General features: G+C 44.2%; 2 protein-coding genes across 2 annotated transcripts; one reads left to right on the plus strand and one right to left on the minus strand.

Annotated features, from left to right (window-relative positions):
* Nucleotides 1–8,537: 8,537 nt before the first annotated feature.
* Nucleotides 8,538–88,422, minus strand: C9H12orf50 (chromosome 9 C12orf50 homolog). The gene is made up of 15 exons (XM_030214856.1): nucleotides 88,369–88,422; nucleotides 80,790–80,909; nucleotides 79,007–79,130; nucleotides 76,867–77,040; nucleotides 70,131–70,208; nucleotides 69,912–70,028; nucleotides 65,499–65,606; nucleotides 64,273–64,379; nucleotides 55,117–55,228; nucleotides 49,585–49,701; nucleotides 46,712–46,819; nucleotides 40,353–40,574; nucleotides 39,061–39,153; nucleotides 33,230–33,322; nucleotides 8,538–8,617 (listed from the first exon to the last, which is right to left on the minus strand). Exons 1-15 carry the CDS (start codon nucleotides 88,420–88,422, stop codon nucleotides 8,538–8,540), a joined length of 1,707 nt encoding a protein of 568 aa, XP_030070716.1.
* Nucleotides 88,423–95,975: 7,553 nt separating this feature from the next.
* C9H12orf29 (chromosome 9 C12orf29 homolog) lies at nucleotides 95,976–119,341 on the plus strand. Its single transcript, XM_030214292.1, has 7 exons — nucleotides 95,976–96,116; nucleotides 99,241–99,358; nucleotides 101,145–101,240; nucleotides 103,697–103,813; nucleotides 109,072–109,269; nucleotides 117,145–117,314; nucleotides 118,534–119,341. Exons 1-7 carry the CDS (start codon nucleotides 96,027–96,029, stop codon nucleotides 118,744–118,746), a joined length of 1,002 nt encoding a protein of 333 aa, XP_030070152.1. The 5' UTR covers nucleotides 95,976–96,026; the 3' UTR covers nucleotides 118,747–119,341.
* Nucleotides 119,342–121,896: the final 2,555 nt, after the last annotated feature.

Genomic DNA, 121,896 nt, shown 5'->3' on the forward strand with positions numbered 1-121,896 from the left:
GGGGTGATATGATACAGACGTTCAAATATTTGAAAGGTATTAATCCACAAACGAACCTTTTCTGGAGACGGGAAGGCGGTAGTACTAGAGGACATGAATTGAGGTTGAAGGGGGGCAGACTCAGGACTAATGTTAGGAAGTATTTTTTCATGGAGAGGGTGGTGGATATGTGGAATGCCCTCCCGCGGGAGGTGGTGGAGATGAAAACGGTAATGGAATTCAAACATGCATGGGATAAACACAAAGGAATCCTGTTCAGAAGGAATGGATCCTCAGAAGCTTAGCCAAGATTGGGTGGCAGAGCCGGTGGTGGGAGGCGGGGCTGGTGGTTGGGAGGCAGGGCTAGTGCTGGGCGGACTTCTGCGGTCTGTGCCCTGGAGATGGCAGATATGAATCGCGGTAGGGTATACACAAAAAGTAGCACATATGAGTTTATCTTGTTGGGCAGACTGGATGGACCGTGCAGGTCTTTTTCTGCCGTCATCTACTATGTTACTCACGTTACTATGATGTGCGTAGGTCATCACCGCCCAAATTCTTTACCGCTAGGTCTATGGCTAGCAGTAAGGTCAGAGACCCAAAATGGACGCACAGCAATTTTGACACACATCCATTTTCGGGAAAAAGAAAAAAGGCCTTTTTCACAGGCGCGCTGAAAAATGGATTGGAAAGCACCCAAAACCTGCGCCTACACTACCGCAAGCCATTTTTCAGCGCACCTTTGTAAAAGGACCCCTGAATTCCTACATTGCTCTAAAAACAATATTGAGCCCCATGCATTATACCTGGGGCAGGTAATACTTTTTGGGTTTGTTTATAAGCTATTGTAAGGTCGTTAGAGGGCAAATCAGGACCCTAAGAGACCCTTCAAACCCAGACGAGCATACAGGCACTCCTAAATAGCTATTTGCTTCAGCCTCTTTCCCAGCTTCTAAATATATAAATTGGCTCCTTGGTCCTTTGAAAGATCTGTTATTTCACTGCACTGCCAAACAACCACTTCAAATAATAACTACTTCTTTGTAAAGCTGACCCTGCATTCTCAATTGAGACTCATCAGGCAGTTAAGACTTTATTTAGATCAGCATTTATTCAGATCAGTTATGTATACTCTGGTGGTTAGCTTTATCAATTACTGTAACACTTGCTATGTTGGCTTACTTTTCAGGCTCAACCGTAAGTTGCAGATTCTGCAAAATTTAGCAGTAAGACAGGTAAGGTAAGAGCCAGTTCCATCCCTCTTCTTCACCAATTACACTGATGGCGTGGTAACCGTGAAAGCTAAGTTTAAGTTCCTGGTTCTTACCTTTCAGACTTTGAGAAACAAGGGGCCTCCGGAAACAAGCTTAGGGGCCCTTTTACTAAGCCGCATAGGCGCATACACGCATGCTATGCACGTCAATTTCATTCTTGGCGCACGTCCGCTGCATGCACCGGAAAATATATATTTTTTATTTTCCGGCACGCGGCACCAATCGGGCAGTAATTGCCATTCTATGTGCACTGACGATTACCGCCTAGTTAAAGCGTCAGACCTGACCGGTAAGTGAATGGGTGGCGGTAAGGTCTCAGGCCCAAAATGGACGTGCGCCAATTTTCATTTTGCCACACGTCCATTTTCGGCCAAAAAAAGAGGCCCTTTTTTTGCAGGCGAACTGAAAAATGGACCTGTGCGTGCCTAATACACCAGTCTACACCAACGCAGACCATTTTTCAGCGCACCTTAGTAAAAAGGACCCCTTAGAATGGTAAATTCCTAAGCAAGAACATCGGTCTTCACATGGATGTTTATTAAGAGTGCTTGCACTGAAGTGCACATGACTGCCTTGCCAATCATTTTCCATAGTTGCTCTGGTATTGGAGAATAGCATGTCTTTTGAAGCTTGAGAGTGTTCACTTTTTGTCTCCTTTCATAAAAGGGATAAGGCAGTGTTCTTCACGTCAAGGCCCAGGGACCAATGGCGGCCCTCTGAGATCTCCGGGACTGCCCTCATTTTTCTTTCTGCTACTCTGCCTCTCTACCTAAGCTCAGGAGAGAAAGGGGAAGAGCCGCATGCTTGAAACACAAGGCATTTCTCAATAGATAACTGAGAATGCATTTGGAAATGTTCACAACCTTGAGAATACTCCCCAATGAAGTTTGAAGGTGGGCTGGTGGTGGGGACAGATGTCATTGCCGTACACTGTTCATGGGAAGATTTTTGGTGGCTCTCCTTCACCTCATTAGAATCCAAAGCAGTGGCGTAGCCACAGGTGGGCCTGGGTGGGCCAGGACCCACCCACTTTGGACTCAGGCCCGCCCAAAATTGTGACGCTCTTGCTGTGGCTGGTGGGGATCCCCAAAACCTTGCCAGCTGAAGATTTTCTCTCCTTGGGCACCAGCGCTCTTCTAAATGTCAGCCAGCGGCACTTGCCTGGAGACTGGCCCTTCTGCACATGCTCAGTTTTCACATATGCATAAGCACTGAGCATGCACGACAAGCTAGTAGCAGCATCAGTTTGAGGCAAGTGCTGCCGGCTGCCGTTTGGAAGAGTGCTGGCTGCTCGAGGAGGAGGAGGAGGAAATCTTCAGGAAGCAGGGTTTGGGGATCCCCGCCTGCTCAAGTATTTAATATTTGGGGTCTGTGGGCAGGGAAGGGTGGAGAGAGGAGCAAACCAAAGGGGGATTGGGGGGGATGTGAATTCCATGCCCGCCCATCTTGGGCTCAGGCCCACCCAAATTTGACCACCTGGCTACGCCCCTGATCCAAAGAAGCTCCAGCTTAAAAATTCATGAAGGCCGTTGGGTTAAGGTTTTTGCAACAGATATTTGCAGAATGGGCTAGTGTTTTGGAGTTTCTACTTGTTTTATTTTGTTCTGTTTTTTTTATATTGGTAAATATTATGCATTGATTACTTTTACCAAGTTTCCTTTGCCTTGTACATTACTTCAGTCATTCCAATGGAGAGAGAAGGTAATATATATACTGTATATATATATATATATTTTTTTTTTACATGCAGTTTTATTTATTGTTATAACAAAGGTAAACAACTTAACATACTCATAACATCTTACATACAGTCAATAGAATATCGTGGTTAAAACATACAACATGTAAAGTTCCCTTCCCCCCCCCCCCCCCCACACCCCCTCCAACCCCTCCTCCCCCCTAGTACTTAGTCTCGGGAACCTACTTACTGCTAACTGAGTGGTTACAAGGTAATACATCAGAACCAAAATTACAATACTTCGGGGCACCCCAAAAACTAAACAGCAACCAGCCCCTCACCTCCCCCCCACAAGCTGCACTAGATTTTAGATTTTAGTTGAGAAGCTGGAGGAGGGAGCCCTTTATGCCTCATCACTGGGAATTAATACAGCTTCCCCTACCATACCATCCTCAATAAGCATTAATAAGCAAACTTCTACCCCTTGGGCTGAGCACCTGAAGATAAGGCATCCATATCTGAAGAAATTGTTTCCTACGTTTAGGCGATAATTTTGAATCTCTAGCCTCCCAAGAAGCTAATCGGTGCACCTGATTGCGCCAATGCCAGTAGGCGGGCGCTTCCGGCGAGGTCCAATATTGCATTATACACTTTCGAGCCACCAAACTTAGCTTTCTACATAACAGAGTTGCTGGAGCACACAAAGGGGAAAAAGCTTTTGGTCGATCAAGCAAAAACTGGCCCTCCGTTCCCTGTATTTTATATCCTAGTCTGATCAGAAACCCTCGTATCCGCTGCCAAAATGCACGCACTTTTGGGCATTGCCACAATGCATGGTAGAAGGAACCTGGAACCCCCCCCCCACATTTGGAACAGGCAGTACTAACCAAACCCAACACATGAGCCCGCTGCGATGTGGACATATAACCCCATAAATAGGTCCCTTCATATAGCTCATGTACAAAATCATTGTCAGATAGCTTTCATGTTGGTTAAATAAGCAGCTTTTGAATGTGCAGGATATCCTGTTTTCTCCAAAAAAAAGAATAAAACATGTTACCATTTTCCTCAATTTTCATAGATATTTCATTAGTGTGATCTGACACCTTCCTTTGGGAAAAGTCTTGAACTATAGGTGGAACCAGTATGGTCAGTTTGTGGGTGGAAATGGTGGAAGAATTGCATCACCAAAAATAAATTCAAAAGCAGATATACTAAGAGTTATTGGAGTGGCGGCTGGTGGAGGAGGGTTCCAGAGATGGAGGGAACAAAGGAAGAGGAAAACTGGGTAGAGGTAGTGAGGAAAGCAGATGGAGAGGGGTGGGGGACAAAGACTATAGTGCCTGTAGATCTATCAACAAAACGTCTTTATGTCCAGTTAGAGTTCATCCACCATCCTTTCATTCAAGTATAAAGCAATTTCCAAGTTTTCCAGTTCCTAATATATGAAAACTTGACAGAAACGTTTGCAGAGCTGGCGCTGATAAAGATCATAGGGGGTTGTCCTTGAGGAAGCTCGTGTAGCGAGCGAAACGTGCCGGACATTTGAACCCCTGGGTCCGACTAAGTAAAGTCTTAAAAAGATAAGTAACTAAATGAATAATTATTGAAAGAGTTTTTTGATATTGAAAACATTGTGAGAAAAGTGTACCGGTGAAGATGATTGATGCTTATGATACCGCCACGTAATTCCTGCGAGGGTGGTGGACGGTGAGCGTCACTGAGGTCACTTTATAAGAGATTACTAATAAGTACAGATTTTCATATATTAGGAACTGGAAAACTTGGACATTGCTTTATACTTGAATGAAAGGATGGTGAATGAACTCTAACTGCATATAAAGACGTTTTGACGATATATTTTATTGTATCCAGTATAAATAGTATATAGATCTGTTGCCAATAATTGAGTTGTAGATCTATCAAGCCATCTCCAACTACAAGTCTTGATCAATTTTTTAGACTATCACCAGTATTTATTTTTAATACTTATTTCTGATTGTGTAAATATACATTTGGGCTCTATTGAGGTCTTTGTAGGTATGAGTTGTAAGGAATTTTCCAGGACCTGGAGGGTTCCTGCTGTGATATTAATTTAGAGGGAACTGCTATGCATCCCCATGGGTAGGCCAATAGCATATAAGGGATTCACAGAGCCCTAAGCTGAAGAGCCCTAGCCGCTTTAGCCTTTCCTCATAGGGAAGTCGTCCCATCCCCTTTATCATTTTCGTCATCCTTCTCTTCTAATTCCACTATATCTTTTTTTGACATGTGGTGACCAGAATTGTACACAGTATTTGAGGTACGGTCATACCATGGACCAATACAAAGGCATTATAGCATCCTCATTTTTGTTTTCCAGACAAATTGGAACCAATAAAGTACAGTCCTAACTTTGTCCAGTTAAACTTATCTGGTTAAGGGCTGAATATTACATTGACCCTTTACCAGGTAAGTGCTGGCCATTCACACAAACCCGGATATTCAATGCCAGTGCATGGACATGACCCATCATTGCATATCCAGGCATAAAACTGGTGATGGCGAAAAAATCGCTGACTGCCACCAGTTGAATATTTACCTCTATGATGGTAGAATTTGCATATCTTTTCCTGTATTTTCCTTTTCCTGCTGTTTTGCTGATTTGTTTTGTGTCAGTAAACTTAATCAATAAGAACATTAGAGTAGCCATACTGGGGTCAGACCAATGGTCCATCTCACCCAGTATCCTGTTTCCAACAGTGGCCAATCCAGGTCACAAGTACCTGGCAGAAACCCAAATAGTAGCAATGTTCCACGTAGAATCTCAAGTAGTGGCAACATTCCATGTAGAACCTCAAAGAGTAGCACCATTCCATGTAGATCTCAAATAATGACAACATTCCATGCTACAAATCCCAGGGCAAACAGTTGCTTCCCCGTGTCTGTCTCAATAGCAGACCATGGACTTTTCCTCCAGGAATTTGTCCAAACCTTATTTAAACCCAGATACACTAACTGCTGTTACCACATCATCCGGCAAAGAGTTCCCGAGCTTAACTATTCATTGAGTGAAAAAATATTTCCTCCTATTTGTTTTAAAAGTATTTCCATGAAAATTCCTTGAGTGTCCCCTAGTCTTTGTACTTTTGGAACGAGTAAATTATTGATTTACTTCTACTCGTTCTACACCACTCAGGATTTTGTAGACCTCAGTCGTATCTCCCCTCATCCGTCTCTTTTCCAAGCTGAAGAGCCCTAACCTCTGAAATAAATAGAGCCAAGTGTGGATTGTATTTATGTGGACTGATCCCCTATGACTATTCTCATACCTATCGTTGCTCCCATCCCCAAGAACCTGATTCCAGACACTTCAGTCAGTGGAAGACTTTTACACTACAGCCGTTGAAAGTCTACAGGGAAGGACCCTCATAAAAAAGGGGGTTACGGTTGTTTGATTCTCTAGTGATAACTTGAGAAAAGAATGAAGAATTTTATACTTAATGCCAGTACAAAACTATGCTAAATAATTGTTCCTATCTATATATTTCAATAAAATGCTAAATAGCGTTACTCAGACATAAAATCCTTTTATCAGGGTTTTTCCCATCTCATTAGTATTAAATCCTTTACTCTGCTATCAGATCCTGGACAAAAGTTTACTTTGTCAGCTACTGGAATCAATATTGAATTGAATTCCCTGTGGTCCACAGTAGGTGTCTCCATCATTATGGCACAATGTCAATGCTCTCTTCCTGTTGGGTTTTTGAATGGTTCATTGATTTAGATGTAGAATTTCCTTAAGATGAAATAGCATGAACTGGTTTCATTAAGCTAATTGAAATAAAGGACACCTTCACATTTTTAAGACCATCATTAAGGGGCCCTTTCACTAAAGGGTTGCCGTGCGGCAACCCAGAACTACCGCCAGCCCAACGCAGATGCCGGCAGTAGTTCTGCCTTGAGCGCGTGCCATTTCTGGCGCTACAGAAAATAATTCCAGAATTTCTAGCACGGTGTTAACCCAGAGGTAATCGAGCAGCGCCGCCCAGGTACCACTGGGTTACTGCAGGAGCCCTTACCTTAGTGGGTGGCGGTAAGTGCTCCCCCTCTCCACATGGCCACATGGTAAGAATAATCTTACCACACGGCCATGTCTTTTTAAGGGCTTTTTATCTGCTGCAGTAAAAAGGGCCCAGGCATGCAGCAAAAACAGCCCCTGCTGCTTAGGGGCGTAGCTAGGTGGGGCCACAGGGGCATGGGCCCCCACAGATTTAGCCCAGGCCCCCTCTACTTTCGACCCCTCCCCTGCCTCCAACCCTCCCCCACCACTTTCAATTCCCCCTCCCACCGCCGCCGACCCTCCCCCGCTGCTGCCAGGTACATTTGCTTGCAGGGGTCCCCAACCCCTGCCAGCCGAAGTCTTCTTCAGCGCCAGTCTCCGGCGCCTTTGCTGATCTGTTTCTGTCAGTCCTGACTTCTGACATCCTGCGTGCACGTCCTGAATGTAGCCCCGTGCGTTTTGGTTTATTAACCATCTTTATAAAGAGATTCACCCAAGGCAGTATACAGCAGGTACATTTTAACATAAAACAATTTTTGTTAACAGTATAACAATAGCAAAATAACCAAGACTAAACTAAATACAATAAGGGGTCTTTTTACTAAGCCACATAAGCACCTACAGGCGCCCAACGCTTGCCAGTTCTGAGTTACTGCCCAGTTATCATGTGGCCCGGGTGGAAATTTCATTTTTGATGTGGAGACAAACAAAGCAGATCAATCAGTGATATGGTTCAAAACTTTATTTTCAAAGATTCGCCCGACACAGACTGTGTTTCGCCTACAAGGGCTGCGTCAGGGGCTAATAGTCCAAGCAGGACATGAGATTGCTTTTTGCAGCAATTAATGCCCAATTCAGTGTCCTCACCTTGATTGAGGAAAGCACCCTGCTGGTTTTTTACATTTCAATCTCATGTCCTGATTGGACTATTAGCCCCTGACGCAGCCCTTGTGGGCGAAACACAGTCTGTGTCGGGCGAATCTTTGAAAATAAAGTTTTGAACCATATCACTGATTGATCTGCTTTGTTTGTCTTCACGTTGGATTTTGCGGATCGCTTGCCATCTTGTTTCTTAGGACTTAATTTCATTTTTGACGCACGTCCAATACGCACGTCAGGAAGTATTTTTATTTGAATGCACGTTGACCGTTACTGCCCGGTTAATGTGCGAGACCTTACCGCTAAGTCAATGGCTGGCGGTAAGGTCTTAGACCCAAAACGGACACGTGCCAATTTTCATTTTGCCGCATGTCCATTTCCCCCCCCCCCCCCCCCCCCCAAAAAAAAGGCATTTTTTACAGGTGCGCTGAAAAATAATCCTGCCCGCAGAGAAAACACGCACCTACACTACCGCAGGCCATTTTTCAGTGCACCTTAGTAAAAGCACCCTTAAGCGAGGTAAAATTGAAAACAGTAAATTAAAACCTAATGCTAGAACTAAAATGGAACAGTATCAAAAAATATTATAAAAGCACTATAACAACAATTGCATATCTGAATGCATTCTGTTTAATTTAATGTGATTCATTCCCTCCTTTGGCACAGTTCACACATCTTTTTAAACCTAGCGCATCTTGGCCGTGAAGACTTTGATCAGCGCTTCTCCTGCTATTGCGGCTTCACTCTCCATGTTGATGAAGGACGCTTGAAAAATAACAATAGACAGAGAATTCTTTGCAGGGAGCTCAAGTGTATCAGTTTCTTAGCTGATGTTACCTTAACATACTGGTCCAGGGAATGACAGTCCTAAATCTGCTTCAGCACTTGAGCTCTTGCACATGCAGACAGAGTAATTATCAGCACAGAGGGTTGTTTTTGTTTTCCTTTATTTTTCTAGAACATTCCCTGCAGCTTGTTCTTTCTGAAGCACAGGAAGTTATAATTGTGTTTATTCACCAGCTGACAAGTGAAGATGGTAAAAAATCATCTCTTTTGTTCAAATTCAGCACATTATTTTTGAAACAAATACAATTAAAACACCTTTTAATTATCTTTTAATATGTAAATCTGAGTTACTCCTTTCTTTTATCTTCTATTTTTTTTCTTGAAGCTTTTCTGATCATTAATGCCATCCGACCAGTCTAACTGTTCCTTTAAAATATTTGCATCCCTTGTTTAAAATATTTACAGTCTACACATCTGTAGCAATCCTAGGTGGCTTAAAATAGAAAAAACATTAGAGATAGTAAGTTACATAAAATGAGACGGTACAAAAAAACAAACAAATCAGACTGACATCCCATTTAAACGAAATCCACCCTGTAAAGCAAAACATAAAAACAAATATAAACAAATCAACCTAACATTCTATAAAAGCAGACATAAATCAAAATCCACACGATAAACAAACACATCAAAAAGCTTTCCCAAAGGTCCAAGTTTTAACCAGTTTTCTAAAACACAATAATTGCTTTCAAATTTTCTCAACTGGAAGAATATTCCAAAGATCTGGACCAGTGACAGACATCATCCTTCTCCCAGAAGTAGAAGTGTAGCAAACAAAAATCTGGCAGCCGGTGTTTAAAAATACACTAACCATAGCGGGCTGAGTATTGATCCATTCATGGGTAAGTGGGGACAATTAACTAGCAAAGCCACAAATGCTGTTTATTAATTTTGTAGGCAAAAATTTAACACTGGGGGGGACAAAGGAAAATTACCCCCTTAATCCCTAACTGAAATAAACGCTTTTATGAAACCAATGTCTGGCTCAGAAATGGCTTAAATGCCAATGGGGAATTTTTTTTTAATATACATGCATTCCCATTACAATAAGGAGGAGTGGCCTAGTGGTTAGGGTGGTGGACTTTGGTCCTGGGGAACTGAGCAACTGAGTTTGATTCCCACTTCAGGCACAGGCAGCTCCTTGTGACTCTGGGCAAGTCACTTAACCCTCCATTGCCCCATGTAAGCCGCATTGAGCCTGCCATGAGTGGGAAAGCGCAGGGTACAAATGTAACAAAAATAAAATAGATACTATTGGAGATTCTACATGGAATGTTGCTACTATTGGAGATTCTACATGGAATGTTGCCATTCCACTAGCAACATTCCATGTAGAAGCCTGCGCGGCCACATTGGTGATCTGCAAGGGCCGACTTCTACATGGAAAGTTGGAATAGCAACATTCCATGTAGAATCTCAAATAGTAGCAACAGTGGAGGAGTGGCCTAGTGGTTAGGGTGGTGGACTTTGGTGCTGGGGAACTGAGCAACTGAGTTGATTCCCACTCCAGGCACAGGCAGCTCCTTGTGACTCTGGGCAAGTCACTTAAACCCTCCATTGCCCCATGTAAGCCACATTGAGCCTGCCATGAGTGGGAAAGCGCGGGGTACAAATGTAACAAAAAAAAAAAAAGTATTTCTGGAAATCACTAAAAACCCATCTGTTCAACCAAGCCCATGCTAATGACCCAAACTAATTCTATGAATCCTACTACCCATCACATATCCAGGAGACAACGACATTGACCTTAGCTATCTTTCCAACCAAAATTTCCATTTGCTTATCCTGTACCCATCCCCCTCCTGCCTCTTCTACCCTTGCTCACCCCTCTCCTACTCCTTCACCCCACTCCCTCTTTACCTACCTTTCACTTTTGTTATTCTGTTATATTTAACTTTTATTTTCTCATCAATATCCTGTAATCCCTATTACTATGTAAGCCGCATTGAACCTGCTTTGAGTGGGAAAGCGCGGGGTACAAATGTAATAATAATAATAATAACGTATAAAATTTTTTGGCTCCACCCAAAGCACGCCTTCCTTGAAATCTCTGCATCTCAACCATCTCCAGGTGTAAACAGCGGCTTTCTGAAGTTGCCATTTAGTTGTGTAGCCAATATACACACGTAAATGCTGCTATTTACAAATGTAGATCATTCTAAAATCACATACAGACACACATAAGGAATGACACGGGCTGCACATACTACAGCAGGACATGTTTATCCACTCCTATTCTAGCTAAGATAACATTTAAGCACCTTGCTGACCTTATTTGCAACTTTCATTGAATTAGTACCTTACACCCATGTTTACTAAGCGGCGCTATGGGCGCCTTAGCATTTTTAACGTGCACAAATGGTTTACACAGGTTAAACGCTAATGCGCCCATAGAAATGTATAGGCGTGTTAGCGTTTAACACTCCTTAAATTTACAGGCACGTTAAAAACACTAATGTACGCTATTCTATAAATGGTACTCCGAGTTATGCACCGTTTACAAAATAGTGCGTACCTCTGGGATCTGCACCTAACTTTTAGGTGTGATCATTTATGCCAATTACGCCAATTACAAATTAAAAGCTGGTGTAAATACTACTACTATTACTACTACTATTAATCATTTCTATAGTGCTACTAGACATACGCAACGCTTTATACTGGACATAAAGAGACAGTCCCTGCTCAACAGAGCTTACAATCTAATCAGGACAAACAGGACAAATAAGGAATAAGGACAAAGAGTAGCAAGATTCTGTGTAGAATCCCAAAGAGTAGCAAGATTCCGGAATCCCAAAGAATAGCAAGATTCCAGAATCCCAAAGACTACTACTACCTATCATTTCTATAGTGCTACTAGACATACGCAGTGCTATACACTGGACATGAAGAGACAGTCCCTGCTCGATAGAGTTTACAATCTAATCAGGACAGACAAACAGGACAAAGAAGGGATAAGGGAATTACTAAGGTGAGAATGATAAAACATACAAGGGTTACTGCCAGGTTAGTGCGGGAGCCCCTGTCACCACCTCAATGGATAGCGGTAACGACTCCCTGTCGCATGGTCATGTGATAAGAGTTCTCTTACCGCATGGCTATCAGGCTTATTTTCGAAAGTGATCACCGGCCATTTCCCGACATAAATCGGGAGATGGCCGGTGATCTCTCAAAAGCGGCAAAATCGGAATAATCGAAAGTGGCTTTTTTGACAGCATCGCCGCTTTCCCGTCGCCTCGCTGGCGAAAGTTCAAGGGGGTGTGTCGGCAGTGTAGTGAAGGCGGGACATGGGCGGGCATGGACGTGGCTACCAGATGGCCAGCTTCCACGGATAATGGAAAAACAAAAGCGGTGTTAATCAGTATTTCGCCAGGTTTACTTGGTCCTTTTATTTTCACGACCAAGCCTCAAAAAGGTGCCCCAACTCACCAGATGACCACCAGAGGGAATGGGGGATGACCTCCCCATACTCCCCCAGTGGTTACCAACCCCCTCCCACACTAAAAAAATAAAAATAAAAACCTTTTTTTACCAGCCTGTATGCCTGCCTCAAATGTCATACCCAGCTCCCTGACAGCAGTATGCAAGTCCCTGGAGCAGTTTTTAATGGGTGCAGTGCACTTCAGGCAGGCAGATCCAGGTCCATCCCCCCCCCCCCCCCCCCCACCTGTGGTTGTAAATGTTAAGCCCTCCAAACCCCCCAAAACCCACTGTACCCACATGTAGGTGCCCCCTTTCACCCATAAGGGCTATGGTAATGGTGTAGAGTTGTGGGTAGTGGGTTTGGGGGGGATTTGGGGGGCTCAGCACCCAAGGTAAGGGAGCTATACACCTGGGAGCTTTTTTTGTATTCTAAAAAAATTTTTTGAAGTGCCCCCTAGGGTGCCCGGTTGGTGTCCTGGCATGTCAGTGGGACCAGTGCACTACAAATGCTGGCTCCTCCCACAACCAAATGCCTTGGATTTCGCCAGGTTTGAGATGGCTGGCATTTTTTTACATTATGGCCGAAAAATGCGAACTCTGACATTTGGTCGGGCTAAACCATATTATCGGAAAAAAAGATGGCCGGTGACGTTCGATTATGCCCCTCCACGTGTGCCTGGGGACTTTATTTACCCGCTACGGTAAAAAGGGCCCTGGCGCATGGGCCCGCTTTCCCGCAGCTTGGTAAAAGGATCCCTTAGTGCACAATACATGCAGGAGAGAGTTCGGATGTCAAATGCAACGCTTCCTGTACAAAGGAACACCACTGCCATATATAGATGCAGCTGGTAGGATTTACGCAGTGGCGTACCAAGGGGGGGCGGTGGGGGCGGTCCGCCCCGGGTGCACGCCGCTGGGGGGTGCCGCGGCACGCGCCTGTGGGCTCCGACTTCGCTAACTTCGCTCGTTCGCTGCAGCTCCCTCTGCCCCGGAACAGGTTACTTCCTGTTCCGGGGCAGAGGGAGCTGCAGCGAACGAGCGAAGTTAGCAAAGTCGGAGCCCACTGGCGCGCGCCGCGGCACCCCCCTCCCCCAGTGGCGTGCACCCGGGGGGGGGTGTCATTTCGCCGGGGGGGGAAGTGTCATTTCGCAGGCGGGGGGGGGGGGGGGCGCGCTGCACCCGGGGGAGGGGCGCATCGGCGATCCGCCCCGGGTGCTATCCAGGCTGGGAACGCCACTGGATTTACGCCTTCCTGATCAATACTTTCACCTTTACTTTTAATATATTCAAATATACGTTTAACATCCATAGCTATCCCAGTACGTTTATGATATTGTATTGTAAAATTGGATTCTTACAACAAATTACTGATAATGTCGGATACAAATGTCACAGATAAATATATTTCTCGGTTTTCCTTTTTTTTTTGTTCCTTTCTGGTATTTTCTCTTTATGGTGCTCACTAATTGCTTCTCCTTTTATTATTCCACTTTCTAATGATCTCACTTTTAGCCACATTCCATCTGCTCTTTATTTGCAGATCTCCTCATCTGTCATACATCCGGCTTGTGTTTTGGGATTTTCTTTCCCTTCTTCTTCCCCCTTTCTCAATGGAACGTTTTCTGTAAATTGGGTTAAGATATTTCCTAAAGCTCATCATATCCTTGTTGCTAGGCAACCTAGTCACACATTTACTACAAGGGAAAGGCCTGGTCTCTCTAAGAAACCATGTCCACGGCTCGGGAGAGAGAGCCAGACTTTTCTGCTGTACCTCAGCTCCAATGACATGGCTTTCAAATCAATTACGGTATAACATAAGGTGGGTTAGATTATGCTTGCCCAGCAGGAGAACAATTTTTTTCTTTATTTCTACCAATATGAAATCATTCTGCCCACATCGGTAGACAGAAACACAATATAAACTGTCCAAGTTTGGCATTTTTTTTTTAAAAATGGCATTAGTGTCTGCTTTTTCTGTGGTTTTACTGTCCTCTACTGGGCATAAAATATAATAAACTGGCTAGTTGAAATACATTTTTATTTTGTTTGTTTTTTCTTTTCTTTCAAAATACATCTTATTTAACATTGAACATTATTAAGAATTAAGTTTTTGTCTTTTGTTTGTTTGTTTGTTTGTTTGTTTTTTTGGGGGGGGGGGTTGCCGGGTTCTTGAAGCCTGGATTGGCCACTGTCAGAGACAGGATGCTGGGCTTGATGGACCCTTGATCTTTTCCCAGTATGGCGGTGCTTATGTACTTACTACTACTACTACTATTTAGCATTTCTATAGTGCTACAAGGCAAATGCAGCGCTGCACAAACATAGAAGAAAGACAGTCCCTGCTCAAAGAGCTTACAATCTAATAGACAAAAAATAAAGTAAGCAAATCAAATCAATTAATGTGTACAGGAAGGAGGAGAGGAGGGTAGGTGGAGGCGAGTGGGGGTGCACTGCAGATACAAGCCTGTACTTATGTAACATCTAAGGCCCGATGCATCAAGAGAGAAGAAAAGCCTTAGCGGTCCTTTTACTAAGCAGTGCTGAAAAGCGGACTGCGCTTTCCCCATCGTAGGCCTTTCCCAAACACTAAGGCCACTTTTAGTACTGCTGGGAAATGGTTGTTTTTTTCTATTTCAGCAGTAACGGCTCTCCCTTGCAGCTAACGAGTCAGAGGGCGAGAGGTATGTACCTACGACATAGTTTCAAGGAACAGTATCTGCTTTTTAGTCAGAGGAGGATTGTACCTGCCACCAGAGCCTCCCACTGATTGTACCAGTCGCTCCTACAGCTTTCTTGAAACTTGTATCCCTTTCTGGAAAGTCGGGAGGTTAGAACGTTCTCTCAAAAACACCAGTCGGCTTACATATGAGGTCAGTCGGGGGGTTTTATTCTGTTGGTGGACTAAAGTAGGAGCATTGAGCATTCAGATACCACTCCTTAGTGCTAAATTCCTCAGGCTATTGCACACTTTTTGCTCTTATAAAATTTGTGCAGAACTGTGATTGTCTCACATTATACTCATCTGAAATAGTACTGTTCCCGGTCATCTTTGTCCAATAAAGCATTACATTTCAAGTCATCTCCATTAGGGACAACACGATTATTATATTGGCCCTAACTGCTTGTCTCATTTCGCAATGGTTATTTTTTACAAAAAATGGCAGCTAGGTTCCTTAACCCAACACTAGAATTCCATCAGCCAATAAAATACTTGATGCCAGCCTTCAATGCTGTGATGAAAACCTGAAGCTGAAAGGGTTGGTAGTTCTCTACTCCTGGACTCTCTACTCCTTTTCTGTCCTGTCAGGTGTACCAAACCCCAACCTTGGCTCATCTCCAGAATCCACTATGTTCCTGTGCCCACTCTGCTGAGCACCTTTAGCTAAAATCCTACTTCCATGTATGACCTCATACATTTCAAAGTCCTGCTGACCTCTTTCCAGGTCTTCTCTTGTACTTGCCAAATAAGACAACCATGTCCATTTGTCTCCAAACCTTGCCATCTCTTTGTCACACTGCATTCCCTCCTCAAAGTGACTTCACCTCCAACCTCCCTTCCCTTTCTGCTCAGATTATGGCCAAGTACTTCCATGATAAAGTTCACAAGGTCAATCTTGAGTAGAGTGATATGGTAGCCGTGTTAGTCTACTTTTAAAGGTAACAAATAGAAATAAAACAAAACATAGAAAAGAAAATAAGATGATACCTTTTTTGTTGGACTAACAATACATTTTTGATTAGCTTTCAAAGGTAACCCTTCTTCTTCAGATCAGAAATAAGCAAATGTTGATAAAGAACAGTATATATAAGTGAAATTCCAAAACATTCCAACGACAGTTTCACAGAAAGAGGGTGGGGCGGGTAAGTTGAGAAACGGGGAGCTGGGTGGATGAGAGACAGGGAAAGAAGCATGGTGATAAAGAGGGTGACAAAGCAGTAGAATTTTATGTTTTATAATGGGCTAGAAAATCCAGATCTTTGTTAAGTCTTGTCTGGTGGGTGTCAATCTTGAATTCTCCGCTAGGCCACCTCCATCTCCCCTTACCCTACTTTGTTCCTACAACCTTACTTAATGCCTGCCACCCTTTCTTCATTTTCTAAAATCATGGAAGAGGAAGCTACACATCTTCCCTCCTCTGACTACTTGTTCCTCTAATGCATTCTCATACATCTATTCCGCTCTATGTTCCTCACCGTCATCCCTTCTATCCATCATTTCTTAAGTCTATCACTTTCCACTGCAACTGTTCCTGATGCTTTCAAACATGCTGTGGTTAAACCACTCCTCTAAAAACCTTCACTGGACCCTACCTACCCTTCCAACTATTGTCCCATCTCCCTCCTCACTTTGGGCGTCTTTTACTAAGGCGCACTCATGTTTTTAGCGCATGTTAAAAACGTGATCGTGCCTTTGTTAAAGGGGGCCTTTGTTAGCCAAACTACTTGAATGTACTATTCACTGTCACTGCCTTCACTTTCTTTCTTCTCATTTGAACCATTACATGTAACATGAAAACATAATGGAAGATTTGAACCAGAAAGATTGTGAACCCATCAATAAGAATCGTGAAATATAGTGATTTTGTGCTCAAGAAAATCATACACTAAAACGTACCAAATCAACTTTAAAACGATGTATAACAATATAAACTGGTGTAATAAATAAATATGGAAAGGCAAATGTCCTGAAGTGGTTTAAGCAAGCAGATAAAAACAGGCTATTAAAATGATGTCAGTGCTAGATCATAAAAAATAAGATATTACCAAATTAATTGGCTAGAAGAAAATAAAGTACTTATCAACCCTTGCAGAATAAGCCATTAGTCAGTTTGACTTGGCAGCAAAAAAACGCTGATTGTCAACCTCAAACAGGAGTGACATACTGCTGATATCACTGTGAGACCCAAATGATAACAACTAATTAACTAAAAAAAGTAATTTGAATGTGCAATGCATACATTTAGGGGTCCTTTTACCGAGCTGTGGTAAAAGGGGGCCTGCGCTAGCGTCAGCGCATGGTTTTGACGTGCGCTGAGGCCCCCTTTTACCACAGCGGGTAAAAGGCTGTCTTTTTTGCTGGAAAAGAAATGGCCGTGCGGTAAGTGAACCACTTGCCGCATGGTCATTTTGGAGGGAGCACTTATCATCACCCATTGAGGTGGCGGTAAGGGCTCCCACGCTAACCTGACAGTAACCAGGCAATGCATGGTGCTGCCCAATTACCACCGGGTATAATGGAAGATGTAAAGGATTGATTTTCAACCCTGCTTTGATCAGTAATGAACTCTGAAATCTTCTGTCTTTGACCGAAAGTAACTTTCCTTGTAAATACAAAAACAAATTGGAAGATAAGAATTAATTTGGAATGCAAAGGGGAGGATGATTCTTGTTTTTGGAAGTTCAGCCTGGCCACCTGGCCTTGGAAAACATGTGACCATGTTCCCACAGTATGGCTTGTTTACCTAAACAGAGAAGCATTCTGTAATTTTCCTTAGCTCTGAACATGAGTTCTGAGCCTAATAAAATGGGGAGTTTCTTTCAGTGAAATCGGGAGCTCAACTGTGAGTAATGTAGGTACTGCACAAAGGACTTGTTCCTGGTCTAAAAAGCTCCTGGCTTTCGCTGTAATGGGCCCCCCCAGCTGATGATAAGAGCCTGGATGATGTAAGGACCAGTGATGATTGTATGTATAGTGTATTATTGCTTCTTTTCCTGCTCTAAGAACTCTTAGCATTGCTTAGATGTAGAGACCAGTGATGTAATGATTGTTTATATAGCTAATCATTGTGTGTATATAGCTAACCATTGTATATATCTTAATCATTGTAGATTTTAGCACCTCTAATAAAGGTTTCATTTATCTAATACGAATCCAAAAGAATCCACGGTAATTATTGAGTAGTCTGTGTCAGTGAGATAGGCTGTAAATGCATAGCAGTACACCTGGTAAGCAGCAGCGCTACAAAAATAGAAATATTTTTGAGTGTCAGAAATGGCGCACGCTGGGGGTGGGAACTACCACCGGGCTTCTGCGGTAGCCTGGCTGTAGTTCCGGATTGGTGCTTGGCAAGCCTATTACTGTTCGCCAACCGTTTAGTAAAAAGGCCCCTTACCTCTTGTTCTGAAGTGGCACACTACGCTTTTCAAGTGTATGTTGCGACCCTTCTGTCCAGCATAGACCAATTTTGGTTAATCCCATGCTGAACCTTTGTTCATTCTGTTTATTTTTTTGTTTTCTCTCCTGTTTCAATAGAAAATCTTGACACAGTTCAACTACACAACTCGGGCACTCGGCACATGCTCAGACATAGCCTCTTGCGTCACACCTTAACACATACACTGTTTTCGACAGAAATTGGAATTTATTTTGGTCGCAGCCAGGAGCATCTAACATTGTATTTCTAACTTAATACATAACATGTTCTATTGCTTGACATCATAAATGTTAACATTTCTCTTGCCTGGGTACACAGCTTCTATCAACCGTCGCTTTTATAGTCTCACAGGTTGTGCCGTCCAAGCACACTGTTTCCTCTCTGTGCTGTCTCTCATAGCACCCGTTGTCTTTCCGGTGTATCCCGTTGAAGGATGCACTTACCATCTTTCCCAATCTGATGATCTGGGCCTCCCAGCCGTCGAAGCCAGGAGACAAGCTGTGACTCAGCTACGATGCAGGCATATCTTTGCTTACATTTCAACTTTTCCAATCAACTCTTTTCCACATAACGATTTACTACTACTACAAATCATTTCTATAGCGCTACCAGTCGTACGCAGCGCTTCACAATACCACATACTTTTATCACTTTTATCCATTAATCTGCTGTGTACCCGTCGCTGTTACTGTATAACTGTTGTAGCCTGACGCCTAGCTGCGACAGATGCTGCCAGTTAACCGGGTGGATGGGTTGGGTCAGCGCTACTCCTCCCATGCTTGCTGGCTCAAAAAGGACTCTGTAAGTTTATCCTTGGATCCTTCTCATCCGTCGTCCCTCCCCCTCCTCCCTCCCCCTTTATTCTTTAACTCTTTCCTCCTCATTCCCCTGTAACTACTCCTTTGTCCCTACTCTCTTGACCCTCCCCCTTTTCCCCTCCCCCTCTTTTCCTTTCTTTGCTGGCCGTTTGTGTTCTGCATCCCCTTACTGGTTCTGCCTATATTTTTAACTGTCCCCCAAATTATATATATGATGTCTTAATTTCTGCATGCTAATTTGGCCACATGGCCAAATTGCATACACAACTTCATTAACAAGCCAATCAGCGCTGTTCATTGGTACTTAACAACCAATTAGCGGCCCTAATTGGCTTTAATTAGAATGTACGTACACAACTTTCCAGGCGTGTTCTACAACACAGTGCATGCAAATTCTAATGTGTGCAGTCGAAAAGAGGGCTTGGGATTGGAATGGGTGGGTTGTGGGTGTTTCAAAAATCTATGCGCACTATTATGGAATACACCCGATCTGAACATAACTTAGGCGCAGGTATTTAGACCTGGTTTTAGGTGACCTAAATGAGTGCACTTAAATTTTAGTCACAAGAACAGCAGGTGAGCATATACTATAAACTACACCGAACTTTAGCTGTAGTTTATAGAATCACGCTAACTGCGTGGTTTTTCAGCGCCAATTTTTAAGGCACCATTTATAGAATTTGACCCTGTATGAATAAGAGCTTTTGGTAAGGTTCTTTTTCAAGTATCTACATTTATTCATTAGTAGTACATCTTTTTTGAACACATTTCTTAGATTTACACGTTAGTTTTTTTACGGCTTCACACTTTGCCGTTTGATTATGACCAGTTTCAATTTGATTATATTTTTTCACAACTTCACACAGTTGTACCACCTAGTTTTTTTTTCAGAAACACTTATTTCTCATAATTTCTTAAATCTTTCACAATCTTCACAGTTCATTTTTCAAGTCTATCACATTTTCTTTAATATTCTCTGTATCAGCCAGCTTCTACCTTCAATCCAATATAATATATGCTATTATTTGTAATTACATTTTTGTAACTTCTAGTCTTAGTCTTTCCATGTACATTTTAGTTTTGATCTTTGCATTTATTGGCTCTACTTATTGACAATTGAAGGAATAAAAGATAACAGCTTGATCATAATAACTATGGTCATTTTTGTATATCATTGCAATGTACGTAATATCTATATATTTTATAATTTACTAACTTTTGAGCCCATAAAAATGGGCTATTATAGGAAGGGGGGGTTGAAAGGCCCGCCCCCGCCGCCGAGTTCGCCGCTGCTCCTCCCCCTCCGCGCCCCCCCCCCCCCCCACACACCGAGCCATCACCACCCACCTTCCACCCGGCCAGGCCCTCGCTCCCCTATTGAAACAGCGAGGGTCCGGGAACTCAGCACTGAGCTCTGCTGAGCTGCCGACGTCGGCCTTCGTTCTTCTTCTCTGCCTGTCCCGCCCTTGTGTGATGTAACATCGTCAAGGGCGGGACAGAGGCAGAGAAGAAGAAGGAAGGGCGATGTCGGCAGCTCAGCAGAGCTCAGTGCTGTGTTCCCGAACCCTCGTTGTTTCAATAGTGGAGTAAGGGCCTGACCGGGTAGAAGGTGGGTGGCGGCGGCAACTCGGGTGGGGGGAGCGTTAGACGGCGGTGTCCCTCCCTCAGAAATGCGCAGTACAGACCCTCTGTGTTCCACCTCCCGTCATCACGTATTGACGCGGGGCGGGGCAGAGGTCTCTACTGCGCATTTGCGAGTGAGTACGGTCACTCGCCGTTTATATGTTTGATGTTTTATAATTTAAGCTTTCTATCCTGCTTATTTTCGAAGGAGATGGCCGGCCATCTTCCGACACAAATCGGGAGATGGCCGGCCATCTCCTAAACCCGGCCAAATCGGTATAATCGAAAGCCGATTTTGGCCGGCTCCAACTGCTTTCCGTTGCAGAGCTGGCCAAAGCGCAAAGGGGCGTGTCGGCAGGGTACGGAAGGCGGGACGGGGGCGTGGTTACGAGATGGCCGGCTTCGGCCAATAATGGAAAAAAGAAGGCCGGCTCTGACGACCATTTGACTGGCTTCACTTGGTCCATTTAATTTTAGGACCAATCCTCAAAAAAGTGCCCCACTGGACCAGATGACCACTGGAGGGAATCGGGGATCACCTCCCCTTACTCCCCCAGTGGTCACCAACCCCCTCCCACCCAAAAAAATATTTTAACATTTTTTTTGCCAGCCTCTATGCCAGCCTGAAATGTCATACCCAGCTCCCTGACAGCAGTATGCAGGTCCCTGGAGCAGTGTTTTGTGGGTGCTGTGCACTTCAGGCAGATGGACCCAGGTCCATCCCTCCCCCCTACCTGTTACACTTGTGGTGGTAAATATTAAGCCCTCCAAACCCCCCAAAGCCCACTCTACCCACATGTAAGTGCCCCCCTTCACCCCTTAGGGCTATGGTAGTGGTGTAGAGTTGTGGAGAATGAGTTTTGGGGCGAATTTGGGGGGCTCAGCACCCAAGGGAAGGGAGCTTTGCACCTGGGAGCAATTTTTGAAGTCCACTGCAGTGCCCCCTAGGGTGCCCGGTTGATGTCCTGGCATGTCAGGGGGACCAGTGCACTACAAATGCTGGCTCCTCCCACGACCAAATGCCTTGAATTTGGCCGGGTTTGAGATCGCCGGCATTAGTTTCCATTATCGCCGGAAACCAATGCCGGCCATCTCTAAAGCCGGCCCAAATGCTGAGATTTGGCCGGCTCTGACCATATTATCGAAACGAAAGATAGCCGGCTATCTTATTTAGATAATACAGTTGGGACACCGCTTTATGGGGCCGGCCATATAGATGGCCGGCACCGTTCGATTATGCCCCTCCATGTTATTTAACTACATTTCTAACTCCATTTTAATTTATTAGAAGTTTTTGGTCTATCTGCTTTTATGATTGAGTCTTGAAGGTTTTGTGAATGTTTTTATTATATTTTTAATAGACCACTTAGATGCTAACCATCCTTTGGAGGCCCGTTGTGCTTTTTTTTCATTTGGAGATCCTTTTCCCAAGCTGCAGTAAAAAGTGGCCTGTGTTAGGGTGGGCCCGTGGAATTGCCGAGCACCAGTCACTTTTTACTGCAGCTGCCAATAAAGCACTTTTAAAATGGAAGTCACTAATGATCATGCGCTAAAGTCAAAATTAGTGCTTGGCTATTACCACCGTGAGCTCTTACTGCCACTGCCTATTTAGTAGGTGGAAAGGGATCATTTACTAATCTGGCAGTAATCCGGCAGTGCGCAGCAATGTGTCCACGCTGCACGATTACTGCCGGGAATAAGTACATAAGTATATAAGTAATGCCATACTGGGAAAAGACCAAAGGTCCATCGAGCCCAGCATCCTGTCCCCGACAGCGGCCAATCCAGGACAAGGGCACCTGGCAAGCTTCCCAAACATTCTATACATCTTATTCCTGGAATTGTGGATTTTTCCCAAGTCCATTTAGTAGTGGTTTATGGACTTGTCCTTTAGGAAACCGTCCAACCCCTTTTTAAACTCTGCCAAGCTAACTGCCTTCACTACGTTCTCTGGCAACGAATTCCAGAGTTTAATTATGCGTTGAGTGAAGAAAAACTTTCTCCGATTTGTTTTAAATTTACTACACTGTAGTTTCATCGCATGCCCCCTAGTCCTAGTATTTTTGGAAAGCGTGAACAGACGCTTCACATTCACCTGTTCCACTCCACTCATTATTTTATGTACCTCTATCATGTCTCCCCTTAGCCGTCTCTTCTCCAAGCTGAAAAGCCCTAGCCTCCTTAGTCTTTCTTCATAGGGAAGTCGTCCCATCCCCGCTATCATTTTTGTCGCCCTTCGCTGCACCTTTTCCAGTTCCACTATATCTTTCTTGAGATGCGGCGACCAGAATTGAACACAATACTCAAGGTGCGGTCGCACCATGGAGCGATACAATGGCATTATAACATCCTCACACCTGTTTTCTATACCTTTCCTAACAATACCCATCATTCTATTCGCTTTCCTAGCCGCAGCAGCACACTGAGCAGAAGGTTTCAGTGTATTATCGACGACACCCAGATCCCTTTCTTGGTCCGTAACTCCTAACGTGGAACCTTGCATGACGTAGCTATAATTCGGGTTCTTTTTTCCCACATGCATCACCTTGCACTTGTTCACATTAAACGTCATCTGCCATTTAGCCGCCCAGTCTCCCAATCTCGTAAGGTCCTCCTCCCCGCCCCTCACGCTACAAAATAAAAACTTTTTCTAACATGGGAAATGGTGCATGGCAAAATTAGAACTATCGCTGGGTGCCTGGGCACGCCCAGCAGTATTGCAGTTTTGCTGCATGCTACCCATGCGATAGCCCTACTGCCAATTGATAAAAGGGCCCCTTGATTTGGTTTCCTGGGTTTTGGATTTCTTGGCAAATACAATTCCTTCTTGATTGCTTGTACTTATTTTAGGATTTGCTCTCTGATCCTTATCTTGGAGCCCCAACACGCTTGTTTTCCACAGGCAGCTTAGGCTGATCGCCTCAGCGGCAGTCTGTTAATTAGCCGGCAGCTAATTGTTACTGTTGTTAGAATAGATGGGAAGAAACATTTTCTGCCTGCTTCTGGGGTGTGCAGGCTTTGATGTTTGGAAGGATTTAACATTTCATAGTTCTGGAGAAGGAAAACTTGCTGCTAATTAAACTGTGGCTGAGCTGGGAAGGCTTTGAGGATTATGTTCTATTAACTAGCTCGGTGTAACAGCTACGAGGGCAAACAGCCTGTTTCAAAGACTAGTGTAATGATGTGAAATAGCACATTATAATGTTTATTTGTGTATCAAATTACACTTCTTTTTGTTTTTAAGGTAAATTTGATCTTATTATCCAAGTCTGTCAGATATGGAGAGGGTCATTTTTTTTCTGACGTCAGACGCAGACACACAAACAGATTCCAACTTGATCACATCATTCGTCCACACCACGTGGCCGAGAAATAGCACATTTATTATAATGTTTATTTGTATATGAAATTACACTTCTTAGTTTTTAAGGTATATTTGATCTTATTATCCAAGTCTGTCAGATATGGAGAGGGTCATTTTTTTTACGTCAGACGCACGCACACAAACAGATTCCAACTTGATCACATCATTCGTCCACACCACGCAGCCGAGGACTTCGGCTGGCAGGGGTTGGGGTCCCCCGCCAGCACAGGTACGCGACGGCGGCGGGGGAGGTCGTTCTATTTCTGACGTCCTGCACGTTGTACGTGCAGGACGTCAGACTCAGAAACAGAACGAAGGAAGAAGAGGACCTTGGCTGGCGGGAGTTGGGGGTCCCCCGCCAGTAAAGGTAGCAGACGGCGGGTTGACGGCGGGAGGGGGGGTCGAGAGGGTCGTCGGCAGGGTTGTCCAGGGCCAAATCTATGGGGGCCCAGGCCCCTGTGGCCCTACGTAGCTACGCCCCTGTTATGACCCCTCTTAAGGTGCAGTCCAATGATATCTTTTTGGAGGGCCTAACTAGATGATGACCCCCCCAATGTGGTACTCTGATCTAGGGTATGAAAACATAAGAAGAGAGAAAAACAAGCAACAAAAGGTAATACAATGATATCCTTAAAAAAATGAAGTAACAGAGTCAATAAACAGGGTTCGTAAGTTGATTTGTTCAAGGATAATGACAGTATTGCTTTAATATTTTGTTTTTCATTCTTTTTCATGTTGCTTCTTGAGAAATGAAAATATACTTCAGATGTAAACAGTAGTTGTTTTTTTTTAAAAAGCAAATAAAAATGTTGCTATTTCAATAGATTTAGTCTTAAAGGAGACAAACAGGATAATTTTATATTCAGCCACATAAATGCATATGGCCAATATACATAGAAAAAAGCTGAAATGTCATAAAAAGAAAGTCCACGTAGCCTTTCTCTTATAAACCACTACTTAAATACATGCAACCGGTGACAAAAAAACCCATAAAGAAGTCAGTTTTCAAAAGGCTTTTATTCATTCAGTACAGGTCCACATGGAAGTGCATAATGCCAGATGTATAATCCATTACAAGCCCGGCAATATAGTTAGAATGAAAGGGTGCATTTACGGCAATATGCATAAAACTATACATAGAAACATTGACAGTCATTTTGCTGCCTAAGTTGGGAGGTCAAGTAGATGTCTATTTTAAGCCTATTTTATAAAGACATATGCCAGGCACCTAGTTTCTTTCTAAAATTTCCCAACATTGCAGCTATAACGGAGCCATATGTATGTACATCAGCTCAGGAGATGGTATAAATTTTTGCACAAATGTACATATATTGTATAAAGAACATATATAGGCTCTGCCCAAGCTCCACCCAAAATCAACCTCCAAACACGCCTACACATGAGTTGTAAATGAGTACACATGATTCTTGCCATCACACATACTTATACATGACAGTTTAGGCTAGATTCGATTTATGATGCCTAAAAAAAAAACTTGTTGCCCAAAAAATGTGCCTGAAGTTAGGTGCGGTTTATAGAATATGCCCGTCGCCCATTTCCTGCAAACTATATTTAGTTCCGGTCATTTATGCCTGGTAAAACCTGGTGTAAATGCTGACGCCTAAGTTACATGCGGGCACGGGCATATTCTATAGCACTGCACGTAAATGCTAGAAATGCCCACGGCTCTCCCATGTCCCTCCCGTGGCCATGCCCCCTTTTCAGATCTGTGTCTTAGAATTTACGTGCATCACTTTATAAGTAATATACGCTTGGAAAGTTGCACACATAAATTTGACTCGAAGCCAATTAGTGGCAATTATCGCTGGTTAAGTGGCAATTTACGGCGCCGATTGGCTTATTAAGCCAATTAAGTTGTGCACGCAAAACAGAATACAGCCAGATTTGTGTGCGCAACTTAGATTGCACTATATAGAATTTGAAAGTTTATGTGCAAAAACGCCTTTTTTAAATCCATATGTAGAGCTTGTATGTCTGACTCAACCCCAAAAGACCAGGTATAAACTCCAGGGTGACTGAGCCAAACTTATAGGTTATATATATACCAAGATTTGGTACTTCTTCATGTGTCTTGTATGCAAAAGCATTGATTTTTGGCACTTCTACAGATTACTGACAATATTCAACTCATGTGGAAACAAAGAAGAAAAAGGGGGTCCATTTCTTCCACAATAACGCAAGCAAAACAAACACAGGGTGGAAGAGAACCTAGGCCAATATTCAACTCGCAAGCAGTCAGTGTTTCTTTAAATGCTGGCCACTGTCGGCTGATTTTCACCCAGATATTGTATGCCAGCCTGTTTTTGGGTAGTGGTCCTGAATATCGGGCACCTGACAGCCTGCTGGGACTTTGACTGCCACTAACCCGGGCTTACCGCTCGCTAATCCAGAACTACCGCCCCCCCCCCCCCTCAGTGCACGCCACTTCCAGCGCTACAAGAATATTTTAATTTTTGTAGCATCGGTGTTTACCCAGCAGTAAGCGGGCAGTGCCGCCTGCTGCCCGGTTACTCACCTTACGGCCACCTCAATGGGTGGTGGTAAATGCTTTCCCCTGAAATGGCCGCTCGGCAAGTGGTTCACTTGCCACATGACCATTTTCTAAAAAAAAAAAAGACAGCCTTTTACTCGCTGCGGTAAAAGGGGTCCTCAGTGTGCATCAAAAACACGCGCTGCCCCCTTTTCCCGCAGCTTGGTAAAAAGACCCTTAAGTTAACTGGAGAGTTATCCAAGTATTGTTACTCAATACTGGCAGCGTTCGGGTAACTCTGCCCCAGATACTGCCATGGTGGTCAGATAGGATACTGAGAAGCACTATCTGGTTGGGTGCCACTGAATACCCTACGTGGACCCAGTCAGCGCTAGTTAACTAGGTAGGAGCTCTCTGACGTGGTTAACTAGTGCTGAATATCAACCCCATAGTTTCCATATTTAATGGAATGTCTATGTATTCTTGTATATTTGGCAGTGCTTACTATAGACTAGATTGAGTAAATGGCGTCCAAATTTGGCCGCTGAAAAAAATCCACACGGAGCGCTATTCTATAAATGGTGCTCCAAATTGCGCACCATTCATAGAACAGAGTGTTACGCCGGGATCCGCACCCAACTTTGGAAGTGAGGATTCACGCCAACTGAAACCTGGTGTAAATCCTGGCACTTAAGTTAGGCCTGGGTCCAACGGATTATATAATAATGCGCATATCTTGAGTGAACACCCCTGACCCGCCCATTCCCCCTCCCATGGCCGCGCCCTCTTTTTAGTTCCACTCCAAAAGATTTGCGCATGGATCTTTATAGAATAGCGATTACCAAGCTGCACGCGCAAATCCTAATTGAAGCCAATTAACTGTAATAATTGGTTTTTAGCGCCCAATTATTCCTAGTTATCCGCTCATTACTCAATTAAAATGCGCGCCCAGACTTGGGTGTCATATCTAGAATCTGGGGGTATATGTATAGCACTGCTGAATACAGGAATAATTTGAAACAACTAGATTAGACATTTGAAATTAATTGAAAGATGTTTGGCTGAATATTGACCTCCGGGCCTGTATTTGTGTCTGTTCTGGAGCACGCAAAAATGGATGCGTGTGTTTGCTAGTTATACATGAATAGCCCAATATTCAAAGCTGTTTAGCAGGTACTGTTACCTGGATAAGTATAGTTGACTGGTGCCATACCTGGATTTCCAGTGTTATTATCCGGCACTGTCCAGATATTATCAGGATGGTCTGAGGGCGGAGCATCGGGATGGTAGAGGGAGGAGCATCGGGATGGTCCGAGGGCAGATCATGGGTACAGCCAGGCTGACAGGATTCAGTGGAAATAACCAAGGGGCCCTTTTACTAAGGTGTGCTGAAAAATGGCCTGCGCTGGTGTAGATGCACGTATTGGACGTGCGCAGGTTCCTTTTTTCAGCGCACCTGCATAAAAGGCATTTTTTTGTTTTGCCAAAAAAGGACATACGGCAAAATAAAAATCAGTGCGTGTTCATTTTGTGCCTTAGACCATACTGCCGCCCACTGACTTAGCGTTAAGGTCTCGCGCGTTCACTGGGCGATAATCATCAGCGCGGGTGCAGCGCCGATTACCGTCAGGTTAGCTCCTTGCGGTAGAAAATAGAAATTATTTTCTGCTGCGCGTTTTGGACCCACATAGGAATTAGAATTACCGCCAGGGGCACGCGGTAGTCGGGCAGTAGTTCTAAATTGACGGACGTTATGCGCAGGTAGGCGCCTACGCGACTTAGTAAAAAGGCCCACAAATAACTATCTGGATAATTTCGGACAGCAAAAAAAGCTGAATATCGCCATTATCCGGAAACTTCTGGCATTGCCCGTTGTGCCTGGATATTCAGCATCAGTGAATACCTCGACATTGATGCTGATTATTTGGATATAAACTGGCTGCCGCAGCCACCATCTAAAACAAACACTGACTGCCTCAGCTGACTATTAGGCTGGTACATATTTGCATTTTGTAAATAACGTATATGGGCAAAACTGAAAGTTCTGCCCCACTCTGCCCCTGGGAATGCTCACCTTAAGTACATAATAAGCACTGGATCGCTCTCCATAGATGCTTTTTTACACCTGTATAGCAGCAAATCGATGGACTGCTCAGAACGTCTTTATAAAATTATCTCCAGAGGGTTGAAGTTACACCCCCCAGATACAGAATGGGGGGGAAAAAGCCTTAAAGGTCAATTCTATACACTGGCACCTAAAGTTGGGAACCAAGGACTAAATACAGTCAATAAAATTGCACACTGATATCCGAGCTGGGCGCCATTTATAGAATAGCGCATAGCACCAGGATCCATTCCCAACTTTTAGATGTGAGGATTTGCACCAACTGAATCCCCGCTCCCCCTAATTCAGTAACAGTTGCATGTAAGTGAACGACCCTGACCCTCCCATGGTCATGCCCCCTTTTCAGTTGCGAGCTGAAGGATTTGCGCACGCATCTTTATAGAATAGCACGTCGTAAGATGCGCGTGTAAATCTGAGTTGTTGCCAATTAATGCCAAGAATTGTTAGCACCTAATTACCGGTGCTAATTCTGTGTGCAAATTGGGCACATGCCCAAATCTGCGCATGCAATTTCAAGCGCCATTTAAGGAGATCCCTTGCAATTGTGCATGTAAGTTATAGAATAATAAGTGCTTACTCGCATGATTGGCGCCACTAATTGGCAATTAAGTACATAAGTGTGAGGGGTGCTATTCTACAACATATGCGTAAATGCGAGGGGGAGTGTAAACATGGGAGGAGCATGGGCGAATCGCGGTGGCGTCGCTGAGATATGCGAAACTTCAAGTTACCTTCAGGGTACAATTAGGTACCAACAGTTAAACTGCGATTGACTTGGCATAACCAATGACGCTTAAACTTTAAGCACGCTAATGCCAACTTATGCTAGAATTCTGCCAAGAAGTCATAAGAACTGGCATTAAGCTCATGGCATTGGGGTGCCTAAAACTTTCCGCCAATTTATAGACTTGCACGTGGCTCCAGTGAACAAAATCGCTCCTTACATACTGGCTGAATTGCAAGCCAAAGTTCCATAGGTTGAAGGAAAACCAGTTGTCCAAGCATTCCAACCATCTAGAATGTAGCTGATGGTTTGGCAAGGGGAGTGCGCATTTAGGGCTTCTTTTATATTGCCACGCTTGTGGTTCCCATGCGGCAATGCCGACGGAGCCCATTCAAAGTGAATGGGGTTTGTCGGCATTACCGCACCGGGAGCCACTGGCGCGGCTTGATAAAAGAGCTCACAGTGCAATCCAGCGGAACAAAAAACAGCCGGTCAATATTCAAGAGCAATTAGGGGTTCAACAGCAGATGCTAATTGTACAAGTTTTAATACTGTGGGCTGCAAAAGGATTACGTTTTGGATGGACAACTCAAAATCCATCCAAAGTGTATCCATTTATGAAAAGTAGTGGCCTGAGCGTTCTGGGGGAAGGCGTAAATGTATTTCTAGAGTGGTGAAATTCAGCTGCTATCCAGATAAATTAAACTGTTTAGGTAGACTACATAAATAGAAATCCTAAGTTTAAATGGATACGAGATGCTGAATATCAGGCATAATGCAGACCTATCATCTCTTTATCTCCATGTGATGCCCATCTCTTTAAATATTGAATCCCAGGTCTCTACTTAGTTCAAATTCTTGTTACAGAAAGAAGAAAAATTGCAGCAACTTCCATAGCCCACTAGAAGCGGCCACACACAAGGTAAATTGAAAGTCAGTACCTCTATCCAGCATGGACAGAAATGAAGGGATTGGTCCAATATATATTTACAATGTGTCTCTCCAGGGCTTGCTGGAAGCATGCGGAGGGACTTTTTCCCCTCTGCATTGAAAGATGAGAGCCATATCAAATTTTAGACCCTGGCTAAAGGTGCTGGCTTTTAATTTTACTTGCGGGTACAATGCTTTCTTGGTACTCTGACTTATAAAGTAGTTTCCTAAGCCAATCAGTCTGGACTGTGCCAGAGCCTCGTTCGTCCTCTGTTAGTTCAACGAGGCGACACGTTCAAGGTCATTTTCAAGCCCAGTAATACTGTGACTGCTTCGTACAAAATTCCATTTATGACTAAAACCAATGCATTAATGCACTTGGCCCGTGTTATTACCTGAGAAATACATATGTATCTTGTTTTGCATATTTTTGTATGTTTTTTTTTAATCCTTTTGTTTTCTCAATCATGAGAAGCACCGCATGCATTATACCTCGATTTCTGAATTGCCATTAATATTTCATTTGTGAGCAGGCATAATGCATCATATTTTCCAACTGTGCATTTCCATCTGATTACACTGTAAATAGCAGAATATATTTTCCAAATAGTTTCTTCTCCCCTTCTATTTGCTTCCATTACTTCGTCTTCGTTCTGCAATCAGAATAAAGTACAGAACGTGTTGATTTTGTTTCACAAATCTAAATACCTATTTTTATGTTCTCGATTATGCAGTTTTATATATATATTTTTTAAATTTTGGGTGCAGAACTTTTCTCCTGCTCTTCTCGGGTTTCTAGCTCAGTCAGAACTAGTTTTTGATCAGCTCTGACACCAGGGGGCAATTTTATAAGTGACCCTGATGCCGGGCGGTTGAGGTCCTATTGAATAATTTGGATACCCAGATTCTATTATTGAACAGTAGTATCGTATAGTAACATAGTAGATGATGGCAGAGAAAGACCTGTACGGTCCATCCAGTCTGCCCAACAAGATAAACTCATATGTGCTACTTTATGTGTATACCTGACTTTGATTTGTATCTGCCATTTTCGGGGCACAGACCGTAGAAGTCTGCCCAGCACTAGCCCCACCTCCCAACCACTAGCCCCGCTTCCCCCATCGGCCTTGCCACCCAATCTCCGCTAAGCTTCTGAGGATCCATTCCTTCTGAACAGGATTTCTTTATGTTTATCCCACGCATTTTTTAAAATTCCGTTACCGTTTTCATCTCCACCACCTCCCGCGGGTTTTAAATGTGGCATTTTTAAAGTTCACAATATATTTTTTTATCTTTTGTCCTTTAGGGCCTCTTTTACTAAACTGCACTAGCGATTCCAGGAATCACTAGCGCGGTTTAGTAAAAAAAAGAGGCCCTTAATGACTTACCAAGTGTAACCCAGGGCCTGATGCACTAAACAATCGTTAGAGCCCTTCCCTTACCGATTCCCTTAGCGAATCGGTAAGGAACGGGCATGCATTAAGGCAAAGGAATGCAAATGAGCTGCTCGTTGTAGCTCACTTGCATTCTCTATTCCATCGGTAAACAGTGGGCCAATCGGCCGGTCGAGCATGCGCAGAGCAGCCAAGCGTTATGCTGGCTGCTCTGCGCATGCCAAATACGCCTCCCTGTGCCGCCCGAAGATGCCGCACTGCTCACCCCCTCCGATGCGGCTCGATCCAGAGGACAGTGCAGTTGAGGACGCCCATCCAAAAAAAACCGTCCATTTTGGCCATCATTCCCCCCCCCCCCCCCCCCCCCCCGCAATAATAAAAACGTCTTTTTTGGCAGTGCTTCATTCAGCTGAGAGACCAGGAAGTCTCTGAGCCGGGCAGCCCTAACGAGAGGTACAGACCTCTCGTTAGATTTTCCAGCGTTAAGGCAATCGGAAAGGGTTAGTGCATCTCATTACAACAGGGTTTCTGCACAATTTGCTCATCTGCATTCTGTTTTCGTTAGCTGCAACCGTCGTCGGAAAAAAGTTTTAGTGCATGCCAGGGTTTACTACTTGCTCGTTAATGGCTCGTTAAGTTTAGTGCATCTGGCCCCCAGTATCAATATGTCTTACTTTTACATGCCCACAGTTAGACCAGCCACAGAACTGGTATAACAGCAGTCACGCTAATGCAGAAGGGATGCACATCACTTACAGTATTTTCTGAGGCCCCAATGCAGCGCTGTTCTGAATAGCGCCGAACAAACAACGCCGGAACAGCACCGAAAAACAACACTGAGATGCAAATATAGGCACACTCATAGCAATGGGCATTAGGGAGTTCAGTGGGAGAATTGTGCTTGGTGCATGCGCAGAGGAGTTTTGCGTTAAGCTCAGCTCCTGTGCGCATGCACCTAGTGAAAACCCCAAACGTGAAGCACACATTGGCGCCTGTTTTCTGCAACCTAAATGTAAGCGTTTTTAATTTTTTTCAGCTTGGACGTTTATATTTAGATGGAGGAAACAGACATTTTTTAATTTTTGTTGTTGTTGTATCTCATGGCCATGTTTGTCTGGGGGCTTTTTACCCACTGTGGTAAAAAGGGCCCCGGCACATGAGAAAAATGGCCCCCACTGCTAGCACAGGGCCCTCCGTCCCACAGTTTGGTAAATGGATCCCATAATGTTTTTGCCAGCATTTTATCGGGTTGTAAAGAAAAAGATATTGAAGTTCATTTGACTTTTAGATCACTCTTAACTCTTTCCTTCCCTTATATCTTACAGTAGTTAAGTTATGCTCTGGTCTTACACTTAGGGAATTGGCTACTGGTCTCAGTCATTATTTCTATGCTCTTTAGCGTCTGCATACTTTGTATCAAGCATATAAGGTTGTAAAGTTAATAAACTGATTTTACAAAGCATTTTTGAAATTATAGTACTTACCGGTTTGCATTTTCTCAGCATTATAATCTGGTTTTGTGTGTGATATTCTTTTTCGCCAGGCTGGTGTAATATATGAAGAATTATTCCAGTTATCTGAAAGAAAAAAGATATCACATTTGACCCCTGATGCAGGCGCTGAAACACGGCCCGTGTCGGGTCATCAATGGAAGCAAAGAGTTTCAAGTCAAATAATTAAAGGAACCTTGTCCCGATTTTAAAGGCTCTTGGTGCATCTTTTTGTTTCTTGGACTTTGTACTGTACTTTGGACCCTCTCTCTGTGCTGTTTTGCAAATTAATGAGGTAATGACATATCAATAATTGGAGTTAACTGGTGTCAATTTGGATTGGCGCACACATCTGACCTAGTCACTGTTCTATAACATCTGCACCTACATTTCATAGCATGCAACTCAGAAGCTGGGCGCAGGAATCTGCTCTAATCGCTATTCGATGAAGGCCACAGTGTTGAACAAGCTGGTGCTTAGCGCAAATCTTAACGGCACCATCTTTAGGCGCCATTTACTGAATCCGGCCCTTAACCCTCCATTGACCCAGGTACAAGAACTCAGATTGTGAGCCCACTAGGGACAGAGAAAGTACCTGTGAAAAATTACAGAAGGACCTTACGAAACTGGGAGACTGGGCGGCTAAATGGCAGATGACGTTTAATGTGAGCAAGTGCAAGGTGATGCTTGTGGGAAAAAAGAACCTGAATTATAGCTACGTCATGCAAGGTTCCACGTTAGGAGTTACGGACCAAGAAAGGGATCTGGGTGTTGTCGTCGATAATATACTGAAACCTTCTGCTCAGTGTGCTGCTGCGGCTAGGAAAGCGAATAGAATGTTGGGTATTATTAGGAAAGGTATGGAAAACAGGTGTGAGGATGTTATAATGCCATTGTATCGCTCCATAGTGCGACCACAACTTGAGTATTGTGTTCAATTCTGGTCGCTGCATCTCAAGAAAGATATAGTAGAATTGGAAAAGGTGCAGCGAAGGGCGACTAAAATGATAGCGGGGATGGGACGACTTCCCTATGAAGAAAGACTAAGGAGGCTAGGGCTATTCAGCTTGGAGAAGAGACGGCTGAGGGGAGACATGATAGAGGTATATAAAATAATGAGTGGAGTGGAACAGGTGGATGTGAAGCGTCTGTTCACGCTTTCCAAAAATACTAGGACTAGGGGGCATGCGATGAAACTACAGTGTAGTAAATTTAAAACAAATCGGAGAAAATGTTTCTTCACCCAACGCATAATTAAACTCTGGGATTCGTTGCCGGAGAACGTGGTCAAGGCAGTTAGCTTGGCAGAGTTTAAAAAGAGGTTAGACGGTTTCCTAAAGGACAAGTCCATAAACCACTACTGAATGGACTTGAGAAAAATCCACAATTCCAGGAATAACATGTATAGAATGTTTGTACGTTTCGGAAGCACACCAGGTGCCCTTGGCCTGGATTGGCCACTGTCGTGGACAGGATGCTGGGCTCGATGGACCCTTGGTCTTTTCCCAGTGTGGCATTACTTATGTACTTAATAAATGTAAACCGGAGCAGTCTGCAAATGCGATTAAAATGGCAACTGCACCTTTGCAGTTGCCCTTCTTCCTGTCTCCGTTGGCCCTCCCTTTCTCCGCCTCTAGCCCTCCCCTCTCACTACCCACTTCTTCCCCTCCCTTTCTAACCTTTACCATCTTAGCTATGGATACCTTGATCCATACTGCCTGCCACTACCTGTGTGTCTCCCTGACCCCTCCCCTCCCCCCAAATCCTCCTACTAGCAGTGCCAGGCCGCCTCCCGTTTGTGCACCTGACTGCCTAGTCATCTGGGTCGGCTCCCTGCACCTGCATTTAATAAACGTAAACCAATGGTTGTAGCACAGAAAGGCGGTATATCAGATCCATAACCCCTAGAATATAATTGGTATCTGTAACAGATAAGGATCCTTTTCAAAAGGTTTTGTTTTTATTTGTCACACACAGTGACAACTTGGGAGCACACAACTGATGAAAAGGGAACTCCTTATGCTGACAAATAAAACAAAAGTGGAAGTCACCAAAGCATAAATGTCCAAGACTGTAAATAAACATAAACAGTCCAATAGTAGTAATGTTCATTAAATTTATTCATTCATAGTTGGTAAAGCCTCAATCCGACACACAGAAAAAGTTCCAACACTGGCCGTGTTTCAGGGTGGAAGCCTTCTTCAGGGGTCTTTCCATAAATCTTTACAGGCGGAAGAAAGAGGTTAATATAAAAAATGAAGACAACTTTCCAGCTCATTTTCGAAAGTGATCGCCGGCCATCTTTCGACACAAATCGGGAGATGGCCGGCAATCTCCTGAACCCGGCCAAATCGGTATAATAGAAAGCAGATTTTGGCCGGGTTCAACTGCTTTCCATCGTGGAGCTGGTGAAACATCAAGGGGATGTGTCAGTAGGGTAGTGAAGGCGGGACGGGGGCGTGCTCACGAGATGGCCGGCTTCGCCTGATAATGGAAAAAAAAAAGCCAGGCTTGATCAGCATTTCGCCAGCTTTACTTGGTCCCTTTTTTTTCATGACCAAGCTTCAAAAAGGAGCCCCAACTGACCAAATGATCACCGGAGGGAATTGGGGATGACCACCCCTTAATCCCCCAGTGGTCACCAACCCCCTCCCACCCAAAAAAAAAACAGCAAAAAAAACTTTTTTGCCAGCCTCTATGCCAGCCTCAAATGTCATTCCCAGCTCCCTGATAGCAGTATGCAAGTCCCTGGAATAGGTTTTAGTGGGTACAGTGCACTTCAGACAGGTGGACCCAGGCCCATCTCCCCCCCCCCCCCCCCACCTGTTACACTTGTGATGGTAAATGGGAACCCTCCAAAACCCACCCAAAACCCACTGTACCCACATCTAGGTGCCCCCTTCACCCCTTAGGGCTATGGTAATGGTGTAGAGTTGTGGGCAGTGGCGTAGCCAGGTGGGGCGCAGGGGGAGCGGTCGCTCCCCTAAATGGATTTTTAAACAAAACGGCGCCTATGCAATTTTGAATCGGCGGGGCAGGCGCTTTTTTTTTTTAATTTGCAGTTTCTCCTCTCCCTTCCCTTCCCACCCTACGGTTCCACAACACGCTTCCCTCTCCGAGTCTCCAAGCCCAACAGCACTCTCGCTGCAGCAGCAACAACAAACTGCTTGATTGGGCCCGGCAACGGATCCTTCTGCCTTCGTCACGAGTCCCGCCCTCGCGCAAACAGGAAGTGCCTGAGCTGGAGGAGCGAGTCGAGACGCGGTAGAGGGAAGGAACAGAACGAAGCAGGTTTGACGATCCCCGGGGTGGCAGGGGGGCGACACAGAAAGCGGCGCTGGACTCGGAGAGGGGAATGGAAGGAGAGAGGGGAAACAGCGATGCTGGACTCGGGGGGGGGGGATGGAAGGAGAGAGGAGAAACAGCGGTGCTGGACTCGGGGAGAGTGGGGGATGGAAGGAGAGAGGGGAAACAGTGGGTGGGTGCTGGACACAGGGAGGGTGGGCGATGGAAGGAGAGAGGGGAAACAGTGGTGCTGGACTCGGGGAGGGGGAGAGAGGAGAATCAGAAAACAGTGCTGGACTCAGGGAGGGGGGTTGAAGGCAACGAACTAAAGGAGGAGACGCTACTACCCACTTACAAGAGGAGAAGAAATGGAAATCCCAACCTGGGAAATAATTTGTAAGGCTGACTTATGGAACAAGGGGAAAAAAAAGACTGGGACCAGCCAAATTCCCAGACAACAAAGGTAGAAAAAAATATTTGTATTTAATACTTTGTAGGGACTGAGATACTGCTTTGTAAAATGTACATTTTTTCCTATTTTTATTTTGCAAAAATGTACATTTAAAAAAATGTTTTATTTTGCATTTCTTTCTCTTTTGTTTACCAGTATTTATTGCACTGTTTATAGAGTCTGGCTTCCTTGGGCAGATTGGGGGGAGGGTCTCTATTTCAATTTTTGTTGTTTTGTTTTGGTGGCTCCGTATTCTGTATTAGATTGGTAGCAAGGAATGTTGTCACAATTTGTGTTTCTGCCAGGTGCTTGTGACCTGGGTTGGCCACTGTTGGAAAAGGAATACTGGGCTAGATGGACTGTTGGTCTGACCCGGTATAGCTACTCTTACGTTATATAGATGAGGGTCTGTCCATGTTCTGCATCTGTGACTGAGGTGAAGGATTCTGCTAGCATGTAGTGTCTGTGTAGGAATGTGTAACAGTGCAGCTTGTTCCAGTTTCTCAACAGTAGGTATATTGGTGCTCCAGAGCCTAGTGTAATATATATAGCACTGTCTTTTCATAGGTGGGTTCAGTCTGTTAGTTTGGTGTTCTAGGGCAGTTCTGGAGTACCCCCTTGCCAGTCAGGTTTTCAGGATATCCACAATAAATATGCACGACATTGATTTGTATATACTGCCTCCATTAAATGCAAATCTTTTTCATGCAGATTCATTGCGGATAACCTGAAAACCTGAACGGCAAGGGGGTACTCCAGGACCACCTAGGGAAACACTTCTCTAGGTCCTACTGTAATATTTATATCACCGTCTTTTCATAAGTGGGTTAGGGCTGTTATGATGTGGTAAGTTTTCAGTGTAAGTTTTGGGTGTCTTTTTGCAGAGGTTTGTGTTATTTCACAAAGGGGCCTGTTTACTAAGGTGCATTAGTGTTTTTAGAGCACCTACACTTAGTGCGCTCGCTATAGGGATATTGTGGGCACATACATGGTTAACGCGCGTTAAAAATGATAATGCTGTTTAGTAAACAGGGCCCAAAGTGTCTAGCCCTATTTGAGGCTCTGGGGCAAGGGCCACCAAAATAAAAATGTTCAAGACTAGTGTTCTTCACATCCTGTAGAGTCACCACACAAACAAAAGCCCATCTTGATTTAAACAAAGTGTCTAGCAGTGGAAGGACTGGGTGTGCTATTCCTGAGGTGATGGTCACGATTTGAATATTTTTATTTGAAGTTAAGAAGACAGGTTGCCTGCTCTGGCCAGTCCAGGGACCTCTTCTGCGTCCCGCCTACTGATGTAACTTACTGTTTCCTTGTAGGCAGGACACAACAGAGACATCCTGTATTAATCAGTGCCTGCTACAGCCCCTGAGCAACAACGCAGACACTACTGTCTAGCTGACACCAACTGGCGCCTGTTTTATAAAAGTCTGCTCCCCCTGCGATGAAAACCTGGCTACGCCTCTGGTTGTGGGGAGTGGGTTTTGAGGTAGATTTGGGGGGCTAATCAACCAAGGTAAGGGAGCTATGCACCTGGGAGCTATTTTGATTTTTTTTTTATAGAAGTGCCCCCTAGGGTGCCCGGTTGGTGTCCTGGCATGTGAGGGGGGGCCGGTGCACTACAAATGCTGGCTCCTCCCACGACCAAGTGCCTTGGATTTCGCCGGGTTTGAGATCGCCTGCATTATTTTCCATTGTGGCCGAAAATCAATGCTGGCCATCTCAAACCCAGCGAGCTCTGACATTTGGCCGGGCCCAACCGTATTAGCGAAGAAAAAGATGGACGGCCATCTTTTTCGAAAATACGGTTGCCTCCGCCCACTTATGGGGCCGGCCCCGAAGATGGACGGCCAGCTATTTGGCCGGCGCCGTTCGATTATGCCCCTCCATGTTACCCATTAAAATACAGAAAAAAAAAAGATATCGCTGTTTATGTTTATTTACAGTCTTGAACATTTACGCTTTGGTGACTTCCACTTTCGTTTTGTTTATCTTTCGACTTTCTGTGGAAGATTTTGGCTTTTCCTCCTTTTTTGCGTGCCATAAGTTTGCTGACATTTATATTTGGGAACGTAAATACTGTCCTCACCTGAATATACTTTCTCAGTTTTAGAGGAAGGTGCTGCACCTTTAAGTTTTTTCCTCCAACCTGAAGGAGTATAACACACTGAGGACGACTGATCTGAAAGAAAAGAAATATAGAGCACGCAATTTTGCAATTTACCTGCTCTTGTTTTTTTATATAAAGACCTTATAAATGTACGCGCCATCTAACTACCAAACGTACTGCAAATATTATCCCCCCCCCCGATTCTATAAAGGTCACCAAAAATTGTGCTCGCATATTTAGGTGCGGTCCCGATTTGCGCACAGATTTTGATGGAATACCGAGCCACTTTGTGCTAATAATTGGCTTTTTAACAAGTTATTATAGTTATTGGTACTAATTAGATATGTTAGTAGGTATACAGATAAAATAAGGCACAGGATCTGTGCCTAAAATTTATACACAGCCTAAAAAAGGAGATGCAGAAATGGGACGGTCGTAAGCGTTTTGGTACAGAGAAGGGGCGTGGTCTTGAGTTACACCAGTGTTCTGTGTGTAACTTTAGACATGGGCATTTGCAGGTTTTCATTGGTGCAAATGGCGATGCCTAAATTTACGCCCAGCCATAACACTTAAGTGTTAATTCCAGGGCTTTTTTTGAGGGGGTACTTGGGGGTACTGAGTACCGGCACCTTTTTCATTGTCTGCTAAAATAGACCCATGGTCCCCCAAGTTTTAATGAAAGTGCTCAGGCTCTACACACCAATTCTGCCTTGTCATAGATTCTGTGAGTGGTTGCAGGGGGGCCTGCCGCCTTGCTATTGTGGGGTGGATCCCTCAGTGATGACCCCACCCTTGAAGGATGGCCTGGCATTTGATTACCAGTACCTTTTTCGCTAAAAAAAAATGCACTGGTTAATTCTATAAAAAATGTCAAATTTCACCTATGGCATCAGATACCCTTGGGCCGGCCTGCCCATCTGCTTCAATACCCCCTGCCAGCTTTCACACCTCCCTCCCCCCCCCCCCCCCCCCCCCCCCCCGGCAGCCTGCCTGCCTCAACTCCCTCACAAACCTGTCTGAACCCTCCCCCAGCAAGCCTGCTTCTACCCACCAGCCATCCTCTACCCCCAGCCAGCCAGGCCCAATTTGCTTGATTCTATCTACTCCAAGCCAGAGCCTCCAAACCGTGTAGCTCTTTAATCTTTATTCTTTAATTTAACGTCTGTAAATCAGAGACTCCTTAAGATTCTTCTTTTTGCATTACATTTCACATGGCATCATGTGTGTCAGGATATTTTACGGAAGGAAGAAGCCTGAGTTCAGAAACTCACCTAAGGAATGATTCAATTTGTATTCCTCCGCAGTACCGACTGTCTCATTGGGCTCCCTTGATGTAGTTAATGACCTGTTAGGTGCTGAAGGATTCTGGAATGTGTTCCTCACAACACCCTTCAGAGTAGGAAAATATGAATTCTCAATGATCTTTCGATGATTCCTTTCTCCAAACCTCTGGTAACTGGCTTTGGCCTTTGGATGTCGGAGCAGCATGTTGTCTATGAAAAGATTTTGAAGCGTGCAGAAAAACTGGTGACGTATCTGTTAGCTGCGCGTTTGAAATCACTATAGCATGCCAAGGTCAAACAGCAAATGTTAAGACTGTAGTGTTACAACATGTAGAGTATGACACAGGGACAAAGTTCTGTCTCCGTCCCCACCCCATCCCCGCAGGCCCTGATCCCGCTCCATCCCCATGGGCTCTCTCCTCATCTGCAGAAGCCTCGAACACTTATGATTTTATATTTAAATCTTTTTATTAAAGTATAAAAAGGAACAATATGCTGTGCAACTGTTGTGTATCAATTACAAAGAGAAAACAATAATAACAGTGAGCAGCTATAATAACCCTCCTCACCACCACCCCCTACCCTTCCAACCCCAACAATAGCTGATTTCTACTACACCAAGGAATCCTAATCCACCCTGTTAAAATGTCCAGGGGTACAAAATACAACTCGTTCTGTATGTCCTAGAGGGAAGAAATATGCCCTATGAAGCACTGTTATGACTTTTTAATCTGTGGATGAATAAGTCATAAACAATCTCAGGATTCAATCTAGCTCTCCTGTCTTCCACAGTCCCTCCTGCAATAGAAGATGTGCTGGTAGCAGGATGCACAAGGTCCCCCATGCAAATTTTGCTAGTTGTGGCCAGCATGTTTGCTTGTTTTTACAAAAAAAATCAAAATATTGTTGTCTGCATCACTCAAACATAAATAATAGTCCAGTTCATTAACAGGGTTCAAAGTAGAAAATGACACAGGGACCAAGTTTATCCCCGTCCTCATGGGCTCTGTCCCCATCCCCACCCCATCCCTGTGGGCTCTGTTCCCGTCCCCGCCCCGTGGGATCTATCCCCGCCCCGTCCCCGCAATCTCTGTCCCCATCCCCGCGGTTACTGCGGGTCCCCGTCCCTGTGTCATTCTCAATGAACATGGACTCTAAGGGAAGATAAGGATCAATAGATCCATCCGGCATGCCCAGTTCCGTTCCTGGTATAATGCCATGGACTCCAGTTAATCATAAATGGAACCAAATAATCTTTACTTAAAAAACAAAATTTAATAATCTTCAAACAAATAATAATATAATGGCCTACATCAAATAATGAAATTCTATAAATATAAAACCAATAAAAACTATACATGTATATATACGTATATGCCAAACATATACGTATATATACATGTATAGTTTTTATTGGTTTTATATTTATAGAATTTCATTATTTGATCATTTATATATGTTCCTCTTTTAGTATAATTTTTGTTGCATATTGTTAATATTTATTTCTATATGCTTAATTTATTTATTTACTGTTTTGTTTATGTCTATAGACTCCTGATGTAGGCCATTCGGCCGAAACACAACGTTGTGTCGAGTCAATTTTAATGTGTTATTGTTATATTATTATTTGTTTGAAGATTATTAAATTTTGTTTTTTAAGTAAAGATTATTTGGTTCCATTCTTTGGATAGCCTGGCTTATTTTCCCACCTTTTTATTTTTCGTTTACGCCTCGTGGGATCTATTGAGTTCTCCACCTTTTGTGGATTCTCTTTAGACTCCAGTTAATCATCACACTTCCTCTGTGCTCATCCCATGATTTCTTGAATTATAGTACTGTTTGTGCTCCCCGCCATCTCTATGTATCAGCCATCCTTTTCAGGAAGAAATATTTATTTCATTTATTTGTTACATTTATACCCCACATTTTCTCACCTATTTGCAGGCTCAATGTGGCTTATGAAGTATTGTAAAGGTGTTTGCCATTACGCTTGATAACAAATACAAGATTGTGTTGTGGTCACATGAGGTAGAAGTGTATCAGGCGTCATGGGGTCAAGGGGGAAGAAGAAGTAAATTGTCCAGTATGATCTTTGATTATGTTGTGTTGCTGGGTGTAGGGTTTATGCTGGATTGGTGAGATAAGCTTTTTTGAAGAGATGGGTTTTCAATGATTTCCTGAAGTTTAGGTGGTCATGTATTGTTTTCACTACAAACGGGAGTCCATTCCATAGTTGTGCGCTTATGTAGAAGAAGTTGGATACGTGAGTTGTTTTGTATTTTAGCCCTTTACAGTTTGGGTAATGTAGGTTTAGGTATGATCATGCTGATCCAAGTCTGTTTCTAGTTGAATCCAGACTGCCCCAATTTGACTGCCCCTATCGGACCGACCATTCACTTGTCTATTAGATTGTAAGCTCTTTGAGCAGGGACTGTCTCTCTTTGTTAAATTGTACAGCGCTGCGTAACCCTAGTAGCGCTCTAGAAATGTTGAGTGGTAGTAGTAGTAGTTGTATCCTGGGACTATGCCGTGAATGAATTTGTTGACTAAAGTGCAGATTTTGAAGATGATCCGTTCTTTGATTGGGAGCCAGTGCAGCTTTTCTCGAAGGGGTTTGGCGCTTTTGAATCGTGTTTTACCATTTATCAGTCTGGCTGCGTAATTTCCTGATCTTCCTCTTTAATTGACCAACTTGGAGCCTTACATCAACATTTCTTTTTCTGAAACATCTTTTTTTTTTTTTCTATCTAGAGGAATAGTTTAGTGTTCATAGCAGTGGACTGAGCACCAGGGAAACCAGTGTTCAAATCCCACTGACATTCCTTGGGAAAGTCACTTAGGGGCCCTTTTACTAAGCCGCGTAGGCGCCTACACGCGCCCAACGCATGTCAATTTGGAGTTATCGTTCAGCTACCGTGTGGCCCATGTGGTAATTTTATTTTTGACACATGTCCACTACATGCACCAGAAAATATATTTCATTCTCTGGCGCGTGTCGAAAATCGGACTTGAAGCGGGTAGGCAATTACCACATGGTTAACGCGAGAGACCTTACCGCTAAGTCAATGGCTGGCAGTAAGGTCTGGTACATTCTTTTCCTTTTATATCCAGAGGACTATTAAGGATAAAAATAATTTCTTTCCTTTGGACTCATGTGGGATGGGAAGAATTAATAGTAACACAGAAGAAGAGAAAATCATGGCAGGTAAAGATCACACAGCCGCATCCATCAGATGCGCAAACATTGCTTTCTGCTTTGGTGTGTGAAGTGTGAATTCTATATTTCATTCTTATTTAACATTTTCAAGTTTTTGTCCTTGACTATTATATTGGATTTTTCCACCCAAAATGCAAGATATTTGTGAAGAAACAATGGGGGTCATTTTACTAAGTAGCACGCACGTTTTTGGCGCATGCTAAAATTGTGGGTGCGCTAAATATTATAGACGCCAATGCATTCCTATGGGCGTCTCTAACGTTTAGCGCGCCCACAATTTTAGTGTGCGCTAAAAACGTGAGTGTGCCTTAGTAAAAGACCCCCTATGTGATTTAAGCCTGTAAAATGCATTGGATATTTTCCTGTTTAATTATGTCTGAAGTGTATTTCTCCTGTTTGGCCAGCTGATGGTGCATGTTTATGCTTAAAGCTGTTACAGAGGACTGACTTCTCTTTTTTTTATTTGCAACATAGATAATAGGAAGTGCCTTGCAGTGATGTAACTAGTTTTTATTTGAAACTTGACTGTTCTGGGCTCTGATTGGCCTGGAGTTTTGAAAAATTACCCAGAAGTACTGGCTGTTGCTTCAGTCTTAGCTGGGAGGAAAGAGAGACAGATCTCTTTGCTCAAGCTCGGTGAATTATATGTTCTAACCTTCCCAGGTACTGTTTAGACAGTATATAGATGTTTAGTTAGTTTTCTAAGTGATCCGTTTTTCAGTTACTGTTTGCTATTTGCACATTTTTGTCCACTGTTCCAAGTTCTGAGAATAAACACAATTGTTTGTTCGTTCTGCCTGTCTGGACTGATAAAGAATCCTGGTGGTTTGTGTGTTGGGTCTGCGAGTGCTTTCTGGGAATTGTGGGACCACTGGGAGTATGGCTCCAGTAACCCAGAAATCACAGAGGATAATTGGAGAGTGGGAGACTTGCCCAGAGGTGGTTGTGTCCCAGTTGGTGGGAGGAGGGTGCTAGTGTAGAGCACAAGCAACAGGTGCAGGCGGACCTGAGCTGTGCTGGAGATAGACCCTCTAAGTGGCCGCAGGGTAACCCCAGGCAGGTGGCTAAGCGTTTCATATTACATTTGTAAGACCACCCTCCCCTGGTATATTCTTTTCATTTTATATCCACAGGACTATGAAGGATAAAAATAATTTCTGTCCTTTGGCTCATGTGGGATGGGAAGGATTAATAGTAACACAGAAACAGAGTCTCATTTTACGGTTTTTGTATACGTTAACATGCCAAAATAAGGTGGTTTTTAAAAAACATATTTTTGTACAATCAAAATTAGTATTTAAAATTACATGTGTAAACTTAAAATCTTTTGGTGGCCCCTGGAGCTTTCTCGTGACCACTTTGTGGCCCTTTACATGAAAAAAATTGGAGGCCACTGATATAGGCAATAGAAAAAAAGAACTAAGGAAGTACTCCGTGAAACTGATCGGCCATGCTTTTAAAACTAATCAAAGCATTTTTGCTCTCAACATACAATTAAGCCGTGGAGTTTGCAGCTAGAACATCTAGTCAAGGCAGTTAATATGCTTGGGTTTAAAAAAGGATTTGGACAAGTTCGTGGAAAAGTTTATAAATCATTCTTAGCCATTCGGTTTTAACAGAGCCACCACTTACCTCTTTAGTATGAACACTGCGGAATGGATCTAATCCTTGGGATCCTGCCAGAAACTGCCACTATCACGGACAGCATGCTGGGTTTGAGGGACCTTTGGTCTGACCCACTATAGCACAACTTATGCTCTTATGCTGTAATGAAAATTGTCCCCAGATAGAACAATTTTCAAAGCCACACACCTGAGTAAATAGCGATTTTTCCTGGGTAAATTAGCCTGTCTGAAATTGCCCTCACTCAGCTGAAAGCATGTGGGAAATATCATAAGATGTGTACTTTTTTTCTGGACTGCCAGGAGGCATTTCCAGAAGCTTATTTAATTTGGTGAGAAAAATAGTGCAAGGGCATGACATTTTTATGGGGACATCGCTTGGCCATTTGCATAAAGACAAGAGTAAAGTTCTTTACGTGTATTTTTCATGCAGAAGCATCCTGCATTGATTGCTTAAAATTTCTGTGTAACCAAAAAGAAAAAAAATGCTTTTGTGTAGAAATATTGGTCCTTTGCATTGTACTGTAGAAGCCATGGGCATAGCCATGAGGGGAGGGGGACTTCAGGGGCCTGTCCCTCCCCCAACTAAGGCTCAAATATTTTCCAAAATTGCAGCACCAGATGCCTGGCTAACGGGGATGCTCAAGCCCTTCCAATCAAAGAGATTATCTGCCGGAGCTCCTGCCTGTGCAGCAGGAAATCGGAGAGGTACTCCAGCTACCAATGCTTGTACTTCCACACCAGTGGCTTAGCTACGTGGGGCCACGGGGGCCTGTCGCCTACCTTTGCTGGCGGGGGACCCCAACCCTCGCCAGCCGAGTTCCTCTTCTTCCGGGGCAAGGCTTCATTCTGTTTCTGTGAGTCTGACGTCCTGCACGTACAACATACAACGTGCAAGATGTCAGATTCACAGAAACAGAACGAAGCCTTGCCCCGGAAGAAGAGGACCTTGGCTGGCGGGGATTGGGGTCCCCCGCCAGCAAAGGTAGGTGACGGCAGCAGCGGGGGAAGGTTGGCGGCAGGAGGGGGGTCGAGAGGGTCGTCGGCAGGGCAGAGGGGTCAAAGTTGGCGGTGGTGGTGGTAGTGGCGGCGCCGGGGGGGACTAAAATGTGCCCCTCACCTCAGGCTCTGGATCCCCCTCCCGCCGAAGTCTGGCTACGCCCCTGTAAAATCTACACATGCCCAGTTCACGCACTGAACTGAGCATACATAGAAGTTGCCAGAGTCGGAGGCTGGAGCATCCTGCCAGCTTTCTGACTGCTCAGCAAAGAATCTCTTCGGCTGGCAGGGCGTAAGCATTCCCACCAGCAAAGGTATGACTCGGCAGTGGTGGCAGTGGTGGGGGGGGGGGGGGGATGAGGGAAGAACTGAGAGGAAATGCTTGCCCCCCTCCCCTCCAAAAAAAAAATAAAATTCTGGTTATGCCCTTGGTAGAAGTTGCATAATTTCTCTACAACATGTGTCCTGGAATAGGAGAGATAATTCAGCAGATCTGTCACTTGCATTACCTTTTCCTGTTTGAGGAGTGGGAAAGATTCTGGGAGCTTCATAAACCCATTGCTTTTTTCTCACTCTCTTAAAATTCTCTTTCTTTGCTGGTTCAATATCATTCATTGCTATAAAAAAAAAATCAAATATTGTATTCACATTTCTTGTACTACAGGAAACAATTGTGTTAAAGCCTTCTTAATCAACATAATATTCAGTAATTACACAGTGAATTGGAGACGTAACTTCATTGTTGCAACATGACAGTGCACTGTTTTTAAGAACAAAAGATTCTCTTAGAATACTGCCACCGAGCAACCAAAAATAGTTTTGAATGCTTTTCTGTCAATTACAGTGAAGTTTGCTTTCAAGAAGAAAATCAGGAGATGCCTGAGCTCGGCTGAGAAGAAAATCAAGAATGTCTTTCAAACTTGGAAAAAAAACTATCACATTATGAAGAGTACAATGCTCTCTTTTTCATGTGTACAGCGGTTAACGTACGTAGTCACAAAGTTTACATAGCATTTTCAGACTGCAAAAAGTTGCATGCACCTGGTAAACCCATCCTTCACCTACTCGAAAAACTCCTTAAGGCTTCATGCCCTATAAAAAATATCTATCCAATATGCATTAGAGGGGTAATTCTATAACTGAGCTCCTATACATAAGCGCCCAGAGCTCATTCTATAAAAGAACATATTGGGACAGACCGAAGATCCATCATGCCCAGTATCCTGTTTCCAGCAGTGGCCAATCCAGGTCACAAGTACCTGGCAAGATCCCAATGAGTAAAACAGATTTGATGCTGCTTATCATAGAAAGAAGTAGTGGATTTTCCCAAGTCCATCTTAATAATAGCATAATAATTCATTTTTCTTTTAGGTAGTCAAACCTTTTTTAAACCCTGCTAAGCTAACTGCTTTTTACCACAATTCTCTGGCAACAAATTTGAATTAAGAGATATTTTCTCCAGGTTGTTTTAAATTTACCACATAGTAGCTTCATTGTGTGCCCCCTAGTCCTAGTATTTTTGGAAAGAGTAAACAAACGATTTACCTCTAACCGTTCCACTCCACTCAGTATTTTATAGACCTCTATCATATCTCCCCTCAGCTGTCTCTTCTCCAAGCTGAAGAGCCCTAGCCGCTTCATTCTTTCCTCATAGGGATGCCATCTCATTTTCTTTATCATTTTTATTGTCCTTCACTGTTCCTTTTCTAATTTGCTATATCTTTTTTCAGATGCAGTGACCAGACTGGGGAGATATGATCCAGGATTTTAAATTTAGGTGACAGTAAGGGCTCCTGTGCTACAAAAATATGAAATAGTTTTGTACTGCCATAAAGTGTAACAGGTAGGGGGGATGGGCCTGGGTCCGCCTGCCTGAAGTGCACTGCACCCACTAAAAACACAAATCGGGAGATGGGCGCCCTTCTCCTATGGGCGGCCAAATCGGTATAATCGAAATCGGTATAATCGAAAGCTGATTTTGGCCGCCCTCAACTGCTTTCTGTTGCAGGGACGGCCAAAGTTCAAGGGGGCGTGTCGGCAGTGTACCGAAGGTGGGACGGGGGCGTGGTTAAGAGATGGCCGTCCTCGGCCGACAATGGAAAAAAGAAGGGTGGCCCTGACGAGCATTTGGCCGACTTTACTTGGTCCATTTATTTTCAGGACCAAGCCTCAAAACGTTGTCTGAACTGACCAGATGACCACTGGAGGGAATCGGGGATGAAATCCCCATACTCCCCCAGTGGTCACTAACCCCCTCCCACCCTAAAAAAAATTAAAAACATTTTTTCCAGCCTCTATGCCAGCCTCAAATGTCATACCCAGCTCCATGACAACAGTATGTAGGTCCCTGGAGCAGTTTTAGTGGGTGCAGTGCACTTCAGGTAGGCGGACCCAGGCCCATCCCCCCCTACCTGTTACACTTATGGTGGTAAATGTGAGCTCTCCAAAACTCACCCGAAACCCACTGTACCCACATGTAGGTGCCCCCCTTCACCCATAAGGGCTATGGTAGTGGTGTACAGATGTGGGGAGTGTGTTTTGGGGGGATTTGGGGGGGCTCAGCACCCAAGGGAAGGGAGCAATTAATGAAGTCCACTACAGTGCAACCTAGGATGCCCGGTTGGTGTCCTGGCATGTGAGGGGGACCAGTGCACTACAAATGCTGGCTCCTCCCATGGCCAGTTTTGAGATGGGCGTCCTTGGTTTCCATTATCGGCGAAAATCAATGCCGGCCATCTCTAAGGGCGGCCATCTCTAAGGTCGGCCCAAATGTTGGGATTTGGGCGGTCCAGACCGTATGATCGAAATGAAAGATGGGCGCCCATCTTGTTCGATAATACGGTTGGCTCCGCCCCTTCCTGGGGCCGTCCCCGGAGGTGGGCGCCCTTAGATATGGGCGCCCCCATTCGATTATGCCCCTATATGTTACTATGTATGCTACCTCATCAGCCTGGCGGTACTTCCCACCCCCAGTGCGCCATCATATCCAGCGCTACAAAAATATATTTATTTTTGTAGCACTGGTGTGTACCCAGTGGTAATCGGGCAGAGCCATGCCCTGCCCGGTTACCACCAGGTTAGCACTGGAGCCCTTATTGCCACCTCAATGGGTGCCGGTAAGGGCTCTCCCCGGAATGGCCACACAGCAAGTGCTTCACTTGCCACGTGGCCCATGTCTTTAAAAAAAGAAAGACCTACCTTTTACCCGCTGTGTAAAAGGGGGCCTCGGCGTCCATCAAAAACAAACGCCGACACCAGCGCAGGCCTCCTTTTGCAGCAGCTCGGTAAAAGGGGCCCTTTGTGAGTGTTAGGGCTTAACACCCTTTAGTGAAAGGGCTTCTAAGTTAGGGGCAGATTTTGAGATATTTCACTCGAGACTCACTTGTGGAAGGATTTTCTTTGGATTCCACCATATCATTTATTGTTGTATTCACTTCATTGCCTTTAGTTAATGATCCAGTAGGCAAGGAAGGAGTAAGGTGGGGCATCTTGACAGTATCTGCAAGTATTAAGGTTGTGAACGTATTAGTGTTTGATTCGTGTAGAATGCCTAAAAAAAAACAGTGCATGGAAAAATCAGAGATAATGCAAACTAACCTATTCATTAATCCATGTAAAGTTGATTTCTGTGCTTTATGCATTCTAATGTGCATTAAAGAAAAAAAAATATTTTTATTGCCACAAAAGTTTGAAGCAAATTGAAAATATGTGTAAAACCGGGGGGAGAAATTCCCCAAATCAAACTCAATATTTTCAATGCAGTTAGACTTACAAAGTTACGTGGTAGCCTATGGAACTTTGTAAGCTTCAAAATGTTCTTCCTCCTGACAATAATTCACTCTCCAAAGCTTCTATATTTCTAATCTACTCCCTAATGACAGATTTAAATAAAAAGGTATTAAAAAAGAAAATATAGCAAGAGAAGGAAAGAGAAAACCAGAAGTCAGATATGTTAGTTTGGGCTCTATTACCATATTAGTCTGTTCTGTGATCAAATATTAGACAATTTGTTAAACAAAAAAAAAAATCTTGAAAAAGGACCTGAATAAAGGTGCAGTTTCCCTCCTTCTTGCAAAGATCAAAAACAATATATCTATCTATTTTTCTAGGGCTCTGCATTGTTTTTTTTATGTTTAATTTATTTATTATTATTTAACAATTCTTTCCAAGTCAAACACTTGAACAAGAAACACGGAGAGGTAAAATATATAAGTCAGCATAAGTCACACAAAAAAGGGATATTATTCCTCTTTAGACCACCATTGTGAGGGCGTGTTCAAAGAAAAACTCAGGAGATGAGCTTAAGAAAAAAAGGAAAAGAGGAAAAAAAAACTCACAATGCTTAACACGCAATCCCCGTCCAATAACATATCTCAACTTGTTGGATATTACCTGTGGTCACCCTTTTTAAATCTATAAAGGCACGCAATTGCTCTGGAAGAAAAAATACATATTTTAACCCTGTATATTTAACTACACATTTACATGGATAGTTAAGATAGAAAGATGCCCCTACTGCCAAAGTTTCCGTTTTCAAGGCCAAAAAGGCCTTCCTCCTTTCTTGAGTTTGTTTTGTAACATCAGGAAATATCCAAATTTTCTTGCCATAAAACAAGGTTTGTAGTTTCCGAAAGGATAAGCGCTTCACCACCTCTAGATTTTGCTCCAATACAAATGAAACCAGTAAAGTCGCTCGTTCGGACTCTTCAGATAAAGATACTTCTAGTAAGTCAGTTACATTCAATAAATCTTTCTTATTTTCTTGTAGGTTTGTTTTTAGGCTGCTTGTATCCCTTCCCAAATTAGCATGAACCAGCCATTCTCAACTGGGAGGGGTAAAAGAAACCAAAGCTACATGCATATGAGAAAGTATTTTTATTCACTTACCAAGTACAGATACAATTATAGTTTCTCATGAGAGATCAGTACAGTTACATCAAAAGATGTTCACCGTGACTGCTTCTCTGGAATACTGTTCTGTTTCAGTAGCTTATATCGTTTGTTTCAGACAATGATTTACAAGACTTCTTCTCTGCAAATCACCCTTCTCACAGATTATTATCTGGTTCCCAACATCTGCTTTCCTAAACCTGTCTAAACCACATTCTCCCTTTTTACACTAGTTTCTTTCCCAAGGCCTGCCTTGCCCGTAAAGGTATCATAATAGACCATAAATTCCAGAGTCATGCAGGCTCATCAATCTCTGATAGATTCCAGAGTCATACAGACTTATCAATCTCTGGCCTTTTAACCCATTCCATAGTGCTTGACTGTGCTCATAATTCTACAGGTTCATTTCCAAAGACTCCTCCAAAACCTTTTTATTTGGTATATAATATATCCGATTTATCGGGGGAATAGTTTCCGGGGTATAGTTCAATATTTCAAGCAAATATTTCTTAAAAGCTTCCAAAGGGGTAACTCCCAAAGATTTTGGAAAGTTCAAAGGGCTCTGCATTGTTTGTAACCTATAGAGCACCTATTCTTCAGAAGTCCATCAGGGGCTGAAAAGATATTCACTGAGACAGCCAAACACTAATCCAACCACAAATACTCATATTTAGAGGGTCTTTTACTTAGTGGTGGTAAACCCAAATTGGGCTTACTGCTTGCTAAACCGGGAGTACCGCCGGGCTACCAAAGCAGGCCTGGTGGTAGTTCCAATCCCCTGTGTGTGCCATTTCCGGTGCTACAAAAATATTTTTATTTTTGTAGCGCCGGTGTTTACCCAGCGGTAATTGGGCAGTGCCAAGCGCTACCCGGTTACCGCCAAGTAAGCACGAGAGTCCCTGCCGCCACCTCAATGGATGGCGGTAGGTGCTCCTGCTGAAATGGCAGCATGGAAGTGCTTCACTTGCCACATGGCCATTTCTTTAAAAAAAAAAAAAAAAAACTTTTACCACTGCAGTAAAAGGGGGCCTCAGCGCACATCAAAAACGTGCGCTGACACCAGTGCAGGCCCCCTTTTGCTGCAGCTTAGTAAAAGGGCCCCTTAGAGCTCACTACTAAGGCTAGAAAGACACCACATTTTCAGGAATGCTTACGCGGTATTCTAAAAGCCACGCATTAAGTTCAGCGTGGTTTATAGAATAATCCTTAAGCGGAGATGCAAAAGCCCACCATGTATGGAGCATCCATATTCTATAATTACGTGTGTAACTCAACACCACGCCCCTGATCCACCCTGAAATGCCCATGACCCTCCCATTTCTGCGCCACGTTTTTTGGGCCAAGCATAAATTTAGCACATAAGTCCCAATTAAATCTAATTAGTGCCAATAGTTGCTTGTTAAAAAGCCAATTGTTGACACTAATTGGCTCGTTATTCTACACCAGCGCAGGCCACTTCTACACACACCTTAGTAAAAGGGCCTTTTAGTTTTTAAGTTGCCCACTTTGATTCCAAGGTTGATACATGTGGGATACAAGTGCCAGAATAGTATAGTATAGTATTATAATTCCATTCATCCAACACTACTTAGCAGAAATAAATTTTTCTGTGAAAGACAGAATAGTTCCCATCTGGCCCAATTATCTGCAGCATCAGAAAAATTTCTGTGTGCCTAATACGAAAGGATTTTGGGCTTTCAAATTGGGTCAGGAATTTAGTACGAGATAAACCAAAATGCAAACGATCAAAGCAAACTGAAGACTGCGCAGGTATTACTTCCCAGGAAGTTAGGTTTTATATTATTAGAACTACAAGGTACCTCAGCAGGAATTACTAAGATGGATGGTATATTTATTTTGCACCTGACTACTATTTATTAAATCATCACCAGGAGAAGCCAGAGAAAACATCCGAGTCTTTTAAGGAAAACTCATGGCTTAGAACATTTCACACTTCTGAACAAAGCAAATATACTCTTAACAGACATTTTCATCTTCACTGAAATAGAGTGGAACAAATACAAATATAAACCCCTATTACTAAATATAACAAGGATTCCTAACAAGAAGCCTGGTGAATTCTATTGGGGGTGAAAAGCAAGAGTGGGAATTTCAAAGTGTCAGAGACAATCACCTACTTCTGTCAACCTTTATCCCAGGAAATAAAAAATATTTTTCGGACGTGCGTAGCGGACGCGCGCCCAAAAATGAAATTATCGCAAGGGCCACGCGGTAGCCGAGCGGTAACTCGCAATTGGCGTGCGTTCGGCACACGTAGGTGCTTACGTGACTTAGTAAAAGGGCCCCAGAGTATCTCTAATTAGAAACAGGATGATATCAAAATAAAATTTGAATGACCTCATGAACGCTGATGTTTTGAGTGGTGTTTAGACATCAACTTCAACTGTGAGAAACTAATCCCAGTGCTGGACAGACTTCTATGGTCTGTGTCCCTTTTATGGCAGGACAGTTTAGGACACGTTGGAATGGACTTCGACAACAACTCCAATAGTTGGAACACAAGGAAAATGGGCGGACTTCTATGATCTGTGTCCCAAAAATGGCAAAGAAAGATCAGGATGAAGTATATGTATTTTATTATTATTAGTTGCATTTGTACCCCACATTTTCCCACCTATTTGCAGGCTCAATGTGGCTTACACAGTACCGTAAGGCGTTTGCCAAATCCGGTAGAGAACAGATACAAGGTTATGTTGTGTTCGAATAAGGTAGATGTATTCCAAGCTCCAATTAGGGTCGAAAGGAGGGAGGATGTATATTGTCCAGTACGGTCTTTGGTTTAGTTGTGTGGCCGGATGTGGGGATTTACATTGGATCTGTAGTGTAGGCCGTTTTGAAAAGGTTGGTTTTTAGTGATTTTCTGAAGTTTAGGTGGTCGTGGATTGTTTTCACAGCTTTTGGGAGTGCGTTCCATATTTGTGCGCTTATACAGGAGAAACTTGATGCATAGGTTGTTTTGTATTTGAGTCCTTTGCAAGTTGGGTTGTGAAGGTTTAGGTATGTACGGGATGATCTGGATCTGTTTCTGGTTGGTAGGTCTATGAGGTCTGTCTTGTATCCTGGGACTACACCGTAGATAATTTTGTGGACAAGGGTGCAGATCTTGAAGGTGATCCTTTCTTTGATTGGAAGCCAGTGTAGCTTTTCTCGGAGGGGTTTGGCATTTTCGAAACGTGTTTTACCAAATATCAGCCTGGCTGCTGTGTTTTGGGCGGTCTGGAGTTTTTTTGTGAGTTGTTCTTTACATCCCGCGTAGATTCCGTTGAAATAATCTGCATGGCTTAGAACCATTGATTGTATTCGGTTTCGAAATATTTCCCTAGGGAAGAAAGGTTATTATATACCACATTCACTGTTGGTTTAATCATGAATTGATAATGAATGTGGTGACTGTTGGGCAGACTGGATGGAGCATCATCTACTGTGTTACTTTGGTACTATGAATCAGCCACCTGGGTAGGCGACGGAATCCAAAACAGCGCCAAGGACCCCTGGCGCTAACTTCGTGTTGCTCCCGCTAGGGGCCATCCTTCCAAAATATGCCCAGACTGTGCTCCTTTGCCAGATACACATATTCGCGATTTGAACGTATAAATTTTACTTTCTAAAATTGTGTTTTCTATATGTATGAAAGATGCACAATATTTGCTTCTCCAAATCTTGAACAGAGCTTCTAAAAGAACCGCCATAATGTCCAAAATGTGAGGACAAAACAAAGCATGAGAATTTTATACTTAGCTAAAAAAAAAAAGGTGTAGTAAAATAAAATGATACAAATATTCCAATGAGTATATTCGTACAATTATATAGAGAAAAGAATAATAATTTTCTTTCAACAAGGCAGGTCATGCAGGCAAATTTCAGGTGGCATTTCTGAAACATTCTATCGCTCTCAAACATAACTAATATCATGGAAACAGAAAACAAACTGACAGGAAAAAAAAGGAAAAATAATTTATATTCTGGCCTCCTGGCATCAGAGAGTTTATTTCCACTCCTGTACCTTCTCTTTTTTTGTAAGCGCTGGAAGGCCTTTGTGACTCCTTGTCAATCTGCTCTTTGTTACCAAGGCCTTCATAAAATCTTTTCTTTAGAGCTTTATTGGCATCCTTTGCAAACACACATGCATAATATTTAAGAAATATTAATAGCTTTCCTCACGCCTTAAGGTTATCAGAATCAATATGCTAATGTGATTTCTTAAAAAAGCACAACTTTGATTAAATTTTGTAACAATTATCAGAAAGGAAATGCAAATAGCTGATGGATGATTATATAGCATGTGACATGTCCTCCAGGAGAAGTTTAGAGTCCATTTTACTAAGTGGCGGTAAGCTTACCGCTCGCTAAAGAGGAAGTACCACCGGGCTACTGCAGCAGCCCGGCGGTACTTCCCACCCCTAATGCGCCGTCATATCTGGCACTACAAAAATATATTTATTTTTGTAGTGTCGGAGTGTACCCGGCGGTAATCGGGCAGTGCTGTGCACTGCCCAGCTACCGCCAGGATAGCACAGGAGCGCCCTTACTGCCACCTCAATGGGTGGCAGTAAGAGCTCCCCCTGAAATAGCCATGCGGAAAGTGCTTTCCTCAGGGCCGCCGAGAGGGGGGGCAGAGGGGACAAAATTCCCCGGGCCTGGGCCTCCAAGGGGGACCCGGCACCGCAGTCCCCTCCACCCAGTGGTGTGCTGCAGCCGACTCGCAAGAGCCGGTTGTTCTTGAGGGCGAGCCGGCTCTCCTCCCTCCCTCCCCCGAGCTACAGGGTCCCTCCGAGTACCTGAAGAAGGCATTCTTCGGGGCAGGCAGGAAAGATGCCCAGTCTTGCCTGCCCGCTGCCGGCGCTGACCCTCCCCCACTGCCGGATCACTCTTTAAAAATGGCCACCGAGACTTCCAGCGACAGCCTCGCGAGACTTCTGCTGAAGTCTTGGAGGCCGCCCTTGTAAGTCTCGGCAGACATTTTGAAGAGCCTAGTCTCTCAGCGGCCCTGCCTTTACTTGCCACGTGGCCATTTCCAGCAGGAAAGAAAAACTTCCCTTTTGCCCACTGCGGTAAAAGGGGGCCTTGGTGCATGTGAAAATCATGCACTGATGCCAGCGCAGGCCCCCTTTTGCCGCAGCTTGGTAAAAGGGACCCTTAGAGGAGCATAATCGAATGGGGTGCCCAAGTTTTCCTGAGGGCGTCCTCGCAGGACAGCCCCACGAAGGGGCGGGGAAACCCGTATTATCGAAACAAGATGGGCGTCCATATTTCGTTTCGATAATACGGTCGGGGACGCCCAAATCTCAACATTTAGGTTGACTTTACAGATGGTTGACCTAAATGTTGAGATGGTCGTCCTCGATTTTCGGCGATAATGGAAACCGAGGACGCCCATCTCAGAAATGACCAAATCCAAGCCATTTGGTCATGGGAGGAGCCAGCATTCGTAGTGCACTGGTCCCCCTCACATGCCAGGACACCAGCTGGGCACCCTAGGGGGCACTGCAATGGACTTCAGAAATTGCTCCCAGGTGCATAGCTCCCTTACCTTGGGTGCTGAGCCCCCCAACCCCCCCCCCAAAAAAAACCCACTCCCCACAACTATACACCACTACCATAGTCTTAGGGGTGAAGGGGGGCACCTACATTTGGGTACAGTGGGTTTTGGAGGGCTCATATTTACCACCACAAATGTAACAGGTGTGGGGGGAATGGGCCTGGGTCCACCTGCCTGAAGTGCACTGCACCCATTAAAACTGCTCCAGGGACCTGCATACTGCTGAGATGGACCTGAGGTATGACATTTGAGGCTGGCAAAAAATATTTTTAAAGTTTTTTTTAGGGTGGGAGGGGGTTAGTGACCACTGGGGGAGTAAGGGGAGGTCATCCCCGATTCCCTCCGTTGGTCATTTGGTCAGTTGAGGCACCTTTTTGAGGCTTGGTTGCAAGAAAAAAAGGACCAAGAAAAGTCGGCCAAATGCTCGTCAGGGACGCCCTTCTTTTTTCCATTATCGGCCGACGCCCATGTGTTAAGCATGCGCCAGTCCCGCCTTCGCTATGCTTCCGACACACCTCTGTGAACTTTGGTCGTCCCCACGACGGAAAGCAGTTGAGGACGCCCAAAATCGGCTTTCAGTTATGCCGATTTGGGCGATCCTGAGAGAAGGACGTCCATCTCCCGATTTGTGTCGGAAGATGGGTTCCCTTCTCTTTCGAAAATAAGCCTGATAGTGTCTTATTTATTTATTTATCACACAAGGGTCCTTTTACGAAGCTGCAGTAAAAGGGGGCCTGGGCTGGCATCAGTGCACGTTTTTCACATGTGCCGAGGCCCCCTTTTACCGCAGTGGGTATACGACTGACTTTTTTGCTGGAAAAAAAATTGGCCATGTGATAAGTGAACCACTTGCTATGCGGCCATTTCAGAGGGGAGAACTTATAGCCACCCATTGAGGTGGCGGTAAGGGCTCTCGCACTAACCTGGTGATAACCGGGCTGCGATTACCACCTGGTAAACACCGGTGCTACAAAATTTGAAAAATTTTGTAACATCCGAAATGGCACGCAATGGGGGTGGGATGTGGTAGCCCAGTGGATTAGCGTGCGGCAAGCCTGTTGCCATGCACCAACCTTTTAGTAAAAATGCCCCATGGTTTTCTAGCCTAGATCCTAGGTGGTTTTACAATTTAAAAACATTCATAAGCACGCAACTGTGGAATGCACTACCAAAAGTCGTGAAAACAACGAACGACCAGGGCAGACTCAGGAAAGATGTCAGGAAGTATTTTTTCACAGAGAGGGTGGTGGATGCTTGGAATACCCTCCCGCGGGAGGTGGTAGAGATGAAAACGGTAACGGAATTCAAACCTGCGTGGGATATGCATAAAGGAATCCTGTGCAGAAGGAATGGATCCTCAGAAGCTTAGCCGAAATTGGGTGGCGGAGCAGGTGGGGGGAAGAGGGGTTGGTGGTTGGGAGGCGAGGATAGTGGAGGGCAGACTTATACGGTCTGTGCCAGAGCCGGTGATGGGAGGCGGGACTGGTGGTTGGGAGGCGGGAAATATTGCTGGGCAGACTTGTAGGTCTGTGCCCTGAAAAAGGCAGGTACAAATCAAGGTAAGGTATACACATATGAGTTTATCTTGTTGGGCAGACTGGATGGACCATGCAGGTCTTTTTCTGCCGTCATCTACTATGTTACTATGTTACTATGTAAATCACTAAAGACCAACCTGTTCAAAAAGGCATACTCTACTGACCCAACTTAAGTGCGTGAATCCTGCAACACAACGAAACCAAAGCACGTAATGAACACTATATAACTCTTCTTCCCTATGATTCTCTAATGTGTCTGTAACACATGAATCTCATTCGACCATATAGTAAAGTAGGTGACGGAAGAGAGGGACCCGTACGGTCCACCCGGTCTGCCCAACAGGATAGACTCATGTGTGCTGCTTTGTGTGTTTGCCTGACCTTGATTTGTGTCTGCCGTTTTCGGAGCACAGACCGTGGAGGTCTGCCCAGCACTGACCCCGCCTCCTAGCCTCTAGCCCCACCTCCTAACCACCGGTGCTGCCACCCAACCTCTAACATCACTTTGTATTTGTTTCTTCACCGCAGGTGGCTAACGCCTCATGGTACTACGTTAGCCACATTGAGCCTGCAAAAAGGTGGGAAAATGTGGGGTACAAATGTAACAAATAAATAAATTAAATAGACCAAAAGCAATACAGTAATCAAATACAATACGATCTTATCTAAATCTGCACTACCCAAGCTGCAAAGGACTTAAATAGAAAACAACTTACGCATCTAGTTTTTCCTACATAAGCACACGACTGTGGAACGCATTACCAAAGGCCTTGAAAATGACGTATGACCACCCAAACTTCCGTAAACCACTGAATTAGGAGAGCCATCAGTGGAGGAAGGAAAGGTGGCAGCTCTGAGTATCACATTTCAGTCTCTTTAAGAAGTGCCTGGGTACTGTAAAGGTCTCAAGTACAAAACTTATCATGGATCCAATTTCTCCTTCCTGGGCAGCCAACTCTGGAATGCCCTCCCTAGACATATCCGATCAATCCATGACCATTTACCTTTCAGGAAAGCATTAAAAACCCATTTATTCAAGCAAGCCTACCCTAAAGACCCTGATTAAACTTATGAATCCATCTACCTAACAAACACCAAAGAAACGACGACAACGACATTGACCCAGATCATATCTCCCACATCACCCCCCACATCACCTATCCCTACCAACCCATCCATTCTATCCATTCTATCACTACCCCCCTATCGCTTATCTCTACTGACCCATCCAGGCTATTCCTATGTTATATTTAATTTCTTACCTTATCTAACAAAATTCTGTATAACCTAATATTATGTAAGCCGCATTGAACCTGCTTTTAGTGGGAAAGTGTGGGATACAGATGTATTAAATAAATAAATAAATAAATAAAAACCAACCTGTTTAAAAAGGCATACCCTACCGATCCAACTTAAATGCCTAATCTCTGCAACACAACCAAACTAACGCACGTAATGGACATAACACAACTCTTCCGTTCTCCGATTCCCTAATGTGGCTGTGCCACATGAACTTGATCTTATCACAACATCACCCTGTATTTGTTCACACCGGAGCCTGCAAAGGCCTCTCTGGTACTATGTAAGCCACATTGAGCCTACAAATAGGTGGGAAAACGTGGGATACAAATGTAACAAATAAATAAATGTAACGTCCAGTATCCAGCATAATAAAATATAACATCTTACACTGGTTAGTCAAAAGCCTGAGTAAAAATAATGTGCCTGAAGATGTTTACAAGAAGAAAGATAATTATTCATTATACGTAGCTCCTCTGGGAGCCCATTTCACAAACGAGTACCTTCTATAGAAAAAAAATGTTTGATCTGGTATCTTCCAAGGTGACTTGTGTATAAGAAGGAACAGTTAACAGCGATTTTCCTGCAGATCTTAAAGAGCGAGGTGGAATATATACTCTAAGTGCTGTCGCAGGAGGAATTGGGAGCTCACCATTTATCGCCCTAAAAACCAGACTCGGCACTTTAAACTGAACTCTGACCTTAACAGGTAAACAATGCAAGTCTTGCAAAACTGGTCAAATGTGTTTAAATCTGGAAACCCCAGCAATAAGTCTCGCTGCCGTATTCTGGGCTACTTACAGCGATCTCAAAACATAAGTTGGCAAGCCCGGAAAAAGAGAGGGTCCAAAGTACATCAATTAAGCAAAGCAGAACAAAAAACAAAAACCACAAAGGGGCCCCTTTCACCAGACTGTGGCAAAAGGCGGGCCTGCGCTGGCGTTGGTGCGTGTTTTTCACACACGCCGAGGCCCCCGCAGCGGGTAAAAGGTAGGTCTTTCTTTTCTTCAGCAAATGGCCATGCGGCAAGTGAAACACTTGCTGTGCAGCCATTTTGAGGGGGAGCCCTTACCGCCATCCATTGAGGTGGCGGTAAGGGCTCCTGCGCTAACCTGGCAGCGCGCGGCACTGCCCGATTACCATCGGGTACACACCACAGTAATGACGGTGCGCTAAGGGTGGGAACTACCATCAGGCTGCTGCAGTAGCCCTGCGGTACTTCCTTTTTAGCGAGTGGTAAGCACGCATTGGGCTTACCGCTGCTTTCTGAAAGGGCCCCGAAAAGACTTTCAGGAGCAGGACAATGGGAAAAGACTCAGGGGTCCTTTTACAAAGGGGCAGTGACGTAGCTAAGGGTGGGCCTGGGTGGGCACAGGCCCACCCATTCTTGCCTCAGGCCCACCCAATCAGCAGCCCATGAGGCACCCAAAACTCTTCAGTGGCGGTGCTTCACTACTCTCTCTCCCTCTTCTCCGCTCGTGAACTGGCATCTATCTGCCTGTGTCTCTCTGGAACCCCCCCCCCCCCCCCCCAGCAGTTTCTATAGGCATCCTATGCCAGCCCTGCAGGCTTCTCTCTATCATGTCCTGCCCTCAATGATGTCACTTCTTGTTTCCTTGGCAGGGGCATGGTAGAAAGAAGCCTGCAGGGCTGGAGCAGGTTGCCTATAGGAATTGCGACGGGCAATGGCTCTGAGGTAGAACTGGGGGAGGAGGTTCAGAGAGAAACGGGCAGACGGGTCATTAAAAAACACGATATTCTATATTGTATGTATGTACAGGAGTAGGAGTGGGAAGGGCCCACCCAGGTTAACTCTGGGCCCACCCAAAATGGCAGTTTCTGCCTACGCCCCTGCAAAGGCGCGCTAGCGTTTTTATCACAAGCAAAAATGAGCACGTGCTAAACGCTAGAGATGCTCAAATATTTCTATGGGCGTCTCTAGCATTTAGCACGCACTAATCATTAGCGTGCACTAAAAACGCTAGCTTGCCTTTGTAAAATAACCCCCTCAATTCTTTATTAAGAGGATCTGACACAGGCCATGTTTCATAAGTACATAAGTATTGCCATACTGGGAAAGACCAAAAGGTCCATCGAGCCCAGCATCCTGTTTCCAACAGTGGCCAATCCAGGTCACAAATACCTGGCAAGATCCCAAAAATGTATAAAACATTTTATACTGCTTATCCCAGAAATAGTGGATTTCCCCCAAGTCCATTTAATAACGGTCTATGGACTTTTCCTTTAGGAAGCCGTCCAAACCTTTTTTTAAACTCCGCTAAGCTAACTGCCTTTACCACATTCTCTGGCAACGAATTCCAGAGTTTAATTACATGTTGAGTGAAGAAAAATTTTCTCTGATTCGTTTTAAATTTACTACATTGTAGCTTCATCACATGTCCCCTAGTCTTAGTATTTTTGGAAAGCGTGAACAGACGCTGCATCAAGGGTCGCATAAGTATTCAGAACTCTTTATAAAGCAGTGGCAAAACTGCCAATAACAGGGGATTAGCTGTCAATACTACAACTACTACTACTATTTAGCATTTCTATAGAGCTACAAGGCATACGCAGCGCTGCACAAACATAGAAGAAAGAGTCCCTGCTCAAAGAGCTTACAATCTAATAGACAAAAAATAAAGTAAGCAAATCAAATCAATTAATGTGTACAAGAAGGAGGAGAGGAGGGTAGGTGGAGGCGAGTGGGGGTGCACTGCAGATACAAGCCTGCTGATAAAATCAAAATAAACGCTGACAGGGTGTATAAAAATAGATGAAGGTCTTCGTTCAGTATACGCTGAAAGTGCTGTAAAAAAAAACCCTGCCAAATCAGTTATTGGCGCAGTGGCGTTCCTAGGGGCGCTGACACCTGGGGCGGATCGCTGATGCATCCCCCCCCCCCCCGGGTGCAGTGCCCACCCCCCCACCCCGTGCAGCGCGACCCCCCCCCCGGCGAAAGGACATCCCCCACCCCGGTGAAAAAACCCCTTCCCCCCCGGGTGCACGCCGCTGGGGGGGGGGTGCCGCGAGCCAGTCAGCGTCGTTCGTTTCCATGCTCCCTCTGCCCTGGAACAGGAAGTAACCTGTTCCGGGGCAGAGGGAGCATGGAAACGAACGACGCTGACCGGCACGCGGCACCCCCCCCCAGCGGCGTGCACCCGGGGCGGACCGCCCCCACTGCCCCCCCCCCCCCCTTGGTACGCCACTGTATTGGCATAGAATTGCCGAAACACAGCCCATGTCGGGTCCTCTTAATAAAGATTCGAGTCTTTTTTCCATTGTCCTGCTCCTCTCTGTGCTGTTTGTTCTGTTAAGCCCAGAAACAACACACTGCAATAATCAAACAATGGAGTTACAAGTAACAGTTCTAAAATTCTCTTGAGACAATAAGCCTTTCAACCTTCTCAATACCCTCAACTTCAAAAAAAAATCCTTTTCACTAAAACCTTCACGTGATTGAAATGATAAGGACAAATCCATAATCATCCCTAGATATTTCACTTCCCGTAGGACAGATATGGTATCATTCCCAATAACAAAATTTAAAGGGAAGTCCACTGAAGATGAATAAAAAAAAGTGCCAATCTATTAGTTGTCATCCAAGAGTTAATTGACTGTAAGCGAATACGCAAGAAGTCCAATGTCTTATTCAATGAATCAGAAATAGGGGAAAAAACTGGATATCATCCACGTAGATCTTATAATTCAATCCCAAACCCACAACAGTTTACAGGGGGAAAACAAGTAAATTTTAAGAAGTACTAGGGATAAAGATGAACCCTGGGGAACACCTGCAGTTACATCAATCTGTGATGATACACTTCCTATTCCATTTCCACCCTATAAACTGTAACACTTTCCCTCCATCCCAGGGGCGTAGCCAGAAAACAGATTATGGGTGGGCCTAGGCAAGAACTGGGTGGGCACTAAGGGGCTCATTTTCAAAGCACTTAGCCTTCCAAAGTTCCATAGAAACCTATGGAACTTTGGGAGGCTAAGAGGCATATTTTCAAAGCACTTAGCCTTCCAAAGTTCCATAGAAACCTATGGAACTTTGGAAGGCTAAGTGCTTTGAAAATATGCCTCTTAGTGCTTTGAAAATATGCCTCCAAGTGTTCTCCCTCCCCCCCCCTCCCCCCCCCCCCCCCCCCCCCCCACCAAAACACAAATAGCTTAGCTGGCGGGAAAATGCTTCTTTCCACCTTGGCAGTCTGCAGCAGGCATGCACTGAAAACTGAGAATGTGCAGGTGCCGGTATTGTGGAGAGTAGCGTTTTCGTTACCATCAGGGGGAAGTCTTCAGCTGGCAGAGCTTAGGTTCCCCATCAACTACCACTAAATGTGTGCTACTGTTTGGTGGGCCTGAGCCCTAAGTGGGTGGGCCTTGGCCCACCCAGGCCCACCTGTGGCTACTCCATTCCCATCATCTTGTTCATGTACTTCAAAAATTTGCCACTTTTTCAAGATCCAGTGTGTTATTTCTAGTAAAAAAAAGGTGCTGGTACTCAAATGCTAGGCCACCCTTCATGGGTGGGGTGATCACTGAGGGACCCACCTCCAAGTGCCCCCTCAAAAAAAGCCCTGTCAAGATACATGCAATTGGAAGCCATAATAAAAACAGAGCACACTAGTCTGGACATAATATAATCAGAAGAAGGGATCCTGAACTTTCCGTATTAATTCCAGAGTAAACATGTTATGTGTTATGTGAAGTGCACACCCTTAACTTATATCCTGCAGAAAAATCCGGATTAAAATAGTTTGAAATTTTACAAGTAATTACCTCTAGCAAATGGATACTTTGAGCCTCTCAGTTTATATTTTTCGGTTGAGGAGTCACTTTTATGCGGTTTAGAATATCGGTTATTCTGCGTCACGTAGCAGTCACCTCCTACAGGAAGATATAAAGCAAATGAGAACATGGTGTTAACTAAATGCCATCAGTCTGGTTATAAGAACTGCTCTTTCTTATGAAACAGTGAAACCAGCATTCTGGGCTCCGTTTTTCCCCACATGCCAGGGCCCTTTTTACGGCAGCGGGTAAAATGTCTAAAAAAAATGGCCATGCAGGTAAGATAACCTTTACCACGTGAGCATGCGGCGGGAAACGCTTACCGCCACTCAGAAATTCAATACCAACGCCCAGCATTAAATTTCTGGGTCTAACACCCGTAGTGGTCATCGAAATTCTGAGCTCTGTTCGCTGCATACTGGGCCCTCTTCTTCGTAATAAGGCAGATAAGAAAAATGGAGAAAAAAAAGATGAAACAAAAGGATCAATGTCAGACAACGTGTAGATGGCAATGAGAAGAATAAGAAGACAGAGAGAGTGAAGAAACAGAAAATGGAAATGAGATCCTATAGGAGAAAACCAACAAGAGGAAGTGATAAAGAGATTCCAGGTCCAACTCAATTAGCAAAATAAAATGATCAGACAACAAAGGTACAAAAAATATATATATTTTTGATTTTTACAGAATGAAATATGTCAGTTTTAAGTCTAAAAACTGGGTATATCGATGGCATTTAAGCCGTAACACATAGGGTCATTCTCGCAGTATGAGTCCTGATATCTGTGTGGTTCAACCACACCATATTGGTGGAGAGGAAGCACAAATGCAAATGTTGGCTGAGGGCATCACAGCCCCTTGAGCTGGCCCTGGATTAACGAATTGCAACTTTGAAGCTTCCATCCCCTCTCATCTCCTGATTACAGACACACAGAAAACACACATGCACACCTGCAAAATGAACACACACAAACACACATGCACAGATACACACAAACATGCACACACCGATACCCTCCCCCCCACACACACACACACAAGCACACAGACACACATGCATTTACACGCAGAAGGATTAGACAGAACTCCATAAGCCATGCTCTGCTTGCTTTCCCCATTTGTTAAAACAACAGTGTGATAAGTCTGAGCTCTGTTTGCTGTAGTGCAAAAAGTAATACATTTGAGGTTTTTATCGTTATTGCTATAAAAAAAAAACTTGCCTCCTTTTTCGATAGCACCAAGGTCAGTTTTAGTGATTCCTTCAAATGCTGTTGCTGCCTTCCGTCCTTCAAAGACACTTAGCTTTGATGGAACTGCAAGTCCATCACCTGGGAAAACAAATACTTAATCTGTAGATAATCTGTGGCAAATTCAAGCTCTCAAACAATGAATTATGCTATTACAGAAATAAATAGTTAAAATTTGTTTTATAAAACTTTATCATACAGGTAGAAATACAGTGTTATCAGCTGCACAAAAAGTGATCACTGCCATCTGCTGGACATGTCTGACTATGCTTGACAAATGTTATGTTACAGCAACTCACTTTACAGAATTGTGCTGTAACAATTTACACTTTACACACTGAATTTAATCAACTGTGATTATTTTTTTATTTTACAAATTCGTAAATTTCAAAACTGCAGTATACAGTGGTCAATGCGGTTTAGTAAAAGGGCACCTAAGACCATTTTTTGAACATAACTGAAAAGGGGGCGTGGCCATAGGAGGGGCCATGGCCGGATCAGGGGCGCTCACTAAAAATGTGAGCAGTATTACAGAATTTGGGGGATCCGCACCTAACGTGCACGCCAGGATTTATAGTTGGTGTAAATCCTCACACCCAAAGTTGGGTGCGGATCCCGGCGCTCAGTGCTCATTTTTATGGGCGCCCAAATTTGGACACCATTTACTCAATCTAGCCCTTACTGTACACTAATTCCCACATTAGCTACAGAGCATGTAATGGTTCATTGCTCCTTGCGTGCTTACCGTATGTTATTATTATTATTTGTTACATTTATACCCCACGCTTTCCCACTCATAGCAGGTTCAATGCAGCTTACATAGTAGTAGGATTACAAAGTATAGTGCAGAGAAAGCAAGCTAAGCTTTGCAGAGTAATGGGGATGTGTAGATAGGTAATATTATAAGGGAGAGGGGGGTAAAGGAGATAGGTGGAGGTGCTAGTTTTAGGCTAGATTAAGATAATCAGGGGATAGGGTCAGGGTAAGCATAGGGAAAAGTTAGAGGAGGCATGATCTGAGTCATTGCCGTTGTCACAGGATCAGGTGATGGATATGTGGGTTCGTAGGGTTAGGTCGTGGCGTTTGGATAACCTTCCTTGAATAGATGGGTTTTCAGCGATTTTGTGAAGGGGAGTTTTTTGCAATCTAGTCAGATCGTTAGTCTTGAGCAGACTAGATTACTGCAATGGCATCTACGCAGGGTGCACTGGCGTACTCTTAAAGAAACTACAAACCGTCCAAGACACAGCAGCTCGGCTCATCTTTGGAGTAAACACTTCTGCCTAAGTGCATTCTATAAGCGATAACTAGATTTATGCCTCTATTCTTTTTACCATATTTCTACCCTCTGTGAACACTATCTTCTCTCAATATAAAAGGCAACACCAACGTTCTATGAAGCCTCCAGACGGAAGTGTGAAGGGGGAGAGATATCCGGTTTCCCCATGAGTGTCTGCCCCGCCCTAACACAAACAGTCAGTGAAGGAAAACAGCAGAGTACGAAATCAAAACGCTGGCTCTGTAACAGTGAAGGACTCAGAGGGGAGAGAGGCCAGAGGGCAGGGACACACACACTCCCACATGCACACAGAAGAAAACCTTGCTAGCCCCCCCCCCCCCCCCCGTTTCATTTGCATCAGAAACAGGGCTTTTTTACTGAAGGACTCAGAGGGGGGAGGGGGGAGGGGAGAGAGGCCAGAGGGCAGGGACACACACACTCCCACATGCACACAGAAGAAAACCTTGCTAGCCCCCTCCCCCCCCCCCCCGTTTCATTTGCATCAGAAACAGGGCTTTTTTACTGAAGGACTCAGAGGGGGGAGGGGAGAGAGGCCAGAGGGCAGGGACACACACACTCCCACATGCACACAGAAGAAAACCTTGCTAGCCCCCCCCCCCCCCCGTTTCATTTGCATCAGAAACAGGGCTTTTTTACTGAAGGACTCAGAGGGGGGAGGGGAGAGAGGGCAGAGGGCAGAGACATACACACTCCCACATGCACACAGAAGAAAACCTTGCTAGCCCCCCCCCCCCCCCCCGTTTCATTTGCATCGGAAACGGGGCTTTTTTACTGAAGGACTCAGAGGGGGGAGGGGAGAGAGGGCAGAGGGCAGAGACACACACACTCCCACATGCACACAGAAGAAAACCTTGCTAGCCCCCCCGTTTCATTTGCATCAGAAACGGGGCTTTTTTACTAGTCATATAATAACACCTCTTCCTCTTTTCTACTCTATACAACTATGTAATCTTTGCTCTACCTCTGTACCCATACATTGTAAGCCGCACTGAACCTGCTATTGAGTGGGAAAGAGCGGGGTATAAAAGCTACAAATAAATAAATATATAGAATATGCTTAGTTGATATTCCAGTGCCTAAAACCACACAAGTCCATGCACACCAACAAAAATGTGCTGTAAATCCCCGCACGTAGATTTACACCTGATCCTACATAAACCTACACTACCCAAATTGCAAAGGACTGAAATACAAAACAACTTACGCAGCCGGCTTCTCCTACATAAGCGCACAACTATGGAATGGGCTCCCAAAAGCTGTGAAAACAATCCACGACCACTTGAACTTCAGGAAATCACTAAAAACCAACCTCTTCAAAAAGGCCTACCCCAACGACCCCACGTAACCCTCTTCACCTACCAACACAGCATGACTATGATGGAACAGGACATCACTCAATCTTCATCCATTCCGACCCTCCACTTATACCTCATACGATCACTATACAACTTTGTGTTTGTTATCCACCGACTGGGCAAACGCCTTTGACGGTACTATGTAAGCCACATTGAGCCTGCAAATAGGTGGGAAAATGTGGGGTACAAATGCAACAAATAAAATATAAATAAATAAAACAGTGGGGGCAATCAATCCGAGCTAAAGAAAAGCTCTGCACTGGCTTGTCAAATAAGTTAAAAAAATATTAAAGTTGTGGAAATTATCCCACAGACCTCAGCAGTGACTCGTTTCACACTGTCCAGTGGCTCACGACAATCGTCATCGGTCTTCCAAATTAAAAAAAATTCTTAGAAACATTTTTATAATTTTATAGTTTTTAATTTTTAAGAAGTAAAAGCTACTTAGCTTTGTTAGCAGATTTAATCAAGCATAAATGGGCCCCCACCACTAAACATTGTGCCTAAATCCTGGGTACACCCCTGACCTGCCCATGCCCCTCCCATGGCCACGCCCCCTTTGGAGTTGCACACCATAAAATGTAGGCGCTCATGTTATAGAATAGGACATAGGGCAGATCCACAAGTAACTCCTAATTACTACCAATTGACACCAATTATTGAATGTCAGCACCTGATTAACTAATTAGTTTACATGCAAATTTGCACACCTAACTTTAGGTGCCATTTAAAGAATTTGGGGAATAACGTATACATTTCACCCCTTAAGGAGAATAAAATGGTAAGATCGCCTGTTAATTTAACCCTAACACACATTAATTGAAATCACCTTGAGCTGCATAATAATGAAATGCAAAGCAGTTCCTACGATGCAAATCAAATAACACAGCTTGCAAAGTTGCGTTATTCGTGGAAAAATTATGCCAGCTCAAAGCTACTGCTATTTTATCTGCCCAGGAGCACCAGAGTTTTTCACAATGAACAGTGCTTCCTCCTTCCCTCCCTCATACCGCTGTAGACCCCCCACCCCTCCCTCCCTTCCTTTATGTCTACCTGTAAGAATCCCTGGTGATCTAGGAGGTCTGGAGCAAGAGTGATCACCAATCTCTCCTGCTCCTGCCAGTGCTGGGTCAAAACGGCACTGGAAACCCCTAGCAGTAAACTTGAAGTGTTACTTCTGGGAGTCATGAATGGCCTACAGAGAGGCAGGAAACTTTGAGGAGGAGTCTTTGTGGGTGGAGATCTTTGGTGGTCTTTGGGGGGGGGGGACAGGAGAGGGGGAGCACTGTTCATTTTCAAAGCTCCAGCTCCTTTAAGATGGCTCCCCAGGAGCTTAGGGTCATGTGTTACTGACTGCTGCGGTAAAATGCCACATTTACTGCAGCTTAGTAACTTCCTTCTTAAATGTATTGTCTCTGTGTTAACACACAGGCTTTGCAGTTCCCACTTGTAACTTAGGCAATTACCTTGGAGTAACTGCAAATCCTTATCAGAGTTTAGTAAAAGGTCCCATGAAATGAGACCTGCAATAAAATAACATGATTTTAATGGTGCTAGTGTGTGCCAACATGGTATCGCTAGCTAAGAATCTGTTCTTTTAAAATTAATGGGGAAATTGAAAGAATTATACTCACTAAACGCATTAGGTCTGATTTATCAAGGGTCAAGTCTATTTTTGTGCCTATGGGAAGCCCTTGATAAATCAGGTCCATTGCTCATGTCATAACGAACCTTCCTGTAAATCTCTTCCAGCTTCCAAAGGTTTGAGCAGTTTGTGCTCCGACGCAGGAGATACAGTGCTCGTGGCCACGTGGTCCTCATGCGTGATACTCATCCTGTAATACTCTCCTGACCATTTACACACATACAAAAGAAAGAAACAGCGGTTACCGTAAGTAAAGTTCATGATTAGAGTTAGAATAACCAGTTGATACTAACGGAGGCATTTACCAGATTTACAGCACATTTCCTTTATTGCTTTTTCTTCTTCCACCTCTTCGGGGGTCTGTGTCCTTAGATTATAGGCATCTGCAGGGTACAGTAAAGAGAGGATTTTGTTTAACACTAAAGATAAAGGTCCATGTTGATGTATGGATCGATATTCAAAGGAAAATATCTGGATAATTATGGCAGTGATCAGATATTTCTCTTAGCCACAGCTCTGGGGGGAGGGGAGGGGGGGGTCATTCAGCAGCACTATCCAGAGAGCGCTATTTAAATTTTAATAAACAAAACTCTCTAGGTAATACCAGGGAAGTTTATTGATTTATTTATTCCGACTTATTTGCCATCTTTTTGAAGACATTCACCCAAGGCGGTGTACAGCAACAATAAGTGAAACATAGACAATAGACAATTACAGCAGTAAAAATATTCAAACAACAGTACATGCTATGCTACTTACAATGTCAACACAGTAAGCAATAAAACATTTTAATATAAGGGGACTTATTTAAAGAAAGTTGCACGTGAAGTCAGAACGGTGCTTGAATATAATCTCAGCTGAGGTAGGAGTGGAAAAACAACTCCTGATACAGTCAGTGTTGCCAGGTGGAAAATTTTTTTCCCACCCAATCCAGCACAAAAACCGCCCAAAACCCGCCCAAACTCAAACCCCGCCCCTGACACCCCCACCCCCGCGTCATCACCCCCGCCCCCGCCGTCATCAACCCCGCCCCCGCCATCACCGCCTCCCCCATCACCGGCCCCGCCTCCCCTGTCATCTGCCCCGCCTCCCTCGTCATCGGCCCCGCCTCCCACGTCACCGGGCGGTTCCAGGGGAAGGCAACTGACAAATGTTTCAGCAAGGCAAGATAGTTCTGCCTGGGAGGCAAGAACTTAAGAGATAAGTGCACAGTTTTCACCTAGTATATATAATTTTAAAAGTAATAAGTGATTTTATAGCACTGTGGTGATTGGGACGCATATAAAAACGAGCATATGTTGCTCTCCCAAAAAATTGCTAGAGTTACCCAATGAAAGAAGTGCTATGCCACTTTTAAGCAGCATTATTGTCTGCAGTTATAGTGGTTTATATCTGAGGGTACTCTATACACACAAATTACATATTTACTACATTATACTGGGGTGAACTGTTTTACAGCACTTTCTTGAAGTTGGTGGCTATGAGTCCTGGTTTGTGTATACAAGTTGTTGAATGTTACCAGAGACATTGATATTGTGAATACGTGTTCTGGGAAGACATTGTTTTCCAAAAAGGGGATAGTGCTGGGCAGACTTATAGGGTCTGTGCCAGAGCCGGTGGTGAGAGGCGGGGCTGGTGCTTGGGAGGCGGGGATAGTGCTGGGCAGACTTATACAGTCTGTGCCCTGAAAAGGGCAGGTACAAATCAAGGTAAGGTACACACAAAAAGTAGCACATATGAGTTTATTTTGTTGGGCAGACTGGATGGACCGTGCAGGTCTTTTTCTGCCGTCATCTACTATGTTACTATCCACCTTATAATTGAAAGAGAAAAACGCCTAGATTTCGACCCAAATCGGGAGATAGACGTTTATCTCACAAAAACGAATAAATCGATATAATGGAAAGCCGATTTTGGACGTTTTCAACTGCACTCCATCGCGGAAGCGTACAAAGTTGACGGGGTGTGTCGGAGGTGTGGCGAAGGTGGAACTGGGGCGTGGTTATCGGCCGAGGAGAGATGGGCGCCTCTCGCCGATAATGGAAAAAAAGTATGCGTTTGTAGCTAGAATTTAGGGCACTTTTCCTGGACCCTGTTTTTTCACGAATAAGGCCCCAAAAAGTGCCCTAAATGACCAGATTACCCCCAGAGGGAATCGGGGATGACCTCCCCTGACTCCCCCAGTGGTCACTAACCCCCTCCCACCACAAAAAATGATGTTTCACAACTTTTTATTTTCACCCTCAAATGTCATACCCACCTCCCTGGCAGCAGTATGCAGGTCCCTGGAGCAGTTGTTAGGGGGTGCAGTGGACTTCAGGCAGGTGGACCCAGGCCCATCCCCCCCCACCTGTTACAATTGTGTTGCTTAATGCTTAGTCGTCCAACCCCCCCAAACCCACTGTACCCACATGTAGGTGCCCCCCTTCACCCCTTAGGGCTATAGTAATGGTGTAGACTTGTGGGCAGTGGGTTTTGAGGGGGATTTGGGGGGGCTCAACACACAAGGGAAGGGTGCTATGCACCTGGGAGCTCTTTTACCTTTTTTTTTTGTTTTTGTAAAAGTGCCCCTTACAGGCTCATTTTCAAAGAACTTAGCCTCCCAAAGTGCTTTGAAAATATGCCTCTTAGGGTGCCCGGTTAGTGTCCTGGCATGTGAGGGGGACCAGTGCACTACAAATCCTGGCCCCTCCCACGAACAAATGCCTTGGATTTATTCGTTTTTGAGCTGGGCACTTTCATTTTCCATTATCGCTGAAAAACAAAAACGCCCAGCTCACAAACTGTCGAATAAAACATGGAGGTCTATTTTTTTCGAAAATACGGTTCGGTCCGCCCCTTCACGGACCCGTTCTCGGAGATAAACACCCATGGAGATAGACGTTTTCGTTCAATTATGCCCCTCTATGTAGTCACACTGCTTGCAGCTTTCTATCAGTCTTGCTGCTGCATTATGAATCCCTCAGGTATAAACTTAGATTGTGAGCCCTCCTGGGACAGAGAAATATCTAGTGTACCTGACTGTAACTCACCTTGAGCTACTACTGAAAAAGGTGTGAGCAAAATCTAAATAAATAAATAAAGATTCCATTCAGAATCTCAAAGAATAGCAACATTCCATGTAGAACCCCAAAGAATATCAAGATTCTGGAATCCTAAAGAGTGACAAGATTCCATGCAGAATTTCAAAGTGTAACAACATTCCATGTAGAATCCTAAAGAATAACAAGTGGAGGAGTGGCCTAGTGGTTAGAGCAATCCAGAGGTGGCCAGTTCAAATCCTACTGCTGCTCCTTGTGATCTTGGGCAAGTCGCTTAACCCTCCATTGCCTCAGGTACAAACTTAGATTGTGAGCCCTCCTGGGACAGAGAAATATCCAGTGTACCTGAATGTAACTCACCTTGAGCTACTACTGAAAAAGGTGTGAGCAAAATCTAAATAAATAAATAAACTGAGGCTGGTGCAAACCTTTTGAAGTTAGACCAGTCTGGAGAGCATACAGTTGTGGCAGCTATCCAGTGTGTGGCAATACTCAGACTGCTAACCAGATATTTTTATTTATTTATTTGTTGCATTTATATCCCACATTTTCCCACCTATTTGTAGGCTCAATGTGGCTTACATAGTACCGGAGAGGCCTTCGCAGGCTCCGGTGTGAACAAATACAGGGTGATGTTGTGGTAACATAGTAACATAGTAACATACTAGATGACAGCAGAAAAAGACCTGCACGGTCCATCCAGTCTGCCCAAGATAAACTCATATGTGTATACCTTACCTTACCTTGATTTGTACCTGTCTTTCTCAGGGCACAGACCGTATAAGTCTGCCCAGCAGTTTTTCCTGCCTCCCAACCACCAGTCCCGCCTTCCATCACCGGCTCTGGCACAGACCGTATAAAAGTCTGCCCTCCCCTATCTTCGCCTCCCAACCACCAACCCCTCTTCCCCCCACCTGCTCTGCCACCCAATTGTAGCTAAGCTTCTGAGGATCCATTCCTGCTGCACAGGATTCCCTTAGGCATATCCCACGCATGTTTGAATTCCGTTACTGTTTTCATCGCCACCACCTCCCGCGGGAGGGCATTCCAAGCATCCACCACCCTCTCCGTGAAAAAATACTTCCTGACATCTTTTCTGAGTCTGTCCCCCTTCAATCTCATTTCATGTCCTCTCGTTCTACCGCCTTTCCATCTCCAGAAAAGATTCGTTTGCGGATTAATACCTTTCAAATATTTGAACGTCTGTATCATATCACCCCTGTTCCTCCTTTCCTCCAGGGTATACATGTTCAGGTCAGCAAGTCTCTCTTCATACGTTTTGGAACGCAAATCCCATACCATCCTCGTAGCTTTTCTTTGCACCGCTTCCATTTTTTTGACATCCTTCGCAAGGTACGGCCTCCAAAACTGAACACAGTACTCCAGGGGGTAAGATCAAGTTCATGTGGCACAGCCACATTCGGGAATCGGAGAACGGAAGAGTTGTGTTATGTCCATTACGTGCTTTAGTTTGGTTGTGTTGCTGAGATTAGGCATTTAAGTTGGATCAGTAGGGTATGCCTTTTTAAACAGGTTGGTTTTTAGTGATTTCCGGAATTTTAGGTGGTCGTACGTCGTTTTCAAGGCTTTTGGTAATGCGCTCCACAGTTGTGTGCTTATGTAGGAAAAACTAGATGCGTAAGTTGTTTTGTATTTAAGTCCTTTGCAGCTTGGGTAGTGCAGATTTAGGTAAGATCGTGTTGATTCGGATGTATTTCTAATTGGTAAGTTGATCAAGTCTGTCATGTAACTTGGGGCTTCTCCGTGGATGATTTTGTGAACCAGGGTGCAGATTTTGAAGGCGATGCGTTCTTTGATAGAATATGAAAACTGCTTTGTCGTACCACAGAAAGGTGGTGTATCAAGTCCATGACCCTTAGCACTAAGATATGAGTTAACAGTAGTGTGAAGGATGTTAACTGTACTCTCTAGCCAAGTAGAACTGCATTGTCCTCTGGACCACATTAAAACCTCTTCAACAAGGCATACCGCAACGACCCATCATACGAACTTTAACGCAATACTACTTTCTCTTATCCCGAATTGTGATCTCTTTATACTTGTTTGATTAATCTACTATGTCACTCATGATCTTTATGTAATACCACTTGTATCTCTCACTCTGGAATGGTGATCTCCATGACGGAACAATGTAAGCCACATTGAGCCTGCAAATAGGTGGGAAAATGTGGGATACAAATGCAGCAAATAAATAAATAAAATCTAGGTAACTTTTAAAGCAAGGCAGAAAACCCTTCTAACTACTAATTAACTCAGATAACATTTCTGAATAGAGAAAAAAATGTTAGCTGTATATTTCTGTATATTTCTCGGCGATAATGGAAACCGAGGACGCCCATCTCAGAAGCGACCAAATCCAAGCCATTTGGTTGTGGGAGGAGCCAGCATTCGTAGTGCACTGGTCCCCCTCACATGACAGGGCACCAACCGGGCACCCTAGGGGGCACTGCAGTGGACTTCAGAAAAAGCTCCCCAGGTGCAAAGCTCCCAGGTGCTGAGTCCCCCAAAACCCACTCCCCACAACTGTACACCACTACCATAGCCCTTAGGGATGAAGGGGGGCACCTAGATGTGAGTACTGTCACGATTGTGCCCATGTTTCTTGCTCTCATGCATCTTGCCACCTGGTGGTTAGACCTGGTGGCTGCGATGGACTGTCTGCTGTTTCCCATGTTCCAGAAGTCATGCCGGTCTGGTCTGGATTTTCCAGCCTTCCAGACTATCTTGGGATTTTTGGAACTAAGCAGCACCCTTACCTGGTACCTCCCTTGTATGTTGCCTTTATTAACCACCTGGAAACTTTCTACTTTGCCTTGGGAACAGAAGTCTTGAGTTGTGTCCCTGTCCCTGTTGGTCTGTTGCGGTTCCTGCCCTGAAAGCTTTCTTTGTCAGCTTGACCCTGATTATTCTACTGATTGCTGCCTGCCTTTGACCCTGCTGGTTTCCTGGTTTATTCTACTGTCTGCTGCCTGCCCAAGACCCTGCTTGTTTCCTGGTTTATTCTACTGTCTGCTGCCTGCCCTAGACCCTGCTTTATTCCTGGTTTACTACTGATTGCCGCCAGCCTATAGACTCTGTTTGGTCCCTGGTTTCCCTTCTGCTTTGCTGCCTGCCGGTAAGACTGCTTGGCTCGTGGACTATTCTCCTGCTTACTGCTTATTGCTTCTGTTGCAGTCCAGCAGCTTCAGTCCAGCTGTTCCAGTTCTGGTAGTACCAGTCTGTTCTGCCTTGCCTCCTGTTTGGGTGATTCGCCTGCCGCTGTCACTTCTCGGCAGTGGCCCAAGGGCTCACTATTCCTGACCAGCGTGACAGGTACAGTGGGTTTGTGGTGGGTTTTGGAGGGCTCACATTTACCACCATAAGTTTAACAGGTGGGGGGGATGGGCCTGGGTCCGCCTGCCTGAAGTGCACTGCAGTACCCACTAAAACTGCTCCAGGGACCTGCATACTGCTGTCATGGAGCTGGGTATGATATTTGAGGCTAGCATAGAGGCTGGAAAAAATATTAAATTTTTTTTTAGGGTGGGAGGGGGTTAGTGACCACTGGAGGAGTAGGGGGAGGTCATCCTCGATTCCCTCCGGTGGTCATCTGGTCATTTAGGACACATTTTTGTGGCTTAGTCGTAAAAAAAAAGGACCGAGTAAAGTCGGACAAGTGTTCATCAGGGACACCCTTCTTTTTTCCATTATCGGCCGAGGATGCCCGTGTGTTAAGCACGCCCCAGCCCTGGCTTTGCTATGCTTCCGACACGCCCCCGTGAACTTTGGTCGTCCCCACGATGGAAAGCAGTTGAGGACGCCCAAAATCGGCTTTCGATTATGCCGATTTGGGCGACCCTGGGAGAAGGACGCCCATCTCCCGATTTGTGTCGAAAGATGGGCGACCTTCTCTTTTGAAAATAAGCCTGATAGTCTTTGTGGCTACCAGCTGTAAATTAAAATCAATTGCAACTGAGAATAGTAGGACATTAATATTTACAAATTTCTTCTTCTTCCTCCTCCTCCTTTTCTTCTTCCTCCTCTTCATCATCCAGGTTGATCGTTATAATTAAAGGAGGATGAACTGGTCTTGAAATATTTTCCTGAGTTTTCTGTGAATCTTCTGTGAGATCAGCTGTCGTCCCTTCCTGAGTTTCTGTCTTAACATTGGTATCTAGAGGTAAAGAAACGCAATACATATCAGTCTGTACAATAGAATCTACTTAGTTAATACAGGGACCTTTTTACTAAAGGACCTTAAGTTCTTAATGCAAGGTTAGTACGTGAGAACAGGCTAAAAATGTGTTAAAGCATCTTTGATTTTAGTGTAAGTTTGATACCACATGGGGCACTGTGAAAAATAATTCTCCAGGCCACTATCCCCTGGATTCTATATAGGTCACCAAAACTTGGACACCCAAATTTGAATGTGGATCTCGGATCCATGCACAAACTAATTAATTAATTAATTAACAATCAATAATTGTTGATAATTGGCACTTATTTGAGTTTTTGCACAGATGTGCCCTGTGCACTATTCTATAAAATGCACACCTTCATTTTATAGCATGCAACTTGAAAAGGGGGCATGGGTGGGGGTCAAGGGTGTTCCCAGAAATTAAGTGCATTGTTATAGAATAAGGTCATTTATGCGCCCAACTGCCATTAACTTGTACATCAGCATTTAAACCAAGTTTCAGAAGCATTAAGTTGAGCGCCCACAGTTAGGTGCAAGATCTGCACCAAACCAGCATTCCATAAAGGGCGCTCCATGCAGAATATTAGTTTAGCGTGAATTCTCCCAGCACCATTTATAGAGTCCCCTCCTATGTTCTCTCAATTCACGTCTGTCCCAGTGCCATAGAACAGCATCACCTACTTGTGTGCCTGACTCAATCCTGCTTGTTGACAGAAAATCCAAGATGACGTTTTTGTATCCGTTTTGGATTTTTTTTCAGATTTTACCCAGTCAAATGCAAAGAAGCTGGAGAGGAAAGGACCTAATCCAGTTCAGTGATGGCAATGAGGGAGCAGAAAGTGGCAGAGGACCAAGAAGTATGAGGCCTATTTTTTTGTGGTTCAGCCGAATGGGTACTTTTGAGACCCTTTTACAATGCCATGGTAAAGCTACCGCAGTGTTGTCATGCATCAAATCAGGACTACCGCAGGATAGGTGATAGTTCCCACCCCCAGTACGTGCCATCTCCAGCGTGACAAAAATATATATATTTTTTGTATTGCCAGGGCTTACCCCCAGAAGTGACTGCATGCCAATCCCTGTGATTAGCGCGGGGCCATTTCTTTTTTGTTTTTTTGGCCGAAAACAATCTTTTACCTGCTGTGGTATAAGGGGGCCTTGGCATGTGGCAAATCCACACACTGAAGCCACCGCATGCCCTCTTTCACCGCAGCTTGGTATAAAGGGTCCTTAGAGAGATACACCCACAGAATGAACATAAGAACGTATGAATAGCGATATTGGGACAGACCAATGGTCCATCTTGCCCAGTATCCTGTTTCCAACAGTGGCCAATCCAGGTCACAAGTACTTGGCACAAACCCAAATAGTACATGATCCATGCTACCAATCCAGAGTTTCTCCACCAAATGCAGCATATTCCCTGCTAGAATGCTGATATCCTTTGCCCTGTAAATTTAGGGCCCCTTTTAATAAACCAGGCTAGCGATTCCTGGTGCGGCAAAACTGACTAAGCCCATTCACTTTGAATGAGCTTTGTTGGCATTACTGCGTGGGAATCGCTAGTGTGGTTTGGTAAAAGGCCGTTAATCTTTGTATCGTAACATGAATAACGTAACTGTACTGCCCTCCGTGATAAATCAAATGTAGGTGAAAAACAAAAAATGTGCATAGATATCATCACATTATTTTATGAACCAAGGGAACAGAAGCAAAACGAAATCCATTGATCAATGATTCTTTAAGTGGAAATGTCACTAGATGAAGACACTTGAGGACACCAATGGAGGTTCTCACATACGTATATTGTTAAAGGAAGATGTTCTGGCAACATTGCATATTTGCAGACCCTATCGATGTGCTGTGAAAATAGTCGAGCCATCTTATAATATTATTTTTTTTGTAAAACATGGTGAATGATAAGAGGCAGGATTATACTTACTGCCACTGGGCGGCAAAAAAAGTCCATTTATGCAACGGGGTTTGCTGTGATGGAAGCAACAACTGATCTTCGTACAGCCAGAGGGCTGATTTTCCCAAAAACATGGGACTATGCCACACGGCTTCTACAAGAAAGAAAAATACAATGGACCGTTTTCAGAATCAAGGCGTGAGAGAAAGTGATCATAGAAGTAATTCCATTAGAACATTACTAAATACGTTTTTTCTATGTTGTGGTTTTGAGAGATTGGTAAACCCAATGTAGTTTTAAGTGGCTGCTGAGACATCTCCCTCATGACAGCAATATTTAAATTGAAGGAGGACGGAGGATTCTATTTCCTGCTGTTTTTCAGAGAGGTACTTAGTACCCTCAATTTGATAAACTGAAGGGGGAAGTTATCAATGTGGACTAACATTAAGACATTCTAATAACTGGGGTTAACTTTACAATAGCAACTAGGTCTCATTGCATGAAATGGGACCTTATGATTTAGAGGTACAATAACACATTTTAATGGTAGCCTTCATTGATCTTCCCCCTTAATTTTTCATAGGTACCTACAAATCATTTTGAGCACTTTTACCCTTGAAGAATATATTGTAGGAGGCCGAGGCACTTCTTCCACCAGATAGGTAGAACAACCCATGCAGAAGCACCATTCTAATGCAACTCCTTTCTTTCCCTTTTGCCTAGAGATCCCTCTCCATCCCACCCCCATGAACAATTTTATAGCCTTGCCCCTTGTCAACAAACCCTGTCACCATCCTACATCCCAACATATATTCCCTCCAGTCCCCTTTGACTTTTCTGGGTTGATTGGGCAAGAGCAATTGGGTACTGCTCATGCCCAAACAATGCAGAGGCTGTGCTTCGGTAATTGGGGGTGGGGGAGGGCCTCTGGAAGGTGGGTAGGGGACAGGCTTTGTTGACAGGGGGTGAAGAATTAGGTTGGAAAGTCAACACCACCACTTAAATTTGCCCCTGCCTTTCACCAACATCAGCTATAGGGAAACATCTAAACATTTGAGTTTGCTTTAACAAAATGCAAATCCATAACATCTCCTAGTGAGTTCTAAACTTGACAAAACTGAAATACTTACTGTTTAGTTTAAGTCCTCTCGATTTGGCCAGAGAACAAGGAGAGTGGAAGGACGCTATCACATCACTAATCTATTCTAAAGGTTATCAATTTCAGTCAAAGGACCAAGAAGGGACTGTCAACACATCTCTTAGATCTTATATTTGATCTGACTGTGAATAAGGAAATTACTATAGAGAAGTAAGCTAGTGTTAGAGCAATGGCTGAGAATCAGGGAACCCCGGCTTCCAATCCTGTTGATGCTTCTTGTAATCTTAGGCACGTCAATTCACCCTCAGGTACAAAATAAGGTCTATAGAGTTACGAACATTCTTAATGGGCTTAATGACCTAGCTCTTAGATTGTAAACCCTCTGAAGACAGAGAAATTCCTAATGTACCTGAATGCAGCTCAACATGAGCTACCATGAAAAGACATGAAGTAAATCCAAGTAAAAAAAAAAAAATGTTTAATCCACCATATTTTGTGTTCTGTTACAGGCTGGGAATTGATATGTCCTGATTCCATTTCATATGCAATTCACAGTTCCATTTGGTGGGTGGGTGCCACCTAACTATTTCTACCACTGTTCAAGATGACCATGTGGAAGAGTGACTGATGCAAATCAACAATTACAACACAAGATATTCTGCTAACGGCATGAACAATTCTACCTTAGAGCCAATATAGGGGATTCATTTCTACCTGCGTTTCCATGTGCCTAAATTTACAAAGAGGGCGTACACATGTTCCCTCTCTCCACAGTGAGCACACGGTTTCACTGCCAAGGGCTGCTTCACAGTGACGGAATCGACAATGGGATCCCTATAAAGTCACACACACAAAAAAAATAGAAAATGCACACAGTATTGTTACAGATTATTTATTAAGGTTTATAATACATGTACATTCATATTCAACATAAAAACTAGCTTAATCTATACCACGTGTACTTAAAATATGTCTGATCTGGTCATTATTACAGATTTCAACTTTTTTTTTACATACACTGACACTTTAATCTGAAGAGCAAATTTCTATTAGTCTCTTTATTATCTTCAATAGTGCAGTGAGGGTTTTGTGTACAAGGAATTCATCAAAACATAGCTCAACAAAGGCATGGAGGGTAACTGGCAGTTAGAACCATAAACAAAAGCATGATGGTGGAGGACCTGCAACCATATTACTGGGCAGACTAGATGGGCCACTCTAGTTTTTATCTGCCATCATCTACTATGTTATGTTTACTAGATTAAGGGGTCCTTTTACAAAGGTGCGCTGAAAAATGTCTTGCGGTACTGTAGGCGCTGGTTTTGGGTGCGCGCAGATCCATTTTTCAGCGCACCTGCAAAAAATGCCTCTTTTTTTTGCTGAAAATGGACGTGTGGCGAAATCAAAATTGCTGCGCGTGCATTTTGGCTCTGAGACCTTACCGCCAGCCATTGACCTAGCAATAAAGAATTCGGGCGGTAATGACCTATGCCTGTCAGATGCCACTTGGTGCGCGTCTGCTACCCATGCCAGAAAATAAAAAATATTTTTCAGACATGCGTAGCGGATGCCTGCCAAAATTGAAATTACCGCAAGGGCCACGCGGTAACCGGGCAGTAACTCCAATCTGGCGCACGTAGGCGCCTATGCAGCTTAGTAAAAGGGGTCCTAAACTTGTGAATTTATAGCTAAATGTGAAAAACCAAACAACCATAAATAATGTGGTATTACTGTTACCAATATTGGTTATGGGCTAAGATTAAGTATCTCTATAAGGGGTGTAGAAGAACTCAGCCTTCAGCACAACCTATTCATGAAAATAAACATGGAAGGGGAAGGGATATGGTTTTACAGAGATGCCAAGTTACCCAGTTCCAGGCTGGAGATTTTGGTCAGTCCTGAATTTATGACCATTCTATCCTGTTGCATTATGGGACTTGCAGCCCTGAATTCAATGGGCAGGATGAAGTACTACATATCCCACACTGCTTTAGGGATGTAAGTTCAAAACCAGGGCTGGCCAAAGAGTCTCCAGCCTTGAACTGGGTAACTTGGCAATCTCTGGATTTAGCTTACGCCTTTTCAGATGCTGAAAATATTTCAATGCCTTACTAGTACTACTGCCTGCTGGTGGTTAAGTCACAAGGCTCATTTTGAAGATCTTGGACAAGGGCAGAAGAATCCTTCTTGTGGACTCTTCCAACTGGTGTGAAGAAAACCACACTGTCCTACTGGGAAGAATCCCTGTTCTTTCCTGCCTTGAGAACTGGAAAACACAGCCTCCAGAAGCCTCATACTTGCCCCCTGGTCAATCATACTTTCAAAGACCACCTCCGGCCCCCCCTCTTCCTGGAATATGCAACACTTTGTCTACCAGCATACTAAAGTAATCTTCCCCACTTAGGATGATTCCCTTTTTATAACCTATAACCAAAAAAAATACCTTATTAGAGGCCATAAGGATCTCTATATAAAACAAGATCTCCAGAATAAGCCCTTGGACTTAACCACTGGTGGGCAGCAGTGAGGTGCAGAAAAGTTTTCAACATACAGCATTCAGGGGAAATTTCACGAAGAGGTTGGGCCTATAAGCAATACTGGAAATAGTAATTTATTTATTTATTTGTTACATTTGTACCCCACATTTTCCCACCTATTCGCAGGCTCAATGTGGCTTACATAGTACCGGAGAGGTGTTGGTAGACTCCGGAGTAAACAGTTACAAATACAAGGTTAAGTAGAGGTAGGAAAAGGTTTATGTGGTGGGACCACATGATGGAAGTCAGGAGCAATTTCATCTTCAACGAAGTACTGATTTGCAAAGGCAGAAAAGGGACATGCAACACTGCAGTATGTCCAAATAGCAAAGGAGCGTGTTTTTGGGCATGCTTGGGCGGGACTAGGGTGGGCCCACAATCAAGATGTCCAAGAACAATTACCGAAGGGGAAGAAACGTCCATGTCTAAAAAAGAAGGATGTCTTTATTTAGACTTGTTTCAGGCACATCCTGGGCACAGAAAGGTGCCCTGATTGAGCAGCTCTCCACTGCAGGGATTAACTCATAATGCCTCCTTAATCCCCCAGTGGCCTGCTCTTCCCATCCCTATCCTCAAAAAGTGAAGCTAAAAGGGGATACCAGGTTCTATGACAGCTTCACGTCTTATGGACATTCTTAGCAAAGCGGAGGGTTCTTTTACTAAGGTGCGCTGAAAAATGGGCTGCAGTAGTGTAGATGCGTGTTTTGGGCACATGCAGAATTATGTTCAGCACATCTAGAAAAAAATGCCTCTTTTTTTAATTGCCGAAAATGGACGTGCGGCAAAATCAAAATTGCCGCGCGTTCATTTTGGGCTTGAGGCCTTATTGCCAGCCATTGACCTAGCGGTAAAGAATCTGGGCGGTAATGACCTACGCGCACCAAATGCCACTTGGCACATGTCTGTTACGCATGCCTGAAAATAACAAATATTTTTCAGACACGCGTATCGGACGTGCGCCAAAAATGAAATTACCGCAAGAGCCACGCAGTAGTCGGGCAGTAACTCCATTTTGGAACGCGTTGGGCGCATGTAGACGCTTATGTAGCTTAGTAAAAGGGCCCCCCAAAAAGCAAGTTTGAGAAGTAGCCTAGTGGTTAGTGCAATGGACTTTAAATTAAGGGTCCCAGGTTCAAATACTCTTTTTTAACTGTGAGCCCTCCAGATACAGGAAAGAAAACCTACAGTGGAAGAGTGGCCTAGTGGTTAGGGTGGTGGACTTTGGTCCTGGGGAACTGAGGATCTGAGTTCGATTCCCACTTCAGGCACAGGCAGCTCCTTGTGAGTCTGGGCAAGTCACTTAACTCTCTATTGCCTGCTACATTGAGCCTGCCATGAGTGGGAAAAAGTGCGGGGTACAAATGTAATTAAAAAAAAAAAAAAGCCACCTGTGCAAGCCTGGAGGCTATTCAAGTGGTGTACAGAATGTATTTTTCTGTTCCTAGAGGGCTCACAATTATAGTACCTCTCCACTCTTGTCTCCCCCTACGTCCCCCCTCGAGTACTCCGTCCTGTAGATAAATCTCTCTTATCCGTCCCTTTCTCCTCTACTGCTAATTCAAGACTCCGTTCCTTTTATCTCGCTGCACCTCACGCCTGGAATAGACTTCCCGAGCCTGTACGTCTAGTCCCCGTCTTTGGCCGTTTTCAAATCAAAACTCAAAACTCACTTCTTTACCACTGCTTTTGACTCCTAACTTACTTGCCCTGTCCCTTATCCTCACCTCTCTATTCCCTTACCCTTAATTTTTCTGTCTTTGTACTGTCTTATCTAGATTGTAAGCTCTTTGAGCAGGGACTGTCTTTGTGTATGGTGTACAGCGCTGCATATTCTTTGTAGCACTATATAAATGATAAGTAGTAGTAGTATGTAGTAAAATAAAAGAGTTAAAGTGGGATTTGAACTTGGGTCCCTTGGTTTAAAGTTTACTGCAGTAGCCACTAAGCCCCACTATGCAGGGACATCTCTGTGGCCATTTTTCTAAGAATGCTGCCAGACATCATTATCCCTGCTTTATTGCCATTCATATGTTGGACATTCGTCTGTAAATTAGTTGTTCATGCTGAATGTCCTCAGCATACGGGTGTCCATCTCAAATATTTTTGAACAGGAAATGCTGACGCATTTCCTATTGGAAAATACATGCGAGATGGACATCCGTTTTACATAAGAGCAGCCATACTGGGTCAGACCAATGATCCATCTAGCCCAGTATCCTAATTCCAGCAGTGGCCAATCCAGGTCACAAGTACCTGGCAGAAACCCAATTAGTAGCACCATTCCATGCTACCAATCCCTGGGCAAGCAGTGGACATTAAGAGCTGGATGTCTCTATTCTGATTTGGATGTCCTTTCAAAAATGCTCCTCTTTGTTACTATTGCATTACATCCTAATAAACACATTTGGGAATTCACATTAATGAGTTTAACATAATAAAATGCTAGATAATAATAATATGCTAGATAATGGTAGATCTGTGGTTCTCAACCTGTGTTGGGACACACTGGTGTGTTCCCATGAGGTGGTGGGGGGGGGGGGGGTCTCAAAATATTTGGTGTACATAGCAAGCCTGTGTTTCCTTTATAACCATCAGTGCCTGCAAGCTGGGGAGACCTGCAATCTTGAGTCAGGTTCTTAAAATTCTCATAACTGCTTCCCCACTAACCCCAATAATAACTGCTGCCTCCAGCCCCAACTGAAAATGTTGCAGGTCTGTCCATAGGTTTTGTTTGCTATGTAGTTTCTGAGTAGCATATTTGCAGGTTTTTGTGTTGCTTTTCACAATATCAGGCAGTGGAGGGATTTTGTGTTGCTGTTACTGAGGTGGCACCAGAATTTGAATATATATATCTGTTTGGTTGTATAAGTAAGAAATCTGGGAGTGATGTGTTGCATACAGTTATTTTTTATATGGGGTAGGCAAATTCATACTAAACTCAGTCAAACAATGAAATATTTAGGCATGATTTCTTCAGCTGTGAATTTTAGTGTTCGGTGTGTCACATTGCATGAACTTTGTCAGGTGTGTCACAAGAGAAGGTTGAGAACCACTGTAGTAGATAAAAACTGAAAAAGCCCATTTCATCTGCCCAGAAAGGTGTGTAGACTTGTAACTGCCATTCATTGCAGGGTATTAACCACATTGCAGGGTATTAACCATACCTTTGTTGGGCTGCTCATGCATTTATTCAGGGTGGTAATGGCTGAAGTAGGAATGGTTACTGTAGCGTACAGAAGGTTTTGCCTATTCCCAAGAGAGACCTTGGGAGTGTGGTCAACCAGGCAATGGGTGAGAAGCTGCACTCTCCAATGATCAAGGGAGCACTTCTCAGTAGAAGAGCATGTGGTTATCCTCACACCAGTTGGAAGAGACCTGAGGAGGGATTCATCTGTGCCTTCTCCAACAGGGTGAATATTCCCAGGTCATGGGTCATGGGGTTTGTCTTGGCAATAGCGTTCACCTACAAGACATCTGATTGTATTTTTTTTCTCTCCTTTCAAACAGGCAGGGGAGAATTTCTGTGCTTTTCAGGGGGCAAGGAAGAAAAAAATCCCATTGAGAATGTTAAGGCGGCCAAGTTTCCTTCTATATGCTCAAATTTGACAATTGGATTTCAACTAGATGTGATGTACTTGGCACTTAAGAACTGTGTATTCGTTAAAGATTGAGACTGGAGAGTTTACAAATTATATTTCTTCATTTTTGTCTCATCCCTTTCAAACTGTTCTGTTCTTTTTTTGTCAGTAAACTTAATTTGGTTTGCAACAATGACATCCAGGTGTGAAGTGAAATAATGTTATCTCTTAACTTTGGCCTCACAGCTATTGCTGTTCTCACCCCATGATCCAAATTCCAGATGCTGCAATTAGTGGAGAACTTTTACACTGCAGCCTATTGAAGATTAACCTTCTTACCTCTACTAGAAGAGCCCTAAGACAAATAAGGGCAGGGCTTTTTTTTGAGGGGGTACTTGGGGGTACCAGCACCTTTTCCATTGTCTGCTACAATTGACCCATGGACCCCAAGTTTTAATGAAAGAGCTCAGGCTCTACACACTAATTCTGCCTTGTCATAGGTTCTGTGACTGGATGCAGGGGGCCTGGCTATTGTGGGGTGAGTCCCTCAGTGATCACCCCACCCCTGAAGGGTGGCCTGGCATTTGAGTACCGGCACCTTTTCCACTGTCTGCTAAAATTGGCCCATGGTCCCCAAGTTTTAATGAAAGAGCTCAGGCTCTACACACCAAGTCTGCTTTGTCATAGATTCTGTGACTGGTTGCAGGGGCCTGGCTATTATGGGGTGGGTCCCTCAGTGATCACCCCACCCCTGAAGGGTGGCCTGGCATTTGAGTACCGGCACCTTTTTCTTAGAAAAATCACACTGAATAAGGGTTACACTTTGAACTGGACAAACATGAGTGACATCTATAAACTTGTGGTTTCACTTCATCTGCGTAAATTGTATTTCTGATTGTAAGGCGACATTCAAAATATTTGTGCAATTAAAGGTGTTTATAAGTGACTACAGAGCATAATTGACAGACTACGCACTACGGCAAGACTCCAAGGTTAAGACAGAGTCGTTGAGAAAAAGTTGCAGAGTACTGCTGTAAATAACTAAGATACCCTTATTGGATTCCGGCAATACAATTGATACTAAAAATCCATAAATGCTTAACTAAAAGCAAGTTGAACAACGTCTATGGAAGAGGTCCTATTCCAGGATTTAATTCATGGTGCTCAGTCCATTTGAGGCTAGAATCCCATTACCTAGTGCTCATAGCTCATGAAGGATGTCAATGTCCGAGTGTCATTTACCTCATGATTAAAATTACACTTGGCCCAGGTGCTGTGTAATTTGGACAGAAAACTACCGTAACAGCTTTGTTGCTGGTGGGCAGAAATTTTTTTTTGTTACTATAGATGGCAGTCTAAGTTGCTTTAGTTCCCCCCCCCCCCCCTCCCCAATCATCATAGCGGTCAGAAAGACTTGGGCAGGTTCTGAGGGTGGAAAATCAGGAGTCAGAGGACAATGACTTTTTAGAGAAAGCAGCAACATCTATATATATAAAAGGCACCACTGAAGCCTCCAGCCGGAAGTGTGAAGCGCCAGAGATATCCGGTTTCCCCATGAGTGAAGGAAAACAGCACGGCAGGAAATCCCACGAAACAGTGAAGGACTCAGAGGGGGGAGGGGAGGGAGATGCCCTCACTCTCTCTGTAACAAAAACACAGAACAGCAGCAAACAACACTGAAGGACTGGACTCGGAGGGGGGAGGGGGGAGAGAGAGAGGGCAGAGGGCAGGGACACACACACTCCCACATGCACACTCTGAAGATAACCTTGCTAGCCCCCGTTTCATTTGCAACAGAAACGGGGTCTTTTTACTAGTATAATAATAATAGCAACAAGGGAAAAATCAATGTTGCTTAAACGTTCCTATCTTGAAGGCAAAGAAAGATTATCTATATAGTAGACGGTGCTAAACCATAAGGCCTACACTACAGTTAAGTTGGAGAACGCATGCTACTTTCGCCTACTTTTTTTAAATTCAGGAATCACGCTCTTGCATGATATGTACATTTCTAACGTGATTAGGCCATGAAACTACATTTTCCTGGAAAATTTTTTGTTTCCAAATGTTCATTACTAGTTAAACAAATGCTGTCTGAGGGGTATCAAAGCACATCCTCCTGCTGATGATACAGGGTACGTAACTAAACGTTGTAAACAAGTGTAAATAATACAATACCTTTAAGCAAGTGGAATAAAAATAGAAATAGCAGTCATTCCCAACTTCTGCCATTTTCACCTTGTTCTCTCTAATCCAGTGTCCTTATACCAGACTGGTATAAATGTAAATTTAAGGATTATGACAGTGCTAGAGGAAGCTAACCAACTCTTAATACAGAAAAAGTAGACATCAAGCTACTAATTCTTGTTTTCGTTTGCTTAAAAGCACTCTAGTAGCCAAAAACTGAATTCTAGAATTATTATTACTAGTGTTATTAGCTTTTGTAAATCAGACGATACCTCTTCAGGCTTGGAGAGATGCTGAAAGTGGTTGCTAGTCATCACAAGCACAACCCAGAGTTTTGCCAATTGTTACCTTGTCTATTATGACATCAGCACGAGTGACATCACACATCCTTACAGATTAGTGGTTTAACTCCTATGGCTACAATTGTAGGGCTTTTTTTTCCTAAAGTGGTATATTTTTTATGTAATAGGTCAAATATAAGCAGAACATTTGCGCACAACGTTGGAATGCATGGAACTTTCCGGAGGTTACTGAAAACGAACTTATTCAACAAGACCTATAATAAGAATTCTTCATAAAAAACTCATTTCACATCTATATTAGAACTGTCATTTTTTTTTACCCTTTACATAGCTTGTAATGTATTATTTTTTTATTTCTAATTCTCATGAATTCCATTTACATTAATTGAAATAATACTATGTTCTTATTTCGCTAATGATGACTGTCATGGCGGTATAATATAAGCCACATTGAGCCTGCAAAAAGGTGGGAAAATGTGGGACACAAATGCAGTAAATAAATAAAATAAATATTTGAATGAGGGTTCAAATGATGGAGAGTGTTAATACAGTTAATTACATGGGGGTGATATTCCACCTTTGATAGCAAGCGGCTAGTAAGCCACTTCCAGCTGCGGGCTGACCTAACCCCGGATATTTAATGCTGAGGCATGCGCGGTTCTGGCACTGAATATCTGGGTACGTGTGCTGACCTGGGAAGCAGTCAATATTCAGACCAGTGCCTGGTTTGCTCACTACATAATGTTAGGACAGCCTTTTTGCTGCCCTAATTTCTTTATGCACTCTCTTAGCCAGTTTGGGCTAGATTCTATATATGGAACCGTAAAAATTGGAACTGATAAAGCATATGCCTAGGAGTATTCTATAAACCGTGCCTAACTTTAGGTGTGGTTTATGGAATACGCCTAGGGCTCGTCCACGTGACTAAATCTAGTTGCGGGAATTTACGCGTACTAAAACTTAGTGTAAATTACACTGACTAAGGTAGGTGCGGAGCGGTTATGCGCACATAATCTTTAGTAATACCCACAATCCACCCATTCCACGCCCCCTTTTTGGCAGCATGCATTAGAACTTACGTGCATCGCTTTATAGAATACACTTAAGTTGTGTGTGAATTCTAATTAAAGACAATTAGTGTCAATAATTGACTGTTAATTGGCAATTATCAGCATTGATAATTAAGTTGCACACACAATACAGAATACAACCTGAATTGCGCACAACTTGTCGCACTATATAAAATCTGGGGGTTATCGGATTTCAGCAGGGATGGGTGGGAACAGGTTAGATTTCTGTCCCTGTGCAACTCTCTACTTCAAACCTTCCACTGCCAGCTCCGAGCTGGCAATATTTTTTCCAGCCGTAAGAGCAGGATTTGTTTGTGTGCTGTTCTCTGACCATTGGGAATGCATAGCAAATGATGTAATTAACATATTTATTTATTTTATTTATTTATTGCATTTGTATCCCACATTTTCCCACCTATTTGCGGGTTCATTGTGGCTTACAATACATTGTATTGATGGAAGTACAATCTGTTACAACATAATTATGGTTACATTATGAGGCGTTAAATTAAAACAAGTCCCTGTATCGTTAAAGAGAATAAAACAATGGCAAAGAACAACAAAACAATAGAAGAACACCGGATCCTGATTGGGCAGCAGAGCGATAGCAAGAGATGGTTCGGGTATAATATTTTCTGTTTTTTACCTGTAGATTAGGTTTAAGCGTGTAAGATTGCGGGGGATAGAAGTACGGAAGAGGATGTATTGATGCATTGCTAACAGTGTGTGTGGACCTCATGTGTTTTGATCCTTTCGATATATTTTTTCAAAAAGATGGGTCTTTAGTAGTTTGCGGAATTCGGTTAATTCGTGGATCGTTTTCAGATTTCGTGGTAGTTTGTTCCAGAATTGTGTGCTCATATAAGAGAAGGTTGACGCGTGCAGCACTTTGTATTTTATGCCTTTGCAGTTAGGGAAGTGGAGGTTTAGGAAGGTTCGGGATGATCTTTTAGCGTTTCTGGGTGGTAGGTCTATTAAGTCAGACATGTAGGCTGGGGCTTCACCGTGAATGATTTTATGGACTAATGTGCATACTTTAAAAGTGATGCGTTCCTTGAGTGGGAGCCAGTGTAGCTTCTCTCGTAAGGGTTTCGCACTTTCGTATTTTGGTTTCCCGAATGACTACATTTAAAATGCAATTTGTGGCCATCTCTGCTGCACAGGTTGTTTCCCACGCTAAAGCCCTCTAAGCGTTCCATGCAGATTTATATGTTTACTATTCCTGTGCCAACTGGGCTGACCTTACTGCTGGCAGTAGCTTTTGGGAACTGGGCTGTTGGAATAGATAAGGGGAATCAGCGAGGGCAGGGGCTTACATTCAATGTGGAATTAATCACCATGAGTTAACAGTTTCAGATGTGGAATAATTAACACCTCTTCAATGCAGTTAACGCTTGAAAAGTTTATTGTCTTTGAGTTAACTGCATGGAATATATATTTTTTAGCAATTGTAGAACATCTGTAGCTGATGCGGCATTGCTGGAAAAAAGTGCTAGCTTGGAGCATAAGAAAAATTTTAAACAGACCTGTATCCCCAGCCTCTGCTTCCTTTTCACCTTTGGCTTCCTCCATCCCATCATTATTTAGATTTTGCTCACACATTTTTCAGTAGTAGCTCAAGGTGAGTTACATTCAGGTACTCTGGATATTTCTCTGTCCCAGGAGGGGTCACAATCTAAGTTTGTACCTGAGGCAATGGAGGGTTAAGTGACTTGCCCAAGATCACAAGGAGCAGCAGTGGGATTTGAACCGGCCACCTCTGGATTGCAAGACCAGTGCTCTAACCACTAGGCCACTCCTCCACTATAGCAACATTCCATGCAGAATCTCAAGTAGTAGCACATTCCATATAGAATCTCAGATAATATCAACATTCCATATAGAAATAGTAGCAACATTCCATGTAAAATCTCAGATAGTTGCTCAAATAATTTATTTGGATTTTGCTCACACCTTTTTCAGTAGTAGCTCGAGGTGAGTTACATTCAGGTACTCTGGATATTTCTCTGTCCCAGGAGGGGTCACAATCTAACTTTGTACCTGAGGCAATGGAGGGTTAAGTGACTTGCCCAAGATCACAAGGAGCAGCAGTGGGATTTGAACCAGCCACCTCTGGATTTCAAGACCGGTGCTCTAACCACTAGGCCACTCCTCCACTATAGCAACATTCCATGCAGAATCTCAAGTAGTAGCACATTCCATATAGAATCTCAGATAATATCAACATTCCATATAGAAATAGTAGCAACATTCCATGTAAAATCTCAGATAGTTGCTCAAATAATTTATTTGGATTTTGCTCACACCTTTTTTAGTAGTAGCTCGAGGTGAGTTACATTCAGGTACACTGGATATTTCTCTGTCCCAGGAGGGGTCACAATCTAACTTTGTACCTGAGGCAATGGAGGGTTAAGTGACTTGCCCAGCAGTGGGATTGGAACTGGCCACCTCTGGATTGCAAGACCAGTGCTCTAACCACTAGGCCACTCCTCCACTTAGATGTCTCAACTGATTTCATCATTATCCTCTTTATGCTGATCACTGCTATGATGGTCTTACCCTCTACAGGGTGATAACCTGGAAATGGGAAACTAGAAAACAGATCCTGAGAGCTCCATGACTCATATTCCCTCTCTTCATCCTTACTTATGGTTTTTCCCACTTCTCCAGCCTGGAAAAATGACAGCATTCGAAAAGAAGAGAATTAAGGTACATCATCTTTGCTTATACCCTAGGCTGTCTATGAAAATATCTTATTGTAAGTAGCATACTTTGTATTGTTGTTTCTATATATTTTTACTGCTATAATTGTCTACTGCTTATATAAGTACATAAGCACTGCCACGCTGGGAAAAGACCAAAGGTCCATCAAGCCCAGCACTCCGTCTCCGACAGCGGCCAACCCAGGCCCCAAGAACCTGGCAAAACCCCCAAATTTAATAACGATCAATGGACTTTTCCTTCAGGAATCTGTCCAGACCCCCTTTAAACTCAGCAAGGCCAGCTGCCGTCACTACCTTCTCCGGCAATGAGTTCCAGAGTCTAACCACACGCTGAGTAAAGAAAAACTTTCTCCAATTTGTTTTAAACCTACCACATTCTAATTATGTTTGATTTATTCTTACTGTACACCTCCTTGAGTGAATTCCTTCAGAAAGGCAGTAAATAAATCCTAATAATTTCTGGAACGCTGGACACCTAGCAACAGTTGTATAGCAGCTGTACTTTGTATCTTAGCAGTTCCCTGAACCCACAGAATTGTTTCATGAAATGTATTTAGGTTCAACTCTGGCCTACTCAGTCTTGAATAACAGTGTTCTGTGAAGATGTTATATAAAAAGAAATACACATGCTTGTTTTGTTACATTTGTACCCAACGCTTTCCTGCTCATGGCAGGCTCAATGCAGCAGGCAATGGAGGGTTAAGTGACTTGCCCAGAGTCACAAGGAGCTGCCTGTGCCGGGAATTGAACTCAGTTCCTCAGGACCAAAGTCCACCACCCTAACCACTAGGCCACTCCACCATCTGGATGAGCAGTTCAGTTACAATGATCCAAGGTCAACTGTCCTGAGAATAGCAACAACAGAAGTGGCTGAAAATGCCTTATATTTATAAACAAGGTAATTACAAAAACACTTATTCTTAGTTGGTTGTACATTGTCATTGATGACTAACTGGCCATGAACATGTTGCATTGCTTATACTGTATGTGCTTATGCCTGATTGGCTGATAAGAAGGGAACTACGATATAAATTTAACAGATTTGCTGAAACAACAAGGCAGTTTTGCCATGTTGGGGAGCGAGTCTAACCAACTTCATAGTAAAACTGTTGGTGAGGCTATCCATTCATCCCTGTTTCTGTATCTGTCACACTGCAGATAAGATGGGAACAAATCCTAAAGTCTTGGACTTCTTACGATGACCTAGACCTTTAGGATATGCAAACCACAAGATGGGAACCACTGTTTCAGACGGAAAGTCTAAGATGTAAGTGTATTATTGATTGCAAATGAAAAAAAATAGCATGATATTTGCATTTCTTTGGAGTCTCTGAAAGGACAGAGTGGAGACAATATGGGTGAATCATCTGGGTTGAAAATTGATGTTCCCTGAGTGGCTAAAAGTATGTGCACAGGATTCAGAGCACGTGTACCTCATAACTGCAGAGAAAAAGGATGGAGCAATAAGTATAAAGGTGTTCCTAGATTTCCTTCTACAAGTAGGGCCACGTGGCTTGTCTAAGTAATAATCAGGATCAGAGCACTGGCAGTGATGTTGAAAGGACAGAACATTGAGAACGTGTGAGCGTTCAAATGGAAATGAGTGATACTCTTCATTAGTAAGCCTTGGCAACTGTAAAAAATAATAATTATAAAAAATATATATATATAGTTTTTTCTAGTGAAAACCGTACCGGTACTCAAATGTCAGGCCACTTTTAAGGGGTGGAGTGATCACTGAGGGACCTACCCCACAATAGCCAGGCCCCCTGCAACCAGTCACAGAATCTATGACAAGGCAGAATTTGCGTGTAGAGCCTGAGCTCTTTCATTAAAACTTGGGGACCATGAGTCAATTTTAGCAGACAATGGAAAAGGTGCCGTACTCAGTACCGCCTCAAAAAAGCCCTGTGTGTGTGTGTATGTATATATATATATATATATTAGACAGATAAACATTTTTCTTTGCAGTACAAATTTACTAACTCTGGGGCTTCAGGTTCTGAGATGTTTCACAATATAAATGAGTCCAAAAGTAAATTAAAGAAATATTATTTTTCTCGGTCAGGTAAGCCTGTGACCCAACTGCAACGAACCTCTGCTCTTGACCCCCTGCAGGGTTGCTGCCTCACGTCAAGTCAACAGCACAGGCTGGTTCTGATGGTTATGCGATAAGTGCGAGTGGATTTGTTTATTATATCAGTAGCACTGGTTACTAGTTTCATGTGTATTAGATAATTCACAGTTAATCACAGGTGAAGGGAGGTTTTCATCACCTGACCAGCACATAAAAAATATTCATAAAAGTATTACCCGATGAATGAACTGCTGATCATCCACCAAGCAGCGGTGTTATCATTTGCAGCTAAGAGTGGCAAAATCTGAGGGTAATCATAAAAAAATCTTTTCATTTTACTAGTAACCTTTGCTTGAATTTATGTTATACAACAATTTGAAGATTGGCAATTTGCATTGGATTTTGTGTACCAGAGATAGAAGGATTTTTGATATTTGTATTCTGAAGGTTATTCTCTAAGGACATCAGAGCTAGAAGGTAACAAATGAAGGAAAAGCGGGACTAGTTCGGTTGATCTGGTGTGAAAGGGTAATCAAATGGATAAGGACGTTCTGCTCCTTGGGGAGGAGGAGGAGGAGGGGGGGAGAAGCAAAAGGGTCACATCTTCAAAGCCCATTTGGCGAACACATGGGCGACATACATGTCCATGCAACCAGTGTGCACGTGCACATCTCTCCCGAATACATCTTGAACAGGAATAAGTACATAAGTAATGCCACACTGGGAAAAGCCCAAGGGTCCATCGAGCCCAGCATCCTGTCCACGACAGCGGCCAATCCAGGCCAAGGGCACCTGGCAAGCTTCCCAAACGTACAAACATTCTATACATGTTATTCCTGGAATTGTGGATTTTCCCCCAAGTCCATTTAGTAGCGGTTTATGGACTTGTCCTTTAGGAAACCATCTAACCCCTTTTTAAACTCTGCCAAGCTAACCGCCTTCACCACGTTCTCCGGCAACGTCAACCTTATTTACAACTCTCAGGCACACGAGACCCCCCCCCCCCCCCGGCCCCTCTGCAGACACCACTTTCTACGGTGTAACGGTCCTGTCGCCACTCTAAAAACGTTTAACCGCATTTTATGACCAAAATTCTAAAAGATAAAGAACGATCACGGCTTTTCCATACGGCTTTACGGCAGAGCAGATAGTCCGTGGCCAAACTGAAGAGAACACATGACAGTAGCACCCCCCAAGGAACAAACTACATTTCCCAGCAGGCTTTGCACTGGAGACGACTCCGTGGCCAAACCGAAGAGAAGCTTCCACATGACAGCAGCGCAGCTGGACATCGCCAAAAAAAAACCCCCAAAACTACATTTCCCAGCAGGCTTTGTACTGGCGCAGACTGACCCGACCCCCCTTGCGTCTGCACGCACCGCGTTTTGATTGGTAGGAGGCAAGGGAGGTGGGAGGTGCCCGAAAGACGGGGCGCGCGGCGCAGAGCTGAGGCAGCTGGTTAGATGGTGCAGCGGTTATGGAGCGGCTGGGCTCGGTGCAGCAGAAAGTGGCCTGTTTGTTTGTAACGCAGGTGACGGAGGAGCCCTCGTGGAAGCGGGAACAGCAGGTACTGGAGTCAGGAGGAGGAGGAGGAGGACGGTCTCCATTCTCCTGGCTCATGCTCTGATAGGATGAAGCTCTCTCTCTCTTCCTCCCCCCAACTGTCGTCTGGGCACTGTAGGGGCGCGAGCCTGCCTGGGGTTCTCATTGGAATAGCGTTGCCACTGCTGAATGGGATGATGATAATTGTCAATAAGCCTATACTATAGTATCTGAGTTTCTGAATCTAGCATCTTGGTGTCAATTTAGTGCATTCTACAATAAAGGCTGAGTCTGGCTGAACTGGGGGAATTGTGGAAAATCATAACGTTGGTTCTAAGGGCAGAAAGCTGTCATAGTTTTATATATATATATATATATATATATATACACTAATAAAAAAGGCCCGTTTCTGACACAAATGAAACGGCGCTAGCAAGGTTTTCTTTTGCTCCCCTGCAGCCACCCATGTCCAGCGAACCTCCTCTCCCTCCTGCCACCCATGTCCAGCGACCCTCTGTCCCCTGCGCCCACTGCAGCCACCCATGTCCAGCGAACCTCCTCTCTCCCCTGCTCTCCCTCCTGCCACCCATGTCCAGCGACCCTCCTCTGTCCCCTGCGCCCACTGCAGCCACCCATGTCCAGCGAACCTCCTCTCTCCCCTGCTCTCCCTCCTGCCACCCATGTCCAGCGACCCTCTGTCCCCTGCGCCCACTGCAGCCACCCATGTCCAGCGAACCTCCTCTCTCCCCTGCTCTCCCTCCTGCCACCCATGTCCAGCGACCCTCCTCTGTCCCCTGCGCCCACTGCAGCCACCCATGTCCAGCGAACCTCCTCTCTCCCCTGCTCTCCCTCCTGCCACCCATGTCCAGCGACCCTCCTCTGTCCCCTGCCCCCCCCGCAGCCACCCATGTCCAACGACCCTCCTCTCCCCCTACGCCCACTGCAGCCACCCATGTCCAGCGACCTCCTGCCCCCCCTGCAGCCATCCATGTCCAGCGACCCTCCTCTCTCCCCTGCCCCCCCCCAGCCACCCATGTCCATGCGACCCTCCTCTCTCCCCTGTCCCCCCCTGCAGCCACCCATGTCCAGCGACCCTCCTCTCTCCCCTGCTCTCCCTCCTGCCACCCATGTCCAGCGACCCTCTGTCCCCTGCGCCCACTGCAGCCACCCATGTCCAGCGAACCTCCTCTCTCCCCTGCTCTCCCTCCTGCCACCCATGTCCAGCGACCCTCCTCTGTCCCCTGCACCCACTGCAGCCACCCATGTCCAGCGAACCTCCTCTCTCCCCTGCTCTCCCTCCTGCCACCCATGTCCAGCGACCCTCCTCTGTCCCCTGCCCCCCCCGCAGCCACCCATGTCCAGCGACCCTCCTCTCCCCCTACGCCCACTGCAGCCACCCATGTCCAGCGACCTCCTGCCCCCCCTGCAGCCATCCATGTCCAGCGACCCTCCTCTCTCCCCTGCCCCCCCCCTCCAGCCACCCATGTCCATGCGACCCTCCTCTCTCCCCTGTCCCCCCCTGCAGCCACCCATGTCCAGTGACCCTCCTCTGGACATGGATCAGCTGTGAGGCATGGTTTTTTTTTCCCCCTGGGTTCTGAAGTTGACATCATAATGCTACGGTGATGTCAGCCTGATCTACGGAGCCTAGCAGACCAACTCGGAATGAGCCACGGTCCCAGACAAGTCAGAATGTTGGAGGTGAGAATTATTATATAGGATATAGTTATCTAAAACTAGGATATAGTCATAATAAAACGTGCACATTTCCTTCTCCAAGTAAATTAAATAAATATTCTTTTTGTTGGTCAGGTAAGCCTGTGAACCAACTGCATTGAATCTCTCCTTTTGTCCTCCTGCAGAGTTGCTGCTGCAAGGCAGGTCAGCAGCAATACTTTTCCCCACTCCAGTAGTCCAGCATATCTCTTTCTTCTCTCTAACACCTCCCCAGTAGCTAACAACCCTGCCTTCCTTTTTCTACTGACCCTATGGCTATTGATCACCCTCCCAGGGGTGGCGCAAGGCCTTAACTCTCTCACCCACCCCAAGTGGCCAACATCCTCCCTTTCCTTCCCTGCACCTAGTCCATAATCTCTCCCCTTCTTCCCTCTCTGTGCTGCTGCCATCATCACCCTACCTTTTTCCTAGGTAACTACAAATGGCTTTCCAGTAGAAGCTGTGCTCACATGTTGCTTGGTCTGATCTTCCCTTAGATGCATTCCTTGTTGCGCGCGCGAGAGGGGGGGGGGGGGGACGGGACGGGGGACAGGACATGCCACAGCTGCCCCCCTTGGGGCATACTTAGTGACACTGCTAGCCCTGAATGGGAAGTTATTTATTAAGAGCATGCACGAACACCCTTATTATGTGTTATCTGCTGCATGACCCAAGAACAGTGCTGAAAACTAGCTCCCCAATGCCCAAAACAAATGGGATGAAAATTTTGTGTGCGCTAGTAAAGCAAAAGCAAGGAGGAGGAATGCGACTGACGCATTTGCACAAGAGCTGCGCTTACCGCAAATCTGTGCACATGCACCAGGCAAAACAGAAAGTACAAGTGCACGTTGGCACCCTTCCCCTGTGCCATGAAATATAAGCTCCCTCCTAAAAAAGTTTGTAGTTTATATCCCCTCCTAGAGGCTCATACCAAAGCACAGGAAAATGGGCACCAATTTCACCCCCAACTTTGCTTGGGACTCGCAGCCGTGTTTTAGTCTCACTATCAGCACTACAGACAGCACAGGCTTCTTTCTCCTTTCAAAAGAAGCCAAAAACTGGCAATTTAATGTGAAAATTGCAGGAGAAATTTTCTCCTCAAAACCTGAATGCCATCCCCGACCTGGCGGTGTGTTTTTGGCGTTATGGCAAGCATTAGTTTCTGCACTGTCTTCTGAGCATTCGGAGTGAATACCTAATCACCTCATTTGAATCCATTTCAGTGCGTTTGCACTGATCTTTGCTGTATGTTAGCAATTGCGCTGGAGCTTTTTATGCATCCTGCGCACATTAATATGCATGCAGTTCTGGCACTAGTCACTCCTAGCACTGGTGTTAGGTTTTGTGCATCGGGGGCCTTGGTTAGGCTCAGTGTGGTAGTTCTTGTATTCTTAGCATTAGAGTGGTGACTAAAATACTTTTCTTGTTTTTAGCCATTTAGAGTTCTTGCATCTGAAACTATAAATCCCAAAGCACTGGCTGCTGGTGTGCACAGTGCAATTCCAACTGAAAAAGTGGATGGGACGTGTTGTTATGTTACTACTTTTAAAGGTAAATGATGAAACAAACATCCCATTTCTACCCCAGTGCATGATGCACATCTTTGAGTGCAAGAGTGTTTCCTCCTGGTTGAAACTAGATCAGCAACTAACTGGGCATTTTCCCCTGCTTTAGATATTATTCCCCCCCCCCCCCCCCAACTTAAGTTAATATAGTCATTGCAGTGTTCTCATTTAGAGGCCAAGCAGCATCGGTCTTAAGTCCAGCCACAGTGTCACCATTGCACATCAACCAGGGTCCAGTTACTGAGCCACTGGCCAGCACTTAGGGCCCCTTTTTCTAAAGTGTGGTACATTTTTTTAGCACTTACTGGGCAAGTTGTATAATCCCCCAGGTGCAAAATATGTAGCTGTATATAATATGTAAATCCCCTTTGATTGTAACTACAGAAAGGTGTTAGCTTGGCAGAGTTTAAAAAGGGTTTGGACGGTTTCCTAAAGGACAAGTCCATAGACCGCTACTAAATGGACTTGGGAAAAATCCACAATTTCGGGAATAACATGTATAGAATGTTTGTACGTTTGGGAAGCTGCCAGGTGCCCTTGACCTGGATTGGCCGCTGTCGGGGACAGGATGCTGGGCTTTGATGGGCCTTTGGTCTTTTCCCAGTATGGCATTACTTATGTACTTATGTATCTATATTGCAAAGCCTGTTTAGTAAATGCGGGGGGTGCCCAGCATCTGCCTTACATTTAACACACAGAGTAAACACTACACGAGCCCTGCATTACGTGCATTGGCAGATAATGGGGATGAGCAATTGCACCTTATACAGCAGATTGACCCCTAGAGGCAGTACTGTGAGACTATCGCCAGGGATCAGGTCCTCCATTTTGAACTCAGGGTTGTGCGGGGACAGTAGCAAAGGGGGAGCCGCTCCCGTCCCAGACCATAATACTACCAGGAACCCAGGGTTAGTCATGGGAGGGGGGGGGGGGGTGGCTTGGCTTGGGAGGCTCAGCTTTGGGAGAGTTATATGTGTGGATAGACGCTTGCTGGAGAGTTTTGTTCTGTTAGGGGTCCTTTTACTAAGGTGCGCCGAAAAATGGCCTGTGCTGGTGTAGACGTGTATTGGACACGCGCAGGTCCATTTTTCTGTTCAGCTGGAAAATATGCCTTTTTGGGGTTTTTTTGGCCGAAAATGGACGTGCAGCGAAATAAAAATTGACGTGCGTCCATTTTGGGCCTGAGACCTTACCTCCACCCATTGACCTAGCGGTAAGGTCTCGCACATTAACTGGGCAGTAATGGTCAGGCCGATTACCAGCGTGTGCCAAAAAAATTTCCAGCACACTTAGTGGATGTGCGTAAAAAATGAAATTACTGACCAGGCCACGCGGTAGCCAGGCGATAGTTCAAAATTTACTACGCAGCTCAGTAAAAGGGCCCCTTAGTTTGCTCTCTGTCTTAATTATAAATGGGGTTCTTGTCAATCCTTGTTTATTTCTAGATTTTCTAAACCGATTAGAAAAGCCACTGAATGGGCAGTGTATCAAATTTTAAATAAACTTGGATCAGATGGGTGTGGGATGGACATAGGTTATAGCAGTCATAATTAGCTTGTGGCACCAACCTGTGCACTAACTGGCACTGGTACCCATGTGACACCCATGAACCTTCCCTCTCTAAGTTAAGCAGCAAGTGTGGGGTTTTTACTGAGTTGGCTGGGTTTATCCCGTTGTAGCTGTTTCCACTAATGGTTATCACACACAGCTTAGTGAACGGTCCCCTTTTTCTTAATTCTAACCATTATTCTTTATTAAAAATCAAATTCTAGGAAAGCCATACCTCTGGGCACGACTGGATAGAAAACCCACTAAACTAGCCGAGAAAAGGTTTAAAAAGTTCCTGTATGCAAAAGAAGACTCAAAAGGTTGGTGTTATTTGTTAGCAGTTAACAAGGGCAGTTTGCAAACAGTTTTACCAGGGTAGCTATAGGTAAAAGCCTTGGTTCAAAATCGCCTTCGCTTGTGAAAGAGTATCCATGGTGTTTCACAGCACAGATACTTCTATTTGTCCTGCAAATGGCTGGAGGAATGAGGAGATTCGTATAAATACAATTCTCTTAATTATTATGCATAAAGAGCAAAAGTAGACAAGTCTTATTGTGAAGGAGGAAAAAGCCTCAAAGAGCTCCAGACAAACAAATATATTAAGGAGATAGAAACTCTTCATCATTGGCTATGAAAAAAATCAGCAACAAAGTAGTGACTTTTTAAAAAAAAAATTTATTTGCAGTTTTTTCAGTGTTATAATGTTATAAACTTATCTTCAACAAAAGATCCATCCCTTCTCCGGTGCACATATTGTAACTCCATGGCCACACTTAGGCTGCTTCAGGGCACACAAATTACACTAGAAGAGATAAAACAGTCACTAGAAAATGGCTTCCTCTTAACGGATGGCATCGGATGCCAAACACACCTCTGGACCAATCAGAACATGAAAGCAAAAAATTGAAACAGAGGAAAAATTGTTTGTAGAAAAAATGACACCATTTAATTCTGGCATTCAGTCCATGCGGTTCCATACTTCTTAGACAGGAAATCCTGCGCTGTTCTTGCTGCAATAAAAATCTCCAGCGATCCCCATCTCTCTTGAAAGGTGCGATCCACTGCACAGAATCAAAACTGTGGCGATTTTGAACACAACAAACTGTTAAGGGTGCAAAAAATAACATCAATATACAGAAGCAATCAGCTCCCTTAAGCAGTTCATTGTGTTCAAAATCGCCACAGTTTTGATTCTGTACAATGTGTGGTTCTGCAGTGGATTGCACCTTTCAAGGGAGGTGGGGATAGCCGGAGATATTTCACATCTAAGAAGTATGGAACCGAATGGGCTGAATGCCAGAACTAAATGGTGTCAGTTTAAAAAAAAACCCAAACTTTTCTTCTGTTTCAATTTTTTGCTTTCATGTTCTGATTGGTCCAGAGGTGTGTTTGGCATCCTATGCCATCCGTTAAGAGGAAGCCATTTTCTAGTGACTGTGTCTTAGCCTTTACCACATCAGCCGTGCACAAGATTCAGAGCCGTGCACGGCATTAAGTAAGCATAAAGAGATCTCTGCATCAAGATTTGTCTGTAACAGTTCGTTTGAATGTTTTATCTCTTCTAGTGTAATTTGTGTGCCCTGAAGCAGCCTAAGTGTGGCCATGGAGTTACAATATGTGCACCGGAGAAGGGATGGATCTTTTGTTGAAGATAAGTTTATAATGTTAATAATACTGAAAAAAAACTGCAAAAAATGTCATTACTTTGTTGCTGATTTCTTGTGAGGAGTGAAGAAATTATGAGCACGTTATGCATTATGGAGTAGAGTTAAAAAGGTTAGAGATTGATAAAGTCTGTACAGCTCTGGAAATTATCAAATTGACAGAGCTTACATGATATCTGGGATTTATGGTCCCTGGAATTTATGGGGCCCCTACAAACAGGCCTGGGAAAGGAGACTAGTGTAAACAGTAAGATGTTGCCAGACCTTGGAAATCAGATAAGCCCTGAGAGAGACAGTCTTACAGAAGAAGGAGCTATTGTCTGAAACAGGTATATAAGCTATCCTATAAAAAGAATATTTTGGGAGATGAGAACAGAATAACATCCAGTTATGTTACTGTACGATTCTCTCCTGAGAAATGTATTTGTAATTGATAAGCAGAATAATAAAGAATTGCCTTTCTCATTTGCTAGCCCTCACAGTCTTTTATCTGTCTCTGAATTGTGATGGTTGATGAGTACTGTCTTTCTTCTATGTTTGTGCAGCGCTGCGTATGCCTTGTAGCGCTATAGAAATGCTAAATAGTAGTAGTAGTAGTACTAATTTGGGAGGTGATACAAGCAGCCTTACTGTAATTAAAAACAATAGCCAATGATAAAGGATTTTTAGCTCTTTTAAGACATTTGTCTGTAGCTCTTTGAGGCTTTTTTCCTCCTTCACAATAAGACTTCAGTCTACTTTTGCTCTTTATGCTTAATCATTAAGGGCCCTGTTTACTAAGGTGTGCTAGCGTTTTTAGCGCATACTAAAAATGAGTGCACGCTGTGTAGATGCCCATAGGAATATTATGGGCATTAGCATGGGCTTAGTAAACAGGACCCTAAGTGAATTGTATTTTTTATGTAAATGTCTTCAGTATTGCTGTGATTTTGTCAGTAGTGGAGGAATAAAGAGGACAGACTCAGCAGACCACACTGGGATTTAGTTGTGAAATCCTTGCATTGAATATATAGATGTGAATATATTGAATTATATGCTGTGCTGGCTGGCCCTGAATTTTCAGAGGAAGCAGCCATATTAATAGTTCTGTTTTGAAAATATCCTTGCTTTAGAATTTATCTGGAATATTGAAGAAGATTTTAAACAAGTTCCAGACTGCTGGATTCCTGCAAAGAAAATAAACCAGGCAAACGGAAATCCTCTTCCTGATGAAAATGGACATATTCCAGGTATGATGCTTTTAAAATGTGGCCGTCTCTGGGAACAGGTGACTGAAGTCACCAGAAACAAAAATGAGATTTTAATAAAACAATTTGTAACACAACAGTCCAAACTCAATTCTTTTATGTGGCAAAAGTAAGTTACAGAAGTTCAAAAATGTTATTTATTTATTTGTAGCATTTGTATCCCACATTTTCCCACCAATTTGCAGGCTCAATGTGGCTTACATTTGCCGAAATGGCGGTTGCCATTTCCAGGTAACAGAATTACAAACGGTATTGCGATAATGTGCATACATACATGGTAACATACATGGAGCATAACATATATGGGACAGATCATGTTATATATATATATACTAGTAAAACATGCCCGTTTCTGGCGCAAATGAAACGGATGCTAGCAAGGTTTTCCTCCCGAACCCCCCTCCCCCGCTCACCCCTTCGGCGTTGTGAAGGTACTGACCGCCATTGTTGCAGACCTCGTCAACGCACGCCAACGCCACCTTCAATGTGCTGAGTCGTTGGTTGGGAAGCCACTGACGCTACAGCTCCGCCCTCGACGTCATCACGTTTGACGCGAGGGCGGGGCCCCAACACACTGATTTCGGTGGCTTCACCACCACGAACCCTTCGAACCGGAAGGAAGTGCCCGGAGGAACTGACAGTGACGTCAGTGTCCTCAGAACGTTGAGGGTGAGTTTTATTATATAGGATATACCATGTGCATACATACATGGTAAAGACGAATACATTATGGTGTTGGCATGAAGGTTCCTGAGTAATAAATTAGATTGTAACATACATTAGGTCATCGACTATAGAGAGATTCTATTTGATATAAGGTTTAAAGTGATAGTGCTTGATTATTCATAGCAAAGAGGTTAATCAGTCATGTGATAGGAGTTCAGTTTTGTATAGATCGTGTATAATGTTATTATTTAGTGTTTAAGATGGATGTTTATGGTATGCCTTCTTGAAAAGATCTGTTTTCAGTAGCCTTCAGTTAAGTTTTCAGACTGCTTGTGGACCCATGACATAAAAGATCTATTCTCAACATTTTGGATTTGCTAAACTTAACTAAACAGTACTTTTCTACTGTAACAACCTTTCCAGTTCTGTGCGGTTCACATCAAAGAAAACCATGCACACCTGGGAAATAATAATAGGAGGAAGCATAGAAAAATAGAAACAAAAAAAATTACGTGAAAATATCGTATTTCAAAAATTTCTCAAATGGCCAAGTTTTAAGAATCTTTCTAAATCGCGGAAGACTATTAAAAGATCTAAGCATACCCGGAAGCTCATTTCATAGTTTTGTTCCCAAAAAAACAAGCGAGCACTGAAACATTGTCTTGAATCTGACAAATTTGGAAGACGGTAGATGTAGAGCTAAAGCACTCCGTAATTGCACGGCATTTCCCTGACAAGGGAGAGTAAATAATAACATACTCTAGTATTCAAGAGAGAGACCATATCAACGTTTTAAAATGATTGTGCAAACTTTGAAATATATCCTAGCTTTAATTGGAAGCCAGTGGGCACTCACCAAAAGGGGAGTCACCCTATCAAATTTGTTGGCATAATAGATTAGTTGAATTGCCACATTTTTCAAAGTTTGCAACCTCTTTAAAACAGACTGTGTACAACCAATAAAAAGTACGTAACAATAGTCTAGCTGACTTAAAATCAAGGCCTGAACAACCAGCCTAAACTGTAAAGGTTCAAAACAGTATCTAATTCTTCTCCACCTTCTCAGACTAAAAAAATACTTTTTCGGTTAGTTGTGCCACATGTTTCTGAAAAGATATGCCAGTATCCAGAGCTACACCCAAAATATTTAGCTCTGATTCAGTTGGAAAGACAACGTTATTTATGATAATCGTATGACAAGAAATATTCTGTCTTAGATTAGAAGCAATAACAAGTTTTGTTTTCTCTAGATTTAATTGTAGCTTGAGTGGTTACCCAACCTTCCACTAACTTAACACCAAGTGTAGCCTTGATATCAACATGTAATAGGCCAGTATCTAAAGGAATAAGTAAGGTGATATCATCTGCATAGATAACACTTTTCACCGCGTGACTAAGGTTTTTGCTAGAGATGACATAGCTACATTAAAAACAATAGGTGACAGGGTAGATCCCTGAGGGATGGCACACACCGAATCCCATGGGGGGGGGGGGGGGGGGGGGACCATGCCTCATTTTTACCTGATAGGACCTTACAGTTAAAAATCCTCTAAACCAGTCCAGGATCGGACCTTTTACAGCAGTCTTGTCCAATAACCATAACACCAACTCATGCTTGGAATGCCCTCCCGCGGGAGGTGGTGGAGAGGAAAACGGTAACGGAATTCAAACATGCGTGGGATAAACATAAAGGAATCCTGTTCAGAAGGAAGGGATCCTCAGGAGCTTAGCCTTGAATGGGTGGCAGAGACAGTTGGGAGGCGGGGCTAGTGCTGGGCAGACTTATACGGTCTGTGCCAGGGCTGGTGGTTGGGAGGCGGGGATAGTGCTGGGTAGACTTATACGGTCTGTGCCAGAGCCGGTGGTGGGAGGCGGGGCTGGTGGTTGGGAGGCGGGGATAGTACTGGGCGGACTTATACGGTCTGTGCCCTGAAAAAGACAGGTACAAATCAAGGTAAGGTATACACAAAAAAACTAGCACATATGAGTTTATCTTGTTGGGCAGACTGGATGGACCGTGCAGGTCTTTTTCTGCCGTCATTTACTGTGTTACTATGTTACTATGATCTATCACATCAAATACTGCTGACAGATTGAATTGGATTAGCAGCACCTGCTGAGCCAGTATTTGACCTTCTGCTTTTATAGCACTTAGAACTGTTTCAGTGCTGAAGTTTTTTTTCTAAAGCCTGATTGAGAAACAGACAAAATGCTGTGTTGATCAAGATAATCTACAAGTTGTTTTGTAACTACTACTTCTAATATTAGAATTAGTGGAGGAGTGGCTTAGTGGTTAGGGTGGTGGACTTTGGTCCTGGGGAACTGAGGAACTGAGTTTGATTCCCACTTCAGGCACATGCAGCTCCTTGTGACTCTGGGCAAGTCACTTAACCCTCCATTAGCCACATTGAGCCTGCCATGAGTGGGAAAGCGCAGGGTACAAATGCAACAAAAATAAAATAGATACTATTGGAGATTCTACATGGAATGTTGCTATTCCACTAGCAACATTCCATGTAGAAGGCTGCGCAGGCTTCTGTTTCTGTGAGTCTGACGTCCTGTACGTGCAGGACGTCAGACTCACAGAAGCAGAAGCCTGCGCGGCCAAATTGGTGATCTGCAAGGGCCAACTTCTACATGGAATGTTGCTAGTGGAATAGCAACATTCCATGTAGAATCTCAAATAGTAGCAACAGTGGAGGAGTGGCCTAGTGGTTAGGGTGATGGACTTTGGTCCTGGGGAACTGCAGAACTTTGGTCCTGGGGAACAAGGCAGCTCCTTGTGACTCTGGGCAAGTCACTTAACCCTCCATTGCCCCATGTAAGCCGCATTGAGCCTGCCATGAGTGGGAAAGCGCAGGGTACAAATGTAATAAAAAAAAATATCTTTACAAACAGTGGCATAGATTCTACTGTCCTATAATTACTAACTTGTGATAATGGACCAGATCGAATCTTTGGGTTTGGTGTTAGAACAATGTGGCCTAAATAATTAAAAAAGCAAAGATGGGGGACTTAGAAATAAGTAAGACAGGCATCTAAAATACGAAGAGTATCTCATCAATTTTTGGTCTCCTCCAAATTTATCTGATTGAAAGAGGCCCATATTCTATCACTTAGAATACCAGCGTCGATCAGACTTGAACAACTAGAACCTCTCAAAAGATAAAGCTGGTAATGTTTTACATATCTTGTCAGTTTTTGACTTAAAGAATTCTGCTAATTCCTCAGCTAAGGGCCTTAAATCTTCATTTAATTGGAGGAGTGACCTAATGGTTAGTGCAGTGAGCTTTGATCTGGCAACCTGGGTTTGATTCCCACTTCAGCTCTTTGTGACCCTGGGCAAGTCACTTAACCTTCCATTTGCCCCAGGTACAAAAACTTAGATTGTGAGCCCTCTAGGAACAGAGAAAGTACCTGTATATAATGTGTGCAGCGCTGCGTAAATCTAGAAGCACTGTAGAAATTATTAGTAGTAGTAGTTACCTCCTCGATATGTAATAATTGATCAACTATGGTAAAATAACATCTTTGGATTGAACCTACGAGTCAATTTGCTACTTTCACAGAGATAGACACAAATATTGTGACACTTAAATTTTTAAATAGTCATCATCTGGTTGCTTTACAGCAGGGGCGTATCTGCGTGGGGCCACAGGGGCCTGGGCCCCCACAGATTTCGCCCTGGACCCCCCTACCACAGACCCTCTCCACCTCCCCCTCCCGCCCGCCCGCCACCAACCCGTCGCCGATCTTTGCTGGCGGGGGACCCCAAGCCCCCGCCAGCCGAAGTCTTCTCTTCCGTGCAGGCTGCAAGTTTCAACGCTTCCTGTTCTTCTGAGTCTGACGTCCTGCACGTACAACGTGCAGAACGTCAGACTCAGAATTTGGAATTCAGTCTGACGTCCTGCGCGTTGTACGTGCAGGACGTCAGACTCAGAAGAACAGGAAGCGTTGAAACTTGCAGCGGCGCAGCCTGCATGGAAGAGAGGACCTCGGCTGGCGGGGGGTTGGGGTCCCCCGCCAGCAAAGGTAAGTGACAGCAGCGGGGGAGGGTGTCATTGGTGGCGAGGGGGGGGGGGGTGTCCGGAAATGGGGGGGGGGATCGGTGGCGCCGGGGGGGGGGGGGGGGGCTAAAATGTGCCCCCTCCCTCTGGCTCTGGCCCCCCCCTACCGCCCGAGTCCAGATACGCCCCTGCTTTACAGATACAGGTACTGAGATGTGGGAGGAGGGCAACCTCCCAAGAAATTAGTGGGATGCTTAATCTGCCTGCAGGCATGAGGCGCCTTGGTGGTTGTTTATTTTTTTATTTAGCTCACACCTTTCCAGTGGTAGCATTCAGGCAGAGTAGGTATTTGACCTGAACCTATTCTTTACCTGTGTGGTATTTGATGTGCATCAACAGGTACTGAATAACCTTTATGTTGGTCCAGTATTGGGTGCCACTTGATTTAAGTGAAAGAATTAATGCTGTGTCTTCTGCATTAGACAATGTCACTTATCGGCTTTTCATTTAAATTTGTCTTGTAGCTTTAGGTAGCAAAAACCTTTATCACATTTTATTTTCTTATAGGTTGGGTGCCTGTAGAGAAGGGAAGCAAACACTATTGTTGGCACTTATCTGTTGTTAATTATGAAGTTGAAGTAGCTCTTGTCTTGAGACCCTGCCCTGAAGATTCTGGAGTTTTGGAAATCACTGAAGTACCCTTATCTGACCTTTTAGAACAAACACTAGAACTGATAGGCACTAATATTAATGCAAATCCCTATGGTAAGTACAGATATTTCTGTTTGTTGGATGTAAGTTTTTTTATTTATTTTTTATATTTTATTTATTTAAAAATTTCTAATTTGCACCATTTACAATTTTGGGCAGAGTTCAAAAAAACATCCATAAGCAAATACCATAAAATAAAAAAGTTAAAACATTTACTTAACTCACAAAAGTAGCACAGAAACATAATCTATATATATTTTATTTATTTATTAGGCTTTATTTGCCACCTTTTTGAAGGAATTCACTCAAGGCAGTGTACAGGAGCCCAGCGATAGTTGCCACCCACAGCATGTGCCGTTTCTGTCAAAAGCCCAGACCTGTCAAACACGGGCTGGATGTCCGTGTGACCACCAGAGCCCAAACAGCACAGCCCTGGTGGCCTAGTACCCCCACCCCCGAGCAAGCGACACGGGGGCTGGAGGTCAGGCGGATCTCCAGTCCACTCGATCCTCCCTCGACACAAGTTCAGGGAGGCTGGAGATCTGGTGGGTTTCTAGCCCCCTAGCCCCTCCTAGCATCCCCCCAAGTAAAGTGGTAGTGGCCCAGTGGGCCGCAAATCAAACCCCTGACCTGGTGCTGTGAAGCCCCGCCCAGCGCATCCCAGGATGCACTGGGCAGGGCTGGGCGCTGCCATTTTTGAGGCGCCACTACTGGAAGGGGAGGGAGACTATTGCCCTTGTCCAACAAAGATACAGGGGGGTGGAGAAGAGGGCCATCATGGCCGCTGCTAGATGAATAGGTCAGAGGGTTTGATTCACAGCCTACTGGGCCACCAGGGCTTTACTTGGGGGGGGGGGGGGGAATCTAGGGGGGCTGGAGACCCTCCAGATCTCCAGCCCCCCCTGAACTTGTGTCGGAGAGGGGAGGGGTTCCTGCCCCTCCCCCCAGTGTCGCTGGGGGAGGGGTTCCTGCTCCTGTGGGGGGGCTGCATTGGGGGGAATGGAGGGGCCTTCTAGCATGCTGAACAGGGCTCGCCATGCCTCCCCAATGGTCTGCAAAACCTAACGCCAGCTCTGAGCTGGCGTAGGGTTTGCCGCGGGTGCGCTGATCACAGGGAAGGAATAGGTTTAGCATGCTAGTTGTGTTCGGAGCCCGCGAGCGCGTTGTTTCATGTGCTCAGGGGCTCTGATCATGGAGCGGTAGCAAACGCAGGCGCTAATATGGCGCTTATAGCCTCTAGTGCCTGTTCTTGCTTCTGATCATCTGCCCATCAGGGTTTTAGGTTAGGTAGAAGATAACATATTCAAAACTAGTTTGCTACCTCTGCTAATATTTTGTGCAGGCAGCAGAGAGTGACAACCCTTGGCCAGGAGCCATGCAAAAGCTCTTTCTGAAACTCTGCAAATATGTGTTAGATGTTTTTGTTGCAGGATTACTGTGGATCCTTGCCCCCAGGGACTGTGAATGCTGTCTCTGCAATATCTGCAGCCCCAGCCAACCTGGGAATGAAACCCAGCTGTATGGCAGTTCGCAACACAGCCACTCCAGCTGCTGCTCTCTGCCATCCTTTCCCAAGATGATTGACTCTTTAACAGTGCTTCTGGTGTCCTTATTTTTATGTTGCTTAGGTACTCTAGTGATTTTTGTATTAATGTTCTGTAGCATGAAGGTCATCCTTTTTTCCTTTTAAGCATTAGTAGTGTTTTCTGTTTTTACAGAAGCCTGCTGTGGAGTCAAATCTGCTATGTGCTATTGATTTAATTTTACAAAGCCCTCGGAGCAGCAACTGCATTCCAGACATCCTCTCTGATTAGTTTAAGTTCATTTATTAAACTAGCCATCTCTGGGTTGGAAAATTGATTTCCAAGAGTGTGCAGATTTCTGCTTTAATTTTCTCATGATTGTGGTTGTTTTTAATTCCTGCTTTAGACCAGATTTAACTAAGCAGACACCCGTGCTGTTGGTGGGTTTTATGTTCATTCCACATTGAGCATCAACTGCAGACAGACACTTATCTGAAGGTTGGCATACTGCCCAAGACTCAATATAGCCCTGCAGCACTCGCTTTTAAGCTGAGGCAGTAAGCTGAATACATTTTATTTTCTTTCCTGATATCAAATATCTTCTCTTGTTTTCCTCCCAGGATTCCCTCTGAACCATGTGGACTCCTCCTCCTTTCTGTCTGATGTGTTTTCCAACCACAGATTATAGCTCAATAAAGCCAGTGTTACCCCTTACTTCACAGATAGTCCTATGTGTCAGTGAACGTTTTTCACTAAGGCCCAGATGCACTAAACGTTTTTCATCGTTAAATGAGCCCTTAATGAAGAATTTCCTATCCTTTCCATGCACTAAAGCCTATTTTTCGACGGTAGTAGCAGCTAACGAAACTGGGATGCAAATGAGAAACTACCATTGAAATGTAGACAATTCGGAATGCACTAACCATACCGACGATAGCAACGATTCACTTACCACCAGAAATTTAACGTCAGCTCAGACCTGTCGTTAAAGCCTGAGCTGTCATCTCCCCACTGCCCCCTGCACGATGAAAAACCAAATTGCTGGCATGTTTTAAAAGAAAAATGGCTCCCTGCTTCCCTGTGCCTAAAATAAAAAAGGAAACTAAATTAAAAAAGGATCGGGAGGGGGCAAGGCGCTCATCAGCAGCGTCCTGTATGGACGGCCTGGCCTTGCCTTGCTTGCCCCCCCCTTCCCCCCACCCGAAGTCCCCGCTGCTCCCCGCTGCTCCGTTAATGAAATAAAAGCTTTTAAAAATGAAACCTTTGCAGTTGCTGGGCTCCCCCTCCCTTCCTGTGTCTCTCTTCTTTAGTCGGCAATGCTCCGCCTCCTGCCCTCCTCCACCTCCGTGCCCTGCCCCCCCGAATTCGTCCCCGCTGCTCCCCCTCCCCCACCGGACCCCCCCTCCACCACAATGGCCGGTGCAGCACCTCTCACCTATGTTTGAAGGCGCTGCACAGGATGGATCAGCTATTCTTTAGCTCTTCTGTCTCCTCCGATGTCTCCTTTTTCTTCCTGTGTCCGCCGTCCTCTGACGTCAGTTATCTACGTAGATAACTGACGTCAGAGGAGGGCGGACAGAGGAAGAAAAAGGAGACATCGGAGGAGACAGAAGAGCTAAAGAATAGCTGATCCATCCTGTGCAGCGCCTTCAAACATAGGTGAGAGGCGCTGCACCGGCCATTGTGGTGGAGGGGGGGTCCGGTGGGGGAGGGGGAGCAGCGGGGACGAATTCGGGGGGGCGGGCACGGAGGTGGAGGAGGGCAGGAGGCGGAGCATTGTCGACTAAAGAAGAGAGACACAGGAAGGGAGGGGGAGCCCAGCAACTGCAAAGGTTTCATTTTTAAAAGCTTTTATTTCACAAACGGAGCAGCGGGGAACAGCGGGGACCTCGGGGGGGGGGGGGGGGGGGGCAAGGCAAGGCCATCCATACAGGACACTGCTGATGAGCGTCTTTGCCCCCTCCCGATCCTTTAATGTTTGTGGAGACATGCAGGGGAAAGTGGGGAGCCACGTGTTTGTGTTTTCTTTTTGTTCTTACGTTTCTGGCATGCGCAGAGCAGCCAGCAGCTGCTTTGCGCATGCTTTACGAGCCGATTACCGACGGGGATTAGTGCATCGTTCTTTCCAATACCGCACCAAACTTTTTGGGGCTGTGTTTTTGGAGCATGCTTCGTTATTTGAGATTCGGTAAAGGTTTTTACGTTTCTGATTTTTTTACGTTTGCTTGATGCATCTACCCCTAGATCTGGGATCTGTTTGTGTCATCACTAACTGCACACTTTCATGTGGCTCTTATCAATCTCCTTTCAGCGTTCTTTCTCCACAGATATCTTTGTTCCCTTTGCTGCTGATGTGCCACTCCTGGGCACGTGAGTGTGCTCCCATGCAGGTTGCAGTCAAGTTTCTGTAATTTGCATACTGCCTCATCACATCAGGGGCGTAGCCAGACTTCGACAGGAGAGGGGTCCAGAGCCCGAAGTGAGGAGGCACATTTTAGCCCCCCCCCTTCCCGCCGCCATCCCTCTCCAGCCGCGTACCTTTGCTGGTGGGGGAACCCAACCCACGCCAGCCGAAGTCCTCTTCTCGGCCGCGCAGCATTGCCGAATAATCTGATCAAGTTTGAGTCTACGCACATAAACTTGATCAGATCATTCAGCAAGCAACGCCGCGCGGCCGAGAAGAGGACTTCGGCTGGCAGGGTGCCCCGCCAGCAAAGGTACATGACGGCGGCGGCGGCGGGGGAGGGTTGGCGACGGGAAGGGGGGGTCGAGAGGGTTGCGGCAGGGGGCTTCAGGGCCAAATCTACGGGGCCCCCATGGCCCCATGATAGCTACGTCCCTGCATCACATATGTGATTAACGGGTGCGTTGGGCTAGTTGGGTTGTTAGTGGTCTGGGCACACACCTTAGACATCTGACATGCTTTTTCCCATATTCGTCACCATTGTTTTACAGCTCACTTGTATCGTTTTTTTTTAGAGGGAGCCATTTTACAGGTTTTCATTAGTCATGTCTAAGTTTAAAGGGGCCATTACCTCTGGCTAGTTAGCACTCTAGCTTATCCTTTTGAGTAGGGCAATTTTGATAGTTTCATGAAGTTTTCCTTTGCATTTGTGGGTGGTGTGCACACTGCAGTACGATTGTACCTTCATACTTTGTGCTTGCTTGAAAGCAAATGCAAAGTAGACAATAATAATGTGATTCTTCTCTTCCTTTCCTTCTCCAACCCACCTACATTTTGTGGATAAAAACAAAAAATCAGCTCACTTTTCATCTGTGTACTGGAAGTGGGGGGGGGGGGGGGGTTGTGTGCAGTTTTTCTAAATATTAACCCTTAAGTGCTAAATTCTATATATGGTGCTTGAAAATTCTGTGAGGAAAAAACCAAATACACCTAGGCATATTCTCTAAAGTACGCCTAGATTTTATAGAGTAGGCTTAAATTTCCGAGTGGTATATAGAGTACGCCATGCGACTGAATTTAGTCGTAGCCATTTACACCAACTAAAACCTGATGTAAATCCCAACACCTAAATTAGGCGTGGAGCAGGTGTAGTCTATAACATGTATAGATTTTAGAAACACCCATGACCCTCCCATAACCATGCCCACTTTTGAACTATGTGACTTAGAATTAAATGCACACCACGTTACTGAATATGCTTACAGTAGTGTGTGTAAATTCTAATTAATGCCAATTAGTGCTAATTGCTTGTTACCATCCAATTATTAGCGCTTATTAGCTTGTTAACTAATTATACGCATTACAGAATATGTTTTGATTTTCACACAGAAATCTCAGCGCAATATATAGAATCCCTGGGTAAATGACTAATGTCAGGATTGCAGGAGGTCAAAATTATTGCTGGACATACTTATATTAATATGAAATCAGTTTGACAATATTAAACCACCTTCTGACCTCTGATAAACTCTCCCCCCCCTCTCCTGCAGGAACCATTGAGGATGAAATGGGCCAAATGGTGCTCAGAGAGACCTGATAACCCTTTGGGTTCTCAATTACTCCTGATTAACATACCTTTTGTTCCATCTGGGAGCAGGGCTTCAGAGCAACCAAAGCCAGACAGTGAGGCTCCATGACTAGTAACTTCAAACAGGACAACCTGTGAAAGTTGTCACCTTTCCTGACTTCAGAAAGTATCTGGAGTTCTGTAAAGGAAATAACTGGGACGGCTCTCTCTCTCTCTCTCTCTCTCTCTCTCTCTCTCTCTCTGTCTTTCTCTGTGCAGCAGAGCACAGAACTCAGCTTGGGGTCTTCTGCCCCCCCCCCTCTCTGTCCTGGGCACTTCTCTGTGTCCAGGGCACTAGGTCTCCCTCTTTCTTTCTCCCTGCAGCAGAGGGCACGGGACTCTGCTGGGCTGTCTTTGTTTCTTCTTCTTTCTCTGCACACCTCCATCTTTAGCCACCAGAGCACCTGGCTCTGCTCTCCCCCTTCTCAGACAGCCCTAGTCCAAGGTTTCTTTCTTCCTATGAACAAACACCCTATCCTTTCTTTCTCCCTCCCTCTAAACACACACCCCAAGACAGCTTGTACCCTTTTTCCTGTACTAAGTGCTGTGAGCCAATACATATATGCAAATATAATATACTTTATATTTCCAAATCTGTGTGGATTGCGTATTCTTTGGGAACCCACTGCCTCTGTGAAGTGGACCCCGGGACCAACCCTAGACAACGATAGCTGACAACTAATACCACTAAATTTGAAGGGAGTAATTTTCTAATAGCCTCATTCGTTAGTAAGTGTTTGTAGTGCCCATAGCTTCTGCTACCTTTCAAAGTACGCATGTGCCTATGTACTGTGCACTTGCTATTTTGTGCTGGTTAATGGGATGGGGGGGGGGGGGGGGGGGATACAATGCTTACTTTTTGAAAGGGCACTTTTGTGTACTATTTTCATCCTTTTAGTCTAAACACAACCCTAGGGACCACTCATAAGCTAGTAAAACAAACATTTCCTTATCGTCTGCTCCAGACCATTCCTGGCGAGTGGGTTATATGCACTTCTACCAGCAGGGGGAGATTGAGAACTATTGTATAAGGGACTGTGCAGCCCTGACCTGCTCAGTATTTCTCAATGTCCCAGCAGAAGTAGGTGAGTTTGCAGCCCTGTGCCTTTTTGGTTGAGTGTGCCATTTCGGTCCCGTAAAACAAGCAAACAAAAAAAACACTTTGCTCTTCGGGGGTGTCCTGGAACAGAGGTTTGTCTTAGCAAACTTTAAAAAAATAAAGAAGGCAAAAACCGCCAGAACTTGGTCTTGGGCTTTGAGCCCCTGCGCTTTGGGGGTGCACATTCCAGACTCCGGGTCCCTCCCCCCTGTGCTCGTGTAGTGAGTGCTGTTCCTTGGCCTCTTCCCCCGCTTGGCCTGGGAGGAGTTACTTAGAGGTGCTTCCATGCACTTATATACAGCTAGATAAGGGCAGTTTTTAGACAAAGCAATATAGGCATGTGAATCCATTTTAACACAGATTGCTTTGAAAATCATCCTTAATAATTAACTAAAATCTTATGAAATTCTTAAAATTGACATTTTCATTAGAAGCTACTGTTGCCTTTGTATATTCAGTGCGCAGTTTGTACCGTGAGGCATTACTTCTTCTTTAGATTGAAAGTCAGCGAATAGTGTATGTCGTTTCTATTGTATTTTTTAGCACTAATGAAAGAGAACTGATCTTTGATTTTTTTTTTTTCTGATATGTTTAAAATTCATTAATGTTTTTAATTTTCTCCAAAATACATAAATATGGAATTTGGCAGGCAAGAGGTAAACTCAACTTTACAATGTTATTACATAAACATAATTGGCCTCATTTTCAAAGCACTTAGACTTACAAAGTTCTATATGTTATTGTGTAATTTTGTAAGTCTAAGTGCTTTGAAAATACACCTCCTTGTCTCCTTACAATGTAGCAAGAATTGCAGACTCGCTGCTGATTTGAACATATGTTGGGATGGATTGTGGGAGGATGATGGCGACTGCATGTGTTCCAAGGTGAGGGGGTGTTGCTGGGTATGGGGTAGGTTAGGCAAATAGCCAAAAGTGGTATGTGCCTGACACAGTCACCTGTGGAACCCAGAACAAGTCTGGCTGAGGTTCACACTGGAGGACTAAAGGGCAGGCTGCAGTCCAGTCACCCTACTCATGTAATGTACAAAAATATTAGACCAGATAGATGTTGACTGGAAAGTAACTGTTGCAGGCAATTTGTTTGTGTTTTTTCTGTATCAGTTTTTATATATATTTGGGGGATAAACAAGGTGTGACAGTGTATATTAAGAACAGAATTAAATCGTAGGGAGGGCTAACAGCCTAGAAATCTTATTTTGAGGGAAAAAGATGAGCATTTTCAGTAAAATAATAGAGGGTTTCTTAAACATTTTTAGGACTAGGAAGCAAGAAGCATCCTGTTCATCTTCTTGTAGCACATGGATCATTCCAAATAAAGAAGCCACCTCACCTGAAGTATAATGACCTAGTTTTGTGGTTTGAAAGCAGTCAGCGAGGGAAAGTTGAAGGAATTGTATGGCATTGCAACAATGGATTTTTAATCAAGGTAATTCAATAGGGGTACGGCAGTGATGGTCATATGAAAGGGAGCGGGGGTGGGGAGAGAGAGCTTACAGCTGAATGGTGGGAGCAAAAGAATTTGACAGTAATTATTGGAAATAATCACGTATCACTTCAATTTTAATCCCTGATGTGTTGTAGTTTAAACCCATTTGGCTTCCAGTGTCTTTCGCTGTGCTGCAAAATGTGGTTAATCAAAATAAAATTTTAAAATGTGAATATAGTGATATGATCTTTTAATGTTCGATTTTACTCAACCTTAAACTGTGGTCAATGCATTCAAAATATCTGCTTCTTCAAACCTCCGAGTCAGATCACTATATAACATAATTGGGGTCATTTCTTTTGTAGGGTCCCTTTTATATAATTACTAGCCGTTAAGCCCATAACAACGGGCTAGTTTTTTGTTTTCCTATGGCGTGGCCCCCCCCCCCCCCCCCCCCCCCACCAACCCTGCTGTCTCCCCTGCCCTCCCCCCAGCGTCTGTTTCCCTCAGTTCCGCTCCCTGCTCCCTCCTCCTCCGATTTCCACGCCCATGTCCAAGCCCTCCTCCCTATTGGGCTGTACTGCTGGTGAAGGCGGGGCTTGGACTTCTACACTCTCAGCGTTCCGACTCTACTGCGCATTTGCAGGTGAGTCGGTCACTTGCTGTTTATATGTTTGACTAGTAAAAAAGGCCCGTTTCTGACACAAATGGAAACTGTCTCTCTACCTTAGGGTTTCTCAACCCAGTCCTTGGGACACACCCAGACCGTCAGATTTTCAGGATATCTAATTTGCCTGCACTACCTCCATTGTATGCAGACTTACCTCATGCATATTCAGTGTGGGTATCCTGAAAACCTAATTGGCTAGGTTTGTTCTGAGGACTGGGTTGACAAACCTGTGTTCTACCTCCATCTGATGGTCTGGGGATATAAGCCATGGGTTTGGACTGGTCTAGCAGGACTCAAGTAAAGGAAATTAACAAGCAAGAATAAATTTCACCTTTTCCTGGCTTGTATTTTGTACTCCAGTGATATGGGAGTACTCTTGGGTGGAATATTTATGGTCTCGCTTTTTTTTTTTTTTTTTGTAGTAGCAGTGATGTAACGGGGACCTTTCATATTTTTAATCTTTTATAATTTCACAGTGCAGAGAGGTGATGATATGTGATGTACGTTGTAAGTTTGTTTCATTCTGACATTTTGTTTTGTTTCTCTTAGCTTCATCGTCATCACCTTGGGTTGAGCTGGCCAATTCCAGATCCATATTTGATTTCACAACCAGTTATTATCAACGTGAACCTGACTAAATATGAACATGACTTTGATTCAAAATCTTTATTTAGCCATTTTTCAAAAATGAAGAGTCAGACATATGAAGGACTAAAACATGTTAAAATTGAAGAAAGAACAGAAGAAAAAGTGAACAAATAACTGGTGGTCGCAGTATTTTTCCTACATTCCATCTAGCACCTTCTTGGTATTTGTAATCCATGAAGATAGTGCAATATTTGCCAATATTTTGGTTGTAGCAGCAAGAGCTTGCTTTGTAATGCAACAACTTGTATGTTGCCAAAAAGTTCTTTAGTTTTGGCTGCAGCATTCAAGGGTTATGGCATTCTAGTCATTTTGGAAATTAACACTCCCTCTTTGTTTACAAACCTGCGCTTGTGGCTGCCACGTGGCAATGCCTCATTCAAAGTGAATGGGCTGTGTCGGCATTATCTCACCAACAGCCACTAGTGTGGCCTTGTAAACAAGGGGGTAAATCCCTCAAGGAGAAGTAGAATATGAAGTTCGCACCTGTAGGGTAATATTATATGTTAGTAGACATCTGTCTAGATACCTATATGTATGGACAACTATCAAGATATCTATGTGGACATATAGACATTATCTGTCAAGATACCTGTGTGGGCATATATTTATGTTAATCACAAAGTGTCTCCCTCACATTTTCACCAGTTCAGTGCAAAATATAGATTGCAGATATAAATTCTCAAAACTGACGTACCAGAGTTACTAAACTGAAAATAAAATCATTCCTCTTAACTTTGTTTGGTGATTTTATTTTTTTTAAACATCTTATTCCCTGCCTGGTGCCTGAACTCTCGTTTCAGGGACTTTTCTCTCCTCCACTTCTTCTCCTATATTGCCTTTCACAGTCAGCTTTCTGCCATTTTCTTCCTCTTTATATCCTGCCTTGTTTCTATCCCTTCATCCATGGGCACCATCTCCACTCTCTTTCAGTCTCTCCTCCCCTCCCTTCTGTGGGCACCATTTTCCCTTCCTTTCATCTCATCCCTTCCTCTCCATTGGCACAATCTCATTTCCCCTCCTCCCGGGCGCTCCTGCAGCTTTTTCTCTCCAGCTGCCCTGTGTTCTACCCCACCACTTTCCTACCTCTCTGTCCCCCTCCATCCCTGATGCTCTTGTAGCTTGTTCTCTCCTACCACACACTGGCAGCCTTTTCTCTTGAAATATGGTGGGGTTCAGTATATTTTCTCTGATCTTAATAAATTGCTTAAGCGGATTAAGAAGCCCGGTCAGCTGGGTTAATACTCTAACATGGTAGTAGGTGAGGTTTTGATATATTGAATCTAATGTAGTTTTGCTATGCCAACAGCTGGTTTCCTTTTAAAATGAGGATTTCCTTTGTTTGGGTAGCATATTGTAAATGGATATTTCTTCTCACCCTCACTTTTGATGGGCTTCAGTATGTAGGATCATTCTTTATTTTCATGTTTCAGGCGTTCAAATTCCTTGAACATTTTATGGGTGATTATCCTTCTAAAATATGTGGTGTTCTATAACTAAAATAAAGATAGGGCATCCAGGTCTCCAAGTGCTGATGCTGGCAGAGCAACCAATGTTGTGCTTTTGTATCTGCCTTCCTTTTTTTTTTGTCAGTGGTACCTGCAGAGTTCCAGCAGAGAGGGTAGGGAATTAGTTACAGTGGTACATACCTGCAGGATTATCCATTTTGGGGTTGTAAGGGGTGGGAAGAGAACCTTGCTCTGCCAATCATACCCAAGACCTTCTAGGGGGTGGGCACCACCTTTTCTGCTTCAACTACAGAGTGGATCTCCTAGTGTATCGCCCAGACCAAAAGGTTTGCTCACCTGCTGTAATGGACTAACAATTCATAGGAGATCAAGGACCTGTGCTACAACACCCTATGGGACTCCTTGTCTATGGTAAGAGAGATCTGGTTCATGCTCCATTAGGTGTTGTCCAGAGAACAGATGAGGTTGAGTGCTTCCTCAACTCTCATCACACAGCAGCAGGTCCTGACAGTTGCAACACCAATATTTGCCTGAATCAGCTTTAAAAGTCTCTCAAATGCTAGCTTCTGGTAGGTCTTTATAATTTTAAGTGGAACAGATTTGATGTCTGATGTAACTGAAAGGCTGTAGACTTTTTATGTTCCACACAAACTGCTTGAGTACCTTCTACAGACCGTCAAGTCTTAAAAAAAAAAAAAAAAAAAAATACAAGTTTGAGAGCAACTTGTACCCTCTACCACCACCCTATATGTTCAAAACTGATCTTAAAATATTTTTATTTACAAATGTGATTTGTTACACTGCCTGCTGTGTGACAGGCTGAGAGCTCACTGATGTAGATCTGAGCTCTGTCTCTTCTCTTTCCTCTCATTACATGCATTTCCTTTCTCTCTTTGGAGAAACATATGTACCAAGATAAACTACTGTGAAAGCTGGCTTATGGGCAGTATATCAAGCTCTATTAAACTTGAAACCTACAGCTCTACAGGCTTCAGTTGTTTGAGCCTCCTGTTGTGGCTTGGGACTGCAACATAGTACTGAATTAGCTGATGAAACTCCCTTTGAGCTTAAGAGTCATGTGCACTAAAGAACCTGATCTGGAAAGTCTCTTGTTTGAGGGCAGGCAGTCAGAGTCGGCCAGCGCCAGGAGTAAGTGACTTATCTCCCTTTCAAGTTTTTCAATAAGTGTGGTTCTGGTTCAATGCACACATCCTACCTAAAGTGGTATCAAATTTCTACCTTAATCAAGGGGGTCTTTTACATAGGCATCCTGGCATTTTTAGCACACATTAAAGGCGCATGCCTATTTTTAACGCACACTAAAAATGCCAGGATGCTTATGTAATAGACCTTCCCCCCCCCCCCCCCCCAAAAAAAAATCGATTCTACCACTTGCTCCCCAAGCCTCATGAGCATTCTTTGCCTACTGGATTCTAAGTGACCTAGAGAGGCATAATCGAACAGCGCCGGCTAAATAGATGGCCGGCCATCTATACAGCCGGTGTGGAAAAGCGGTGGCAGAACCGTATTATCAAAAAAGATAGCCAGCTATCTTGTCTTTCGATAATACGGTTGGAGCCTCCCAAATGTCAGCATTTGGGCCGGCTTTAGAGATGGCCGGGTTCGGTTTCCGGCAATCTCAAACCCGGCCAAATGCAAGGCATTTGGTTGTGGGAGGAGCCAGCATTTGTAGTGCACTGGCCCCCCTGACATGCCAGGACACCAACCGGACACCCTAGGGGGCAATGCAGTGGACTTCAAAAATTGCTCCCAGGTGCATACCTCCCTTACCTTGTGT

Source organism: Microcaecilia unicolor, chromosome 9 (genome assembly GCF_901765095.1).
Source record: "Microcaecilia unicolor chromosome 9, aMicUni1.1, whole genome shotgun sequence".
NCBI lineage: Eukaryota > Metazoa > Chordata > Amphibia > Gymnophiona > Siphonopidae > Microcaecilia > Microcaecilia unicolor.

Coding starts and splice junctions, on each gene's coding strand:
- C9H12orf29 (XM_030214292.1), top strand. CDS start 96,027: ATGGAGCGGCTGGGCTCGGTGCAGCAGAAAGTGGCCTGTTTGTTTGTA. Junction 99,359..101,144: donor TTATGTTACTACTTTTAAAG/GTAAATGATGAA, acceptor ATCAAATTCTAG/GAAAGCCATACCTCTGGGCA. Junction 101,241..103,696: donor TGCAAAAGAAGACTCAAAAG/GTTGGTGTTATT, acceptor TCCTTGCTTTAG/AATTTATCTGGAATATTGAA.
- C9H12orf50 (XM_030214856.1), bottom strand. CDS start 88,422: ATGGCAGAAGTTGGGAATGACTGCTATTTCTATTTTTATTCCACTTGC. Junction 64,380..65,498: donor TGGTGCTATCGAAAAAGGAG/GCAAGTTTTTTT, acceptor ATCTTCCTGTAG/GAGGTGACTGCTACGTGACG. Junction 8,618..33,229: donor TGCTGAGAAAATGCAAACCG/GTAAGTACTATA, acceptor TTATTTTTCAAG/CGTCCTTCATCAACATGGAG.